The following is a 140,712-nucleotide window of genomic DNA, read 5'->3' as shown; positions in this document are numbered from 1 at the left end:
GACATCGACTCAAGGAGGAACCTGAGCACATTTATAAGTGTTTGTATTTTATTGAACACTACAGAACTAGACAAAAGTGAAAGTGGTCTGAGATGTGTCCAAATCATCATCGCCAGGCTTGCACTGTCAGTGTACGGAGCAGCGCCACCAAGTAGCAAGGTTGATTGAAAATTCGGTAACCATCTTGTTAGTTGTGGTGGATTATATGTGAATAAGGTGATCTTGTTAACTTGAAATATGTTAATATGGAGATCATCTTACTTGTTAAGGTGAATTATGTTATACTTGCTCGTTAAATATGAAGGATGCCTGATGTTCCACGGTCTAAAAGTGGTTTTACCCTATATTGCTGTGGAAAAAAGTTTTTGCGCTTAACTTTTCAGTTCGCGTGTAAGTACTATCTCATTGAAGACCTCGAAAGGAGTCCATTTTGGCCCTTCTGATTGCAGCACGGACTTGAAGTTGCAGGAAGCTTTGGAGAAGGAGTCCTAGGATAAAGCAATAACGATAAATGGTAACCAGAACTTGTTTACTGGGCGGGATACAACGCAACTGTCACTTCTGATTAATTGGACATACTATTCCCAGCGTCAACCATGATCATCAACTGTCGATGAATTCGATACTTTTGAGTCAGTATAACATCGTTTAACTTGATATCGGGTTTGATGAACCACATAAAGAAACCTAGCAGGTGACGGTTATCCACGATTGATGGCTAGGCTACATATTAGTGAATATAAGTTACTATCCAAGTCTATTTTTTTTTTTCATTATTGTAACATAGCCACAAAATTAAAGATGCCAATATTGATAGGTAACGATTCTGAACGTGTCGAAAATAACAGCTAACACTTAAGAAAATGAGAAGTTGAAGAACATACATATACACAGGATACACGAAGTGTCACCTTTTCCCGAGTGTTCTGAGGAAATCGTTTTAGAAAAGAATAAAGTTGGTGGTGGCCTCAGCTCCATCCTCCAAGACACCAGGGATGGATTTACCCTCTCGGTCGCCCTCAGGCCAATTTCTGTCACAGCATAGCTCACCCATACCCCAATTTCTCTACCTTTATATCCTTGAAAGATTGAGTGTTGTATTTTGATCCTGTAAGTTTACCAACTCTACAGACTGTGATTATTTTTTCCCCCACATGACTGAGCATGTGATAGGAGCTATAAAAAAAAAAAAAAAAATTGCCGCCCCACCTGGAGCTGTGTCGATGAGTCATGGTCTAGTTGTCCCTAAGTCCAACGACGCTCTGCCTCCGTCTCCATTAGGGAGCGTGTTACGCTTGGCAACAGTACTCAGTACACAACAAGAACATTCGCGGCGAGGTATAAAAGAGGAGATAAGGAATATAAAAAAAAGTTCAGAACAGTCATTACATGTCCCTGCCGGCGGACTGCTTTAGGCGAGCTCACCAGACCCATAAACATTTCAAGGATAACGTCTGACGCATTTATTTTTTTCGGATTCATGATTTGCAGTTCGGGAAAGAAAAAAATCAAATAAGAAAAGGCAGTGGAAAAAACTATAAAAAAAAAGAAGCTAAAGAAAATAAGCAAGGAGAGATAGTGTGTTCCTGATGCGGATGTTAAAAACACGAAAAACAAGTCTTGGTCAGAGACGCACTTACTGCCTTATAACAACTTCTAAGTTTACCCTCTCGTCCTTTGTGTTCTGGTTTGTTCAGCATCAACACCAGCCGATTCTGGAGCTCACCCTTACCATTGGTTCCTTTTTAACCTTGAGGAGGTTCTAAGTGGTATGGAAGCTACAAAATGAGTGGTGGAAACGAGAGGATGAGTATGGATGCTACATAATCATTTGGTCTTTTTGTTGCCAGTAACCAGTTTGGAAGGTACATGATTATTGGGTGAAACTTACTGAGGGGCATGAATAGTCTCATGCTGGCTAGTCCATACGTGATGATACTTTTGGAAGGTATATGATGATTGGTTAAAAAATATGGAAGACATACTGAGTAGTAAAGTATAGTAGGTCCATATATGTTAATGAGTATGGAAAGTGTATGGGTGTGTCTTGAAATGGACATTAAAAGTGCAGTGATTGACTCATCAAAAAGATAGGATTGGAATACTATGTCTGATAACGTGTCTAATCCTATAGAAATATGACATAAATGATCAAATCGATATGTGTAAGTACTTTCATGCAGTTCTGGTAGGTGGCGGTGAACTCTTAGGTTGCATGCATTCACCAGGAAAAAGGGTGTACATTTACAGGTTAGAAGATTGCCACTGTGGCTACAGGTAAATTGATGTAAGAACTGCACGTCTTAAGGATGTAGTGTAGATAAGACCACAGGTTAATAAAGTTTGGTATCTTGGAACAATAGCACCAGATTTCGGAGACGTGGCGAATTATTCCTTTAAACTCAGCCGGTATTAAAAGTTGCAACTTGCTCGTCACTGTGTTGCTCCGTATGATATCAACACAATCACGTCTCCAAGAACTCTAAGCTTGTATGAAAACTTTTTTTTTTTTCTGATCGTGCAGGAAACGGTGAGTTTAATTGAGTACAGGAAACGTTGAGTTTAGATGACTGAGCTGAAGGCGTCACCTTCACTGCGAGGAAGTAAATGAGTTTGAAGATGATTGTCTCAGTAAGATCAGTTTAAATTAGTTCGTTGCTTCTGTAATCCTGATATCCTTCACATCACCGGAAAATCAGAAAAGAGAAAGGAAAGTCTGTAGTGTCCATCGATGCAAAATGATTTCCTGTTCCCGCGACCGACGCATTGCCAGCCGGCGAGCTGTGAGCAAGGCTATCGGCTCAGCATTCACGTCAAGGGTGGCTGGCTGGAGTAGGGACACATCGGTGTTTTCCTACATTTAGTTACTTATCTGGGTTGTATGGCGCTGTGGGTGTTGTTTGAGTCCGGACATGACTACCATTAATGATGATACTACTGAACAGGTATAATTATCGGAATGTCTTCCTATTTTTCCTACGCTTAATCTATGAGTTCCTGAAATCTTCCGCTATGACGTTCATCCTCGAAGAGACCCAGTGGTCTGTTGCATTCGCAATCCGCTGTCATAACAGATCTTCATTGTAGATTCATGCATTTGAATTTATTCATACAGGGTGTCCCCCCAAAAATGTACTCACTTTTTGACACCCTATAACTCAGATTTGTTTTTTTTTTCTTCTTTTTTTGGATAAAAAAAAAAAAATCAGTAAGTTATAGGGTGTCAAAAAGTGAGTACATATTTTGAGCGGACACCCTGTATTTTTTATGTAAGCTGACACGGCACGGGCAGCTGAGACCCTAATTAAGGCCATATCACCAATAACACGGTGGTGTGCAGTTACTGCAATGCTGCTGCAATAGTTACCACACTGCAGAATACCGCAGCGCTGTGTACCAGTAACCACACTGGATAATGCCGCATGTCTGCTGTACTAGTTACCACACTGCAGAATACCACAGCGCTGCTGTACTAGTTGCCAAACCAGTCACAACACTGCGAAATAACGCTGATATTCGTGGGTTTTTGGCATACGTCTCTTCTAGTGTAGACGAAAAAGTCAATATTATATTAATATTCTATAATTAGACTGAGCATGTCCTGTTAGATTTTATAATTGGTATCAGAATAGTTCAACGAAGCAAGCACACAGTCATCACCCACATACACGTGTATTTATGTATATAAGCTGCATGATGACAGACTGCTCGAGGGTACTGAACTCCTTCCACCGTGCATTACAAACAGTGTCACATACACCTGCCGGAACGATGGTGTTCATTCCTGAATACGTTTGTAGGTGTTACCAACGTCATGAGGGAGATAAAGAGGGATGAGGAAGTGCATCAGCTTCCAAAGTGGCCTAGACAAAGCCCAATATTGATGGGATACATGGTTGTTGAATGTCAACCCGAATGAATGTTAAGTGATGAGGGTGAGATACATCGAAAGATGGTGTTAAAACGATATTAACTAACTAGGAAAAAGCTGCAGGAATCTCTGTATGTGAGGCACATGGTAGTCGACATTGTATCTATAATTTATTGCCATAGTCCCACACCCATCTTAGAAGAACTGTAAGGAGACAATATCAGAATCGCAATTTTGTATTTCGATAAGGAAATATTTAACAAGCTATTCACATCGTTTGTTAGGACAAAGCTAAAATATGCTTCTATAGTTTGGTCACCTTACTTAGAGGAACACAAAGTACTGATAAAATCCAGAGAAAGGCAAGAGAGATAGTACCAGAATTGAATCAAGAGATGGGCTGCGGCGAAAGGTTAGAAACCATAAATTTGTCAACCATGGAAGAGGACTGAGGAAGGGGTGATTCGATCAGAACCTTTAGTTTCTAAACCAGTTTGATAATGTAGCACAGTTCCTCGGAAAAGACAGAGATAGAACAACCAAAGGCCATGGCAGTTACCTTCACCAAAAACTAAAAATATGTAATTAGAATAAGTTCTTTTACAGAGAAAGTGTATGGTATTTAATGCCTGAAGGGTTCAAGTGTTTTGTTGGCGATCATAATCAGACGTCAGCAACCTTTATGACCCTGGCCTATAGCCGAAATAACCAACCAGCTAGCCGGCGCCATAGTAGTGATTGAATAGAATTAGGCAACGAAATTACCTAATTCAATTTCAAGAGACGGGGCCGTCACACGAGTGTAGAACTCCTCTCCCTGTACAGTTGTCCATCGGTAAATACACATCCATAGGCCACGAAACCGATTAGCGCGTCCTCACACTTGGTACCAGTAGAGACAATGTTACCGAACAGAAATCTATGTCTCTTTTTTCGAATCCAAATTCAAGGTTTGATTTTTTTTTAAAAGAGCAGATTAAGCCTCACTTTCGCTTGAAATCAGCTGATTGGCAAAAAATTAGTATGAACTGGATCCTATCGCGAAATGAGATCCTCTGGGGATACGGTTTTTGTCAGTTACGGTAACAAAGAGTGGCTAGGCTGTACCTTCACCTTTCAGGAGTCCTTGAAAATTCAGTCATTTTGAAAAGAGAGAAGAAATAGCACTATTTGCAGTTTTAAGTGGTTATCTGTGGATACATTTCGTCTCATTGTTATATGGAGTTGGTGATTGGCTATGACGAACCACAGGGTAAGAACTGAATAAACGGGGCCAGTGTGGACCTCTAATTCCTTCGCCTTTGGGGCTGCTAGTACACACACACACACACACACACACACACACACACACACACACCATATCTCGGCTGTTTCGTAGTGTAAGATTGTATTAAGCCGGATCACCTAGCATAGTGGTTGGGTTATTCACTGTATTAGCCAGTAAAGTCAACCATGGATATGGGGTGTGGATTTGGTGGGCATGTACATAGTAAGGATCTTGGGCTTGTAATTGAAGAGCCGTACGGATATTCTAATGTTAACACGAAATTAATTACTTCATTTATGGAGACGCTTTTAGGGAGGCAATTGAATGCTGCACGGTATTGCTCAGAGCAGGTAGAAACGATGCTAAAGTTTCTGACATATATAAACGATGTACTGTTGCATTATATCTTCCTGACACGACATCGAACCTGGACACGATAAACAAGGGTATGAAATACTATTGGTGGTGTCAGCACCCACCAGATTTATGGGTATTCATGGGTGTGGGCACCGCTCTGCTAGACGTGTTTTAGGCTTCTTTGGCCTTGGCTGCAGGATGACTTGCTACCGTCTGGGTCACTGCTCTGCTGCACGTAGGACACAAAGCGGTCACCACTTTAGGAAGCCTTGCGGGAGGCGAGACGTAGGTTCGAGCGAGGAGTTGCTTGTACGAGATTTCCAACGATGGTGATGTTTGGAGGGCGGTGAACGCAGAGATATATGTAGGTCCATTGGTACCGTGGTTAGCGCGAGCTTTCTCGTCAGCGCCACTCTTGCTTCGGGTTACATCGTTATGGAATACGAGGATGTGAACAGGTATTGTGTATGGGTGAGCATTTCTCCCTCACGCTCCCCTCATTGAAACATAAATAGAAAGGCCCCTATCTAGGGTGCGTACGAGGGGCAGCATCTATGTTTGTGAGTGTGTGTGTGTGCCCTGGAACCACGCCAACCGGGTTTTCCCTGCGCCATTGAAGGACATCCTGACCAGCTTTTGCAACAGGAGTGTGCTGCATTACCAAGCGCCTGGCTGATCGATGCTAAAGTTACCTTGGAGTTTAGAACCTTCCAGAACCTGACGGATAAACATGGGATAAAGAAATGGACGCGGCAGATGTGGTGGTGAACGAATGCGGACGTGATATTTTTTTTTTTACAGACTTGCATAACGACGGTATGTAAAGGCAAGGAGAATAGTAATGACAACAGTTTACTTAAATCACTGAAGCTAATGTGGTCAAGAGTGATCATTGTTAATAACTGTGATGCATTTGTTTCTGTTCTCTGTGCCACCTGTGTTAGTGTATAATTCTCTACCAGCTGGTATCTGGGTATGTTTCTATGTTCACCGTTTGAGTTACCTACAGTGTTGTCTTCGCCTTAGCAATCACCAAATGTCTTACTCGCTTCTGTTGTGAATTATGCAGCCCTTAGTTGAGTGATTATGAGGAGATGAACAGCACAAGAAGCAGCCACGGTGGTGCAATAGCAACTTATTCATATTCAATTTATCATACACGGGTTCGAGGGCGGATGTATGTGTTACGCAATAATAGGTGTGTGTGTGTGTGTGTGTGTGTGTGTGTGTGACAGCAACGGGGATGTTTGTCATGCACCATCGGTTGTATCTCACGCACCCAGGTACCTATTGCATAGCCTGACGTCATACGGACCCACCTCCTCCCCCATAAACTCCTATGCCCCGCCACTCCTCCCAGGGGATAAAACCGGCCGCGGTCACGTGACCCACGGTGCAGACGCTCACCTCAGTCAAGCCACCATAGGGAAAACTTTCCCCGCTTACACGAAACATACCGAAAAAAAATGGTCAAACGTAACTTTGGCACTTTGTCCGGTAGTTTCATATGTGTGTCTCTATTTATCTAGTTTTTGTTGCGGAGAAAAAAAAAATATATCAAGGTTCTCGACTTGGTAGTCCGGTATGTTATGTGGTGGCCTTTTTCCTGTTATGGCTGTTGTCTGTGGAATAATGATATGTTGCACAGATATTGATTTTCTTAAGGGTGTTTCTACAGGTACAAGAAAAAGCAATTATCTAAGGTTAAGATCATATTGTGAAATGTTCCTTTTGATCTCTTGTTATGTATGGCGGCCATATTAGATCCAAATGGCCGCCATATAGCCCATTCCTCTTCCAACCTTTCTTGATATCCCATTTAGACACAAGACTACGTAGGCAATATACCAGTCTTCTGAGTGCAACTTTTTTCACCCTCTGAGTGAAGCTCTTTCATCTTAGAGAACTTGTTTCATCCTCTAAGTGAAGCTCTTTCATCTGAGTGAAGATGTTTCATCTTCTGAGTGAAGCTCATCTCAGAGAGGTTGTTTCATCCAAGTGAAGCTGTATCAACTTTTGAATAGAGCTTTTATATTTTCTGAGTGAAGCTGTTTCACGATGGTAGCGTTAATTTTTTTTGACAGAAATCCATAAGGTAGTTATGACTGAAGTGTTTTTGAAAAGCAGGCTTTTGTGATTTCGCAGAAACGCTTGGATGTTTGTTTTTAGTAATGTCTTCAGCCCTTATCTGTTTTCACCCGAGGCCTAGCCTCGATGGAGCCGGCGACATCAGAGGAATAAATGTGCATTTCATTAGTTTTGACTAGTGGCGTTTAATTGAGGAACATCACCGTAATGGTCAGGTGTCCAATACGACCATCTCCCTCGGACAACATTTGTTTTCGTGAACAGCTAGTCGTCACGAATACCCGATGTGTCACGAATGCACGACCCGCCGCCAACTGCAGTTGGAGGAGTCTAGTTGACACATTCAACCCAAGACGCTGCCGATGAAGCAATGTTACCTTCACTAAACGCAACTGCACTCTGTCATTCTGTGATGCCGTGGCAGTGACTACCACAGAGACGCCAGCATCACCAGCCAGGTTGGAGGAGTACTGCTGCCACACGCACAGTCAGCAGTATTCCTCGCACCCAGGGACAAACAGTCGGTGCCTGCATCTGGGCTGCTGAGTCTTCAAGGACGCCCCTCAGGCCGTCCTCCTCCCTGCTTGCGTGGACGCGGGGTTAACACACGCATGATCCGCAATTGTTTGTTGAGCATAAAAGGATGTCTGAATCCGCCTCTCGGGAAACCCTGTCCTGTTTACACAAGGAAAACTGTCTGTCACTTAAATGTGGTAATAGCGCGAGGGACACGTCCACAGCGGTCAACAATGTGGGAAGTCCCAGCGAGATGTCTCTACGAACTTAAGCTGCTTATTCGGTTAGATTTAATATTATCTTTCCTTTTTTCACCCGGTGTTTGTTGTGGGCCTCTGGTGATGCATGTGCCCTTTATAAATGTGGTATCATTGCCGTACCTCCCTGGTGGTAAACTGGGACTGCGCGCATAATGCCCCCCACTTAAAGGTTAGGACAACACGCCCAACAGGTTGTAAGTGCATGGAAACACTAAGCTTTCCTTAGCTGCCCTAGCGTTACGCACAGCTACCAGGGCCTCAGGACACTTGTATAATTGTTAACATGGTTAACATCAGACAGAACCTTAGACTGATGACGCTCATGCCGACCACGATAACTCCGACAGCTCTGTGGTAATATCGCCTGACACGCCCTCATCCCGAGACGGTATTCAAAGCAGTTTAGCCTAGCACGGGTATGGGACGGTTGCTGGCACGCGTCGCACCCACCCATGCATAGCCATGGGTACCGCAGTTGAACCCACAATAGGAGACCAACAAGCAGGTCTCACGAACAACAGTGTTGCTCAGACACCTAAGTGACGTAGCTTGGATGTTGCCTCCCTCTGTGTATGTCTAATCTCCTTCCATCATTGAGTTATTCCACTACCCTCTCATCGCATCTTTGAATGGTTTGTTTATGGAAACATCATCCAGTCGTTGGACAAGAATTGTTAATCCACCAGGAATCACAGCTATAGCAATGTTTTCCTTCCTCATCTCAGTTGCGACGCTCACTAAGATGTGACCCAAAAACATCCCACACAAGAAGACTTTATTCTCTTTGCGCAGTTCCCCCTGGTCGAGCAACCCAACTGGTCGAAGGCTCCAGACTTTTTTCTGCCATATTTGTATGCCGCCTTCATCCATGCTTTGACATTTTTTTTCGATATTACCATAGGCGTCTGCTTTGTGTCGTCAGTCATACATGATAGCACAACAGCACAACTGCGAATCCTGATTTTTCATGTCTAGTGATTTTAACTGAAACTTTTTCGCCAACTGTTTGACTCACTGGCATATCAAAATTCAGGGGCGTTTCGACCATGTTTCCAATACACGAAAGTCTTTATGTGTTCTTCCGGTGTTTGATTATGAACCGATGAAATTCAATAACACTGTCATCAAGTTTTTGTTGAAGACGCTGTGATATTTTCGTTCTCAGTCTCGGTACAAAATCATTTCTTTTCATAAATCTTGCGCACCAACCATGACCGGCTTTAAAATGTGTAATGCCCAATTTCCTTGTTAGTTTCAAGGCAAAGATTCGAATTGATCCTCGGGATACACCATTTCCATTCTGTAGGTTTTTCACTGCCATACTTTACCACTTCAGCTTCCAACTGTGGGCACTTGTTACTCTTTACCTCTGTTAGCACATTTGTTTTTTGGCATATGCTTAAGTTGTGCGGAGAACTTTCTGCAGCCTCTAAAAAAAAGAAAAAAAAAAAAAGGGATCGGATACCTTACATTCCCTTGCTGCTGCACAGTTGTTACTAGTCTACATATTCAATCACTCGGAGCTTGAACTTTGCTGTGAACTTGTTTCTTCTTGAATCCATCATGCCGAAGAGAATGTGGGTCAAGCACGTTTGGTATTTTTTGGCTGGGGAGTCGCACAATTACCCGTGCTGGTATTTATTTGTCTGGTGTCGTGTATTTTTTTTAAAAATGAATACTTGTAAGTTGAAAATACCGTAATATTGTATCATATACAAACTTGTCATATTTCTGGAAAATAAGATGGAAGGCAGTAAAAGTATAAACATAATTTCAACGTACGGCAATATTAAAGGTTGCTTAGGAAGGGCCGACCAGGGTTCTGCCGTATTAGCTGGACGGTTCGTATTTTTCTAAACGTTTTCGGATAAAAAGTATTACATTACAAGTATATTTTACCATAACTATGCCTGAAGGAATATATTATCAGAAATAGATTGTAGTTTTGCTGAATTGTGATGTATCTCGATGTAAAATAGGATAAAATACATGAAAACAAAAGACCTTACCTACCCTTCCGATGTTCAAGAGATGTTACTTGTTTTATTGGTATTTTTCGGTTGAAATACGGCTATATTACAATGATATTCTATTCAGTATGATTAAAATATCAGTTTATGGGACGTAGAGTGTTTTTTTTAGTGAGGATTTTCTGAAATGAGTTTTTTATGCCATGAAATGTAATGCATTATTACCCTAATTTGTTGTTCCATTATACTTAAAAACTTGGGTCAGCCTATGCAAACAGCTTTTCACCCTCCCTTGGGTGTTATTCGAAGAATTGAGTACCTAGCTAGACAGTGTACAGTGTCTGCAAAAAGCGTTGTCTTTCTTCCTCATATAGTTTCAAAGGCGATACACGGCTAAGGTTTATTGTAAGTACAAGCACATGACGCTCTCGTGGTGAAATCATCGTGGATCTAGTCGCTGAGACTAGTGTTTCTAACAGTGAGGGCACCACTAACCCACCTCAGTGTACCTCAGGCTATCTTTATTGAAGTAAGTTACTTTGATCTTCGTGGCTGCCACTTTATGTTAGCGCTGTATTTTTTTCCCCTGAGCTTCTTGATGGTTGCCTCTTACCCTGTTAAGGAGGAGAAAGCCCGAAATCTCGCCTGGGAGCAAGATGTGGGTACACATGAGATTCTAGTCGCAATGATCGCTAAGAACACACGATCTTAGCTGCTTTCTGCAACTCCTCATTCAGATCAAGACCCTGTTGACACACACACACACATTATATATATATATATATATATATATATATATATATATATATATATATATATATATATATATATATACATAAAACGTTGGGGGCTCTAGTCATGGACAGTCTGCATAAGATGTGTTTGTGACGTGCAACAGTGAATCTGTGTAAACAATAAGGGGTAAGGCTAGGCCGCATTATGTGCGTTCTGCCCGTGTACCGATTCTAGGTAAGTTATGTAGATGTTTGCGAACGGTAACCAGGACCAAGGCCGAGAGTCCCAGCCAGCGTTAGGCGCAATACTAACTAGAAACAGATCTGTTTGACATGGCGCTTGTCAGTCTGCCTGCAAGTGTCTGCTGGGCTGATGCGAGCAGCGCACCAGTTTGGCTTGAAACTTGCTAGTTGTTGAGCATTTATGGTCATACGTCGGGAGAACCTCACACACTAGTGACCGTCACCAGCACACGCATTCCATCTGGGTGATATTATTATTGGTGACAGGTGAGCATCACAAGGACGATGTAACCCCGGCCTTGATCAGCCACAAGTGTTGTTATGTAGCTACAATCCACACATTGTTCAGCTGTTCTTTAGACTTGTTGCCTAGTTGCTTGTTACAGTCTTTGTTGGCTGCTCCTGTGACTTTTCTGCCCTCATGTAAACTTAGTGTTTCACCAAGCCTTGCCAGAACGTAATTGTAATATCTTTAGAATGTAACTCCAGCCAATCGTCACGTAGGAATGAACAAGGTTTGGCCACGTATCCTTGAATGGTGAATAAGAGCAGATACCATTCAGAAATCGAGTGCAATTTAATTGAGAAATTTTCAAGACGTTTATTTATTCATTATGTATATAGTAGGTGGAAATACCTTAGACTTCAATGAATATTTGTCTATTCTTCATGCGAAATTCATATTTCGATATGTATAATACATCATATTCTACACTTTCACTTTTTGTATGGTTGGTAACTCTTTCTGTGAATAAGGCCTTAGTAAGAATTTCCTGCTTTTGTAGATTTGTAGATTAAGTGGAAGTTTGTGGTTTCGAGGTTTCATGCGTCAGGCTAGGTTCGGAAGTGTCCAAACACATCTAGTGGAGTGTTGCTGAAATGCCTGTCATAAAACAGCAGCAGTATCACATTTGGTAATACAGTGAATGCAGAATCGCTTAAAATCAGTTTATCTTCGTAATCATTGTCAGAAAGAAGTTCTTTTATCACTACAACCCTTTCAGAGAACTGGAGACGATGTGGAATGTTACAGTAGTTCTCAAAACATCAAAGGAAATAGAAACCTTTTTTTTTTGTAACGAAGCATTGTAGACATATTTCAAGAAATCTACAGTTTTTTTTTTTTTTGTAACGAAGCATTGTAAACATATTTCAAGAAATCTACACCTGCCATTGAAGTTAATGATGATAAGTCACCATATTTCCGAGTCCTTGCTCTGTCAATAATAAGGCTAACTGGTGTGACACTGGCCAACAAGCGTCTCTGGTGAAAGCCTAGGAGGAAGCACGTCATGATGCGGCGGGAGGGACGAGGCGGGTCTTGTGCCGGACGAGCGCCCGTGCCAGCGAGCATGACTAAGCTGTCATGAAGGTTAAGTTAATTCTTGTTATCTTTAATCCCAATAAGCTATTAGACTACAGGACTGGGCAGCTTGCTGCTATCAAGTGATAAATTTCCTCGTAAGAGAATAAGACGATATCACTAGTTTTGTAAATGTTATTAATATCTAGAATATGTAAGATTAAAGGAGCGGCATATCCGCCCTCCGTAATCGTTTCTTACTTCTATTTCACCTTATACATCTTGCTGTGCAGTCTCGACATAAAAACAATTATCGGATTTTTAGGGATGTATTATACCTCATTTGCAAGGGATTAGCGAGGCTTGATTGACCTCGAAGGGAGATAGGGGTTCGTACCCCGCACAACCAGAGAGCACCTGGTACCTGGCACCAGTACCTGATACCTCAACAGTGTGCGTTCCCTCCGCCCGCCCTCCTCGTAGGCCAGTAGTATTGTGATAACAAGTGCAAGATCAGGTTTACCTTGTTATCCACCAGAATGAGTCGATTGTCTTGACCTCACAAACTCAATATTTTTTTTTTTTTTCAAATAGCAGCTGTAGGAGCTGGTGGTATTGCCACAGGTATAAAGTACTTCGGCCCTTGAGTCATGTCTCAAAATAAGAACGCACTGTTGCGAGGAACTATGAGTTGCATTACACTTACCTTTGTATATCTGTGAGTCTGCAGCGCAGATTGAGAAATGTTTTTTGTGTTTTTGCAGATTTGACGAAGAAATCTCAAGCTGACCCACAAGGTGTTTAGCGTTAAGATTATTTGAGGGTCTAACGCCAAAATTACTCTGCTGAAAGTCCAAACTCATAAGTAACTCGAGAAGAAATACGTATATAAGGCGGGAAACATAATTGGTAGATGAGACTCCAAAGAACGTATGCGAAAAAGCTACTATACTTGGACGTAAGAACTTTTCTACGCATTGTACTACGTCTTATGTCATGAAAGAGCTGTATTTCCTGTAATACACGCTCAAGTTTCCTCAGGAAATTTACACATGATCATGTTACCTATAACTTAGTTTTTTAGAACCTGAACAACCCAGTTTTTCTTTGTATGACGTAGTGAGTTCTGTAACATTTACAGCCAAGTGTTCTTTGTTCTTTCACCTTTTCTCGCTCTAATTACCGTAGTATCATCGGCTTCCTGAGCCTAGTCACGTGAGGAATTTTTTTTTTAACCACACACAACCTGCTTTTCTTGGCCTCATTACCGCTGAGATATGTAAGAGTGAAACTTCAGAATCGGCACGGCGTAAGGCAAACACAGGATTTACGAAAATATAACTTCAACAGCTTCATTACTTAACCCACAGTAAGTTAGCACACCACAACCTAACCCACAATAAGTTAGCGCACCACAGCCTAACCCATTTTTGGTTAGTATATCACAACCTAACCCACATACGTTAGCACATTTTCAGCGTAGTGCGCATTTAGATCATAGTCTAACCCATATATGTTATTCGCAATATAGATTAAGAAAAGGGCCATGAAGTTGTTTATTTATCTATTTCTTTAATCCCCAGAATACAACCCGTGATTACGTGATTTTTCTTTCGCTTTTTTCTTGTGTGTGGCTTAGATTTATTCTGAGGTGTTCATATCTATTGGTTTAGACATCTGGTTTGCTTGTATCCTCTGGCTTATATATTTTTTTATTTGGATATAATGTCCTGTTTAGATGTGTTGTTTTTAGTTTCTTGTTCTGGTTTGAACAAGTACTTAAATGATTGGCTTAGTGGATTTGCTCTGCGGTGGCTTAGATAATATCTAGTGCAACTGGTTGGTCTAGTTTTACTCCGGTCATGTGATTAATTGGTAAAGTAATATTTATCGTATTTTCGTTGTACAGTTGATGAGCTTCGACATCTAGCTTTCTCAGTGGATTATGCATTACAGTTATACTGCATTATGTAAGTGATTGTGGGTTATTAGATATAGTCAACTTATTAAAAGTTTTCGTGTGTGTGTATATATATATATATATATATATATATATATATATATATATATATATTACAGAACTCGAACAAATCAACAACAGAAAACTGTGGTGTGTTTTAACAGGATAAATTTAGAGATGTTTTTCAGTTGGAAGGCTACTCGGACGGCTGTACCTGTCTCGTCTAGTTAAATACAACTAAATTCAAACAGCAACAGACCACTGGGTCCTGGCGAGGTCCTTCGTGATTGGGAAAGACAACAGAAACTCATGGAGTAAAGCAAAAGGATTAAGAACACATACAGATTTTTTTTTTTTTTAGAAAGGAAGACTTGTAAATTCATCATGTAGCGGAGATGCATTCGTGAATTTGAAGCAAAAGCAGTCCACAACTGCCCTTCCACCCAAGCAGGTGTCCCACTGCGGATCCAATGGGGGTGTTGGGTCTTCAACTAGGGTTCTTGGTAGTACCCAAGGAATATCTTCCTTGATAGTAAGTAGTACCCCAGGAATGTACTCGCTGGGGACGAAGCGCTGGTGTCCACACCTCACCTTCGTACCAGTGAAGTATGGTATGAAGGTGTTCTTCCATTTTCTCTTTGGTTCTTTTGCGTAAAGACTTTTTACATCGAAACTTTGTTTGTGTTTACTATTATAGTGTCGCTTCGGTGTGAACACAAAGTAATTACTTGTAACAAATATATCTGTTATTCTTTCATAAATATAAGAGTCAAGATTCGTGCCGTAGTCCTCAAAGGCTGTGCCATTGTGTTCAGGAGGAAAAACAATCTGCCAGTTACATTGTTTCTTTGATATGTATGGTACGTTCAAAGTTCAAGTACCTGTAGCCAAGTGTGTTGTCTTACACACATGCTAATTGATATCCAAATCACTTAAAAAAATCCTCTTTGCAAAGCATTTTATATCTTAGAAATTCAGCTTTTATCACTCGTGACTACCTCTTATATGTATAGTATTTCCATAATTCTATATGATTAGCTTTGAGACCTGATAAACTATATCACTTAATATTGCACATCAACCTGTCCATAGCCGTGCTACTTACAAAGCTCCGTCGGTATCATCTTCCATAAGCGTTGTCTGTGGTTGCGTTAGGTCACGAAGAAAAAATGTCCCGATCGCTGTATTTGTCCTTTTTGCCAACTACTGGCGGAAAGATCAAATATCCACAGCCTATTAGATATGATTAAAAGTGTTGTTTGGTCTTTTGAACATACTTGATACAAAGTAACATGTACCATAATGGTTCCCACGTATGGTATATACAACTAGCGTCATTAATGTTCATAATAAAGCAAGTTATCTCTGTACATGTTTATCATATTTATCTGCACTATTGAACGAAAGTCTACGGCTTTTTTACGCCGTCCTTGTCTTATGTATATATATATTTTATTGATATTGAGCAGACTTAGTTCTTTAAAAGTCAAGTCAAAGATTACGTTACCATATGCGAGGATTATACCACTGTACGGAAGGGTCGCACCGCCGCCGTGCTTAAGGAACGTAATGCCGTGCTTAGGGGTTGTAGACGTCATTTGGCTGTCATCACATTAAAGGCATTTCGAGCTAGCATTGTAGATTATTATAGGATAACGAAGGCGGAGAGAGGATGATGATCAACTTGAGGTGTTCTGATAATCGTAAACAAGGGTCAGTTAATGGATAACGCTTAGCGACTAGGTTAATGGCTATGATTTTAAGGCACCACGATAGTGGCTAAGATTTTAAGTCACCAGGTTAGTGGCTCCAATTTACGTTACTAGGATAGTGGCTATGATATGAAGTATTCACAAGAGTATAGGATCACGACTTTTAAGTGATTTTCTGTGTATAGACTGAACGGTTTATAGATATTTCAAATGATGGACTGAATTCGGGCAGTGAACAGCCATACTTAAATTGCATGGATTGCTTTGATACGTTCCATCATTCATTTTTTCCCCGTATATTAGTAAATATCAGAGTTGAAAGTTTAGGTATTCTAAGTAGTGCGACAATGAACAAAAAAGGAGTCAATTATATGGTTTAGTCTCAGAAAATAAGATGGTTACAGACTTGGCCAAACACAGTTGCCTTATCAGAATGCTTTATGTGCAATGTTGACAGTGGGTTAAGGTTGCATTGCATTATACGCGACGGTTAGAAAGTGCTTGTGAGCTAATGAGTCCAACAAAGAAACAACGAACAAGCAGGAAAAATAATCTTTGACAAATTTTTCCGGCAATAATATTTCAGGCTATTGTTAGGTATAGAAACAAAAAACAATCAGTAAATCAGACTTGATATTTCACTGTAATATGCACCACACTGCAAAAAAAGGCGAAGACGCTTCGTCAATAGAAAGAACATTATCTCAAAAACTTTAGGGCATTAGCAACTGGGTTTTTTTCTTTTTAGTTGATACAACTTACAGAAGTATTCAAATCTATTATTTTCTGTGATATGAAATGTATTGCTGTTGTAAATCACTGCAGTAGGCTATACTATTTCATGTAATCTTACACATGGAAGCTATGAAGAAAAAAAGGCAAATAGATCTCTACCGTTTTTTTGTGAAAAAAGCTGTCTGCATTTATTTGATGTGTCGAAAGTCATCAGTAATGTTAACATTATTTACTGTTGGCTCGTCTGATATGTAAGGTAACTGGAACCCCGTGTATCGCCTAAGATCTTGGTAACCTTGTTTTTGTGTACTGGTCCTGGCTACATCATGCAGTTAGCCAGTTAAGGTTCTTGATAAAAAGATTGATCATGGGAGTTATTTGGAGTTTTTGTCTGACTTATTGAGTCAAGAACTCATTTGGGGTTCTGGCTTTACTGATCTGTCTTATAGATTGCCCGACTGTTGTTCTGGCTCCACTGATATGATAAGGGGTAGTCCTAGAGACAAACTATAACGTTACGATGTTGAGGCTGTCAAATCCTCGAAGTTTCAGATAGAATGAGTGGTAAGAAGATGTCTTATAGGCTGTCACCACACTTGTCCGTCATGTAATAGGCTGCACGGGGCTCTGGCTACTTTCTGGAACTTTCAGATGGGATACTGGCTCTAGGAATGAGACGTTGGATGGGCCGGTTTTGTGGCTGTGGTGCTGTTGCATGATAAGGGCCAGGAGGGGTTCTGACTACGCATATGGGCTGGAGAGTGGATCATGTGACGTATTATCGACGTTTCAAGGGATGAGAAAGGCTATATGGGCTTTGGTTAACGTTGATGAGGGTTTGAGATGAGCCAGGCTCTGTTTCAACGACCCTAATGGACCATGGAATGCACCAGAAGGGGTTGTGGCTGCAGTTCTAGGGCGCGGGAAGAGAGCTAGGTTGCTACGGAGCATTGAAGTCACCGTGGCAAGAGGTTATGTGGGCAGTAGGTCAGTGTGGTGGGGCGCCGAGGTGGCCGGTTTTCGCGGGGTGAGCGGCGCCATCTCTTGCAGTGAGGAGGATTGCTTGGATCTGTGAGGAGCGACGCTGGCTGCGGCCGGGAGTGACACATGGAAGTCACGGGCAACGCGGTGATTTAAGAATTGAACATTTTGGTGCTTTCAAGAAAATTCTTGTCTCTCCAAAGGTGAGGTGTGGTGTGGTGTCTGGCTGACGATGGTTGGGGAAATTAACGAATAGAAAGCATGGTAAAGGGACCACCCCCCGACATGAGGATTCTGTTAAGTGTGGTGCAACGCATGGGTGTAATCACCAACGCATACAGTGATAACGCATGACGGGGTAATTTGTACACCAGCAGTGAAAAGTGATACTTGAGAGTGAAGTGTGACGCTCAGTGCCAAAGATTTAGCAATGACGAGTGACTCCCAGCAGTGACCGTATTGATAATGCAGTGGGGAGTGTCACCTGGCAGTGAAAGAATGATAACTGAGATGCGACGCTTTGTAGTGAAGGAAATGGTTAACTTGGCGAGGAGTTGCTCATGGATCTAATAAGACAGAACTCCACGCAGCCAGACCGGTGCGAACAAGGCGCGGAATTTTTGCCCATGGATATCAAGTGTATTTTGTTCATCTCTAGCTAACCCAAACATACCTCAAGGCAGTTGGTGAGTTGCTGAAACTTGTTGAAGTTAATTTCTTTGAATGTGTTAACACCAGACCACTTTTGATGACGGAAGATTTGTACTTGTGACCATGAAAGCTGTTGAAGGACACATGTAAACGCTAATCTTCAGTATTGTTAAAGAAAAAGCCAGTTTTCGGTGTTGCAGAAATGTTGCCCGTATCATTGTTGAAATATATAATAACATTAATAGTTTATAAATTAGTTAATTGCTATTAGAGCGATGTCGCAAGTGTGACGTAACAAGTGAGCGCGGCGCGGCCCCACAAACGCGCTATCTTGTGTGTACAAGAAAAAGTAGAGAAAGTCCCAAGCGCCTCCCACAACACGAGCCTCTCCAATACTGCCGTCGGCGATAGTGAAGTGATCTTTTCGTTGGCTAGCTCACAACGCATATAATCGACTGACCTGTCACTTTCAGTTGCAACAAGAGAAAGGGTCAAGTGTGGCCTGCTGGTGACGTCACCTGAGCTGCGCGCCCTGATTGGGTGCATGGTGTTAGGGGGCGTGGCTTACCCAATACCTCCATGGTAAGTATTGGTTACCTCCTAAACCTCAGTTGAAGTCGAGGAGTGTGAGGGGTAGGTTGGTAATACTTGTGCTCTTCCAGACGCGTGACTTGGACCACTGGACAGTGAGTCTTGGATAATTAAAGTGATAAGTGTGATACTTTGAAGAGCCAAGTGTGTCGGCATTCTATAAACCATCATTCAGCATAATTTTTCGGTAGTCTGCAGGCCATCATTAGACAAGATGACGGACATAGGAGTAAGCGAAGTAACTGATTTTTATCGGAACAAGACAGTCTTCATTACCGGTGGGACGGGCTTTATGGGGAAGGTCCTCGTTGAAAAACTCCTTCGTGCCTGCCCAGTTAGAAGGATCTACCTTCTGATGAGACCCAAGAGAGGCGTCGACGTTAACCAGCGTCTCCATGATATGTTCAATTATAAGGTAAGTTTCCCTCTTAAAGAAAGATCGTTTTATTTGATTTATTATCCTCTTAGCCATTTAAGTTGTCCAGCATATTAGTATTGTGTGGTGTGTATGGTTGAGGTGACAGGTCTTCTGATCCAGTAAAGAGGACTGTGAATCACCGCATATCCTTGAGTTGGCTACGTGCTCCAGCACTCATCTGAGCTATGCTTTATTACATACTAATGATACGTTGCTTCATTCATAGTTTTGATCATTGCAGTAGTATCTATATTGATCCTAAAGAATTATAATCTCACTTTGGGTATGTCTGCATCAGCAACAGTGCAGTGGCAGTATTGTCGACAGCACTGCTGTGGATGCTGTTAATGTTGGAAATCGCCGATATTAAGGTAAAAGTGTACAATTACTTTTTTTCAGTAATTTTCTTGGATTAGTTTTGTGTAGAATTGATTGAGAACTGGGAGAGCGTGCTTGTATGGTTTTGCTCATCATATGATAATGATTGAGTGGTGAATTGGGAAAATTGGGATTTACTGTTGTAATTAGGTGGTAACACGCATGTAAGATATCAATAGAATCAATGGAAAGACACCAGATCTCTCCCAACAGCCGATATTCATCCTACTTTCGATAATGTATGACAATGAACTGAATATTTGTCATGCACATGTTGTCTGCCATTGTTTATATTCTTGACGCGAACGGTTTCCATGACAAATGATGTGACGTCACCCACCTGCTGCTTGTATATTTCGACTGTGTTACAGAAAGTTAAGGTAAATTAACAAACCCTGTGGTAGTCTCCTTACTTAAGTAAGCAGCCGAAAAATATATATATATATCGTAAATTGCGTTATTGCATTCGAAGTACATCAGCCATACTAGAATAAAGACACCAAATAGAGAGAGAGTACAGCGGCAACCTACCAAGATGATTCCCGGACTAAAAAACAAATCCTATGAAAGCTGGCTAGACGACTGAAACCTGCTTCGCTTAGAAAAGAGAAGGTTAAGAGGTGATTTACTGCCGGTATTTGAATTAATTCAAGGCTCTGATAATGATCTAAGCACCTATTCAAGGTAAAATTCGTTTGATTTCACAGTATAGATGGATTAAGTATTCTGAAAACGTTTTACTTCGAGTCAGGCAAGTTCATTTTTCATCATGATTGGTAACAATGTCATGTACCTAGTAAGAGTAGTTGAAAGCAATACCGTAGAGACTTTTGATAATAAACTTAAACATTTCAAGACCACGAATGACGTGTGCTTGTCAATATTCACGAGTTTACTGAATATTCCCTGTTATCTCATTGATTTATCTTTTTTTTTTTTTTTTTACTCATGACGCTAATCTGTTTCTGATCGCTTCTAGTGTCATTGGAAGGACCCCAGTTGTCTTTAACGTTTGCATTTTCTATTCAGTAGTGACATCGTATGGTCAAGTTTGTCAAAAATTCCGTTCGGGTTACAGGAACATAAACAGTAGTTGCAAATGGACCACAACATTGACTTTACTTTCAGATTTATTTATAAAAACAAGAGAGGATGAATATTGGTTGGTAGGATTGCTTAGGAGTTTGGACTAAAGGTTATCGACGGCCAAGGTCATTTCAGACCAATTACGTCTTTAAATCTAGTCGAAAAAATCTTGAACACTCAAGACTGTACACTATATATAAAGTCCCTTCACTGCTGGAGGAGGTTAGGTGAGGTTTCTCCAGGTTGATTTTGTATACGTTTCAGCTATTGTTACGATAATCAACCCCCACATATTCCCTGCTCTTCATAACCCCAACCACTATCGCCTTGTTTGGTATCGTAGGATGAAAATCATCCCCATCTCGCTTCCTGGTCCAAATCTGTTATCCGCACAAAGCTCAACTCATCTCCATGAAATTTATCAACCTCGGGATATGTAAAGTACACACTTACCAATACCGATTAACGTCTTTATTCTAACGAGCGAAATAACTAGTGTTACGAGTGCATCGGACACATATCGGTCAAGGTTAGGTTGACTGTCTTGGAAAATGTGCCTTGTATGTCAGTGTCAGTTACTGATGGGTATAGTCACCGAATACAGCACTCACTTGGGTATAGTCATGAAGTACAGCCTAGCTTGATGGTAGTAACTTGGGTACATCCTAATTGAGTAACATTGGGTACATCCTGCAAGGAGATATAAGAAAACGGACAAAAAAAAACCTTGTATTTTATCACTGCTGATTAATATGCATATAGTAACGTTCCTCTCTTTTTATATCACAATGATTTGTCTTTATGTACTCCTTATAAATAATGGTCAGCTGTCAAGTTCAGGACTTTAACACACGACCGGCTCTCACAAATCGCATATTCTCTTATTCTTCCCGTTTTATGTTCTCTTGCTCAACTGGTTTTCGTGTTTTATTTCTAGTTTATCGGTTGAAACAATCATGGTTCCATTAATCTGCACTGATGATAGTAACAAGTAGTTAAGAGATATACCTAGTTTGTTATCACGAACCTGCGTGTTCGTTGTGTCTATGATAGAGAATTTGTATGCTTAGGTAAGCCACGTGGTGGTGACCTGGGAGGTCCCAAGAGATTCCTCGACCTGTCCCACGTGTACCTGTGATCTCACACACCTCAAGTCAGATGGCCAAGATTAGCGATGCATGTCGCAAGCGGTCGCTAATTACTTCTCAGGTCCTATGGTCAAGTGACCCGCGGTCAGCCACGAGGTCATACCTGGGAAAGTTGGCCCACCCATCCTGGCTGTGGCATCAGAGATGCAGGGCTGGGCCGTTAGACAGTATGAGGGCCGGACCTTAGGCCTCCTCCAGCCAATCATGGGATGAGGGCGTGACAGTCAGTCTTTTGACCAATCAAGGACAATTGTGGTCATTCCGACCTATCGTAGCCATAGGTGGCGGGTCATGGCGTGGCCATCTGTTCCCGTCTGGCTGCTCCTTCAGATGAAAGGCTCAGACGATCGTGTAGGAGCTGATTCCTTCAGCAGATCTCCTGGTCTGAAATCTTACCTGGAATGTAGAATGTGGAATATTGAATGTTAAGTGTTAACGAAAGTGTTTGTACCCGATTAATGTGCTTTGTTAGGTATTCTTATTTCTTGTATTATATGTAGATTTAACCCTGGTGTTTTCTTTCATCCCATAACGTTAAGATGGCGTCATCCAGTGTGCGTAACAAATATAACTGACGGTCCTTCTCAGTAGGATTCGTAACATTACCTTTGGTAGAATGTGATTAGTAATTCACAGATGGTGACTGGTTTTGAACCACTCTTGTAGCTCAGTTAACGAACTTCCATAAATAATGGGTAAATACGAGGTTTTAACACTAAACAACCTGGGGTCTGTGAAACCCCATAGGTAAACGATTACAGGAAGGTTGTTTCTTTTAATGTCAAAATAAAGAAAAGCATACAACTTATACAAGGTATTTCTTGTAATTTACGCCTTGAATCAGTAACGTTTTATAGTAATACCTATTTTTGAAATATTTTGGAAGAAATTGCAACCCCTAAAGATGATTGCTGAATGCAATGTAAAAAAAAGTAGAACTTGGTTTACATCACCATCAATACTCACACGGTATGTATGTATTCGTCCCCTTCGTCACTTCCACATCCAACGCTGTCAACATCCTCACTCATGTCGTCAGCAGCTACGTATACAACGATTATCACTTGCTTAGTTGTTTTTTTTCGGTAATCATTCATCTGCAAAATTGTCTGAAATGAAAGAATTTGAAGATTAACAATAATCACCGGTAACCTCGTATACGCACGGTACACCATCACGCTACGTTTATAGAAATATTTTTCAGCTCTCACAACCACATCATCTTTTTCTTTCATTAATTCACTTTTACGCTCATGTTTGGTTACAACGGCATCTGTGAAAGATGTCCCCCTAACATCATCTGTGAAAGATGTCCCCCTACGAGGCATTTAGGGCCTACTGGACCCAAGGCCCTTTATGGCGCAAAAACTGAGCACGACCAGGGAGTGGCAAGCCTAGTTGTTTGACAAAGTTTAATAGATAGGAGGACGTGGTGGATCCCAGGAAGGGAGGTGTGTGAACAAGCCACAACTTGCGAGGCGTAGGGTTTGCTTTACCCCGGGGTACCTGGGCAGATAAGTACCATGAAAAATCGAGGCTGAAAGTGTATTAGTCATTATTCTATTAATGCTTATCAGCTATCCTAACATCACCTTAGGATAAGGCAGGCAACAGACTCGGTAATAATTGCACATTCAGGAATTTGTTAAGATATTATCAGCACCGGTTGAGTATAATTTGATGTGGTGTGACCAGTTTCGGGTCATCAAATGTCTAACCAGTTGTAGGGTTAAATAGAAGTGTAATTCGATCGGTTGTCATGTTTAGCTGAACGACATTGGGTGGGATTGTATGTGCTTACGAAGTTGGAAGTGACAATAGTCGCACGTAAGCTTTTCTTGGCGTACTCGGTATTTATTTTAAAGGTATTGTAAACGTTTTTCCCCGAGCTGAGACAAATTTGGATATGTGGGCAAAATAGTGGCCGAAGTCCCCCAGGGAGTTTGTTCGATTAAATTATCTCATTCTAGCGACTCCTGCTTTAAAAGTATTGTCACTCTTAACAGAAGATGGTTTACGTTGAGATCCATGAGGAGAGGAATATGCACATTGGTCTTGACCGTTATGATTAATTTTTTTTTCTTTGACAAATGTTTCTTAAGATGTAATGTACGAGAAGTGTTAGACGGCAGAAATGGACGACTTGTAGGTGACAGACGCTAGATATATTTGATGAAATAATGCCAAGGAAGTTACTATATACTGTAATGCAGTAGAGGAGTTTTCCCGTTATAATGTTGCTGGATGAATGGAGACAATAAATCTCCCTTGAATCTACTTTTAGACTAAGTGCTTTGTATGGCGTAATTTGGTTTTTATGGAAGAACGATTGCTCTACTTGGTCCTGTATGTATTAATGGGAATGTAGTTCCATATGTATGTGGTACGCAGTAGTCTGTTGTTTAAAGTAATCGGTTGGAGACGTCGGCAGTCAAAGGATCAGGTCGGCAGAATGGTAATTAGATTGTTCGTCCGTAATTTGGATCAGCATTAATTCACACACAAAGGAAATCTGTCGATAGAACTGGATGAAAGGTTTACTCGTCATAACTCCACGTTCCACTGCAGTGCACTGGATATGATACGGATGTCTTCAGTTGCAGTGTGACGAAAAATGCAGGATGGAAGCTTTCCGTTCTTAATATATGTAATTAGTGCATCATAAATGTGGTGCGTTCTAATTTTACTTTCAGAATAACTAAGTTTGAGTAATGTTGTAATTCAACACAGTATAGATTAAATCAGAATCAGACTGGTGAATGCTTAACTTTCCCAGACCTAACTACTTAAAGGTAGGTTAGTGAGAGGCTACGGTGTTGGCTGCTGCACGGTTCGTTTCATGTCAGCAGTTAACACAAAGAGAGAGGAATTTGCAGAGTGTCTTGGCCCTTTCAAGGCAAATACTATGCTCTACTAGAATTTTTAACACGTGTTTGTCATTAAAGCTTTCCAGTACATTTGCGCTAATGATGTAAATCAGTAATGTGCACCATTCATCTATGACCTTGTTTTTGATCCAATGCCGACTTCTTTTTGTGTGTGTGTGTCTACGCCAAAATTTGTATGTTAAAAGCATAACATTTTGGCTTAAACCCATTCCTGTAGAATATTGTTTGTTTTCTCATTTCTGATGATGCCGTGTTATTGTTTAATTTCCTGAGTGATGTAAGCCTGACGGTTCTACAAAATATTAAAGGTAAGTATTTTGCTTTTCTACAATTTCTGTATTAGACTTTGTCTTACTCGCCGCTGGTGACAGTTTCTTATATTGATTGCGTTGCGCGGGTGATGAAATGTATTTTAATGTGTTAGTTATTGTATTGTTGCGCCAACTGGTTTGTGTGTTATTGTAAGATGTTAGGATGCTTTAGAAAGTTATATTTATGGAGCGTGACCCGCTCGTAAAATCGGAGAATTTTAGTGACACTAAGTTATCGTAACTCGTATGGTAAATGTTAGATGATTCTTTACTGTATTGGCAGCTTTATTCTGGGCAATTGTGCTCTGGAGTCAAGGATGGTATAGCGAGATACTAGAATACATAGCGTTCATTTTTAGGTATAGATATGTCGGAGCCATGCCTGCATTTAACTCGACTTCATCTGTCCGAATCTTTCACATTACATAACGTTATTAATTCAGCACAGTAGTCTTAATCAGCTTGTTTTCTTATTGCTTTTTCATGTTACTTGAAAGTATGCTAATTCACGCTTGGGTACGTACGTAATTCTATCAGCCTATTGTTGGCGTCTGCGTAGCATGCCAGACGAAAGTAAAGCCCTCCCTCACTTTGTTCGTCGTCCGTACTTGTGGAGTCTCATTTCATCTTGAGATCAACTTGAATGGCGAATTCTGACGCCAGAGTCCTCGACGATTGTTAGCTGTGTTAACATTGTCTTTCTAATGAGGCATCAGAAATTAGTGTCAAGGAAAGGGGAAGTAATATTGCAGTAGCCTTGATAGTTGCTCATTTCGAACTGAATTATGATTAAAGGATTAGTTCGCCGTGATGTATGCTTTACCCGAAAAGGCAAATTTGGTCTACCAACGTAACATCTATGGAATACTATAATCATTAGTGCATCCAGACTTAACATAATGGAACGCACACCTGGAAACTGAAGCGAACTTTTACCTGACGAGAATACTTAATGGAGTTATGTATGAAGCTTATATGGGAATCCCGTGGCGAGGATGGGGGACACGCTGGGTCCATTGGCCCAAGGTTAGAAGGTAGTATTTTGCATTCTGCGCGTACCGTACGCTCTTTGTACGGAGCTTCTTGGTTTATCGCTTGAGTCTGCTATGGTCTGTCTTCTTTTCATAGACGGACGTACAAGGAGGATTTATCTTCGTATTTTATATTTATAAGAAACATAAAACTACAGTGGGGGAACTTGTCCTGAAACGCTATATGTCTAGACGCTACTGTAGTCTCTGACTGACCCCTTGCCTTCCTGGTCCTTCCAGAGGGTCCACCAGATTGTCCATGCGTCTCTTCCTCAACCGCTGGCTGCAGATGGCCTCATCCTTCCCATCTACTCTTCTTCCTCATTCCAGTGTCAACGAACAAACTCTCCGATGATTTAGCATGTGGGTGTTGCCTCACATTCTTCCTCCTTCCTGATTTTATCATATTTTTTCCCTTTTATAGCAAAATCCCAACATTATTATCTGTACAGATTTAGTGTTGGTTGTGTTGTTTGATATGTTTTCTAGCCTATTACTTAGGTAACCCTCTATCCTTACCCAGCATAAGCTTCCCGCTTCCATTATCTTGCCGTAGCCCGGCGGGTAATCCCAGCCCATATCCTGACCGCTCGCTCACCCCCTGCACCTGTGGTCTAGCCAGCGGTGCTGGTATAGGGTTCCTTGCACCAGTGAAGCTCATGGTCAATGAACTTCGTAGGTCATTATTATTCCGAACCTGTTCCTTCTCGAAGGACCGCAGTAACAAGCGCTCAAGAAGAAGATGAACTGCTCACCGTGCTGCTGAAATCTTATGTTGATTACTCTTTGGGAATTACATAATTCACACATGTCCAGAATACTGCAGAGCTTTGTGAGTGGTTATTATTTGGGTATTCTCATTCTAACAGACTTGTATCTTATGCAACCGCGATTTTACGTGTATGGGTTTTGAAGGTCCAGGTTAACTGAAGAGTCAGGTTAACTAAGGGTGACTACTAAAATTCATATTCGAGACTTCATTTTGTTCTGGACTGGCGTGTTCGAATTTCCGAGGCTTCTGTTCAGATCTGTTTCTTGAAATTTCGAATGTCATACTTGTGGACTCGAATAATTCTTAGATTGGAGTTCAACAAGTCTAATTAAAGCACTGCAGGTTATGTATGATTTGTAACTGCCTTGCAATGAGGTTAGTATTGTCCTGAGAGAGATGTATATAAAGATTCTCTTTGGATCTTGTAGTATTTTGCTGATTTCTCAAAGCTAACATCATTGCGTATCATATCAACATGATTTTTTTTTTTAGATAGCCTTTGGTATTAGTATATGTATAATTACGTAGTGGTAACCGCCTGGGGTATTAATATATGTATAATTACGTAGTGGTAACCGTTATTTCCTGCTGCCATATGTGCATGTATTCTGTTATGTAAGAGATCGTCAGATCGGCTTGCCCTGAATGAAAATCTTTACCGGTTGTTCTTAGCGGTAATTTGTATTTCTGTAGATGATGTAACTGTGTGGATGTTTGAAATGTGTTTTGGTAAAGTATGTTTATTTAAATCTCAAACCGCTGGAATGTTCTTAGTCTAATTATCTTTTTTTCACAAAGGAAATCTAGTAAACTGCAAATTAGTGTAGAGCAGTTATGCATGGTGTAAAGTATAATTTCCTGTCTTAGGATCCATACTTAGAATATAGGGTTTTTGCATCATTAGCAGAATTTCAGGCATACGTCAGTTGTCTGTGGGCTGTTGGTTAAAGCTCAGTAACACGTTGGCGTCTGTTTTAAGCAGCCTATTTTAAGGATCGTGTCTGGAGAATCGGAAAGTCTGAACAAGGGATTGCAGACCGTTGATCCTGTACGTCCACGGTCCGAAGGCGCTGTGGTGGACCATTACTCAGCGGCTTTCGAGGTTCGGGCTAGGCTAGGCTAGGCTCGGCAAGCCTATTGATTCTGAACGAAAAGTGAAACGGTTTCGTGTAAACCGAATGCCTGATTGATATAATTTGGGAGATATAGGTTTCATTAACCCGGGAGCCATCTTTATGGCTTACAGTCGTTCGTTTCGGCTGTGTGACTGGCAACTGATTTTGTGTAGGATATTTAAATATTGGATGTCATTAGACTATGGTTACAGGCCATTTGATGTGGTCTCAGATGCGTTTATAATGGTTGCAAGCCTGTTTTACATGGTTGAGGATGTGTTTGATATCAGTATATGACTTTAGTTTTAAATTATAGTTGATGCATAGGTTACTTGCAGTGAACCGGTGCTCCGCAAGTGTGAGCAGTGCTGTGGCGTTGGTTAGTTTCTCTTAGGGGTTTGTACCAGGTAATAATGGTTGGTTTCTCTCGGATGTGAACCCGGCAGTGTTGGCCGGGACCTTTGAAGGATGTGAACTAGGCAGTATTGGTCACTCCCTCTCTTGGAAGTAGTGTGGGTCATTTCTTCTTAAGAATGAACTGGTCCCCCTGCCGCAAATTATTTTAGTGGCGAGAAGCAAGACGAACAGGATATCGGTCTATCCGAGGGATGTGAGCCAAACAGTAATGGTCAGTTCCTCTCAGGGATGTGAACTAGGCAGGCAGAGTATTCAGTTCCTCTCAGGGATGTGAACCAGGGACTTCCCAGTCCCTTTCAGAGATGTGAATAAGGCAGAGTGTTCTTAAATCCTCTCCGGGATGGGAACCAGGAAGTGTTCTCGGTCCTTCTCAGGGTTGTGAATCAAGCAAATTCGTTGTCACTTTCGGGGAATGAGAACAAGGCATCTTCAGCAGTTGATTTAAAGAGCAGATTTTGGTGCCTTGGTTCGAAGCCCCTCTTATAGGGTCCTTGTTCACAGCAGGGTGTGCTCTAGGTTTGCTGTGGCTGTTGGTCATGTACCCTGGCTCAGCACTGCTTGGGACCGCCAATCACAACTTCGTTTGACTTCTGACTAGAAAAGTATGGTTGTTGATGAGTATCTCTGTGTGGCCGCTTGACGCCCTGGCGCACTTGGTGTGGCCCCTGACTCGCTGGGTTTCGCTACAGAGTCATTTGGTTTGACTTGTGCACTCTGGGTGTACATCCGAAACTAGTGTGACTGGTGACCCAGGACATGGCTGCTAATTCGTATTTTTTGTGTGGTAAATGCTGACCTGTTTAGTATAGCTTCTGACGCGCCCGTTGTGGCTGCTGAACCGTGTGTACTGACTGACCTGCTTGATATGGCTGTTGATCTGCATGGTGTGCGCTTACCTGCACAGCGTGGCTATTGGCCAATATAATGTGGTTGCCTGACCTGCTTGGTCTTAGAGGCAGACGTGTTTGGTGTGCTTAAAGACCTGCTTGGTGTGGTTGAAGACTTGTGGTTGCAAAACTTGACGTGGTTGAATACGCACACGTGGTGGATGTAGACCTACTTGATATTTAATTTCTGATCCGCTGAAGGTATTTCGGGACCCAAATACCAAGGCCTTAGACTTTCTTAATGTAGTAGTGGAGGACAGGTGTCAGGTGAGTCGGTGGAGGGGGCAGTGTTGCAGGCGAGGATAGGGCGGGTGGTGTTGAAGGACGTACCTGGGAAGTGCAACGTGATGTGTGTAAACAGCCTCAGGAGGGTGAAGGTCTTCGCCCTCAAAGGACTCCAAGCACAATGGCTCCAGACTTTGTTGTATTAGGGGAGGACAGGACCTCTTCCAGGAGGGTAGGATTTGTGGAAGGAATGTGGACTTGGAGGGGACGGAGCAATGTTTGAAATGTATGAAAAGGTTGTTTCCTTTAGGACACAGTTGTTGTAGCTTTTCTAAGTTCTTGATGAGGTGGAAATGCTTTGGAAAATGGAAAGTTAAAGTTAGAGTAACTTGGAAGAAAGGTCAGAAGTGGCATGTTAAAACCAGCCATATTATGTGTGTAAAATCCAATAGTTTGTTTATGGTGGGGGTTAGTGATGGTCTGTGGCGCTGGGGCAACGCCCGACCTTCGCGAACTGTTCCATGAACTTTTGATAGGGTTATACAAGAAGACTAATTTATGGAACAGGAAACTCAGCAGTGAGGAAAAACTGTGAATGGAAAGTGTCGGCGGTTAGTCAGTGTGTGGGGCATTCTCTTGACACTGACTCTTATGAGTGACCCCAAAACCTCTTTACGTGCGTCTGTGTTTATGACAGAAAATTGTTATTTACACTGAAAATAGTTACTGATGCTGGAATCTTGCAAATACGATCTGGTGAAAGGCATATCCGTATGGATATGTGGACTTGAGATGCCTGTGCTTCCCACAGTACCAACACCGTTGCCATCTGCCACCATTGCTGCCAACACTGCCAGCATCACAGCTGACGCCAACACCTCTCTCCCTCTCCGCAATAGATCCTCATCCACATCGCTCCACACCGTCTCTGGGGAGCCACTACTTTCACTACCACCATAGTAGCCACCAGCTCATCTACTACATCTCTAGACCCATCGCCATCAACCGCTTGCTGACCATCGCCAGCACCATCATCATGCTTTGACCTGATCCGTAAAGGTCATCAGGTCGGAGGTCTGGTCATCATACCCGAGGATCGCACCGTTGTGTTCAAGGGTTCTGTGGTGTTTAGGGTCGTATGGTTTTCAAGGGTCGTGCCGGTATGTTCGAGGGTCTTATTTTCGTGTTTGAAGGGTCCTATAGTCGTGGTCTAGGGCCGAAAATATTTGACAGACACATTCCTGTGTTAGAGTGTCTCTGTAACACACACGGTTCGTGCATCCTCAACTCGCTGTCCTTAGGGTTAATGTTTCCCTAGCACATCCTCGCTTTGGATATTACCCCATTTTTTTCAACAGGCTCCTTCCCCAAACACATCCTCTGCTGGAGGGTATCAAGGGCCTGTGTAGGAATCTTCCCTGCCGGATACATCCCAGCCAAGGACTTCCTGTGATTCGTCGGGACACATTCCTAGTTCGCTTTGCCAGACATCCGTGGGCGGTTGGTTGCATACCACTGGACATCACCGTCTGGGATGGGTTTGCATCCAAGAAGACAACGTGAACTGACGTCTCGCTGGACATTCTGGTCTGTTCTGGTATTCCTCGAGACACAGACACTCGACATTAAACAGTCCTGTTCTTTTGGGAGATACTTAGACACGTCGAACGAGGCAAAGTATTGCTTTAGGTAGGAATTTTAACATATGGAACAACAACATAAGTATGCTAGATAAATACCTCGCTTTCATGTCGGAAAGTCTCGAAATGACGGTAGTTGCTTCTTGCATTCCTTTGTACTGTTAAGAGGCACATGAGGCGGGCATATAACTTGAGACCAGGTAGTCCAAAACTCGGAAGAAACTGGATGAGAAAGCAGAAGGCCATGCCTCACCCACCTCTCCCTACGACTCAACAGCCACTAGGAAAGATTGACAAAATCATGCCATGCAGTATAGGAGGAATATTCTGGCTCACGTTTTGGAAGCTCTGGTTAATGATACTGGTGGGCCTTGCGGTACCGCGACGTGTTTCCATCCTTAGCTGTTCCTCCTGTGCTGGACTACGCCTGCCTACTCTTCTCCACGTGTTCCCCTTTACATTTATTGCGTCATCTTAAAATCACAGTGGTTTGGCGGTTTATACAACTGAATTAAAACAGCCGTATTCAGTTGTAATGACCGTCAACTGTTGAATCTTGTTTTAAACTCAAAATATTAATCTTCAGCAAGGGCGAAGTGTTTTTTTTTTCTCGTGATTTTTTCGGGTTGGTAAGAATTGTTTATTCCAGTCACGTGCTGGGTAGAGAGTGCCTTGTGATTGGTTGACTGCTGTCGGTTGCGTGCAGTGCATCTTTCTGATTGGTTGTCCTCGTGCCCTCTCTCCATTCATACCATTGTGGTGGAGCGAGGTTAAAATTGAAAGGTCATCTGATAATGACCTATTGAACATATTAATTGGTTATTGTGTGATATTTCTGGTCTCTTAACCCTCAGATGAGAACCACAGTCGCTTGCGGAGCTTAGCGGAGGCCCGTGAGGGCGTGTCCAGGAAATTGTTTATATCATATGTTGGGAAACTTTCTAATTCCATTGACCCGGTGGTCTCTGTCCACCCGGTGCGGATTCTCTAGCCGATACCCATTCATTAAGGACGGGGAGGCGGTCTCATCGTATCTTAAAACACATTTCCGCGTGAATGTTGAGGTCCACTCTCACCTAGCGTGTCCCTGGGGTCTTCCCCGGGCCCGCCCTTGGTCTGAATGTCCGACTGGGGGAGAGAGGTACCCGGGTCGGACCTGGCCAGCGAGCCCGGGTAGGAGAGGGGACCCGGGTCCGCTCTGGTCAGAGAGTCCGGGAGCGCCTCTGTGGGTGCTGGCCTACCTAACATGGAGCGGCATCGTTCGAAAACTCTTCCTACATTCCGTTTTGCTGTTTGTGTGTGTGTGTGTTTCTCATTTTTCCCAACAGCTGTCGAAGAGGACCCAAACCTGCTCTCCGAGTTCGTAAGATTTTTGAGCTCCAAAACCGTAGGTGGTTGTGTTAGAAAGTGACGCTGGAGAAAATTTTGTCTCGTGTCTGAGCTAACCTAACGTGCCCGGCGGCCACGCTCAGCTAGGCTTGAACAACGCCCCCCAACCCACCCCCTCTCCTACCGACCTGTCTACCTCCCTAACTCCGCCGCTACCCCCGTGTTCCTTCCCTCCTTCTGCACGGCAATAGGACCAATGACTCTATGAAGGAATTTCTCATATACACACTGGCATTCTCTAGGAACGTGTAGCCCCGTGAGCGTTACTTGGTTACATACAGAGACGAACGTGGTAAAATGTGCTTTGATTATACGCCGGATTTGTGTCTCTCCTTACACCTTGAGCACGACGGTACGACTCCGAAATGATGGCCTAGCCCTTGACCTGACCCCGAAGGGACTGGTGGAAAAGGCTAGAACATCATACGGAAGGGTCGTACCTTCGTGCTCAATTGGTGGCGTATATACTAGGGTTGAAAGAGCACCAAGACAGGGGTGTGTGGAGTCACTGGGGTAATGATGACGCGGGTTATTGTATAATGTTTCAACAGGTGTTGAAGGCTGGTGTGTGGTGCCTGCCAATGTAACACCCAGACTGTCCTGGCTTTACGTAATACAGCAGTGTATTTCGTCATCTAATGGGCGTCGTTAACGAAGTACAGTAATTCAATAAACCTTTGATGCGTACACATACATACACACCCCTGATGAAACCCGTTTTGTGTACCTTGTAGAGCCGCGGGAATTCCCAGGGTTTTGGGCGAGGCGTCCGGCTAGCCAGACGGCCATCTGGATGAAGCGAGATCAGGGCTGTCCTATGGTCAGTCACTCCTGGTCCATCCTGGACCCTGCCCTAGCCTTCCCTAGCCTCACCACCCTCACCCCTCACTATCCCGCACCTCAAGGCGGCGCGCCTTCCCCCGCTGCCTCTCCCTTTTCATTCATCACAGTGCTCGGCCGTGTCTGCTTCGTTGCTGCAGAATTTGAACCTAACGATTTGCCCCATATGGAAGCTAGGGTAGGTAGGGGGCAGTGACTTGCCCTCAAGGGGGAATGTGGTGGTGCTGAAGTTCGGGGAGGGGGTTCTCATCGGAACACAGATCAATGGGTCGCCTAATGGAAGACGACCAGCTTCAGAGGTCGTGTCTCCCTGCGGTCTGACTTTTGAAATCAAGTGTCACGCTGCTATCCGTTGGCTGGGGGGTCGTCCAGTGACCTCTAGCAAGGGTCGTCCGGTGACCTCTAGATAGGATCGTCCAGTGACCTGGCCAAGCTGCCCTGCAGGGTATCTAGCGGGTGGTAGCACCCCCGCCCTCCCTCACCCACTACCCATGCCTACCCTTGGGGGCCTCCCTCCATCCGTCTCTTGCTAACGTCTCCGCACGCGTCACGCAGACTTCCTCCGCCGTCGCATCCATTTCCCCCCCCACCCCCCCCCGTTGCCCCCCACATACATCATCGAAATGCCTCGCTCTCTCGCGTCTCTACCCCTTTCTACCCTGACGTACGTCATCCGTAGACGTATCCGCGTGCGTCACCTTCACATACGTCGGCCGCAGACGTGGAGCGCACACCCCAGACTACATGAACCACACCGCTCACCCCCAGGCATCCTAAGGCTCCTTACCTCCTATTCCCATGTAATACCACACCCCTTGGACACCTGCCACGCGTACACAAACACACACTTACCGCCACACAGCTCATGGCTGTACACGTGTGCTCGAACACTTACACTTTAGCACCTCCGAGGTGCACTCTAACGCCACATTTTTACTGCCGCACACTAACAAGACTTCTCCAAAAACGCCTGAACGTCATCTCTTCCATATTTGTACTACGTCTTCCCCCTCCCTTCCCACCACCACCACCACCACCGCCAACCACCATGCAGTATGAAACTTAACAAACTACAAAATTAAAAGGAAAGAAAAAGTTATCGTTTCGTCCGGCGTGCACGAGACCCGCTGGGAAGAAGAGAAAGTCGACGAATGTGTCGTCCTTGGATCCTCTTGACCTGTTTTACACCAAGTAGCGTATTATTTATTGTCGCCGACACGAACTGTTGTCATGGAATGACATGAAAGCTCTTCCTGGTAGCAGGGAGAATGGGGCGTCGTCCTTGTCGAGTATTAAGAGGGTTCGTGTCCCGCAGCAGTGAGGGCGCACGTCGCGTCGCTGTATAAGGCAGCGATATGAACGGGATTTGCTTGTGGTGAGGGGCGTGCACTTCTCCTCGACTGTTGCAGGAAGTAATGTCCTCCAGCGGGTTATCAGGTGCTTTGGCAAGGCTGACACAAGAAACGAACATCCTCCTCTCATGAAGAGGGACTTAAATGCCTCCTGTCAGCGAGCCAGATATTTTCTTGATGTTGCATGATGAGGGCGTCGTCGAATCCTTCAAGATGTTGCAGACAACTTCCTGGGTTATTGGTCTTTGCTAGTGTGGGATGAGGGGCGCCTTCAAGCCCTACTAATCTCTTGGAATCCCTGGATTTTGAAGGGCAGGACCGTACTCCAGCAGTACTCTTGGGGATGCACTACCTCAAGACAGGTACGTTCCCCAAGACTCTGGAGATGTCGTCTTATTCTACCAGATGGAGATGTAATGTTCAGAAGGACTCGCAGAGAAGGGTTTGTTTTTCTGGATATACAGGATGTATTCTATGAGAGACCGAGGAAGTGTTTCCTTGTTGTACAGGATGTGTTGCAAGGAAGAACAGGGAAGGAAGTGTTGTTTTTATCCCCTGGATGCACAAGTTCTCTTGCAAAAAGGAGAAGGTGACGAGCAGGGGAGGAAGTGTTTCCTGGCGGTGCAGGTCCGTGTTGCAAGAGGCAGCCTGAGCGCGGCGGCATCGTGTCGTGTCCTGGGCCTCGACAGTGACCCACATCTGGTCGTCCCCAGCCACTCCACCTGACCGACATCCGCCGAGTTTCTCACAACACAACACCAACTTTCGCTGCCCGAGCCACCTGCCTCGCCTGCCCGCCGCCTCGCCTGGTCGACTCGATCTAGTCCTTGCATTCTTATCTGTTCCGTGCGTTCTTTAGTGTCCTTATCCGGTCCGTGCGTTCCTCAGTGTCCTTATCTTATCCGCTCGTTCTTTAGCGTCCTTATCTGGTCCGTGCGTTCCTCAGCATTTTTTGCCTTGTAATCTTTGTGAAAATTATTTTCCTTTGGTTTGCGAATCTGGTCTTACTTTCGAATGTCATTGTGTGTGTGTGTGTGTGTGTGTGTGTGTGTGTGTGTGTGTGTGTCCCTTTGTGACATGAAGTTTACTATAATTCTTGATATTATCTGATGTTGTAGTTCGTACATTAGATTTTTTCTACAGCTGTAAATGCCTCTGTGATTTTGTAGCTGGAATACTTTTATAGGTTATAAGGTCAGTTGGTTCAGTGTATGAGGTGATGATTCCACTCTGTGCCACGTGTGTTGGACATTGCTTGTAGCGCACGACCCATGAGCACGACGGAACGACGCCTTCGAGGACGCCGGTACAGTGCTTACCACCCTTTGAGTATGATTGTTTGGCCTTTGACCTCACCGTTCGCAGATCAGATCACAGTGTTAGGTCGTCATATCCAAAGGGTCGTGCCATCGTTCTCAAAGAGTCGTACTTTCGTGCTCAAGGGTCGTTCCCTCGTGCTCAAGGATCGTGCCGTCGTGCTCAAGGATCGTGCCGTCGTGCTCAAGGATCGTGTAGTCGTGCTCAAGGATCGTGCCATCGTGCTCAGGGATCGTGCCGTCGTGCTCAAGGATCGTGCCGTCGTGCTCAAGCAGATTATGGCGTGTGGGTAGATAGGATGAGCACCCTGACTTTAGCAACCATACAAGGGGAGAAAGTGGTCTTGCCTCTGTAGTTAGGAATAATTAAAAGGACAAACAGTAATGACGAGAAAGTGAAGGGAAGGTATGATGATTAACAGGACAGACTATAATGATGGGAAAGTAAAGGTAATTATAAGTTACTGCATGGTCACCGAAGAATTGCCTTATGTTGTAACGTAATTACTGTGAGAGTGAGGGTATTTTGTAAAGAGGAGAAAAGATTGTGATTCAGACATTTCATTGTGAAGCTTCGAACCAGTGAAAGAAGTGTTCCGGAGCATCGTAGACTGTAATTCGTTTTTTTTTTGTTTGTTTTGTTTTTTGTTGTGAAGCTTCTAACCAGTGAACGAAGCGTTCCGGAGTTTCATTCTTCCCACGCTGCCTGGGTTTCTAAATACAACTGCGACAAATGTGACCTGTGAATACCCCTGCATGACAGCTGCTGGCATCATGCTCCAGGAACAGCTGTTCTTTCCATGCTAATAAAACAGTGGATGGTACACCGTGATCCACCTTTTAAGATGGTATGCCTCTCATTGCTTCAGAATCTTAATGAACTTCTGATGGCTTGTGAACTTGATCAATGACGTGATTTAAAGAGAGCGAGAAGACAAATTGATCTGACACGACCTCCTTCGAGGTCAGGAAATGTACGTGCGTGCTTGTGTGTGTGTATGTGTGTGTGTGTGTGTGTGTGTGTGTGTGTGTGTGTGTGTGTGAATATTATAGCCACACCTGTTAGGAAGTGCCTAGAGGAAGGCCAACAGGTGCAGCTCGGTGCACTCTCTTGTGAGTCAGCCTCTCGTTGCTCTTAATGTGCAGTGCACCAGCACTCATGCAAGGAAACAGGGCCACCATGCACTTGACTCGCCCGTGCCTTGTTGACACAACAAACAAAGTCCGTTTCGAAATCCATTAAGGTGGATTTGAAGACGTTCACCTCCTTCGTGAGATCTTTAGGGGGGGTTGGGGTGGGGGAGATGGATGTGGCCAGAGATGTGTCGTCATATGGTTTGATCCAGGGTTGGGGATGGGGGGGGTGTCACATGTGGAGCTGTGAAAGTGATGCGGATGCGTCCTGACGGTGGTGGAAAAGTTGCATCAGATTGTATGTCTGCTTTGGAGGAGGAGGGGGAAGGTACCAGTCCGTGACTAGCGGTGAAGGCGTTGATAACTATGCCGTGACTAGGCCAACATCTGTTTCTCCACCTCTTCCCCCACCCACCCCGCCTTGCCCTCCCCAACCGGTCGTCGCTCACCCAACCCCCTCCTTCCCCTCCCACCTCACTTCAGCTGATAAAAGGCCAACCGTACGGTAATTTATTAACAAGTAAGACGCCTGCCATGGTGTGAGGCGAGGCTGGGAATCACCATCCCGATCCTCGTTAGCTGATTGCTAAATGCGTCAGCTTTGTGTGTGTGTCATCTGCTAGACGGATGGAGTGAGTGTCAGCTGTTGCGAGGTTGTCGTGCCATGGTGATGCTGACAGTGCTGACCGCTGCCTTATGGTAGTAGTGTCAGCTGGCAGTGTTAAATACTACTTGGATGTTGTCGGCGCCAGTTGTGTGGATGCTGAAGCGCCAAACGCCGCGTGACACCCCACCCACCCTCTCTCTCTCTCTCTCTCTCTGTCAGCTGACGCTGGGCTAAGCTTTAAAAGAAGCGGCGTTTGCATTCGAGAGATCCGGGATGAACACGGCCTTACCTTTTTGAAGGCGTCATTTAGACATTTCCAAAGGCGTCGTATAGCCGTTTACCAGATGTTTATAAGAATGTTTAAACATTTAGGACACTTTTCCAAAGGCGTTGTTTACACGTTTAGGAAACGTTTCCAAAGTTGTCGTTTAGACATTTGTCAAACGTTTTCTTTGGCTGTTCGTGGGAAAGTAGTTAACACTGATTCAGTGGTTTGTGTGTGTGTGTGTGTGTGTGTGTGTGTGTGTGTGTGTGTGTGTCGTGAGGGCGTGCAGGGTAAGTGCGTTGTGAGGGTGTGTCCGGGAAGCATATTTTGAGGGCGTGTACGGGAAGTGTGTCGTGTGGTGTGTACTGGAAGTGTAAGCACGACAGTGTGGGTGCGATAGAGCGACCCCTGAGCACGACGATACGAACCTTAAGCCAGCAGTGCCGGTAGCTTAACCCCTTCAACACCCACATCCCTCCTCTCTAGTCCTCCCATTACCTGACGTGCAGGTACCCTCTAACAACCATCCAGCAGCCAAGTACCTCCTGCCCCACCTCATCTGAAGCCCAGGTACCCCTTTGTTAACCTCTCAGCAGCCAGGTATTCTCCTACCAACAACCATCCAGCATCCAGGTATCCCCCTGCCAACCCTCCAACAGCCAGGTACCCCCTGCCAGTCCTCCAACAGCCGGGCGGTACCCTTGACATTCTTCAACCCTTCTCTCTTCCTCCTCTCATCCGTTCCTGCTCGTCCAGTTCCTCGTTTTACTTCTTGCCTTTCGCGTTTCCTGTATTACCTCCTCTCCTGTTTTGTGTTGGTCTCCGTGTGTTGCCAGCTCGTTGTCGTTCTTAAGTTGTATCAGTTGGTGTTTGGATGTGTTGCTTGTCTAGGGGCGCTTATGGGTGATTATTTTGTTTCTAGTGCCTTGTGCCTGGAGGGGAGAGAGTTTTACATCCGTGTTGCCCCATCGCTTGATTTCCTGCGTACGACAGTACGACCCTTTATCATCATGGGAATGGGGTCGAAGGCTTATATTCACTACAGCCTCACATTCACGACGCTTCATTTTAACCATAAACTTTATCTTCACTATACCTTCATCTTCCCCTCATCTTCATAACTAAACACTCTGTGTTGATTACACACTTTCACCATACGTTCAAAGGTCAGGTCAAAGGCTATCTTAGTTGAACCCTTATCTTCATTATACCCTTTTTGCCTTCGCTCCAACCCTTATTATCACAACACTCTAATCTTCACCCTTGTGTTCAGTATCTTTTTCGATACACTACCACATCTTCACTACCAAGGCCATCGTCGCTTTACCATCATCACTACGTAGGTATGATATCTCTCTACTAACCCAGGATCAGTTTATGTTCACCAACAGTCTTCCTCATTACACCCTCGTCTTCACTGGCATGGCAATCATCAGTACATCCTCGATGTCACTGACGTCTGACCTCACCGGATGAAAGGTTATTTCTCCACACAATTTTTTTTTTATTGATGCCTAACTTCCATTCCCCTCTTTTTATGAGAACTTTAAGGGCCAGACCAAAGGCCAGGCCATCATGCTCAAGGGTCGTCTCGTCTTGCTTCAGGGTCGTACCACTGTAGTTATGAGTCGTACCGTCATGCTTCAGGGTCGTACCACTGTAGTTATGAGTCGTACCGTCATGCTTCAGGGTCGTAAAGTCGTAGTTATGGGTCGTAACCCTCGTCGAGGGACTTTTGTTTCATGAGATTTCAGTGCAATCACTTTTCTCATATTTACCTTGGAGAAAAGTGTTCCTTCGCCCGTTTGATAGTGATGTTTACATGCGTCATGCATACTTGTGTTTGTGGCTGCCATGCACTTCAATTGTTATGGTTAGACGAGGTGCAACATGCGCACTTCACATATAGCTAGTTATGCCATGCACTTTCATCATACGTGCAGCGTATCTATAAGGAAACTGTAACCTGGTATGAAAGCGGTGGTGCTAATACTCTGTTTCCTGCGCACACCATTTTCTAAATGTCACTTGCCTCGCTCAGTACAATTTCACACCTCCCACAAACCAAGTCTTGTGATAACACAAGAAGATCTTGGCTATAACCATATATCCTCCAGTGTGTCTTGCTGGAAACCCCACATAAACTGCTTCCTAGAAACTGAGGGGACTTGGATGGTAATCATCTTTCTTCTGAGCTGTAATTTCGCATCTTCATGAGTTTCATCCGCGTTAGTATGGAGTCCTGCTCTCTTGGCTGGAGTGACTGACTATTCCTCTCAGTTTACCCCCAGTGGAATTGAAACCTTCGTGTCCCACTAGTTCTCCATGTATCACTTTTCTCCTGCCATTCCTTTCCGTCAGCTGTGATGTTGTTGCGCCATCCCTTTTCTACAGGTATATTATTTCTTCCTCTGCTTTCGTGGGCTGTGGGGCGCGTGTCCAAGCTACCAAACCCTGGGCCAAGGGCACGCGTCTGACTCCTCTCTCTCTCCTGTGTGTCATTTGTACAGATCAGCCACACGAGGGTTGACTGTTAACATACCTCTCTCTTTCCTCGAACAGTTAAGCTTTGGAGTGCTCTTCCATCATTCGTTTTTCCCTCTAACCTTTCTGGATGTAAAGGGTTAGGTCTCCTTACATACGTACATGCGTACATACATACATACATACTTCACTGATACACTTTCATACACACTTCAGGATTGGATACCAACTGATTGCTGTATATTCATACGCGCTCCAGCCATACACTTTCATACTTCAGTATTGTACACTTTCCTGCACACTTGATTATTATACACAAATGCACATTTGAAAGAGCGGACTTTCATACACACTTGACTGCTCCAGGAGCTGTGGGTGACTTCAAGCAAGACACATCAACATAAGCCTTGGGTGATGGACCTAATGTTCCCTGATGTGAGAAATTGTTGCCGCCACGCCCTCCCCTGCACGCACACGCGCGTGCAACACACACACACACACACACACACACACACACACACACACACACACACGAGCCTCCTTGGTGTGATGGTTAGCGTTACAGACCGGGAGACCGCACGTGACAGCATTGGATCGAATCATAGGGGCGGTAGTCGGCCCACACCCGACCTAGGTTTTCATCCTCCCCTCAGGTTTGGTGGATGAATGTGAACCTACTTTATTTAGGCTGGTGTGTGTATCTGTGTGTTTGTGCATGCATACATACATACATACTTACATGGTAAAGACGATACATGTATACATGGTTAAGAGACGGAGCAGCACGAGTGTGAATCTCTCCAGTAACACATAGTGTAATCAAACACACACATAGCTTTCCATTATCATGGTATCTAGTTCCCCCCCCCCCTCCCACGGTACATAGCTTCCCCCTCCCATGGTACATAGCTTCCCCCCTCCCATGGTACATAGCTTCCCCCTCCCATGGTACATAGCTTCCCCCTCCCACGGTACATTGCTTCCCCCTCCCATGGTACATAGCTTCCCCCTCCCATGGTACATAGCTTCCCCCTCCCATGGTACATAGCTTCCCCCTCCCATGGTACATAGCTTCCCCCCTCCCACGGTACATAGCTTCCCCCCCCCTCCCACGGTACATAGCTTCCCCCCCTCTCATGGTACATAGCTTCCCTCTTCCTTTTGGTACATAGTCCCCCTCTTCCCCAGCACGATGCCTACCCCTATCACGGAAGGAAGCCTCTTCATTTCCCCGGAACGTGATTTCCCCCCTTCTCCCCTTACATAGCCTCCCCGTTTCCCACGGTTCATAGCTTTCCCCCTTCCTCCTGAATATAAACCCCCACCCCCTTCCCCCCTGCCAGGCGACTTTTTTTTTTTTGGCATGTGTCAACCAGAAGCCTCAGTGAAAGTTGGATTTTGGTGGATGATGAGGTGTATGATTGTCTTGCCCCGCGGAGCCTGGGACCTCCGACACGCGTCGTAACTGTCTTCGCGACACGGCCGGTCGTGATGTTGGGAAGTCGGGGCCGGCTGTGGTGGTGGTGAGGGAGGAGGTAAACGACACTATCAATGGCTTGCTTGTGTACGTACGTACGTATGTAGGCGTCCTTGCCTAAACTAAGTTCCTTGTTGCCCTCATGCGGTAGTATATTATTGTGGTGTGGTCAGCGTGACGGTATGCGCCCCTGTATCATGTGATCGAGCGACGTCAGTGTGACGGTATGCGCCCGTGTATCATGTGATCGAGCGACGTCAGTGTGACGATATGTGCCCGTGTATCATGTGGTCGAGTGGACATCAGTGTGACGGTATGCGCCCGTGTATCATGTGGTCGAGCGACATCAGTGTGACGATATGCGCCCGTGTATCATGTGGTCGAGCGACGTCAGTGTGACGGTATGCGCCGTGTATCATGTGATCGAGCGACGTCAGTGTGACGATATGTGCCCGTGTATCATGTGGTCGAGTGGACATCACTGTGACGGTATGCGCCCGTGTATCATGTGGTCGAGCAGACATCAGTGTGACGGTATGCGTCAGCGTAACGCGTGATTGGGCAACATCAGTGTGAGAGACAATATGTGTCAGTGTAGCGGGGCTGCCGGCAGGTCCGCTGGCGGATATTGAGTGAGGAAAGTGACGCCGGCAGGTAATGCTCCTCCTGAAGCAGGTGTGTGGTGAGGCTCTGCTTGCCTGCTGGTGTCTCCTTCTACCCCCTGCTCGGTCTCTGTCTCCTGCTTCTCCTTGCTAGGTCTCAAACTACCCCGCGAGGAACCCTGAGGCTGTTGTAACTAGGTAACTCCGTAAACGTCAAATTATACTGCATATTCATAGGTGTCTTGATACGCCATTTTATTTTAATACCGGTATAGTGTTGGCAGTTGGTCTTCTAGATGATGGTAATTCGCGTGTGTTGGCAGTGCCGCGTGGCGTGGTCAGCCCAGATAGCTCGCTGGATCACCAGCCTCAACACAAACTGACTCAGGCCTGAGAATGCTGAGTAACCATGGAGCCGCGCAGTCCAGGAGCGAATATGATCATTTGCAAGGAGCAAAATTTGCCAGTGGCTTCAGCAGTTGACAGATGTTGACTTTCTCTTTCTAGTAATGTACAATTTCAAGCGTTTTATGTAGTTTTTTTTTTTTTTTTTTACTATTTACAGCCGACGGTTTCACGGGTTTCGTTCTGCCGTTGTTCTTCATTCAAAACTACAGACGACGACTTCGTTTAAGATGACGTTTTCCGGAGCAATATGCGTCTGTTTATAACACCTGTCGGTCTGAGTTGAATTTAAATGGTTTCTCCATGATTTCAGGTTTTCCCAAAGTACTTACGAGCCAGGGTCTAGCCTAGCCATCTTGCAATGTAATAAAGTAACTAAACTACATTCGGTTTTTGTTTTATATTCAAGTCAGTAAACAGTTCATGTTTATCTCATACCTAGCCTCATCATGAATTATTCCTTCGTTGTCTTTGGTAAAGCAGAAGATAATATTAATAATATCATTTCTGGTAAAATGAGATGCATCAGTACCGGTAAATTTCACGATCACCAACGGCGCGATATCTATGGGTGTGACGGAGGGATAGATGATCCATCCTCCATATAATATTTTCAAGGCCGCTTGAAAGAAGTATTTCCTGTTTCTAAATTGTAAGTGTCGGGTCTGTAGGGTTCTAGTGGACCGCAGGTGTCTGGCCGTCTACATCCGCTGGGTTAAAGTTGGTTGCCTTTCTCCCTAGCATTCTCAAGATGTCAGCAAGCTGCAATACGGATGTCAGCAAGTTGCAATACGGATGTCAGCAAGTTGCAATACGGATGTCAGCCCTGACCGTCATTGGATTTGGCCGAGTTCCACCTCACTCACTCGGTCTGTGATCGGTCAACCTCGCTTTGTCATTTAAGATATTCATGTCTGACATTGACTCGGAACTCGGTATATCATTTGCCATTTTTTTTTCTTCTTTCGGTAATGTTTGCTCTGGTATGAGACCACCGCAGCTCACGTGCATCATCAAGAAGACATCATATGGCAGCCATAATCACGTACAGAGAAGCCGTGCTTTGAACGGCGTGGACTCCATCCATGGTTGCCAGCAGATCTCAACATTATTGCCCGTTTTTTTTTTTTTTTTTAAATGCAAAGACTAACATTAGGTCTTCTGACGTTCAAGACTTCAGACTTGATCACCTTGAGTTTTTTCCACCCTTTTATTTATTCTCTCTGCCTAAGCTTATATTTTCCTGTGCACTCTTGTACTTGCTCCTCCTTTTCAGTGTATATTGTTTGTTACCTTTATTTACGTTATATATATATATATATATATATATATATATATATATATATATATATATATATATATATATATATATATATATATATATATATATTTCCCCGCACCAGACGAGGAAACAGACGAGGGAGCGGCCCAACCCACCCACATACACATGTATATGCATGCACGTCCGCACGTGCACATATGCATGCCTGTGCATCTCAGCGTATACATGTGTGTACACACACACAGACATTTCATTTGTGGCGGGATGGCGACAGGAATGAATAAGGGCAGACCATGAATTATGTACATGTGTATATATGTATATGTCTCTGTGTATATATATATATGTATACGTTGAGATGTATATGTGCACATGTGTGGACGTTACGTATATACATGTGTATGTGGGTGGGTTGGGCCATTCTTTCGTCTGTTTCCTTGCGCTACCTTGCTAACACGGGAGACAGCGACAAAGTATGATAAATAAATAAATATATATATATATATATATATATGTATATATATATATATATATATATATATATATATATATATATATATATATATATATATATATGAAGGTCATTTGTAAGCAGTGTAGGCAGCGCGGGGAACTCCCAAGAGGCAAAAGTTTCCTAGATATGTGTATAGTTCAAGTGCGGTCTAATGTTATATCCTTAACACCCTCTGTCTGTCCCGTTCTTTGAAGGATATCGACTCCCACGTACTGGGCACATGTAACAACTGTAAGGAACTGTAATCACTGCTTACAGCAAGCAGGAAGTAAACTGCAATCATTCTATTTACGTACTGTGACATTAGGCACCTTATCGAAAGTCCTTTTTCGTGTCAACACTTCGTCCTGGTCATGATCTGGCGTTCAAGGTTAGTACTGACGCCGCCCGCGCTTCCTGGTCTTCATGATAATGGCGAGAAATATCTGGACTTTTGGCGCAGTTCACATCATGTTGGGTCATAACCCACCCAAAAAGTCACCGTTTTTACTCATTTATTCTCAATGGCATCTTGTTTGTGCAGGGTTGACGGCAGTGGATTATTTTTTCTCCTAATGCGTTTGACTCCAGATTTATCAAATAAACTGTTTACATCAACAGCGCGTCGTAGTGGTATTTCCGTGCGACTAGTCTAGCTTGATTTTGCAGAGCTTTTTGAAGCATGTTTATCTATATCCCTAAATACATATGGTGTCCGAAAAGTGATTCTAATGGATCCTGTTTCTCTCTGGGAGCTTTCAAGGCCTAAGTAAAAGGACTTCTATTTCTAATAGTGTGGTTTGACACGTTTGGTAATATTTCTCTTGGTTGGTAGGCTGGTGGTAGGCGGCTACCCGACCAGTATTATCCGCCCGGGGATCTGGAGGGTTCGTGACGGCTGCATGGTGAGCCAGCACTTCATTGGCTGTCAAGTTTCACTCCATGAGCTCCAGTAGCTGTCTTGTCTCTCGGCTTCACTTACACGTGGGTTACTGGTGTTCTGTCCGCAAACATAGAGTTTTTCCATATCACACGTAACATTTGACAACGCGTAACCCGGCTCGTTCTTCGTTACTTTAATTTTTCTTGCGGTTAGTGCTACGCTGCCGTTTGGCAGATATAGCTTCGTAAGTATTCTCTCATAAACATACCATAACGTGAAGAAAAAAAAGTTACAAAGGAAGAGCAGAGCTAGGTTTTGGAGCTGCATATGCGCCTCGTCTTACAGACCAGCATATAATGATATCAAACCACATTTTACGGAGCTGCAGCGTAGCTCTGTGTTGGTGACAGGAGACATGGAAGGGAAAGTTGCCCGCATAATTATGCTTCCGCAGGGAATTAAAAATAGAAGACTACCCGCAAATATGTTCACTGGCTGGCAAATTCTCTGGCATGTTACATGCGACCGATCTTGTTTCTTCTTGCTGTGCTGGGAGACCAGATGCCTCCTTCATTTTAACCAGGAGTGCGAGCGACGCTTCGACCCTTGAACACAAAGGACGCGTCGTTTGAGTACGATGGCCAAGGCCTTCGTCATGATCCTTAAAGGGTGAGGTCAGAGGCCAGGCCAATTGTTGTGTGTTGTACTGTCGTGCGCAAGAGGTTGTAGTTGAAGTGATTGGCTCTCAAGGCCCAGCAGTCCAAGTGATGTCCACTGTGGAATTTGAGGTTGAGGCTGATATCTGTGGTGTACCTTAGCCTGACATCTGGTGGCATTATCATGAAAGTATTTAGACGTTGAAGGAGTAGGTGGGTCGCTTCCTCTTCCTGGTATAACAACTCGCTCCTCTGGGTTGTACTTTTCACGTCCGTTATTCTCTTCATCTGTCAGTTTCTGTTTTTACCTTTATTTAATCATTTGTATAATTTATGTACTTTTTTATCTTGTTCATCCGATGGTTTTTCACATCCAAGACAATTTTGTTGGATTGTCGACTTAGGTGTCATGTAAATCAGTAAGTTCGTTGCTAGAATTTACTGAACAACACCCCAGATACTGAAGAGAACGCAGGTTATGATCATTGTTGTAGGAGTGGTCAACCAGGCGGTAATTGTTTTAAGCAAACAAACAGCATTAGTATACGTATAGTGACCCTGTGGAGCAGTAAAAGTGAGAGGGAGTCGTTCTCTTCTTCCATGGTAAGTTGAGAAATACATGTAAGGCAAAATTTTTAATCCTGCACGAGTAAGGCAGTTGATATTATTAGACTGAATTAGTGATGGTCATGTAATGTGTGACAGGGAACTGACTGGACCAGCAGAAGTAAAGTTGTCGGATAAATACCGAGCCCAGACTGAAGGAATCAAGGTGTCCACCAATTTTGAGGGTGTCATGATAACTAGAAATTGAAAATGAGATTTTCATTAGGGAAGTGTTAGAGGTAAATGGGGCGTATGTTTGTAGTGACCTATTTTTGTAATACAGGGGGATTACACTCGTGTGGGCCTTCCTTTATTTTTTTTTCAATACGAGATGAAAGTGTTACTCATTCTAGTGCCTCGCCTCTTGTGCTTCGTGTGAGCGTGCGCGCTCGTAAGATCCTAATAACCAGTAAGGTATTGTCTCGGTCAAGATCCGCTTTCTCTAGCAGTACCCGAGACGCTATCTTCGCCACCATTACAGCTCTTGCCATTAATATCGTTTCGAACCACCACCACCATCACCACAGCCGTTGGCAGTATGGACAAGGTACAGAACCGCACGCACATTGACTCTATAAACCTGCTGTGACGGGCAGTGAATCAACCACCTATACTGTGACGGGCAGTGAATCAACCACCTGTAATGTGACGGGTGGTGAATCAACCACCTGTAATGTGACGGACAGTGAATCAACCACCTATAATGTGACGGGCAGTGAATCAACCACCTGTAATGTGACGGGCGCTAAATCAACCACCTACACTGTGATGGGTGGTAAATCAACCAACATCCTGTTACAGACAGTGTCTGTCTATCATGCATGGAAGTGCAGTGAGTGTATCAAGCTTGGGGTAACGTACAGTGAGTGCGTTAAGCTTGACCTTAACGTACAGTAGTGTTACATAGCTTGACAGTACCATTCAGTAGCGTATCCAGCTTAACCGTACCATACAGCAGTGTATCAAGCTTGAGAGTAACATACAGTGAGTATCAAGCTTGGCTGTAACGCGTCCTCGGTACATCAGATTTCCAGGGTTGCGTATTTTGAACTTGGCAAGCAGAAAGTACAGTAAAAAAGCTTAACCGTGCGCTGGAAGGAAGAAAGTAACAAACGATAGCTGAGTGTGCAGTTGGTGTAAGTGAGGGCTCCTGCCAGGTCGGAACAGTAGGCAAGCCACTGCCTTACAGCACGAGAAGCTTGAAGCATGCAACAGCTTCGTTGAGGATTTAGAGTTAGAAATAATGGGAGGAAGGTGAGCAGGGATCAATGTAGCAAACATAGTATAGGAACAAGAGGCACCTGCAGGAAGTACCAGCAGGAGGCAGGCATAGTGCAAGAGGAGGGAACACCTGCAGGAGGCACAGTGAGAGTGGAGTCAGCAAGCAGTGGACTGTGGAAGGCTCGCTGGGGAAAGTGAGGAGGGAATGTTGGGGGGCGTAGTGCTAGCTGGAGGGCCTGGCCCACTAGTGCCTAGTAGTGCCAGCTTGGCCCGGTCTGCCCTACCCTGGTCTGGTGTGGGTCGCTGTTGCCTTTTGGTGCCAGCTTGGCCCGGCTTGAGCTGCTCTTTGTTAGCACACCCTGGTGTTATGATCAACCTTTCCCTCAGTAACAAACAGGTTAGGTTGGTATTTTTGATGGTTGCGTGTTACTGTGTTAGGATGTGTGATCGTGTGACGCACACACACACACCTGGCTGAAGTTAGGGTGTGTTTGTCTGTGTGTGTGTGTGTGTGTGATTACCTTGGAGTAAGGACATGGTACATACGAATAGAAGGGGCAACACGAGTGTGAAACTCTCTCCCCGTAGCACACAAGTAGTAATCACACACACACACACACACCATTGAAGAGGTAAAGGAAATAGAAATTTGGCTGCGGTTGATAGATAAAAGAGGACCATAAAAGACTGTCTCAAGGCGGTAGGGAAAGAACAAGTTAGGTTTGGAAAAACATCATAAGTTCAAGAAACCCAGAAATATTCCCCACATTTTTTAGAGACAGATTTGACCGTAAGGGATCATATTTTATAGAGATTAGAAGGTAAAGTTTTTGATGCAAATGAGCACGCGTATGAGGAGTTGTATACAAAGTTACCGTTTACAGTGGAAGACACAGCGGTATTATCATTCACTATCGAGGGAACTATTAACGTAAATCCAGTGAATGTGAGGAGGCTCCATGAAGAAGAAGGAAGACCAGCAGGAAGCTCCTTAACCAGCTTGCATATTGCCACTTCTTTTCCGTGGGTGCACGGAGATTCCTGTCACACCCCTGGTCATGTGGTGTAAGGTGTGCCTCAGTGAGAGCGCTGTGCCAATGGAATGGAAGAGTCGGTGTTACCAAAGAAGTGGCAAGTGAACCTGAACTACAGGCCACAGCTAGTGACGAGCTGGACCTGGGAGATACTAGAGGAAGAAACAACAGGAGTTCTTAACTGGTCCAAACTACTGCATTGAGAGGGAATATGAATTTACGAGGAAAAGGACTTGAATAAGGAAGATGCTGGATTTCTACGAGAGAATAAGCAGTATCTTGAAACTATAGGGGTTGTTTGGGTGGATCTCATTTACTTGGACTACCAAAATGACAAATGAAGGTAGACGTTCAAGCTGGGAGCAGGTTAAGGCCACTCGGGTTCAGTTACAACTTCCGAACTTGGGGGAGGGAACAGAGGACAGACGTGAGCGGAAGTTTCTTAAGATGGGCGAGAGTGACAAGTCTAGGGTCCTCCAAGGCGCGCTGCTGTGACCATCACTGTTCGTGGCCTACTTAGACGATTTGCAAGACTAAGAAGCATTTCATGCCTGAATATGTTTAGCGATGATGCTAAATGTGTCTGGCGATGATGCTGAAACTGTGAAAGAAGTGCCACGTAACGGGGGACACCGGAATGTTACAGAAAGATGACAAAAAGCAGCAGAGGTCGGGCAAACCGCTAATTAAGACTTAACCCGAGAAAACGCAAAGTCATGAAGATGGGATGAGGGGGTTTGTGTAGAGCAGACGGTAATCACACTCCCGTGGGGGAAGTAGATTACAGGGTTCGTAATGAGAGAGGGTCCTGTGAATCTAACATGTCAGACCATCTTATAAGAAGGTTCATGACATATGCGTATGCCCCAGGCTGGAAACATTTCCTGAGCAACAGAGTTCATTTAATGATTCGTATATAACAGGCTAAATAAAGAGATAACAAATGCTAGCATAACTGGAAAAATCCGAAAACCCGTTTAATGAGAAACGCAAGTATGAGAGACAAGGTTCCACGAGTTTATGAAAGCTCCCACTCCGTATGTACAAATAGTTACAGTCTGGAAATTATAAAACACACGCCCAGGCGAACGCAAACACCAAAAGAAAGATGCATGCTTGCTCACACCGAACCAAACACACACACAAACACAAACAAACTGGCAGGCACCCAAACGAAGTAAAATATACCGTCAATTTCTGTAAGTTTTCCTTTTATAATTTCTATGCATAACATTATTAAGTCCTCAAAATAACATGATTTATTGAGCATTACTTATTAGTAGTGTAGATATAACTATTAATTTTACAAGTGACAGATTTCCCACGCTGGTCGTCCTGAAATAGAATATGTTCTCTGTTTTTCCAGAGCTCTTAAAAACCTAGCGAGTATGTCACTGGCTACGGTCAAAACCAATTTAAATACAACCAAGAAATTTCAGTATGATTATCATTATATATATATATATATATATATATATATATATATATATATATATATATATATATATATATATATATATAAGTAGGCCATTACGTTGTGGTGTACATTTATTTCATGTGGGGGAAAAATATTGGTGGGAATATCTGGCATCTGTAGTGGCGGATATGCGGTTAACAGGTTCGCTGATGTTTACTGCGATGAAGCTGCAAAGTGTTGGTCGATTCCAGCGTCTGTTGTACCGATTATGAATTACCGCATGATTTTCAGGCCCGTTGAACGGTCTGCCCTCGAATGCATAAACATACAGATCTGTCTGATCCTTCTTACATAAAGCGGGATAAATGGAGACCGTTTTCGAGGTGTAGAAATTCCGGTTTGATGAGCCTTTCGGAGAAAGTGATCCGCATTGATGCCTTGTGTCGCCATATTGTGAGGGACCTTGTCTTCCACGATGACACTTGGATCCTCGCCGACAAGGTCCTCCGTCTCCCCCCCCCCCCCCCTTACAGTGTTGATATGTATTTTATTTATTTATAGGTTATTGGCGGCATATTGGAGTTAACTAAGAAATGTTGGAATGTCCATAGACGCTTCGACGGTAGGGCACATTGGATCGGTGAGGGGGGCCTCTTTTAGTCGCCTGCGGTAGGCTGTGGCACAGTAGGGTGACTGAGAGCAGGAATTGTTTGTAGAGGTGTACACAGGCATTATGGTGGCTGGTTGGACGACGTAATGAGACCCCAATGGCGTGCTTGAGGACACAGTGGCACCACTGGTGGCCTGCATTGGGACGTAATGGCTCCATGATCGCCGGGATAATGACTCCATCAGTGGTGCACAGTGGTAGGTGGGTTGTGGCACCATGGTGGCTTCCGGAAGGGATATAGTAGCACCTTAGTAGATGGCATCATCACTTAGTGGCTCTATGGTAGCCTCTAGAAGGACATAGTCGTACCGTAATGGATTATGGCATCATGGTGGCTTGCAAGAGGACTTCAGATTTTGAAATGGTGTCTGGAGGGTCCTAATAATGGAGGCATGACCGCCATGGGTATTAGCATGGTGGCTGGAGCCCTTGGGTAGTGGCACTATGACCTACATAGTGGCTGGAGCCCGTGGGTAGTGGCACTATGACCCACATGGTGGTTTGAGGCCGTGGGTAATGGCACCATGGGCCGCCAGTAGCATGAGAAGGGGAGGGGGTGGCCGCTGCAGAAGGGCTCGGCGACGTCGGCCCCACGGAGAAAGTTAAAACTGGCGGAGACGTGTAAAAAAGTGGCCGGAACAGTGGAGGGCCATGGAAATTGGTTGAGGGGGGGGGGGGAGGTAGTAGTAGTAGTAATAATAGTAGTAGCTGGCACTACCCTTACGAGAGATTCCAGGGACTTCTGGTACGGTCCTCGGTGGTGGTGGGTGTGGTGGTCCTGGAAGTGGTGGCGGTATGTGTGGAGGGAAAGACTTTCCAGAGGACTTCCAGGAATTTCTTGGGTAGAGTGGGAAAGGGTCTGGAAGTGAGATGGTTTGAAGTTGAGGTTTATCCCCTTAACTTGGTGGCGGTGCCTCCTCAAACTGGTGGTGGTGGTGGATGTAGTGGTGCCTCCCTCTGTGGTGGGGGGGGGGGGCTGCGTCCCGGATGTGTGGCAGCACATGGAGAAAGTCTCGGCCAAGCCCACACCTGGCTGCCCACCGCCCACCTCCACTGCTCTCCCACCCCACCCTTGCCTCTCCCAACGACTCCACACTCTCCCATACAGCAAATATGTTCACACACACACATCACATACCTCCCCTCCCTGCCTTCTGTAACTATACACCAACACCCGCGCCCTCACCTCCTACCACCCCTCCCCAGTCTGACTGGCCGTGTGTGTGTGTGTGTGTGTGTGTGTGTGTGTGTGTGTACGTGCGCGCGCGCGCGCTCGTGTGTGAGAGAAAAAGGAAAGCAATATTTGTGTAAACAACTCGGGAGTGACTCTGTGCCAACATGATTGATGAAACAGTGATACGGAATTTTTTGATGCATATAAGTGAATGTAGGTGTTATTTGCCTCTTGAGTGCAGCGGTACCGTTGTTGAACGCGACGGTACGGTCGTTGAGCACAGCGGTACGGTGGTTGAGTACGACCTTTGCAACCGTTGGGTAAGATTGCTTGGCCTTTCGCCTGACCCTTAAGGGTCATGTCATAGGCTATAGACCATTGTACGCAAGGGTTGTAAAGTTGGGCTGAGGGATCATACCTTTCTGCTCGTTGATCATACTTTCCAGCTTAATGATTGTACCTGCCTGCTCGTTGATCATACCTTCCATCTTAATGACTGTACCTGCCTGCTCGTTGATCGTACCTTCTTGTTTAATTATTGTACCGTCCTGCTCGTTGCTCATATAGTCCTGTTCTTTTATCGTACCGCCCAGCTCACTCTTCGTACCTACGTCTTGTTAGTCGCGGCGTTCTTACGGCTATACGAACGCCTTAGAAGAGCGGACGAGACTCGATCCGTACTGGCAGGAACGGAGGGAAGGATGACAGGTTTTATGGGGTCAGTACGGTAAAGCGGCGGCGTCATTTAGTGGCTCGCTGGCGAAGAGAGCGCAAGACAAGTAATCGTCCACACACACACACACCCTGCCATTATCTAGCATGACTCAACACCATACAGGAGTAACCATGTCCGTCACCACAGATCCCCCGTACGTGCAGACCATATCCACCAGCCATTCATTCTCTCTCTCTCTCTCTCTCTCTCTCTCTCTCTCTCTCTCTCTCTCTCTCTCTCTCTCTCTCTCTCTCACCTGGCGTACAGTCCAGACGAGGTCGCGAGGGTGGTGGTACTGGTGTTGTTGGCCTTGCGCTCCCGACACACACACACACACACACACACACGTTGGATGCCCTTGTCGTTTGGCCTTCCAGTAGCGACTGCCCCCCTCCCCCCCCCCCCCCCTTCCCCTCCTGCCATACGCAGGTACCCCGCCATCGGTGTATAATCAGACAGATCCCAACCCAGGTTTAAGCTGCTGAGGTGGCTGAGCCTCGAGTGGTCAGGGACCAGTCTCTCTCTCTCTCTCTCTCTCTCTCTCTCTCTCTCTCTCTCTCTCTCTCTCTCTCTCTCTCTCTCTCTCTCTCTCACACACACACACAGTTTATTTAATGATGTTTGTGTAATGACTTTGTCGAGATCTTGATGGTTAGGTTAAGACTTGGTACGTAGTCTGTTAACTAGTGGTAGAAGACAGAGTTTGAATTAATCACCACTGGTGAGGCAAGAAGTGCGCAAAGTTCCTTTATCACTGGTAAGACACCGAGTTTATTATACACTTTTGTCACCACTGGTGAAAGACAAGTTTGCGTCCTCTTTTTTCACCACTGGTTGGAAGACGACCTCGCTGACATTGCAGATGAATGCGTCTGTTAGCTTCATGTTGGGTGTCCGTCCTTCCTCTGGCTTGTAGAGGAGTGCGTCACAACTTGGGACTCGGGTAAAGGCACCACGGCTCTGACGCAGCAGACAGCCTATAACTTGTCTTGAAGTAACCCTGTAGTGTCCATGTCCGGGGACCTGGCTCAAACTGGCAGGCTTAATTAGCATAATTTGGGATGGCACTTGCGCATATATATATATATATATATATATATATATATATATATATATATATATATATATATATATATATATATTATAGACTTTACGAAGGACTGCAAATGTCTTTTCGTGCCATTATTGACGTGTGTATTCGCATGTTGAACAGACTTTTCCAGAATGATTGTGCAAGGATAGCAGCCCGACCATGACACACTCCCCGAGTTGCTTGTGATGTGGCCGGTAGATTGTACTCCTCGGCTGCCTCGAGGTCTGTCTGCGGCCCCGCTGGAGAGGGTGTGTACCCCAACCCCCTCACCGTCCTCCTGGAGAGGACTGCTGCACCTTGACCACCCTCAATGGAGAAGGCTGGAAGAACTTCGTGGAGGCATGAACTCGTTCGGAACCGAGTAGAATTATATACCTTCGCCTTGTCATGTTCCACGTTTAGGGTTTATTGCGTCTCTTGTCTGCAAAATACTGACGTTTGATTTCAGTTTGCCCTCACTCTTTTTGAAGTATTTTGACGGTTCTTTTGGTAGTTTGACGGTTCTTTCTGTAGATTTGAAGGTATTGTTTGTGCAGGCTTGCTGAGCATTCCTAGAAGTTGTATAAACACAAGATGGTTGTTGTAGTTAGTGGGGAATGTCCAGTGGTACGCATCAGGTTTGAGCATCGTACTGAAGAACTGTTTCTTCAGAATGGGATTGAAAAATGATAATCATATCTCTGTCAGTGAGCTATGTGTATGGCGTACGGGCTGTTCTGGTCCGTGTCTTGACGTATTTCCGTCCATAGTAGATCTTTGAATCGATTTTAGTGGACTCCCGCGGTGTAGTGGTTAGCGTTCCTGACCATGACGCATTCACGGGCCTCCAGGTCGACGTCGAGCGCATAGGTTCGACTCCTGGTTGCCGCAGTCAGTCCACAGTCACCCCAGCTGTTCATTCACCCCTACGATTTGGTCGATAAAATGGGTACCTGGTTCAGACTAGTGTGTGTGTGTGTATATATATATAATATATATATGTGTGTGTGTGTGTTTTAATGTGATTGCCTTGATTAGGGCTTAAGCTGTCCGAGCCTTCTCGGCAAAAAAAAAAAAAAAAAATAGGTTGAGGGGAAAAAGAGCACCTTGGTTTTTCTAAGGATATTTTTTTTCATGTCCCGGGTATTTATTTTGTATAGATTCTTCACTTATACTTCATGATGAGTCAGAGCGTAAAGATTGACTTTAAAAGGCCTAGGTTAGGTTCCATGCATCTCAAATGTTACAAAATGAAAAACGTTTGTTTGCTGTTCGGTCAGCACAGAAAATGGGGTTAGTGGGTTAATCAGATTTACTTTTTTTCCCCACGTTTTTATGCAAAAACTCAGGGTTAGAACCTTGGTTACTGAACGCTCTCAGAGGTCGGAAAAACTTGGTTTTGACTTTAAAAAACTTGTTTCTCAGTCTGCCATTATTCTCTTTCCTTGGGTAAGATAGAATGAGCCGTTTTTAAAACAGTGTACATGTTTAACGTATTTGTAGTATTTTGACATATTTAAGTGTCTGATATAGCTGGGTTATAGTGCTGTATTGTTTTGTTTAGCGGTTTTTTACTTGCATTTGTATCGCAGGTGCTTTATTGTGGATTGTGGTACCGTAAAACAGGGCGTGGTTCAAATGTTTTTATAAGAACTGTTTGTCTAAACATGAGTAATTTAACGCGATGCTTTTTTTTTTTTTTAACAAATGAAGATGACGGTGCGGTTCGTGAAAGCGATGGTACGACCATCGAAACGTAAGGTTACCACCCTTGGATGTAATTGCTCGGCCTTTGGTACCCTTAAAGGCCGGGTTAAGGCCAAGCTTTGCCTTACGTCTGGTGTGCTCAAGGTAGGCAAGGACCATTACCCGATAAGGCTAGGCTACGGGCAAGCTTCGTTCCAAGCCAGGTGTGGCTAGCCTAGGTACTCGATCTGTCCCTAGTTTGGTAAAGCTAGGCAAGGAGGGAGGTAGGCTCCGTCTCGTGCTTTGTTTGTAGCTTAAGGCTAGGCTTTGGACAGGTTTTGTATCACCACCCCGAGTCAAGCTGCCTCCAGACGATTTTATAAGGGTACTGTACCCCAAAGGCAAAGCAGTTTTTGACTGGGGTTTCACGTTAGGATGACAGACCGCTCAGGAACGCTTTCAAACCAGATTTTTTTTTTTTTTTCCCCCCTCCTGCAGTTGTTCCAGTGCTGGTGCTTAGCGCCAGCATTCTGTGTTGTCTCTTACTTTAGTCAACAGCTTCTCGACCGTGCATGTCTCTCAAGATCAATTTACAGTCGTCATTCCTGTGCACCGATGGTTTACTTGCTTTACTCCGTAGCTTTCTAGTATACACTTGTCTTACTCTTCTCATCGGTGTCATCCGACTATTTTGTCTCTCATTTCACAAGTCTTCATAAGATGAAATGCGAAAATGCATATTGAAAATGCTTTTGTTTTAGTTCTCTTAAAGAGTTGTCACATTGTTTCCCGTCGTATGCTGAATCCTGCTGATTTTAATGTCATGAACTTTAAGAAAGGTTGACCAACCTATATATTGGTTTGATAGAAATTTGGGCACATTTCAAGGTGATTCCAAGATAATCCGTCCTCTGCACACATGCCTGGCTCTTTTTAATTAAGATAAGATTTCTCGAATTAGTTTTGGAACGATTGGTTACCTCAGACTTCGTATTTAACAAAAAGTACGTAGGGTTTCCAGCGCCTCCCTGGTTACACATGGTGTGAATGCTTTTGAAATCTTATCTTATAAGCAAATGAAAAACTGGAAGTCAAGAAACCATGTTAGAAAAGCGGTTGCTCCCTTCGTCCGATTTGTGGTGACTGCTTCCGTTAACCTACTCTCTCCTCCTTAACTTTTCCAAAGATCTTGAGAACGAAGGCTTCGTCTGGCTGGATCCATGCTGATGATGACGTCTCTGAATCTGCCTGTCTCACTCCCGTAGCTCATTAACTCGACTCCGTGTGTTAAAGTCTGCAGAGTCAGTAAACTCTGTCAACTTCCTTTAAAGAAAGCCACCGGGTACGTTTATCTCGGCATCCTGATGCTCTGCACCCGTTGATGGCGCTCTCACTCAGAACTGGATGGTCTTGCTGATTTTTTTTTTTTTCTTTTGTGGTAGGTCTCGTCCAAACACACCCTTGTTAAGAGGATTACGATGGAAAATGGCTCATTGTAGCTTGAAAACGCCGTTTTCTTCACCACCACAAAACCCTTAAAATGGTCATGTTCTTGACATCCTGTTTGCAAGAGTTCGGATACATATTAGTAAAATGGATTAGAGGAAAATCGTAAATATTGTCACTTTCACTTGATGAACATCTAGGTCATGATAATTACACCGTGCAAAGTTACACGAGACGTACGCTAAACTCGTTATTAACACGGAACGGACCCACTGACTGCGATGATAGGTATATATTCTTCCAGTGTCATGGAATACAATTTTATGTAAGAAATTCCTCCTCCTCCTCCTCCTCCCCTTTCTCTTCGAAAAGGAAACGCGGTTGAATACAGCCAGTATTCCTAAAACGGTGGTTTGTCTACTTCACTCGTCTTTCCTGTTTGTATACGTTCGTCTTGGTCGACATCTTGTGCTCTTCATCGGTATCTCCCCAGTCTGTCATGGTATTCAGGCAAAATCCAGGTTCATAGCTTCTCGAGAATGTTTATTCCTGTCCATCTTTTTGCTTGATGGAACTGGTTTGCTTTTACCTAGTCATATATCATGGTTTCTCGTGGTAGTTTGATATCATTCGCCAATTTCCGCCGGTCTTGCGGAGTCACGTAAGAAAACTGCCATTAGTGAGGAGCTCATAGTTACGAGAGCCTGAGCGCACACGACATATTGGCTTCACTTGTTCGTATGATCGTGTCGCAATCCCGGTGTTCATCACATGGAACCGGACGCCCGCATGGCCGTCCCACCAGCTCTATCAACTCTAGGCTCTGAGCGGCAAGTTGTGATCCCCATCCCCTCCCAGCTCTCCACACAGTTATACTTTTTCTCCCCAAATATTAAGGAACAGAAATGCCCCATAGGTAAACACATTTTAATACTTCACATATGTATTATTCATTATATTTCTCATCATGTGTTGAAGTTGTACGGTTTTACCCGAAGCTTTGATAACACAAAACATTTAACGTGTAATGACTGACAAGGGACTTTGGAAAATATGGAAATTACAAGGCAATCGAGGTTTGATAATGTACTTCAGAAGCTGGAGGCAAAACTGACCTGGCCCGATATATATATATATATATATATATATATATATATATATATATATATATATATATATATATATATATTAGATTTACTTAAAATGCTACAGGGAATTTATTGTTGTTAATAGCAGAGATTTGTCTTGACAGGACCTTTCAAAAGAATGAATTATTTTCACTTTTACTTGAGGACGAAGGTTTGTGGTAAAAAGTAAATTCTGGGCAACGCTCAGAAATTGTGGCGTAATTTGCCTGAGATAGAATTCCAGACAGCAATTTGCGAAGTAAGGTGTGGCAGTGTTATAGCTAGCTGTTCAGAGGTGCAAGAAGTATCGGTAAGGCGCAGTGAGAGTAGTTCAAGAGTGCATGACGTGTCGATGAGGTCCGTGTGACGGAAGACGAACACTAGGTATTTTGATGGTCTTGACAAGGCTGATTGGCTTCCATAACTTTATCGAACTAGATTTTTTTTGTTTTTGTTTTGTTTTCTTGGGTATGTCGAAAGAAGAGCATGTATTACTTCTCAGTTTTCAGTTGTCTCATTCAATCTTTAAGATAGAAACGTGTCAGCTCCCTTACAAAGCTGTTAGATGTAGTAGTGTAGTGAACATTTTGGTTGTGAGGGGGGTGTGACGGGCGACGAAGGAACTGTAAATGACGTTGGCTGAAGGCTTGTCACCCCCATACTGTTAACCACCCTAACCTGGTGTGGTTAAGACCAATGTCTATTCTCCGTTTTATAAAGACTTGAGTTCAATGTACTGAAGCGCTGTCGACATAATTTTTAACAGAGATTGTACAGAAGTTGTGTACTACCAGGCGGAAAGCATTGTGTGGATCATCACTTATGTGTAAGAACTGTAAGATACGAAAATCTAATTAAAACTTAAAAGTTTATCTCGAACAGAATTATTGTTTCTATGAATATTGAGGGACATCCTTAGTCTCGTTGGAACTAATATGCGAACCCTAGGTGTGTTGGTGTTGGGGTACTGAAGAATATTCTGAGGATCCTGTATTAGCGAGCATAATGAAGGAAATGTCCGTATTGTGGTTTAAATATTACACAATCACAGCGGAGGAATGCGGTAGGAGGCCGAAGACTAGCCGCGCAGGCAGTGATAAGTTAACCTGAAATTGTCGTATGGTCCAAGCCAGTCTGGCTAGGCTACATTTCTCAGCGCGATACTTTCGGTTCATCAGAATCCTATTATACGTTAAGAGAGATATACATAATCATATATAATATCAAGCGTAAATAACCTAAAGCGTAATTTTTTAAGTTTAGTAAAACTATTCCCTGTCAGTATTTTGGCGTTATTTCTCGTATTGTTTCTCTATAGCCATATTACCAACGCGCGATATGCATTTTTCCCCTCTGAATCCAAAGTAAGTAAAATATTTAGTAAGTGGCTGAAGGATTAAGCACCATTGAATGAATGCGGTTTCCAGATGATAACATTGGTGACAGGTGTTAGTCGATAAACGATAATTTCAAACTTAAAGGAAGGTAGCTTGACGTAATATCTAATATCATTGCTGTAAAAGAAAATGTACAGAAGCAGTGTTTATATTGTCATTCCTCTGTGACCTTTATTGTTTTGTTCTGCCAGCCCATCTCTCCATTGCATCACCAGCTATATTTAGGTAACCTAATAGTGTTCAAAATAGCAAGTGAAATTGCTTCTTTTTGCATTCGCACAATTCATCGACCAGTGAAGGACGTCTTATGATCCATCTTTCTCTTTCTACAACTGTAACTAGTACAAATCATGGAAGAACATGAACCAATAGAATCGTGAAGTATCAGACTATCAGAAAAGAAAGGAATAGATTCTAAGGAATTAACATTTTTTAAATCCTTTGTGGTGGAAAACTTGGAGTTAGAATTATGACCTGAGATGACCTTGTGTCCGCGCATCCTAGAACCGGCTTTGGCAAAGGTCAGTGGTCATCACGAGATGGGAGAGGAGGAGTTGGTGGGGGGTAGGCTATTAATGGTCCCGCTGTCCGTGACATTGCATTGTGAAACTGGCTGTGTGAATGGATGTTAATGTAGGCCACGGGTGAGATGGGACTAGGCTATCTTTATCAGAATGACGTGATTGATGTCCTCATGAAAGATAACTTGCTGTTCGTTAATCATTATGCAGAACTGGCGTTGGGGGCAGACTGCTGGGAGGGAGGAAGCTGGCCGAGTTGATTAGGTAGGTTAGGCATCAGCTGTCTATTGCAGCAGCGTAGTATGCTTGAGATTAAAAGCTTACGTCTAAAAATATCTCTATTTTTTGCTAAATACTTTAAACGAATACATCTTACGTGTTTGGCGTTACTTAACATGAAAAAAATGTGTAATATGCATATATTGTGCAGTATTTTTTAATGTGAAAATTTATTCATATTCCTCTCTAATGAACGGAGGTTATTAGATTAACACCACGTACCATCTGGCTCCGGGGTACTGCAAAAGTGGCACGCGTACCTACGTCAGCTGGGAACCGCTGTCCTGGGTCATTAGATCAGCAGTTTCTCTCCAGCGAACCATCATGATGCTCGGGCCCACACACCTTTACTCCTCCTCCTCCTCCTCAGTGTACACGTTGGTGCGATGATGGTGCTGGAAATTTAGGGATTTTAAAGTACACATCAACCCACAGTGTGTGAATATTTAGTGATTACTCTTTTTTCTACATCTTTTTGTTATTCTGCTTTGTCAGTTAATGTATTTTATTTTACTTAATTTCTTTATTGCTTTCTCTTGTTGGTACTTTCTTTGAATTTTCATATAATTTATGTGTCAGTCGTTGGTTAGATCTGTGGTGCGTGCGCATAGAAATGATGCAATAAGAGAAAAAATGCTTTTACGTGGTATAATGTGGTTATGAGCAACCTTGGCTGACTCCACTACACGTCATGACACGCAGGCCAGAGGGTGGGTGTATGGTTGACGAGTTGTGGTGTGAGGTAAGGACGTAGAGGGGTATCGGATCACATGCCATATTGGTTAGTAAGATGAAGGACCCGGGCCGAGGGGAGGTTGTAAGTGTGGGTAGGGCGGAGTATAGCGGCGGTGCTGCTGGTGAAGGGTAATATTGATGGTGGTGTTGGTGCTTTGGGGGAGATATAGCAGGAGGAGGAGGGGGGAGGGGTAGTTGTGCCAGCGGTGGCGTTGGTGCTTGCCAGTGGTGGTCCTGCTGGGGGAGAGGGGAGGGTAGTGACGTGGTTGGTTAGGATGATGCCTAGGGAGGATAGTGCCAGGTGTCGCTGGTGTGTGGGAGACGGTAGTGCCAGCGGTGGTAGGGGTGGGTAGGTGGGTGGGAGTGGGGGTGTGGAGCAGGATGGGAGGGAGGGGGAGTGCAGCGTCAGTGGTGGAGATGGTGGTGCCAGGGGAAAGTGTACTAAGCCGACTGGACCTGTCTGGGGGCCTGGCAGCCGCTGGTATCGTCAATAAACATCTTCCTTGTTTACAACCTCACCGTCTGTCTGTATGTTCGTCAGCAAGGCTCACCCACGGCACCGATCCTTTCCTTAGTCGTCAACGGCCGCGTTTGCTGCCGTGTATGAAAGGAATTCGTCTAGAGAAATCCTGGGTATTCATCCCAGCAGCAAAAAAAGCTGTACGCCGCGAGCTAGGTTAACTGCGGAGGCTCGCTTGTGAAAGTTTGGCGGGCAAAATTTTTGTCCTATAGTACCAACACTCGTTACCCCTCCCCGTCTCGCCTCATTTTGAATGATCCTCTCAGACCCACTCTTATAGATGAGGCCTCCTTCCCTCCCCCTCCAGAATACCGCTCCTCGCTCTCCAGTCGCACCCCCACACCTGCGACCGTACCCACCCTCCCCTCCCTCCATCCTCCTCTCCCCCCAGAGAGGCCGTGAATGAAAGTAAGAGGTCGCGTCGGTCGACCCCTACCCAGCTCTCCCTTACCCTCTCCTCTCTCATCCCTCACCCCCTCCTCCTCTGGTGAAAATGAACGACAGTCGAGAGTTGTAACAGGTTAGCAAGCAGCAGGTTTTGGTCCCGGATGTTTTGTTAACTTTAGTACATGTGGCGTTTGGTAACGCACGCGTGCTCCTCTTCCCTCTCCCTCCTGCGATATACGAGTGATATGGTCTTCTAGTTTCGTCGTCCAGCGTCTGCGTCAGATGGTGTAGCGAGCGCCCCCCCTTTGTAGCGTCGGGGCGTCAGGTGCGAGGCAAGTGCGGCATCTCGCAGGGACTTGCAGAGGGTTGTGCTTGACGCAAATAGAAAGACACTTTCACCTAGACCGAATACTAGTCAGTACAGGCGTAGGAGTAGCGCGTCTTCCTAAGTCTGGTGTATGTGTGGGGATGGGTGGGTTTGAGTGGTTTGGGGTTGTTTCTTGCCCTTACTGGTTGTGGTGGTTAGGTTGCGGGGGGGGGGTTAGGTTGGTTTAAGTAGTGTCTCGTCAAAACCAGTCGATGAGAGAGAGAGAGAGAGAGAGAGAGAGAGAGAGAGAGAGAGAGAGAGAGAGAGAGAGAGAGAGAGAGAGATGGGGTTGGGCTCTTATGGGATATTTCTGAGTTAGACTGGGTACAAAGAAAGGTCTCGACTAAGAAACACTGGGTTACCGTAGGGTTGACGATCTCTGTTCTCGTGTAGTCAGGGTGAGACGAAAACTCGGAAAATCAGGGTCGAGCAGGTGCCAACTCCAGACACAACACTGCGATAAACTGGCTCGATTGTAGACTTGGAAAGTGACTGGCTGGAGAGTACTGCGTCCCACGAATTGGGGACGGCGAGGCTGTGCACTTCTGGCTGCGTTCAACAGGTCCTGGTAGCTGGCGTAGAAGGACTAGGGTGTGTGTGTTTGGGGGGGGACGTGGGATTGCGTTCTGAGGATCAGTAGGCTGACATGGAAGGGGGAGGAGGGGGGGGACTCTATTTTGCGTTCTACCATTCGGGAGGCAGACGTTTTGGGGAAGGGAGCCTGGGCGCGGCTTGAAGACTTGCAGGGGCCGCGTTCTACGAGTCCAGATGGCTGACTAGGCTTTTGCGGTGGTGGTGGGAGTGGGGTTGTACTGAGTACGTGTTCCTGCGTTCCGGTTGAACATGTTCATCGGGTGTGTGTTGTGTTCAGAACCGTGTTGGCGTGGCTTGGTCTTACACGGGCAGTGAGTAAATCACTGTTGTTGATTTAACCTGTTGAGCACAACGGTACGGCCCATGGGCACGACGGTACGGCCACTGACCTGCCTTTCATCGTAACCAAGGGTTGTGTCGTCGTGCTCAAAGTTTGCAACCTCGTGCTCAAGGGTAGTATGTCGTGCTTAAAGGTCGTATCGTCATGCTCGAGGGTAGTGCGTTATGCTTAAAGGTCGTACCGTCATGGTTAAAGCTCGTATGTTATGCTTAAAGGTCGTATCGTCATGCTCAAGGGTCATATTTCATGCTTAAAGGTCGCACCGTCATGCTAAAGGTTACGTACCGTCATGCTTAAAGGTCGTCCCATCATGCTCAAAAGGTCGTAGCGTCATGCCACAGGTTATGTGATCATTCTTAATGGTTCATACCGTCGTGCTTAAGTGGTCGTACGGTCATGCTCAAGGCGTCGCGCTCAAAGGATCAAGAGGAATGCTATAGTCGAGTGATTGTCTCCCACTCCTCCCCCCCGGCCACCGTCCTGGAGGTGGACTTTTTAAAAGATAGAACGGAACCCGGGGCCTCGCATTCTCCTGCGTACTGCAAGGAAGCGTATTTGGCTGGCTTTATCCTTGAAGGGGATGAAGCGGTGCTATCAGTTCAGCGTACGTTAGCGTGAGTTGACGCAGCCTTGCCCGGCAGCATCGAGATTGTACACAGGAGAGCTGTGCGCATGCGACTGTACATAGGAGAGCTGTGCACATGAGATTGTACACAGGACAGCTGTGCCCATGAGACTGTACACAGGAGAGCTGTGCACATGAGATTGTACGCAGATTTGTGCACATGAAATTGTACGCAGTTCTGTGCACATGAGATTGTACGCAGATCTGTGCACATAGGATTGTACGCAGGAGAGCTGTGTACAGTGCCAAACACACAGCCCTTTCAGATTTCTTCATATGATGCCCTTATTATGACCGAGTTTTAAACCCGTTTCAGAAACTTCTTCTCCTCTCGGGTCTGTTATGTCTTTATGATTATTAGTTTGAAATGTTATTCGTACTGCGTATTCATCACCAAACCTGTTTAAACATTCACCATTGGGAAAGATCCAGTTTTTTATGAGTCTCCTTGTTGCATTGATTGGCGTTGGAGACACGTTACGATTCTCACGGGCCAGGGTTCGAGTCACGGACAGGGCTGCTAGCGGGTGACAGCCAGCCTAGATGTTGATCCTAACACCTTTCGGGTTGGTAGATGACTGGGTGCCAGGCATATGGCGTGGATGTGTGTATACAGACTTGGGACGCGGCAGCGCGAGTGTACAACTTTCGCTTAATAATCCACACACACACACACACACACACACACATGGGTGGCAGTCAGCAGTAGCTGGGGTCTGTGTCTTCATCCTCTCGTGTTTTACCCGGCACATATGTCTTTGTGTGTCGCCCACGGCGAACCTGTCTGTGCTGGAGAAACATGTATAACGATTCAAGTTAGAAAAAATAAACCGGCTTTTTTATTTGCTTACATTTCATTATATTGTTGTGTGTGTGTGTGTGTGTGTGTGTGTGTGTTTTCCTGATCAACAGAATGATGAACAATATCAGCGTATAATCTTTACTCACATTTGACAGTGAGTGCTTCACTTTTTCACCCGAGTCCACGGCACCAAATTCAAACTCTTCGTTCCTGAAATGGAGAACATTTCGTACAATAAAAGCATTTAGCACACTTCTAAAAGCATTTAGTACATCTCTTATTGAGAACACAGTACATCGTCTTCTCGACTCGAGAGCTGTTTGTAAATTACTTTTTTTTTTTCTAAATTCAGAATCGCTGAGCACCTTCCCTTTCATTGCAACCTAAATACACACAAGTCCTTCTCTCCCACTCTGACCTTCCCTAACTCCGGCCTCCCCAGCGGCAGCTGTAGATTTTCTCATGCTAACATCGTGGTTGACCGAATACATTCTCTTTAGGCCGGTGGCACAGTGCCAGGGGTCTCCACTCACCCACAGAGCTGGGAGTGTGCTTAGCAAGGTGGTGGCACGGGGCCAGGACCCCTTCCACTCACCCCCACAGAGCTGGGAGTGCCTAGCGAGTTAGTGACACATTGCCAGGCCCCACCACTCACCCACAGAACTGGGAGTGTGCCTAGCAAGATGATGGCACAAGGTCTTTCTCCTTACTGAGAGGAAGAGCCAGCTAGGCTGGTGGCACTCGGCAAGCTATGCCAATATGAGCAGCAGTCTTGACCCGTGGAGCCTCGCCCATTCCTCCTAACCTACACAGTAGCAGTTGACATATCATTAGCATTCTGTGCAAGTTGTGTCCAGGACTTTTTTTTTCTCTTGTATCCGCTACATGGCGGGCGAGATTGTGAAGCAGTGGCTGTAGCCAGACCACGGGTCTGGGTTAGTGTTTCTCTGTTACTGAGGTAGCCAAGGAGTGAGCCATGACATAACCAAGGTGATACACCAAGAGTAGAGGGAGGGAGGGAAGGAGAGAGAGAGAGAGAGAGAGAGAGAGAGAGAGAGAGTCATGTAACAGCTACCTTGCCCCGATGTTCCACCTACCAGAGCTAAGATTGTAATGCTGAAGCATGTACCTCGTCCAGCTTCGGTCGTTACGACGCAATAACACGACGCCGCCCGTTGTCTAGTCTCTCAGACATATTGAACAAGATAAATAATGTCGCAACAGACTTAATACTCACTGTCGCTTCATGAAAATATAAATACATACCTTTATTACTACAACGGTACAAGCCTCGAGTATGATGACGTGACATTTGACCTGACCCTGACGAGAAACCAGTTATCAAGAGTTATTTGTGGAGGTATGAGTGTGTGTTTGTGTGCGATTTTACCATTTTCGGGGAGAGAGCGCTACACTCGTGTTGCCTAGTCTTACAACCTTGTGTACATACCGTCCATGTCTTATCTGCCTGATAGCCAGTTATCTACCATCCCCAAAGGCGAGGATCAGCGGCTGGGTTGGCTGTGAATGAGTAGGCTGCTGCCCGGTCCAGGTCAAGTTGAACACCACGCATCACACCCAGGGGTCTAACCGTCGTCTCAAGGGACGACCCTTGAGACGACGGTTAGACCCCTGGGTCGTGCTCAAGGAACATATCGACGGGAGAAAGGGATTAAGTTCTTCTGTTGGTGTGTCATAACACGGACTTGTGACATTAAAGCCATCGCATCCACTGTGCTGGCAGGTTCCGAAGCAAGTAGAAGTTGGTTGTTTATATGGTCTTTAAGCTTATCGACTGCCGCGGTCATTAAGGCTGTTAACGTCAGTATAATCACCTGTTGGAAAATCTTGTATTATTTTCCTTAGGTGTTCCATATAATTCTAGGACGATACACCTACACTTAACGGTCCGTCAACAAAAAACAAAACAAAAAGATACTGTACGTTTTAGCAGGATCTTGCTGTACGAAGGCTTACGGTGACACCGGAGGGTAGAGTTTTCCCCAGTGATGCAATCTCACCCTGTGTGCAGAAAAGAGACGATGATGAAGTATTATAATGAAGGAGGTCTTTGCTATGCATTACTTGACGAAAGATGAGTCTGGTAATACTGATGAGGTTTAACGAAGGAAGATGAATCATAAGTTAGTTCGGTAGCCGGACAAAAGAATAGTGGTATTTTCTTTAATCTTGAAGGCCAATCCCTTCACCGTGCGTAGCTAGCATAATTGATATCGTTACTTGTATCTACGTGGATTGCATGCAAGTTAAGGGTGGGTCGATTGTAAGGTAGGGAAATACGCGGATACAGCCTAGCCACATCCGTGGTCAGGTCTCTGGATGACATGGAGGACCGTGAGTGTGTTCACAGAATGTAGAACGCCTCGAGATTTTAAACCAGTAAGGTATTACCTTGTGAAGATAATTCATGGTTAATGGATTCTGTTATAGATATATAGTTCTTTTAAGCAGTTAACCCAAGAAGAGTGAGTAGAGTAAAACAATGTAAGCGAGTCTCCGATCGTTACTTTTAGGAATGCGTTCTTCGTAGGGTTTTACTTCTGTAAATTGGCACAATTATAATTGAATATGGAAGCTTTCCTTCAAGAACTTACATTTGTTACTCGAAAAGTAGCGAGTTCGTGTTTCGTATCCATCCTGTCTGAATTCTCTTGGGCAGTTAGGATACATTCTAGTAATAAGGATATTTCTCACGTATCGTGGTCGTTAGGTTACCTTTCAAGTATCTGGGCAAAGTTAGGCTTATTTCTCGAGTATAGTATATAAGACAGTCGGAAAACTTTTCAGGGTTTCTGAGAAAAAGATAGGATACTGTTGAGGTACCGAGGCCAAAGGTATATGTATTTCTCGCGTATCCTGGCTAAGGTTAGGATATGTATCAAATACTTGGACCAAAGTTAGGGCTACTTTTCAAGTGTATATGCCAAAATAATACTACTCAGGTACCTAGGGCAAAGTTAGGATTCTTCTCAAACATCAAGGGCAAAGCATTATTACGGGTGAAAGCCTGCCTTTTATCTTAAGGTATGTGAGGAACTGTCTCTGACTTAAAGTAAATTTACAGGTCAAGGAACATAGTAATGTGGGTTAGAGGCTATAGCTCTACTTATGGGCGCCTGTAATAGCTGTGGACTCGTCCAGTTGGTTCATAACTCTTCCCTATAGCCGCAAATTAAAGCCTTGTATCCCCAACCAGTTTACAGCCCACAGTCAGTATTGTATTATCGTTTGGGAGACCCAGCGTTACGCATCTCTGTTCTCCCTTACTCCACGGCCATTGAGATAGACCATACACAGCGAGGCGAATTTCTCTTCTTGACATGGTAATGAGTTTCTCGCAAATTTGTACTGACGAGGGGTTTTATGGCGTGTTGTTCTGAGGCCTCATGGCGCGGTGCAACTCGAACATGCTTGGTCATGGTGATGCATCCTACTCATGACGAAGCGCTGTGATCATTCCCCCCACTACACCTCCCCCATCCACCACCGTCCCCCACACTCCGCCTTGTAGACATACCCATCGCATTTACTTCACCCTTCGTGCCCGCAGGAGGTTTATGTTCGTATGTAGGCCTCCTCATCGGCCCTCGCATGATAGTACCTCAAGGTGTACAAGTAACCTTAACATAGTTTTGGTGTCCGTTATGACTCGCCGCATCCAGATCCAGAGCGGTTTTACTTGGAGGAAAAAATCTTAGTGCATCAGTTAAGAAAGTTTTCTAATCTGGTTTTAATTTGGATTTCCTTTCTTTTTCTCGGTATTTTTTTTTTTTTCAGATGTCTGTACCTGGTACGGGTACTTGTACTGAGGGCCTATGTTGTACCCGCCAAGTCTAGGGGAACTTGTACTCCTGTACATGGTTGGGGATGGCTTCCTCCCTTGTTCCCTAGGGGTGTCTGATGATGGATTTGCCTGCTCTCTCGGCGCTTTCGTCTGTAATATCCGATTAAAACTCGCAGAAAACAAGATGCTCTGACGCTGAGCACAGTAGCGTATAACACATGAGCACGATTGAACGACCCTTGACGACGTGGCATCACAACCTTTGAGAAGAGCATGGTGGTACGACCCGTGCGTATGATAACCTAGCCTTTGATCAGACACTGAAAGATCAACTCAAGGTTAAGCCATCATACGATTTTCAAGAGGTTCAGCAGAAAATCAGGATGATGTACGAAAATTCTTAAAGTTTTCATTAAGATTTATTAGATATTTATTTCTAGAACTGCTTTTAGTTTAGGGTTCCTGTGCTTCCCATGGTCAAAATATATAACACATTGACCAGACTGGGGGAAACAGACTAGGGGACTGAGCACCTGTGTTGAACACCTGGAGTCTTTTACGCTCTTAGTTTCCTATTGTTTTCGATTTTCTTCATCGCCGCATTCTCGCGAACCCTCTAGCAAACCACTTGTAACTTCCTAAACTGAAACCCGTCCCTCAAGTCAGCATTCGAAAAAGATTTTCAATAGCCTCGCCTCCTTCCTATGAACCTTGCCAGACCTTATCCGTGGCTTGGACTTGCGATAACCCTAAGATAATGATTATACGTGATATTGTTTTACCGACCCGTTCATGCCCACCTTAATCCTCTCTCTTTTGCTCACAAATTACAAGAAACCCCGTTGGATTGGCTCATATGACTTGCGTCCGGTATCCTTTACCTACTAAGGTTGTTGAGTAAGATTGGAGCCACTGGTCTACCTCGTTCGTGAAGGTCTGTTTCTACTGCACATGTTGGTACAAAGTTAAAACAGACGTTAGTTCAACGTCAGGTAAGAGAGCACACACAAGTAAGCCATGTTTGTAGATCAGCAGTACCCGTGTCGTTGTGGGAAGATATGGTGCCCTTGTTGTAGAGATATTATACCTCTGTCGTTGTGATTGGTTATTGTTCCCCTGTCGTCGTAGTGAGGTATGGTACCTCTGTCGTTGTGATGGGATGTGGTACCTCTGTCGTTGTGGTGGATGTGGTACCTCCCTCTCATTGTGGGTGCTGGTCTGGTCGTACCAGCTGTGAGTGCTGGTTTGGTCGTGGTAGCTAGGTTCTGGTCTAGTCGTGCCAGCCAACTGGGTGCTGGTTTGGTCGTGCCAGTTAACTGGATGCAGGTCGGGTCGTGTCAGTGATGGCCAAGGCTGGCCTGGTGGCGGACGTCGAGGGCCCAGTGGACAGCCTTGCATAACTGGGACAAGGTCTTCTGTTTTTGCCCGGCCGGCTCTATTCCGGGATGAGTGCGTCTAACACGTCGCGTCGGCCGGACAGGTCGCGCGTGCTCCCACCTGCTTTACTGACCTTCCTCCACATTTTGGTTTCTTAACTGACCTTCCCGCCCTCATCTTAGGTTCTTGATTGACCTTCCCCTACATCTTTGGTTCTTAGGTGACCGTCTCCCACATCTTTTTGTTCTTTACTGACCGTTTCCCCACATCTTTTTGTTCTTTACTGACCGTCTCCCACATCTTTTTGTTCTTTACTGACCGTCTCCCACATCAATTTGTTCTTTTCTGACCTACATCTTTGGTTCTTTGCTGACCTCCTCCCAAATCTGTTGTTCTTTGCTGACCGTCTCCCACATTTTTTTTTTCCCTCTTTGCTGACCGTCTCCTACATCTTTTTGTTATTCACTGACCTTCTGCCACATCTTTTGATCTTTACAGATATTCTCCACCATCTTTGGTTCTCTGTTGACCTTTCCAACATTTTCGGCTCTTTACTGACCTTCTCTCACTTCCTGGGTTCTTTGATGTTAACCTTCCCCGACATTTTAGGCTCTGTACTGACCTCCCACGTCTTTGCTCCATTATAATTATCTCCAACCCGAGATGCAGACCTTTTGGTACGTGTGGCCCCCATTTACATCACACTGTGACACCCTCCTCCTTGCTTGACCTCCCACCTTAGCTCTATCAGTTGACCTCCCACTCCCTCCACGGTTGACCTCCTATTTCCTCTATGGTTGACCTCCCATTCCTCCCCATGGTTGGCCTCCCGCCACCCAGACTTACCTTCCACTTTCATTGCTAACATTTCCCGTCGTGCAGATCTCCCTTGGTATGCGCTTTGCATTTTTAGCAGTTTTTGAAGGACATACGTACTCAGAGATTTTTTAAGGTATTTATCTGGCTTCCACCTTGCATCAACGTTAGTCCTGCAGTTGAAAAATTCAGATGTGATTCTAAATGAAAATGGTGTTCATTTGATATTTTGTGAGAATTTAGTTAGAAATAGAATGTTTGTTTTTTTTTCTTACATGAAGGTAAGAGTTCTCGGCGGTGAATTCGTTACATCAGATATTAAGCATCGCGTAAGCTTGGCTGCCCCATCTGTCATGCAGACATATGTAACGCTTGAACTCAACCTCGACGCGGCCATGTTCATGGGGGTTGCGGTAACTTCCTGAACAGCAAACTGCCGGCGAGGTGAAGGACGCGGCGGCGTTGTCGGGGAGGAGGAGGAGGAGTCAGAGGTGCTCAGGTGGTGGCCGCGGGTAACATGGGCCATTACCGAAGGTCCTGCCTACACACACACACGTTCAAGGACTTTCCTCTCTCACTCTCAGATAAGGCAGAGATCCCCCCTCCGCGCGGCCTACCCGACCAGATCTCCTCCTCCCGACCACTTTTGAGGAATCAGGATTATGCCGCGTGATGCAGACGGCTGGCGGATCTTAGCGGCGTGATGCAGACGGCTGGCGGATCTTAGCGGCCGTTAATGTTTGCTTAAACTTTACGGGCGTTCATCAGCAGCGTGCTTGCTCAAACTTAACCCCAACGCCATTTATATGATGAAGCAGGGCACTTGGGCATAATCTACATGTCTAGTGAAAAACTTTTATCAAATCCCATAACTAAAGCAGAATATGATCTTTACCTCTAAAAACGCGTGGCAGGCTAGGGCGTGCAAGCAGTAGGGTCACAGGGAAGTATGAAATGCACGTTTTACCGTTGTAGACCACCTAATTATTAGATGAATAAAAAAGATCTGATGCAGTGATTAACTGGAACTCTTATTAAGCAGCTATTACCTTGTAATTTGCTTTTAGGCACGTGAGTGTGGCGATTACCCACCGTAAATACCCACTTAAACCATACCCGGTGGTACCATGTGTACCAGGGAGTATGGTAAGACATTTAAAAGCTTATTTGTGACGTGTTTAGCAGATGCCGTAAGCACTGAAATTATGATCGGTAGGATGGGCGAGTATGTTGGATATATATTTCCTTGGAAGCGCTTCATGTATAACGGGTCTTCCTCCCCGTACAAGTATCACAACAGACGCTATCATTCATCTTGTGTGGTAGCCTAGCCTGTGTTTTGGTACGTCACTTCGTGCATCCATCGCAACGGAAAAGAAATGGCAAATTTTCTTCATTTTTCTGGCATGCTGTAGGATTTAGAAATTTTATAAATTGGTCAAGTTGTATAAGGTCTGGAGGTAGCAGGAAATGTCTGGTACTTACAGGGTAGCCGTTCGTCCAACGGGTAAGGTTCATGAAGCCTCACGTGCGTCCTCCCCAGGAGCACACACTCCGCTGACTGTGTGAACCCAAATAGTGGCTTTATGTAAGTTCAGGAGGTGTACGTGTGTGAATTGCCCTACTCCTAGGTTATGGCGACATGGCTTACGAATACTCCATCCTTGCCGACGCTTAACCTACTACCGAAAAAGCACGACTGAGTGCTTAAATGCATTTACTTTATGATCGGTCTTTACGATGGCTGATTATGGCGCGTGCCGACCTCCTCACCCAGGTGTTCATCACGCCTCACTTTCACAGTTCCTACTGGTGCGTTCCTTAGTCCAACTGTACTGATATGTTATTTTATTCGGTGTAATTACTATAGTCTTCCCATTGAACGTAGTACAGGCAACTACATATTCGGGATGCAATGCATACATGAATGTGGAAGCAAGCATGGAGGATAAACGCATTTTAGTCACCAGAATATCATGCATAAGGGCCATCACTGAAATTCTCGCGGAATACACGGAGCTCTGGGTGGAGTCTGTGATCCTTTTGCCGTTGCTCTGACGAAGTTTACTTGTCATTATAATTACTCGGTAAGTCAGTGACTTTAGTATAAGTCAATGAAGTTGTTATAGTGTACATCGAGACTGATGTTCTAATTGGTCGACGAGTTTGTGACGTCAGCAGGCTTTGATGTCTTAAGTCAACGAATTAGTGGTTTTTAGTCAGTCGGGTCTGTGGCTTGGTTGATTGCGCTAAAATAGGTCAGTGCCATTAGTGAATTACTTCTGGCGATTCGACAAAATGAAATTTTTACGAGCCATAGCGTATGTCTGCGTAACCCATACACAACCTTAGTTTAGTTACCAGGATTTCCACTAGCAGGGGTTAAAGTGTTTAAAGATATCTAAAATGTTTTCTGTAATTTAAGTCTGTGTATATTCTTTATTCATTAAGTGAATGTGGCGGCAGTGTTACATTTTATATACCGATGGTATGTAAGCTAAGATGTACCGGTAGTCTGTCGGTAGTAAGTAGATGCACTCGGATAACAAAATATATTTAAAGAAAGTATGATTGACTCTGTTTCCCTTTAGGCTAATATCACTAGAGCTTTTCTCTAGAGGTGTGTGTTGGCCTCACAGCCAAGGTGGGTTGTACTCATCGTCCTTCCCACTTGCTGCCTCATTTACCCTGGGGTTATAGACTGTGCCACAGCCGTCCTGCTGGTCCCAGTCTTCTCACCCTGGCCTTGAAGCCCTCACCCACCCACTCCCCCACAAGAAGGGCGGATTATGTCGTACTTTAAAACCTTGTTAATGTGCCACGCCTGCTAATGCCCCTTACCTGCAGCCCTTAACTAACCTCTGCAGTCCTTCCCTCATCTCTCCTGGGCATTCTTCCGTCACTTCACCTCTGCAGCCTTTTCCTTGCATCTACAGCCCTCACCTCACTCCTTTAGTCCTTTCCTCACCTCATTCTTGCTGCCCTCACCACATCTCACCCCAGCAGCCCCTTCCCCGCTTTACCCCAACAGCCCTCCCCTCATTCCTGCAACTCCCACGTCACCTCAACCCATAACCTCACACCCACATTTCTTTTTTACTTAGCCTGTTCGAAGGGATAAATGAATGATCTTGTTCGAATTATTAGTGATATTAAGGTCTTGTTTATATATATTTGTTATTCATCCATGTTTAGTGCATTTTGTTGGTACTGTGTTTATTAATACCAGTGAATTAACTGGCATGCTAATTCACTGCATGTCCACCTTCCTTGAGGCTGCTTTAAACCCGTTTACCCTCATGAATGTCCGTCCATCCTCCGTCCCGTAATTTCCTATATCCTCACACCTCATAAGTGCTTGTCCATCCTGTCTGCATGATTGCTTGTTACCCACCCCTTCCCCTTTGCCCCGTAATTGCTAGTCCTCCTGCATGATTGCTGGTGTTTCCTCTTGTCCTGTTAGTCCTCGACCTTCTCACCAACTCTTACCAGGACTGCGCCCATATTCTTCCCTTTTGAGTGGTTGCTTGACCACTCCCCCACTGACTGTTTGACTTGCTTTGTACCCCTTGGACTCCTTGCCTATGACTGGTGATCCTATCTCATGATGGGTGCCTGTCCACTCGCCCTCAGTCGTCTGTGCCCCCCCATTCCCATGATTATTTGCCTTTTGCACTGTGATTGCTTGTCCTGTTGCTCCATTTTGTCATCTTCGTCTTAACCATGACTGCTTATCATTCCTTAACCCAAGATATATAACCATAAGCCTTGTGCTAGCGTACCCAACCCTCGGTCCCATTTGTGTTACCCAGTACTCCATCATTGCTTTCTGAGCCTCCTGACCTGACCCTACCAAGTCATGCTCCACAATCTCTCGTAACCCTCAATCCCATGATCGCAAGACAATCCCCCCAATCCTACCCATTTGAACGCCCACCTCCTGCCACATGATGGCTTACCTACCCATTCCCGCCTGGTGGTGCATGCCCAGCTAACCCAGATTATCATCGTTGTAGGGGCCGCTAGAGGCTTCCCTGTCCTCGCTGTCCGGGGGTCGCACCAATGAGACGATGGTAAGTAGTGTAGGGGCGTGGCCGCCGCGGCGGCTGGCTCCACCCCTCTAGCTTCATGGACTGTAGGTTAGCCATAGCTCCTGTAGATGATTTACTTGCTTCCTAGCATAACATAACCCTCTGCCTTCTCTGTATTGTATCACTTAAGTCATGTAAATCATTTTGTAATGATGCACATAACTTTTTTCAAGTGTCTTTGTATCCGACATTGATGCCGTAAGTATTATCAGTTTTGTGTGTAATGTCGCTCGTTTATCCGCTGGCCTTGACCAGATCTATCAGTCTGTAGTGGACCCGAGTGGCCAACTCAAGCGGGAGCGTCATTACCAACACTGTTGGAGGAGGATAAGAGGTTGATGTTTGCTAAGGTGGTGCAGAAGGAGTGAAGTGTTGGTGATGGTGATGGCAGAACTGCCTTATAGCAGCTGCTTGTGAAGGGCACTGGTGGTGCGGACTGGGAGGAGAAATCATACACTTGGAACAGGACGAACATTAGGATGTATCTGAGAGCAAAAGACATGAGTCATCTGAGAGTGGTTCGGGATGATCATGATAAAAGGTTATAAAGTGGAAGGTGACAGGAATTTTTCGGGGTTGAGGATAGGGATCAAATTATCCATTTAATTGCTACCTCGGGAATGGTAGGCTATGTGCACGGTGGAGGTTCCTTTAGGGTTGAGAGTGGGAGAGGTTCTAGGGTTGTTGGCTTAGGACACGGGATCACGATAGTTAACAGTATGTGGGGTTCAGGTGAAAGTAACCTTAGGTGAGGGTTGGATGAGATAGACTGGAGCATCTGTTGGCAGGAAAGGTTGGGAAGAGGGGGTGCTTGAACGGTGTGGTAAGGAATGTCGTAGAGGGTATACTTGTCAGAAGTAAGAGAAACAAGAAAAATGGGGAAACCAAGAATAGGTGGAAGAATTGAGTTAGAGGCATTGAGGTATCAAGAACTGAACGTGCAGCAGGCAGACATTTTGAAGGTTGACAAAGATCATTGGATGGGCAAAGTGGGAATGGCGGAGGCAGGAGCATGGTTGATAAATGTTGTAGATTTGTTAGCAAAGATTTGTTTTTGGCAAGGATAAAGAAAGTTACAGGTGCAATAGCTGCCAGGGTTAACCTTTTGTGCTGACGAGGCTCAAAAGTTAAATGTTTGGTTGGTGGTAGAGGACCAGAAGTTGGGAATTTGGTCATAGTGGGAGCTACGAATTAAGTGAAGGGTAATGATGGATACCACAAATTGGGAGTTTTGGGGTGATATGGGGTTAAGAGTATTGTGGTGATAAGTGCTGAGGATTGGAGGGACGGTTGTGTACGGGGCCACAGGTTGGGAGTATAATGGTGGTAGGGGGAGACTGGAAGTGATAATGGGGGCTTGGTAAGGGTGCTGTAGGAGCCTCAGGGTACCTTTTTTTAATGTTTTATATAGAACGAAAGTTGGCAGTGTTTGATTGGTTCTGGAAGGTTGGGGTTTTAGGTGGGATGGTCAAAACAAGGAATTGGGTTTTAGTAGTATTAAGTGCCTGAAATCTGGAATATATTGTTGTTGGTAAAGTTGAGCAAAAGATGCTGATTATTATTCTAGTCAGTGCTGTGTTGAAAGGCTCTTTGGCTTGCTGTGCAGGATGACTGTTGGTGGTGGTGATTGTATGTTTGGCAGCATTATTGCTAAGCATAGGTTGGCTTTTGAGTGGGTGATGGTTTAATTGTAGTAGCTTGGACGAGGGGATCTGCAATTCGGTCCAATTTTAAGGTGGCGTGACAGCCTTTGGTTGCGGGCAGGAACTTCTCTGCTTGTGGTGTTATTGTCTTGTCTTGTTTCATGTTTTATATATTTATTAAATCACTCCTGGCTGAAAAGTCAGAATCTTTTTATTTTCCAATTATCACACCTTTTGAACACTGTTGCACTGCCAACCTTATGAATTACTGAGCATGGGGTATTTGTGTGCATTCTTTTAATGCATTAGGGTCTTTGTCTTTATCAGAAGCACATGTCAGCAGGTTTTCTGATAGCTAGGGTCTGTAACAAAAGCTGATCATTATATATATACTGTACATTACTAGTGTAAATAAATATTGACTAATAGTGAACCAGTGATTTGGCTAAAGTGCTATCTCTAGCCCCTCAGGATTGGTAATCACTGAAAGATGTGCTAACATAGTGTAAATACATAAACGGCATGTAAGTTTGATTTTGCTTTTAAATTTGGTGTATCTTTCTGGATGCTTTGTGTACCCTTTATAATGTGTTGTCCTTTCTTTTTTCTGCATTTTATTTTGTTGGAAGATGTTGAAAAACTCAGTTGCATCACATTGATTTTCAAGTTTTACAGCAGTCTTACACAGTCAGCTATAATCATCCATATTAGATGAACCTCACAAGCTTTGTTTATGTATATTCCCATACATATTGAAGATTTGATGTTCATGGTTCTAAATACATGAGTAAAATTAATCAAATTTTGATAAAAAGAATAAGGCATTTTGGTGATTAAGGAACATGATTTTAAAGAACCCAGCCTTTCCCTCTTAATCAGTGCATAAGGACTTAGCTGTTGGAAACCTTAATGTGCACTTTTCTCATATCTTTATAAAGCTTTGAGTTTGACATCTCTGTCTCACTGTGTATTCTTCTGCATATAATACTTAAGAGAAACTTTTCTCTTATAAAGGGAATGGGAAGAAATCCCTGAGAAAAACTTCATTCACCTAGAAAGTACTGAACCTGGTTTGGGGTCTGATGCTTTTATTGCCTGTTTTGTTACTAGATTCTTAACATGCATGTGGTTGTTGCAGTTGTTCGACAGGATCAAAGAATCACAGCCAGAGGTTATCCAGAAAGTGTTTGCTGTGAAAGGTGACATCACAATGGAGGGTCTGGGCCTCAGTGATGAAGATGAGGCCCGTCTTGCTGAAGAAGTACAAATTGTCTTCCATGCTGCTGCTACCATTAACTTTACGGTAAGAGATTTACAGTTACTGTAGCAAGATGATCAGCCGGAATCCGAGTCAAGATTACTACTACCATCTTACAGTATTATTCTCTGGCAGAAATTTTTAAGTTCATGAGTGTAATGCAGAATGGACCAAGGGTTTCATGTGGTGCTACTGTGCAAAGTTGGGAGACAGACTGTCTGGTGAAAGTAGAGTTTTCCAAGGAAAGATTGTTTTATGATACTGCACCGATGCATAAAGGTACTGGACAGAGAGAGATATTTTACTGGCTAACAAAAATTGTTGGATGAAGAGAGAAATTCTAAAGCAATGAGTCTTATGGGGAAAAAATATGATAGTTTTCAGAACAAGGATGGTCATTTCATCATACTGTTCTGGCAAACAAAGGTTACCTCAAAAAAAAATTAGAGGCATCTAGGAAACATTTTTCCTGCTTCTTCCAAAAGTTCACAATTTCCTGTCTCCTCTCATACCTCATAAGCTTCACCACTTATACTTGGTCAGTAATTGTAATGCTTGATTTATCTTGAATGCTGTTTTTAAACAAATTCTGTCCCTGAAATTGTCTCCTCAGATGCAAGACAAGAAGTGCTATTGGATTTTTTTTTTCACAACCTTAGATTCCTTCTGTGGTGATCCTGCAGCTTTCAGATATGCTCATCCTATGACCAGAATGTACAATTACAAATACAGTAAATGAAATGATGGAATACATAAATACAAATCACGTAAGCAATTTGCATTGGTAATAAAACAAATATGTATTTATAGTCATAATGCAAAGTTATAAAGATTAAAGTGGATTTATTTTTATGGGCTAAAACTACATGAAACCCTGAATCTGTTTTATTACAGTCCAAGACAGGGTCTAAGACAAATACTGAGCAGTAAATAATTTTGTAGAGGTTGAATTATTACTTCTGATATTTTTTTTATTAATATTACTTAGATTCCATTGTTCAAAGTTCAACTTCAGTAGTACATTTAGAAATAATTGTAAATTCCTTTCTGATTCGTAGATGATCATTATTTCTGCAGTGATCTTTAACAATTAAAAATCTGATTTTTTCCCTTACTCCGTGATGCACCAAGGTGTTGATCCACTCTCTCTTTGAACTGGGACTTTGAGTTTCAATGTATTCAGCATTTTGAATTTCCAGTATACTCTCATCAATACATGCATGGCATTCTTTTCTTTGCAGCAGCACTAGACCCCCTCCCATCCAAACTATTCCATAACCAACCCCTAGGTAACTGGCATCAGCAGATACCCATCTCTTAAATGCATCATCGACGAAACATATACTCTCCATAATGACCCAACAAGCCCTAAATAACCTCTCTTCCTAGCAAATCCTAAACACCACTCTACTAGACATATACCCATCTGAAAGAACACTCCCCAAGCATATAAGAATTGAGCTTTCTCATCTGTTATATCTGTTCTAGATATAACTCATCCCTCCACCATCATAAACATTGACTGAATATATCACAAGACCCCTCTTAATACAACTTTTATGTTAAGAATACTGAACACTTACATTTGTTCTATGCTCACCTTATGAATGTTTACTTACATCATTATTCTTGACTCATAACATGGCCAGCTTCCTTAGCACTCTGGGAGCCCCATAGTAGTAAATCCATGGGCAGGAGAGTGAGTATCCATTATCTTGATGCACATTTTGGGTCTGTATCACTGAGCTAGGCAACATTTGACCTGCTGCATTAGCTTAAATACTAAATTGAGGCATTAAGATTTTCATACAGGTAACCAAGATGGACAGGTCAGCTCTTAAAAACCAACATCACCTTTAAATGCAAATAAAAATTTAACATTTTAAAGATGTTCACAATGGTAGATGCATAAAGGTTCATTGACCTATCACACAAGTTTTGTTTTGGTCACATTTAATTGTTAATGGTTGAAAAGCCTTATTAATGTGCATGTCAAGATATGGAACAGTAATGTAACTGTTGTTATGAAAACGAGAATTTTGACATATAGCACATTGCAGCCCTCTAATCATGCAACCTTTCTCCATCCAGGAACCAATGCGTGTTGCTGTCAATATGAACATGCTGGGTACTAAGCGTGTCGTAAGCTTAGCGCAAAAGATGAGGAAACTAGAGGTAAGCTGTGTGAGGCATATGTACTTCTTAATTGCTGTAAAAATTTCGAACATTTAAAATTTTATTTAGTAAATATTCATTGTTACATGTAAGTGTATTCAAGACCTATTGATACATTGGATTAAAATCAGAAGCAAAAATGTGTTTCATAATATGATTCAGTTATGGTTTAAAGAAAGTATGTCTCTTGTCTATATAGTGTATGGTCTTTTTGTGCCACCTTTAAAGCCAAGCTGGTACATAGGGTTCACATTGTCCAACTATCAGGAGTCATAGCCTTGTCTAGTGAAGATGCATTTGACTTCTAAACTGTCAGGGTCAAACATACCTCACTGTGTGATTATTTGTACAGTTGTTTTCCAGCAACTAAAGAATTTACTGCTGTAAGAGCCATAAATGCTGTTTGGATTTTGAGTTACGCCCCTTTTAAAAAGACTTAACCTGGCCCATGACTTTTAGAAAATTATATCTCTAGACATGGAACATAATTGAGATACATTTGATATCTAAAAAAATATTTCCACCAATATTCACTTCATTCCTTATAGCTTTCCTGCATTGCAGGCTGTACAAGTTTCCTTTGGAACACCTTCCTGGTTATTCATACAGTGGTTATGATCAAATGTTTTTGTATTTATTGCAATTTACTCGATCATAAATCTGTCAACAAAATAATGATCCTGTTTTCTATGTGCAGTCAATGGTGCACGTTTCTACAGCGTATAGCAACTGCCACTTGCCAGAAGTGTATGAGGAGCTGTATCCTGCACCTATGGATCCTGGCCGCCTCATTCAGCTGACAGAATGGTTGGATGACAAACTATTAGAAGCTTTGACTCCTCATTTAGTATCTCCACGTCCTAATACCTATACATATACCAAAGCTTTAGCTGAACATCTCCTGGTAAATGATGGTGGAAGATTACCTATATCTATCATCAGGCCATCCATTGGTAAGTTGATGCACAGCCATGGTTTAGAGATATCTTGTCTATCAGTCGATCATCATAACATCCATTGCCAATGCCACTGGGCAGATCTGGTACATAAGGCCTTTGGAAATCAATAGCACATCTCCAGTTTTCCAGTCTCTTGGATGAAACCCGAATTTTCATGCTTATTAGAATACTTTCTGCCTTTTCACCTTCCATACTAATAGCAAATTCAGACCTCTGAGGCCTCATTTACTTGCCCCTGTAGAGGTTTATCACAGCATCCCACCCTGGCCACCACACATTTCCTTAGTACTGCCGGTCACTATCTGGCCACCACACTCTTCCCCAATACAACCTTACCCTTTCTCACTACCAGCACAGCTCCCTTCTTTTCCTAACTTTAAGTATTCTCACTCCTATTTCTAGGGATAAAGCTATGCTTGCATGTTACTACATACATCTGTAATCTCCCGAGCTCTAATCTCACTTTGCTCATTAGCATGGGCTGCAGTGCTCTTCCCAGCATCCTTAACAACAGATTCAACTTTCACTTTGTTCACCTTCAGTATGTACATTCATTTTACTCCAGTCACTTAAATTTCCTGCATCATTCTGTAGGGTCCAAAAATGCACCACACCAACTACTAAAGCATCAGGAACAAAACATTATTTGCACACATCCGGTCCTTAAATGTCATGTATAATGTACTGATACCAGTTGCAGCATACTAACATCAGATTTTCAGATTGTGATATGGTTATTTCCTGTTTTTGTTTGATGTCTTGATCTTTCTTCTTTCCAGTGTGTGGTTCTTGGCGTGAGCCCTTACCTGGATGGGTTGATAACCTTTTTGCCTTCACTGGTCTGCTGGTAGGAATGGGTAAGGGGGTTCTACGATCCCTCTATATCAAACCAGGCATTACATTAGACTTCATACCAGTCGACATCCCAATCAACCTAATGATTGTATCTGCCTGGAACACAGCTGCTGGACGATACAGGTTAGTTTTACCTTGAAGACATATATAGGGGTGATTTAAGATACCAATGGAAAAGATGACTGCTAATACAGAGATGTGGTGAGCTGACAAAATGTGTTTTACATAGAGGATTTATAATGAGAGAAACTTAGATAGTCATGGAATAAGAATGAGAAATAGGTTTTTCTCCTTTGGATATTAAGAGGAATTATAAAGTCTTGTCCAACATATTAAAGAGTTATTTTCATAAAGAATTCCAAGCAGTTAAGTTTATAGTAGCATAGCACAATATAATAGTGTTAAAAGGCAAAATGTTGGAAGAGCGAGGAAAAATTCTCGCATTTTTATATTCTCACTCATGCCTGTATTTGATACTTTCATAACAAAAATGAATAGGTACTCTAATGGTTGGAGTTTTGCATTAAGTTAACAGTATTCATATCCAAAGTTAAGTGTTTATTGTAAAGAATTTTTACCAGAAATTAAATGAAGTTGGATTAGTTGATGTATCCAGTAATCTCCACGACTAAATTATGTTTTGTTCTCAGACCAAACTCTGTGCCAATCTTCTGCTGTTCAACTGGATCACAAAAACCCTTGACAAGTGATGCTCTAGCATTGCATCTGGAGAAGTCTGTGCGGTCTTTCCCTTTTAGTTCCACAATATGGTATCCAGATGGTTCAGCCAAATCCAACAAATTTATGCATCAGATTCACGTATTTCTTGTCAACATCGTTCCAGCCTACATTGTTGACACCATAATGAGGATCCTTGGTAAAAAACCAATGTAAGTTCAGTGATTACTATTTTCACATTAGATTATTCCCTTTTTATTTACTATCATCAATTAGTTTTTATGATACCTTCACCACTGGTCTTTTTAATATACTTTACCTGCTTGTTTTTTCTCATTTAGTCAAGTTAATGATAAGAATTAAAGTATATTGCAGCTAATATACTGAAGAACTTCTATATTCCAATAATTTTCATATATATGAAGACATTCAAAAAGTATATATTAACAAATGTAATGATTCAATGTTTCAGTGCTGTGAAGCTGTGTAACAAGATGGTCAAAGCTGTTGGTGCTCTGGAGTACTTCATGTTACGTGACTGGGTCTTCCATAATACACAGACTCAGTGCCTGTGGGATACCCTCTCTCCTGCTGATAAGGAAATATTCCACTTTGATATAGATACTTTGAATTGGGATGAATATATAGAGACCTACCAGAAAGGCTGCAAGCAATACATCATGAAAGAAGACCTGAAAGATGTACCACAGGCTAGAAAAACAATGCAAAGGATGCACTTCCTCCACCGTCTTGTACAGTTAGTAGTGATGTATGGTGTCTGGTGCTTGCTGTCTTCTGACTCTGCCACAAATTGTTACTCAGTATTCTTCAGTGGTGCTGCAAAACTTCTTTCCCTCTCCCCATTTTTGGCGGCAGCAGAGGAGGTTGAAGTTGATGTTTCATAAAATTATTATATTGTAAGCAGCAACCAGTTAGTCATTTATCTAGGACATTTCCAGAGGTCTGGCCAGTGGATGAAATAGTCACATCTGTTTCCTAGGTATGTTCTCAGAAAGTGGCCTTGGTGATGATACAGCTATACCTGTACCTAAGGAGTGCTTCCACAGGTAACATCTAGTGGATGACCACTCCTGTACTTTAGGAATATTCCTAGAGGCTTGGCCAAGTAAATGAGATAGTCACACCAGATTCCTAGGAATGGAGTTGTGGCCGAGGTGATGTCATCCAAGCGGTAGCTCGCTCAGACACCACACTGACTTTAGAATCTACCTCGTGAGCTCTGACCGAAGCACTAAGGGAGGCCTTACCTGTGCGCCCCAACTAACAGGGCATTTTGTTTGCTATATTAGTGGGTCCTTAGCAGTTAAACAGCTTGAATCTTTGCTTGTCCTTTAAGATGCAATTTTTTAAGGAACAAGTAATTATGATGTTCTTGAAAAGCCAATTTGCTCCATTCTTTTTTGGAGGACTGCATTTGGAAAATTATTGATAATATCTTGGGCAGGACTTTGCTAATGTACCCTATATAGAGCATGGAGTGGCCACTTTGATGCCATGTGTGTGAAACATCTTGTAAACAAGTGCTCAAAATACCAAGCATATGGTATCTTAGGTATTAGTGATACAAATAATACCTCGTTTTGTATATAGTATTTGTAACAGAAAGTTTTCTGCCCAAAAAATATTAATCATATCAGTATTTTATAATTTTACATATTGTAGATTTTTTTATTACAGTAATCTTGTATAGCAATATTATAAATGTTTGTGATGATAATGATAATAATTGTAATGTGACAGTGAAAGTGTGAGTTTTAAAAGGAAATACTTCTCTGTAATACCAGTAAGTTAAGGTTATCTTTATTTTTTGTCATGACAGTATTTTTTATTACAAAGATTTAGAAGCCCATTTAATTATTAAACCTGAATTACATAGTATTTAAGTGTTCTAATTAATAATCAAATTAACACACTTAGGTTCTTTGATTTGTCTTGCTAGAATAGAATTTGTCTCCAATTGTTTATACTGTGTAGGACATGAGTTATGGTGGGCTTCAACTGCCAGGGAAATAAATGTGTACTAGAATTTGAGTATACCGGCTCTTATAGATTTTTTCTGGGTGTTCAGAGTTGGCAAACAGTAACACTTCCATCAGGCCTTGTCTTTTATTGTCTGTAATTTGCTCATAACATTAATGTTAAGGTAGAATACAGTTTTCTGTTTTGTATTTGCATAAGCAGAAATTCCCTTGTCTTGTTATACAACCCAAGGACCCCTTTAATGGGGCTCCTACGGCTTTGAGGGTGCCCTCTATGTAGGGACAAGGAAATTATGGACTCCATTGGAGTGATAAGTTCCTGGATGAGACTGTAGTCCTTTCTGTGCATTGACGATGATACAGCCTCACCAGTGGTTTCTTTTTTGTGGTGTAACCACTTGCAAGTGGAGTCCAGTAACACCCACTTAGGTATTTTTTATTACAGATTTATTTACCTCTTTGATTATGTTGGTGTAGATTTTGTAACTTTTGTAGCCCATTAAATTCTGAAATACTTTTCTATTTCTTGACAAACGTATGTTAAGTTCATTGCATCATAAATGACCTTTATTTTTTTTTTCCATATTGATCTGTTTTGATCCTAGGGCAATGTTTTTGCTTACACCAAATTGCAGTCACATGACAGAATCATTATTCATTTGTGCAGTATTTTATTACAAATCTATTTATTTTTATAAATCAGTCACTTGTTAAATATGCAGCTGATTTAGGAGCCAAGTGCTTTTTGAGAAAAACTACTTTTTGGTTACCATAGTGTCTTCTGTATTAAGACAAAACTGTAAAATAATGCTTGATGTTATAAACTTCAATATCATCATCCTTTTCTTCCACATTAAGCTCATGCTGTAAATAATATTTTAAGTATATATATATATATATATATATATATAGTGTATGTGTGTGTGTGTATATAATTGTAAGTATACATCAACATATAAGTGCATGAAAAACCTCCTGTTAGATTACAAGTTTTCCTAACCATGAAAGACTGACTATACTTAATATTAATGTTCATCCCCTTCATGTTTGATGGCTAGTTTTATTTGAACATTCTTCCTTGAGAAAAGGGAGACTTGCTAATGTAAGGGACACGGGAGTTGTGTGTTCCTTCGTGGGCAAGTTCACCTTTCTAGATTTACTTCTTTGGGTAAGCGTGGTTTTCCCTCTTGGGTTTGGTTATTTGCAAAACTGGGTCATTTCTACCAAAGTTGGTCACTTCATAGGAATGTTGAACTGTATTTCTTCATTATTCTGCTATTCTTTTGCTGAGATCATGGACACAGGATGGGTTTCTGTTAAAGCTTAATAGCTTTTCTTCAAGAACGTTCATCACTAGCCAGAAAACCATTCATCCTTTGTACTATGTGTGTTTTGTCAGTGAAGATGTTTTAATTTGGTTTTGCTATAAAAGAAAAAGTAAATGCCTTTTACAACATGGCTTAAATTACATTTGTAATTTATTTTGATTGTATAATATCAGCCTTACTGTATTGTTTCTAAGGAGTGTCATCCTTCTCATATTATGAGACAATAAGTGAAACAGATTCAGAAAATTCATAATCCTGTGCCTTTTAAGAACTTGTTAATTATGGCAAAGCACTGATCGTTGCTTATAATGTGTTCACCAGCGCTTCATCAAACACTATTGTATGGTATTAAACTGTTCTTTTAGCATCCAGCACTATCTGGATAATTTTGTTTGTATTCTTATTGTTCTGAGTTATATATGACAGTTTTGGCATGTGTAAATTAAGTTACAGTATGTTTTATAATAGTTAAGGATGCATATGTATTAAATTAATAAATGTGACACATGTACAATACATTTTTCTATTTATAGTATTTTCATTTAATAAATATGAAATATTTGTTTTGTATTACTACAGGAAACCTATTGTCCTGTAAATTAATTCCCTAAACAAATGCTTGGGACTTCAGATGTAAATGGCATTCTTCGAGCCACTTTCAGAAGGTACAAGGACTTAAGGCTAAGGAGAATACATGATGAATGTGAGATGGAATTTTTGGTATTTTTAGGAAGGTGAATGTAGATAGATGTTTGTCTGACAAATTTACACAGTATAGGAACATATGAATGTAATGGATGAGGAGTGAGAAATAGTCTTCTTACATTGTCCAGTCAGCTTTTCAAATTAAAGTGATAGTCACAATGAAAGACCATTACATAAATATGTATGCAAATATGTGACCTTGAGGCTTTTATTTGCAAAAGTCATGTGAAAAGTTTAACATTACTAAGTTTTGCCAATGCCATACCTTCTGGAGAAAACTAGAAAAAGTCAGTAAATGGATACTGTATAGGCAAGAAACTAATAAGGTGCCATGACTGGTGTAAAATTGTGACAGGTATGGGATCTGGAATCCAGTCCTCAGGCACCTGACCTTGGGACATACAAACACTTAATAACTGGACTGACTGACCATCTAAACTGTCACTCTCTTGGTAACTCGGCACACAGAACTCTTCTATTCTCATTCTCACCAAATAAAAAAAGGATACATGAGGATACAGAAGAGCTCAGGAATGAAAGTGTAAAACTTCCCAGATAAAAGAAATACTGTAAGTTGTTTGATGACTGATGACTGCACTAGTGGAAGATTCAAATGAGAAACTGCAGAACATGGGGTCTGATTTTGGGAAAGTATGTGAGAGAAGAAAGTCAAGAGTAATTGTGAATAAGGGCAAGAGTATTAGTTTTGAGGTGGTGACATGTTATTTGGAGCAAGACTTTGAATGGAGAGAACTTGCAGGAAATGGAGTATTTTAGAAAACTGGGAGTGGATGTATCAGAGAATGGAACGATTATGTCAGATATGAGCCTTAGGGTAGGTGGGAAGGCAAAGGTCCTAGGCACACTGAGGAACGTGTAAAGAGAAGTTACTGTCTCTAAAGACAAAAACGAAAAAAGGGTAGATATGATGGAAATAAACTTTGAGGACAATATGTGGTGGGAGGAGGGTCGATTGAATAGGGAGAGAGGTTAGCAAGAGGAATCTGTATGAGTGCTGAAAAGAGGCTGTGCTGAAATGGTTTGAACGTAAGAAGAGGAGAGGATAACTTAAGAGGATGTACATGTCAGAAGTGGAGTGAAAAAACAAAAGGGTGAACCAAGGAGGAGGTGGAGGGATAGAGTAAGAGATGCTTTGAGCATTCAGGGCCTGAACATGCATAAGGGTGTGAGGCATGCAAGGGAGAGAACAACCTGGCATACAAGAGTATAATGATCTGTCAGTAGGATGAACCAGGGCAAATGAAGTGGTCAAGGGAAACCATGGAATGAACTGTGGGGACCATATCATGGATAAGGGATTCTGGTTTGGGTATGTTATACATTTCAACCAGACAATGGATTTCGGTACATAAGGCCACTTTCATCTATTCAAAAAAGTGGCAGTAATGTATAAAAAGAAACGGGGATTAGATAGTGAATATGATGAATTCAAATGAATAACCAAGTGGGACGAATGAAATCCGAAGGGTAAATGCTAAGTGAAAAATGCTAAGTATTTGGGTGTAGGATGGTTTTCAAAGAAAGGGAGGATGTACAGAACAAAACCAGAATACGGCTTGTAATAAAAGAATGTTTGTTTGAGGTGCAGAGAGAGAGAGCACAATGAAGAGTGATGGGTTATATAAGAGATGTAGGTAATTAAATTGGAGAGAGGGTGTAAGGAAGATGAAAGCATTATAAAGTAAATTAAAAGAGCTTAATGAACACAAATGGAAAAGTTGCCTCTGAGTAGAAGTGGCATTGTATATGGCAACATGGGAAGCTTACTGTGTACTTGATTATTCAACAGTCACTTGTTCTATTGTAAAAGGAGTAAAAATTATGAGAATTAACGAGGAACACGTCTTCATACCATTATTTGCAAGGTAAGCGAGAGGAATGTGATTGATCATGCTAAAAGGATTAGTGACTACAATGAAAAATAATGCTGATTTAGGGAGGGGAAAACGTGTTTGAACTGTTGAGTTAAGCAGGTAGTGGGGAAAGTTTTAAGGATAGTGAAGGGACTGTGTGGAAATAGAAAAGGCAAGTAAAGTTGAAGAAGACTTATATAAATTCTTACATTGGTAGGCAAAGAAGATTTCTAAATGCTCATGATGAAAGTAGTGCTTGTGTGAGACAAAAAGGTCATACGAGTGAGTGCTGGACATATTGCAACATACCAAATCTTGGGTGATTTGCCCAGCCTCTACAAGCACTGCGCTAGACTTGCCCTCTGTCAGTGGCCAGTTAAGGGTGAGACACTAAAGATTAACAAGCGGCACTGGAGTTCTTTAGTTATGGAAAGACTGTTACCATGGCCACCCCTTTGAGGGAGTTCCAATCGGAACAGGCGTCTGAGATATAGATAGACTGAAAAATCCTTAAAAGATGTCCTACATGAGTGGCTAGAGATAAAAGTGGGTGTGCATGAAGGTTACCGAACATTACCATCTTTCACAGCCATATGATACCCATTCATATTAAAATAGATCTTCCTCGGGAGCTTACAATTCTCAAAGACAACACTGCGAAAGAACAGCCATCCTGAACAGGGGAATAACATCCAAGAGGTGAAAAGTTTAAACAGTGGCTAGAGTTACTAGTTAACTTCCAATATCACTCCATTTTGTAGAACACCCGGTTTGAAAGAGAAGATGAAGGACGTGTGCCATACTTTAGCTTCAAGAGCTGTTCAGCGACCCACACATGGAAATCATGGGGGAAATAAGCCAATTCCAAACTTAATGCTAATACAAGAAAAGAGATAACATCTTGATGAAAACGATTCACAGTGGTATCGATTGAACGCGATGATCAGAAAATGATAGATATCTATCAGTCAAACACGTTTATGTTGAGCAATGTAAAATATATCTCAAGGATCATACACAAGGAAAAATTTAGATTTGATGAGTGTCGTAATGTTAGAATTTAAAAAATCATGTTACCTTTGTATCAACTCCTTAGAATGTTCTGAATACACAGGACTAGTTTTCACTTCATGGCAATAACAACAACCTGTACTTTGCCGCTGAATATTCCAAGATACCTGGATTTATCCATGTTTACAGAGGTGGCTGTGTTTTTTGTGTGGAAAATTGATACATACTGTTAATCCCGAGAAGTGATTTGCATCTGATGGAAACATTTACGGGATATATGAGAAATACGATTGTCAGCAGACAAACAGGTGGATAATGCTGCATCTGGCAACTTGCTGACAGGCAGGTGTTCTGCTTCCATTTCAGTTTTCTACCATTCAGTTTTCAATGTCATCTCTTCATTCCATAAAAGGGTAAGGCATGGAATCCTAGTGCTGTCACTAGGTATCCTATGTGGTTTTGTTCCATTTTCGTTTTAGAAGCGAGGCTGTATAGACAGTTCTATTATATATCCTGATTCATGGATATCACTCAAATAATACAGCTGTATTTTTACATTAACCAGCTGCCTGAAGATCCTAACCCAAGTATATACTCTCCATTAGCTTATAATTTTTTGGACCCTTCTAAACTTACTCACCAATAAACAATAAACTTACTTTACACGAGGTTTTGTCTTTGATAAGTATTGTTGTTTATGTAACCTAACCTTGGTGCTTTAAGTTGTACCTAGTACCTTCCCGTGACTTAGTAAGAAAGGAAAGGATAATCGATCTGTTGCGGTGAATTCAATTAAGGAAAAATTAATGAATGAATTTTGGCAAAATGCAGAAACAGGATGTCTAAATATTTTGCCGAGGATGGTGCAAAAAGTATATATATATATATATATATATATATATATATATATATATATATATATATATATTTTTTTTTTTTTTTTTTTTCAAACTATTCGCCGTTTCCCGCGTTAGCGAGGTAGCGTTAAGAACAGAGGACTGGGCCTATGAGGGAACATCCTAACCTGGCCCCCTTCTCTGTTCCTTCTTTTGGAAAAAAAAAAAAAAAGAGGGGAGGATTTCCAGCCACCCGCTCCCTCCCCTTTTAGTCGCCTTCTACGACACGCAGGGAATACGAGGGAAGTATTCTTTCTCCCCTAACCCCAGGGATAATATATATATATATATATATATATATATATATTTTTTTTTTTTTTTTTTTTTCAAACTATTCGCCATTTCCCGCGTTAGCGAGGTAGCGTTAAGAACAGAGGACTGGGCCTTTGTGGGAACATCCTAACCTGGCCCCCTTCTCTGTTCCTTCTTTTGGAAAAAAAAAAAAAAAGAGAGGGGAGGATTTCCAGCCACCCTCTCCCTCCCCTTTTAGTCGCCTTCTACGACACGCAGGGAATACGTGGGAAGTATTCTTTCTCCCCTAACCCCAGGGAGAATATACGATATATATATATATATATATATATATATATATATATATATATATATATATATATATATATATATATATATATATACTCACGTCTAGGTTATATGATAAGGTATTTCTCTCTCAGAATCATGGTTAGAAGAGGAATCAGATATTGATATCATATCTAGTATGATATATCATAACAGGCGTTAATCTCATGCCGGCTGGGTCATGACAGAAGCTTTCATATCACTGAACGATCAAGATATGTAGGTTGCCCGCTGCACTTGTCATAGGGATTAGATCCAGAAACAGGTGACGTATGGAATCCGGATTCGAATTCGTGTGGCGAACGGTCGCCTCAGGCATTCTTCAGGGCAGCCTGTAATTGTTTACATTGCGCAGCTGACGTGAGGGTGAGAGGGGGAGGAGTGTTTGTCGTCTTTATCAATATATTTGGGCCTTACGTCTGATTCTCGTCACGATTTTCTTTCTTGGAGACAGGTATGGTGCTACCTTCTGTTTGTAAAAAGTTCAGATATCTGTAAAGTTGAAGGGTAGAGAGAGAGAGGTCGGCTCTCACTGAATGATAGTTTATCGGGAAGGGAAATTTCACTGACTTGTTTTGTTTCGTAACTTGTTAATTTCTCTCGTGGAAGACTGATGTTATGGAAATATTTCTCTATATTTACATCCATAAACTTGTAGATTTAATGGTGAGAACATTGATTTCAAGATGAAATAATGCTGGTGTAGCTGACTTCATGCAAACAAGAGGCATAAAAACAGTTTGACAGTCACTTTTCATGGATAATTAGTATGATATGCCCTTAAACTGTACCCCACTTTAACAATCAATTGATAGTCAGTATCCTTGAATCAAAACATTTCTTATCTCATTTATTAATAAGTATTTGTTCTGATGGTTATTTTGATTATGACTTGCATTCTGTCTGTAGTATTTGTGGTTTATGATAAGTTATAAGCTTTGAATATTGGATGATATTGTGTACTTTGTCACATCAGTATGGAAAGACATGGAGTTTTATTTTGCATATTTTTAGTAAAATTTTATATGCATATGCATTCATATATTTGTGAAAATGATTTTGGCTAGATTTTTTTTTTACTTATTGATTTCACTTGAGCATATTGGAAATTATTTTTTGGTAAAATTTGTAATTGTCTTTGAAGACTGCAGTTTTCATGCTTTTCTGTGATATCATAGTGTATTTAATGTTATATTTATAGATTTAAAGATGAATTAGAATGATAAAAAGAAATACCTAGTACCAAAGCAGGATTTTTATATTTTTCAGTGGATATTTGGTTATTTAGAGGCATCTTCTCTACCCCCTTTTTTTATGTCAAATCTGATTATGTGTTTACAATGTTGAAGCATGGCTATGGTCTCCTCAGAATGAACCTAGAGGCAGTATTCCCGCCAATCTTATAATGACACATGAGTTATATCTGGACTCTTAGGTTATTTTAGGTGTTTATTTTCTTATTATCAGTCTGTAGTGTTCCAGGGTTCAGATTTAGATTCTTGGACTAAAAGATGGTGTGCTTGTTTCATTTTTTACTTAATTACCTGGTCTGTGGCCTTCTTTGTCAAGAAACAAGTTCTACCTTTGAAGTATGTTATTGCTTCTTGCAAATGTTTAGAATTAAGTGTTTTGGGTTTTGATTTATAGTATTTTTTAGACTATGTATTGTATCTTTGATCTTATAAGACCATTTTGTAGTGTTATTTTGAAACAAGTTAGTACCACAAATATACTACGATAATATTTTTGGTTGATCAGGTACCAGTACATGTATATATATGCTCTCAGAAATATGGAGGACAGAAGTCTCTCTTTCCATGATGGTAACTAGCATTTGTTATTGATGCACAAGATGAGGCAACGATTGTTGGCAGTTCTCCTAACAGGTAAGACTTTTTATTTCTGGTTTTATTACTCTTGTTTCATTTATCTTCCTAAAGTAACGTAGGATAACCTGAACAGAATTTTGTATTGTATTGGTCAACCCTTTTGCTGAAGAACGAAGCTACTCAGATTTTGAAAGAATATTTATTTCCTTAGTTCCTAATTGCATCATGGTAGGCACTGAATATAAATTGGACTGATAATCCACTTCCATCCCAACTTACATATTATTCTAATCACAAATTTGAATAATTTTTTCATCTCCTTTGCAGTGTTACTGGCATTGTGTTCTGTAAAGGGCAGCATCCATGGCACACTTGTAAACAAGAGAGCATGTTGGGGAGGGGTGGCCCATTTTAATGCCACTGGGGGAACCATCACATCACCCCTTTACCCAAGAGATCCACCCACTCATGTATCATGCTCATGGATCCTTCACAACCCTTACCAAGATACTGTTATTTTAAGGTAAACCAGTCTAGTGTAAGCTTTTTAGAATTACCTTGATAACTTAGTGTTGAAGTGGAAACATGATACACATCATTCCTTTTGCAAGGCTTATATTTTTCAGTTAGGGAATTTTGGGGGATAAAGAGAGATAGGAACTATCAGCATACTTATGAGCACATTTCTAAACTTTTTTTTTAGAAAATTTTACAATGTAGTTCATATAGAAGTAGGTAGGAAAATTAACTACAGTCAACTGTTGGTTAGTGCAATATCTGTCAGTGACAAAATTTTGTGTCTGACAGATATTGCACTAGCTAGTAGCATTTTGGCCTGTACAGTTAAAATTGTGTTTATTTTCCATCTACATGGTTTGGCATGCACAGTTAAAACTGAGTGAAACACTGAGCATGTATTGCAACCCATAGTGGATGCTGCTGAAGTTGAGAATGACTAAGTGATTGGAGCAAAGCAGAGTATGTAGTTTTATGTTGATATAGGAATGTTTTAGTGTGATTAGGGTGAATGAGAACAGGTAGCAAAAAATGTAGAAAATGTATGACAGAAAGTCACTCATGATTAAGTGATGTCAGGAGGTGCAGGGAATATTTTGAAAGTCTTAGATATATATATATATATATATATATATATATATATATATATATATATATATATATATATATATATATAAATGCTGTGTTGCATAGAAAAATAACCTTTACTGTACTTTTCAAGTACTACATTTTTCTCTGAGTCAGTAATTTTGAAAGAAAGTGTTTTCTAAGATGATTTTTTCTTTTGACAGTTTCAGCAGGTTTGACTTGGATGAAGACAAAAATTGTAAAAAGCAGCATGACTGTTGCCCACACCAGTGGTTATTGATAAAGACAGAATCAAGCAAGCCAGAACAACAGAACACTTCTTTTAATAGTAGGAAATCGAAGAGGCCTCACAGTCAGAAAAAGAGAAGAGAAGCTACTTTCAAAGATAGGAGAAGAAATGCTGATGGTTCCACCAGTGATGGCCACAGAAGGATTTTGCATGAAAACAGACATGATAAAGATAAATCTTCAGTTTATTCAGTCAGCAGAAAGTGGTTCAGTCATCACCAGGATCATGATGGTACTACAGTTGATGTATCTTCAAACTTGACATCACAGAGCCACAAAATAAGCATTGCTAAAACTAACAGCAGCTTGGCCATATTCTCTCATAATCCTGTACACAACATTGCAGAGGAAACTGAGACCACGGGTCACATTTGTGGCAAATCAGCACCTTATCCTATCATTACTAAAGCCTCTAGGGTTATTGTCAAGTTCTTTTCAGACACTAAGGCTGACTCCAGTCATCTGGGCTTCACGCTGCAGTATCAGATAAGTGAGTTGAATAGACACTATGGTATGAGGGAATGTGCAGATAATGATGTTTGACCCTTTAACATCTCATAGATTTTCTCTCAACTCTTGTCCTACCCATTTCTTTTCAAATTATTTAACACATTTTTATCCGTACAGAATGAGAAATGAACAATATGAAATTGAATTTAACCATATAAAGTCCATGGTTGTTGTGTCATTAGTAATTTAGTAACAGTAAACATTGTTGCCTGGAGGGCAACTGAGCATTATATGGGCCATCCCCAAATCCAGAATTTATCTTTGAAATTGAGGCAGAAAATTTCTCTTCATAAATATCCTGATGCTAATATATCAACCCCCCCCCCCCCATACACATGTACATACACACGTCCACACACGCAAATATACATACCTACACAGCTTTCCATGGTTTACCCCAGACGCTTCACATGCCTTGATTCAATCCACTGACAGCACGTCAACCCCTGTATACCACATCGCTCCAATTCACTCTATTCCTTGCCCTCCTTTCACCCTCCTGCATGTTCAGGCCCCGATCACACAAAATCTTTTTCACTCCATCTTTCCACCTCCAATTTGGTCTCCCTCTTCTCCTCGTTCCCTCCACCTCCGACACATATATCCTCTTGGTCAATCTTTCCTCACTCATTCTCTCCATGTGCCCAAACCATTTCAAAACACCCTCTTCTGCTCTCTCAACCACGCTCTTTTTATTTCCACACATCTCTCTTACCCTTACGTTACTTACTCGATCAAACCACCTCACACCACACATTTTCCTCAAACATCTCATTTCCAGCACATCCATCCTCCTGCGCACATCTCTATCCATAGCCCACGCCTCGCAACCATACAACATTGTTGGTACCACTATTCCTTCAAACATACCCATTTTTGCTTTCCGAGATAATGTTCTCGACTTCCACACATTTTTCAAGGCTCCCAAAATTTTCGCCCCCTCCCCCACCCTATGATCCACTTCCGCTTCCATGGTTCCATCCGCTGACAGATCCACTCCCAGATATCTAAAACACTTCACTTCCTCCAGTTTTTCTCCATTCAAACTCACCTCCCAATTGACTTGACCCTCACCCCTACTGTACCTAATAACCTTGCTCTTATTCACATTTACTCTTAACTTTCTTCTTCCACACACTTTACCAAACTCAGTCACCAGCTTCTGCAGTTTCTCACATGAATCAGCCACCAGCGCTGTATCATCAGCGAACAACAACTGACTCACTTCCCAAGCTCTCTCATCCCCAACAGACTTCATACTTGCCCCTCTTTCCAAAACTCTTGCATTTACCTCCCTAACAACCCCATCCATAAACAAATTAAACAACCATGGAGACATCACACACCCCTGCCGCAAACCTACATTCACTGAGAACCAATCACTTTCCTCTCTTCCTACACGTACACATGCCTTACATCCTCGATAAAAACTTTTCACTGCTTCTAACAACTTGCCTCCCACACCATATATTCTTAATACCTTCCACAGAGCATCTCTATCAACTCTATCATATGCCTTCTCCAGATCCATAAATGCTACATACAAATCCATTTGCTTTTCTAAGTATTTCTCACATACATTCTTCAAAGCAAACACCTGATCCACACATCCTCTACCACTTCTGAAACCGCACTGCTCTTCCCCAATCTGATGCTCTGTACATGCCTTCACCCTCTCAATCAATACCCTCCCATATAATTTACCAGGAATACTCAACAAACTTATACCTCTGTAATTTGAGCACTCACTCTTATCCCCTTTGCCTTTGTACAATGGCACTATGCACGCATTCCGCCAATCCTCAGGCACCTCACCATGAGTCATACATACATTAAATAACCTTACCAACCAGTCAACAATACAGTCACCCCCTTTTTTAATAAATTCCACTGCAATACCATCCAAACCTGCTGCCTTGCCGGCTTTCATCTTCCGCAAAGCTTTTACTACCTCTTCTCTGTTTACCAAATCATTTTCCCTAACCCTCTCACTTTGCACACCACCTCGACCAAAACACCCTATATCTGCCACTCTGTCATCAGACACATTCAACAAACCTTCAAAATACTCATTCCATCTCCTTCTCACATCACCGCTACTTGTTATCACCTCCCCATTTACGCCCTTCACTGAAGTTCCCATTTGCTCCCTTGTCTTACGCACCCTATTTACCTCCTTCCAGAACATCTTTTTATTCTCCCTAAAATTTACTGATAGTCTCTCACCCCAACTCTCATTTGCCCTTTCTTTCACCTCTTGCACCTTTCTCTTGACTTCCTGTCTCTTTCTTTTATACTTCTCCCACTCAATTGCATTTTTTCCCTGCAAAAATCGTCCAAATGCCTCTCTCTTCTCTTTCACTAATACTCTTACTTCTTCATCCCACCACTCACTACCCTTTCTAAACAGCCCACCTCCCACTCTTCTCATGCCACAAGCATCTTTTGCGCAATCCATCACTGATTCCCTAAATACATCCCATTCCTCCCCCACTCCCCTTACTTCCATTGTTCTCACCTTTTTCCATTCTGTACACAGTCTCTCCTGGTACTTCCCCACACAGGTCTCCTTCCCAAGCTCACTTACTCTCACCACCTTCTTCACCCCAACATTCACTCCTCTTTTCTGAAAACCCATACTAATCTTCACCTTAGCCTCCACAAGATAATGATCAGACATCCCTCCAGTTGCACCTCTCAGCACATTAACATCCAAAAGTCTCTCTTTCGCACGCCTGTCAATTAACACGTAATCCAATAACGCTCTCTGGCCATCTCTCCTACTTACATAAGTATACTTATGTATATCTCGCTTTTTAAACCAGGTATTCCCAATCATCAGTCCTTTTTCAGCACATAAATCTACAAGCTCTTCACCATTTCCATTTACAACACTGAACACCCCATGCATACCAATTATTCCCTCAACTGCCACATTACTCACCTTTGCATTCAAATCACCCATCACTATAACCCGGTCTCGTGCATCAAAACCGCTAACACACTCATTCAGCTGCTCCCAAAACACTTGCCTCTCATGATCTTTCTTCTCATGCCCAGGTGCATATGCACCAATAATCACCCACCTCTCTCCATCAACTTTCAATTTTACCCATATTAATCGAGAATTTACTTTCTTACATTCTATCACATGCTCCCACAACTCCTGTTTCAGGAGTATTGCTACTCCTTCCCTTGCTCTTGTCCTCTCACTAACCCCTGACTTCACTCCCCAGACATTTCCAAACCACTCTTCCCCTTTACCCTTGAACTTCGTTTCGCTCAGAGCCAAAACATCCAGGTTCCTTTCCTCAAACATACTACCTATCTCTCCTTTTTTCACATCTTGGTTACATCCACACACATTTAGGCACCCCACTCTGAGCCTTCGAGGAGGATGATCACTCCCCGCGTGACTCCTTCTTCTGTTTCCCATTTTAGAAAGTTAATACAAGGAGGGGAGGATTTCCGGCCCCCCGCTCCCGTCCCCTCTAGTCGCTTTCTACGACACGCTAATATATATATATATATATATATATATATATATATATATATATATATATATATATATATATATTTTTATTTTATGATGAATACACATGAAAAAATATGTATATATTATTAGATATGGGAAGTCTTTAAAGGGCTGTGTTTAAATGAACATTGCTGTAGAACGTGGTAATTTACTCCTTGTTGTATTTACCCCCCAGTTGATAACATCCTTAATATTGTTTGTCCGTCATTTTCAGTAATTAACCTGCGAATTTTTGTATGATTATTTCACATTTCTGAACCTCCTCCTATCCCCATAGTTGTCCTACTTATTCTCCCTCAAGTTTACTTATTATTTGACATACTTCAGACACTTACTTTTTTCAGAGTAATTCTTATGACAGTAAGATGTTGTTTTCTTCTTGTGTATGTTTAATGGATTTGTTATCTATTTGCAGTAGTTTCTAAAATGGTAGGTCCTGTTATTATGCCCAAAGATTTACAAATCTGAAAGCGTTTGGGAAAACAGTGCTTTAAATCTTATTTGACTGTTGGTAGTGGGCTTAGATATTAGATACCTATGAACAGAAAAGTCAACTGATTGACTTCTTTGAAGTTTATGTATGGGCCAGTCCATTCGGGATGCACAGGATATAGTTACAGAATAGTAATAGTCAAGGTCTTAATTTATTGTATGTTGCTCAATGAGATGGTCTCAGATACTTTCCAGAGATGTTAACTTGAAGCACATTGGTAAAAACTTATTGCATGACTGATTTTTATTGTTTAAAAGTTTTCAGCTTGCATGACTAGAATAATTGTTACTCATGGAATCAGTAATATCGCAATTGGAAACATTCTCTCTCTTCAAGGCAACAACATAACAGTCTGTGGATCAGATGAATTTGCTTGTAATGATCCCAGACTTTGTGTCCCTGGCTCTTGGAGATGTAATGGCCAGCATGAGTGTCCAGATTCTTCTGATGAAGAAAACTGTGAAGGTGAGTAAATGTGATTGCTTAGTACAAGTATATGAATTTTTAGCATTTTGCTTATTACTGGTCATATGTCGTTTATGATTTCTTGCCTTGATACTCCAGATTATCAGACACACTCTCTGTAGTCATTTGGTTTACTTGCAAAGTTTGCACTCAAAGATGCCATTTTTATTGTCTACTTAATGAGTAGTCTAAATTGATGGCCAGTGTGGCAGGATGCTTGAGTATTCTGTACTGTTGAGTAGAACAAGTTTTGTCATAGAAAGCATGCCTATGAAGCTGAAGATTAGATTAGATTATGTTTTATGACCATTTCTGTTCTCTAACCTCAACTAAAAGAGATTTCTTTCAGATATATATGGGGCACTGTTTACAGCAAAGAATTGTTCTTCAATCAAAAGCATATCTTTTGACTTTCCCCCTTTCTCTATCCTTCCCTTTTTTCTTATTCAGGGCCGAGCTACAAGGAGTACTTTTGTACACATGACTTGAGCCTTTTTAAAAAGAAATATGTAAAGCATGTGAATAGGCCCTGACAGTTTTGCACCATGCTTATCTCTCAACAAAATTAAGTGATACCTATCATGCATTATACAAAAAACGAAATCATATGAAAATTAGTATCAGGAAAATAGGATAGATTCAGTTATGGTAGCCATAGGTCATAAGAAGCTGGTCCTCATGTTGGTATTGATGGAGGTTATTGAAGACCAGATAATCTGAGTAAGCTTAATTGCAATAGGAGAACTTAAGGACATCAGTAGTTTTGTTAATGGTAGGATATTGAGTAGACTTTACAAACTTGACCTGGAATGACAGTTTCTCATGTAAGTGGATATCACCAAAACAGACAAAGAATGACCTCATTTGTTCATATCCACTTTCTAGTTGTCATGTAAAATACACCAAATCCCTTTGTTCAGCCCATTGATGACACCCTGCCCCATCCTACCATATTGTTCCAAATCCCTCTATATCTCATGCATGCCTCTCACTCTCGTGTATGTTTTGCCCAAATAACTGAAAGTCTTTTTCACTTCACCCTTCCATGCTTTGTACACAAGCATATCCATACTTTTTTGTTTGAGGGATGTTGAGGGTGCTCTTGATACTGTATTAATAAAGTTTGTGGAAGATTGAATTAGCATATGCATCTTTAACAATATGATGTCTATGTCATTAGGATTTGACCTTGGTATTCAGTGCATTGTTGTCTGCTGTGTCCATTTATTGCTGAGGTAATGACACAGACTTACTGCTATTTTTCCCAGCTGGTTGTGCAGGTTTGACTGATAGTCAACACTGTGATGGACGATGGGACTGCAAAGAGGGGGAAGATGAGCTGGGCTGTTTTGGTAAGTATGAGGACTAGTTGTCTCCTTCTTTGGCATTCATTAAATACGTGGGAAGTGTTCTTTCTCCCCTATCCCCAGGAATATATTTTTGTAAATGATAAGAATAGAAGTGATGAATGTTTTATTAGCCATCAAGACAATACACAAAACATTTTGGACATGGATATGTGCCACAACAGCCTGGCCCTTTGAGTCAGAAGACTCTTACGAGAACCTTAGAATTTTTATATCTTTTCTACAACCCTATATTGGATGTGGATAGACGAGCACAGAGTTTACAAAAGAACTCGGCCTGTTGAAAGGCTACTAATGTGTGAGATTATCTCATATGTTTTTTATTTTTTTCTGGATGGTCAAAGAGCGATTTTCACTTAACTTTTGAAATGCAGGTGAAGTTGTATTTGGAAATCATGATATAGCTAGAAAGTAAAGGTCCTCTGGTTCTCTATTTCTCACTATAAAATGAAAGAAATACATGTAAAAGTATAGGATGTGTACAAAAAATGAGGTATGAGGTACATATAGTACAGCCATATCGTACTGCAAAAGTTAATATGTAGAAGCCGTGGCAAGAGGGATGGTGGTCAGAAGGAGGGGGGGTTAATATAAAGCAGGAGGTGAACCTTTGATGTAAATTCTGTAATGTCTTATCTCTGTATATGAAAGAAACATATGTAAAAGTAATGGATATGTAAAAATAAGTAAACATAAATTGTATGGCCCTGTTTGTGAGGAGGAATAATTCAACCGGAAGTGATGGGAAAGGAAGGGGGTATTGTTTAGTGACCCACATTATTTAAACAACATTTAACTCTATTTATGTTTTCTGTTTCTGAAATTGGCATATATATATAATGACTAAGAGTTTCTGAGCAGATTTACAAATGTCACAATATCAGTGAGTTATTCAGGAAAAGCCCAGGAAACTCAAACAGTCATATAATGATCCCCACTGCCTGCAATGCAAGTAGTTTTGTGATGACTTCAAACTATGAAGGGTCATGGGACTCAGCTGATCATTTGAAGAGATGTCCTGTCAATCAGGTAGCCTAACCTCCAGTATGATAATGTTGTTTGTTACTTTGTCATGTCATTGGTATATGTCTCCATGGATGATACATTCTTTGATTACAGAAGAAGGTCTCATCCTGAAAAGTTGATTTTTTTCTCTGTAATTAAAGTCAAGTAATACACTTATTTACAGTGAGTATTTGAACTGTATGTATTGTCATACAGTCCTACTAAGGAGGGATTTATATTATTAACCAAAGATGAGTTACCTTCAGCTTTAAACTTGTTCTTTATATTGTAAACCAAAGATGAATTAGCTTAAACTTCAAACTTGTTCTTTATATTGTAAACCAAAGATGAGTTAGCTTAAGATTTATCTTGATGGTTCAATTGCATATACTTCAACATTGCAGGCTGTGATGCTGATGAGTGGTGGTGTGGGGAAGGAACAGATTGTTATAAAACTGCAAGGCGTTGTGATGATATATCTGACTGCCACAATGGAGCTGATGAATTATACTGCAGTTAGTATTGCAAGAGATATAAATTCTTTTAGTTGAAAAAGATATATATATATATATATATATATATATATATATATATATATATATATATATATATATATATATATATATATATATATATATGTTGGAACCACTATTCCTTCAAACATACCCATTTTTGCTTTCCGAGATAATGTTCTCGACTTCCACACATTCTTCAAGGCTCCCAGGATTTTCGCCCCCTCCCCCACCCTATGATCCACTTCCGCTTCCATGGTTCCATCCGCTGCCAGATCCACTCCCAGATATCTAAAACACTTTACTTCCTCCAGTTTTTCTCCATTCAAACTTACCTCCCCAGTTGACTTGACCCTCAACCCTACTGTACCTAATAACCTTGCTCTTATTCACATTTACTCTTAACTTTCTTCTTTCACACACTTTACCAAACTCAGTCACCAGCTTCTGCAGTTTCTCACATGAATCAGCCACCAGTGCTGTATCATCAGCGAACAACAACTGCCTCACTTCCCAAGCTCTCTCATCCCCAACAGACTTCATACTTGTCCCTCTTTCCAAAACTCTTGCATTCACCTCCCTAACAACCCCATCCATAAACAAATTAAACAACCATGGAGACATCACACACCCCTGCCGCAATCCTACATTCACTGAGAACCACCAATCACTTTCCTCTCTTCCTACACGTACACATGCCTTACATCCTCGATAAAAACTTTTCACTGCTTCTAACAACTTGCCTCCCACACCATATATTCTTAATACCTTCCACAGAGCATCTCTATCAACTCTTATCATATGCCTTCTCCAGATCCATAAATGCTACATACAAATCCATTTGCTTTTCTAAGTATTTCTCGCATACATTCTTCAAAGCAAACACCTGATCCACACATCCTCTACCACTTCTGAAACCATATATTTTTTGGCTAACTGATGGAAGATGGATCAGAAATGGACCATCATCCATAAGTGAGTTAGTTATGAAGAAACATGCTGATTTGAAAAGGTGTGATTATGATAAAAAAATTTTATCATAATTTTTGAAATTCAATATATTTCTTATTGCATGTATTTTGTCACTTCAGGTTGCTTTAACCTAACCCAGTGTGCACCAAATTCTCAATCCTGTTATGACCCTAAGACACAGCGATGCGATGGGGTTTTGAACTGCCCAGGAGGACAGGATGAAATTGATTGCGGTATGTAAAAGTTTAGATTTATAATTTTTCTGATGGAGTAGTTATTCTGATTCCTATGCTTTGATTGAAAGTATCTGAAGGAGAAATGTACGAAAAAGCTGATTGGCATGTAGAATTACATTATTTACTTCCATTCCCTACCTTTTCATTCATTTTTATTTGTCTCTCTTCTCTCTGTCTTACTCATTCTCCATCATCTCTCTCTTTCCCTTTCTGCCTTCTTTCTTCCTGCTTCCTCCAGTTCCCTTCCCCTTGTATCTTTCTCTCCTCCTCTATTTTCCCCCTGTTACTTTTTCTGTATTGAATAAGGCACTATAATTGATTATTATTAGAGTTGTTGATAATGTGCTACAATAGGTTTTTTCCACACTTTAGTGAGTATGAGCTTCTGTAATTGGGACTATGTTCCAGATGTATGCAGGTAGACCATATCATGTACTCTGTCATATATTGAATGGAAAGTTGGTAAGGCAGTTTTTTCTTGATATTAGGCGAATATATATTTATATATTTGTAGGTTTGGAAAACTAACTTTGACACTAGAAACTGATGAAGATGAAATGAAAATAAAGAAGGAACTTTTTGAGAATGAGAATTCAGTTGAAGTTTGGTTTGTGATCAGCTATGGCAGCAGCATTTTAAGAATTCAGCTTACATCAGCAACATAGGTTATCTAGTTCAAATGATAATTTTATGTATTAAAGGTGGGCACTGTCATCATATGATCCCATGTAGTCGTGGGGGAGGATGCTATACAGCTTCCCAGCGTTGTGATGGAGCCTCACAGTGTGGCGATGGTTCGGATGAAGCTGCCTGTACTCCTCAGTTATGCCATCCTCAGGTAATTAACTCTTTATTTTCAAACTTTCATAGCAGTTTGGTAATTCTGCACACAAGCATTAATCCCCAAAACACAATAGTAGCCTCAGAGTGGCCTTCAGTGTTTGGTGATATACTGACTTCTATGTTGTCCAAGGTCAGTGCATGTTGAGAACACCTAACTTTCGGCCTCTTTGTCTGGCAGGTGTAAGGAAAGATCTTGTTTTGCATTTCACTCTGAATAGCCCTAAAGCATAATCATTAAAAGCTCTGCCCCACCAAGGCTTCAGTCATGGATGGAAGTCCTTGTTAAGATGAAGCCTTGAATGAGAAGAAAAAGAAATAGAATAAAAAATACTCCAAGAGCTTTTGTAGAGGTTGAAAGCTTGCCTTCTAAAAAGGGCAAGGTTAATATTAAGTATTGGAGATCACAGCATAAGATTCCAAGTAGTTTCTCATAGGGCACGGTTGGACATTAATAACATTGGAAATGATATCAGCAGTGAAACTCACCATGCAAATTCCATGATTTGATCAGGGAGAAATTTACAATATTCGAGATGTGTACAAAAATGGAAGTTAAGGAGAAATGTAAAGACTGGAGAGAAGTCAAAAGAATAGGACTATTGTTTGAAGGATTAGAACGTTTACTCTTTTTTGTAATAGGTTGCACCAATGTATGTTCCCAAGAATAAGGAAAAAGCCTTGATTTTTTTTGCAAGATTGAAAAAGAAAAGTGAATACTGGCACAAATTCATCAGTAAGCTCCTGGAAAACACAATAAGGAATCCCTTGCAATTTATAAAATTCGCTTGTGTCCAAATCAAGAAGTACATTATGAACTTTAACTATAGGAATGTACTTAGGAATTATAAGAAAAACTACAGTGGGTGAGAGATGATTGAATCATCCAAAAAACAGAATATGAAGACAAACGAATTACCAAAAAGAATGGCTTTGCCAATCATAGAATCAACAAAGTTGATGTGATATACTTTTGGCCAAAGACCAGAAAGACCAATCTTTGAAAGAATAGAGCTCATCTTAGGTAACATATAACATTTGTTCACACTGTCTCTAGCTGTCATGTGTAATGCACCAAAACCACAGCTCCTTTCCGCATCCAGGCTTCACAATACTTTCCATGGTTTACCCCAGATGCTTCACATACCCTGGTTCAATCCATTGACAGCACGTCAACCCCGGTATACTACGTCATTCCAATTCACTCTATCCCTCGCACACCTTTCACCCTCCTGTATGTTCAGGCCCCAATCGCTCAAAATCTTTTTCACTCCATCCTTCCACCTCCAAGTTGGTCTCCCACTTCTCGTTCCCTCCACCTCTGACATATATATCCTCTTTGTCAATCTTTCTGCCCTCGTTCTCTCCATGTAATCAAACCATTTCTGCTCTCTCAAACACACTCTTTTTATTACCACACATCTCTCTTACTCTTTTATTACTTACCCAATCAAACCACCTCACACCACATATTGTCCTCAAACATTTCATATATATATATATATATATATATATATATATATATATATATATATATATATATATATATATATATGGAAGCAGAAGTGAATCATAGGGTGGGGGAGGGGGCGAAAATCCTTGGAGCATTGAAGAATATGTGGAAGTCGAGAATATTATCTCGGAAAGCAAAAATGGGTATGTTTGAAGGAATAGTGGTTCCAACAATGTTGTATGGTTGCGAGGCGTGGGCTATGGATGGAGTTGTGCGCAGGAGGATGGATGTGCTGGAAATGAGATGTTTGAGGACAATGTGTGGTGTGAGGTGGTTTGATCGAGTAAGTAATGTAAGGGTAAGAGAGATGTGTGGAAATAAAAAGAGCGTGGTTGAGAGAGCAGAAGAGGGTGTTTTGAAATGGTTTGGGCACAAGGAGAGAATGAGTGAGGAAAGATTGACCAAGAGGATATATGTGTCAGAGGTGGAGAGAACGAGGAGAAGTGGGAGACCAAATTGGAGGTGGAAAGATGGAGTGAAAAAGATTTTGTGTGATCGGGGCCTGAACATGCAGGAGGGTGAACGGAGGGCAAGGAATAGAGTGAATTGGATCGATGTGGTATACCGGGGTTGACGTGCAGTCAGTGGATTGAATCAGGGCATGTGAAGCGTCTGGGGTAAACCATGGAAAGCTGTGTAGGTATGTATATTTGCGTGTGTGGACGTGTATGTATATACATGTGTATGGGGGTGGGTTGGGCCATCTCTTTCGTCTGTTTCCTTGTGCTACCTCGCAAACGCGGGAGACAGCGACAAAGCAAAAAAAAAAAAAAAAAAGAAATATAAATGGAGGTGAATGGTGAAAGAGATTAAAACTAAGCAAAAATTTTCGTTGAGGGGATAGTGTGCTGTTAGTGGGTTGAACCAGAATGAATGAAGTAGTCAAGGTAAACTATGAAGTAGTCTGTGGGGATTTTGCTCTGGATAGTAGACTCTGGTTTTGTTATATTGTACTTGATAGAATGAGACTGGATGTGTTTCGGTGAAGTCAGTGTTCATCTGTCCCTGATGCTTCTTTGCAAAGGCAGGAGAGACAGATTGATGTAAAAAGATATTTAGCTATATATAAAGATGATATATACTTACATTTACATGTGTGCATATTCATATATGTGTTTGTATACTTGAAGGCAATACCACACCAAATGATTTGGGGCTTCAATTATCAGTCAGAGATATTTATATGAGTATTTTGCTTTACAGCATGGAGCTTTTCTTTGTGCCAATCGGCGTTGTATACGAGATGCATGGAGATGTGATCAATTTGATGATTGTGGTGATGCTAGTGATGAAGAGGACTGCTTGAGGGTAAGCATAATCCCAACTGTATTGCTTTGTTGCTTAGAAATGCAAAGACTAAAAGGGCAACATTTATATTCATTGTAAAAGAGATGAATAGAAAGAAATCCCGGGCCACTAGATTGTCTGCCTTACTTTCCAGATAGTCCCTTTCCAGAAGTATCCATACATTGATTGAAACTGTATGAAAATTGAACCTGTGTTCACTTATTTTGAAGATTGTAATCTAGGACTGCCATATGTACATAAAGCTAATGTGTTTTTGAAATAATCATTTCTTCATATTATTATAATACTTGTAAACTTTTTACAAGGTTTAGTGTATCTTTGAAGATATCCTTAATGATGTTTTGAGAAACAGAAAAGTATTAGATATAGTTTCCATTTTCCTAGAGAGAACTGGTAAATTTCTATTTTGAATTTTAATCTCAAAAGTAGTCACTCATTTTATGTTCTGTCACAAAGGCAGTACCATTAGTGAATTACAAGTTTATTTTTAGGTGGAATTTAATGATTATTTACTTCTAATTTTCTTAACTGAGTCATACTTTCACCACAGCCTCATATCTCTCTTTTTCACACATACAGGATCAAAATAGTTTTAACACCTTGTATGCCCATCTTTTATTTATATGAAGGATGGTCACATCCAATTTTTTCCAGAGGAGATAACCGGACTGAACTGAATTACCAGAAAAAAAGCCAAGGAATACGTATATTGCTTGATTGCTTGCTGTTCCCTGTTTTATGTGATTGTTCTTAAAGACCACTGCTAAAATAGCTTCAGTTTGTCAAAATTTTCACTTGCAGACATTCCAGGCCAAACCATCTTAGTTATTTAAAGAATCTGAGGAATGTCTTGTGAAGCCACCATATTTGATCCTTCAGTTAGAAGGATTTGGACCCTTGCAAATTGTGTCATAAGCGTAGAGATTGACCAGAAAGTAATTATTATTACACTACACTAAGTTAACTCTCATAGTGCTTGTAAAGAATATTTGCAACTTTGATTATCCCTTGAATGAGAAATTTAGGCCAAGAAATACTGTAGCCATGTTGCCTGCTAGCTTGTGCTTTGCAGTACAATATCAGCAGTGCAGTTATTTCTCTTGCTTTCAGAACTCGGTAATAGTTGCAGCAGCAATGGGTGGATTGGTATGCTCATTGCTGTTGGTAATTGCTGTAGGTTGTACATGCCGACTGTATGCATTGCGTGTAGGGCTGGGTAGGTCACAACACCATGGTCACCGAGTAGGTCGACGCTCTACCCCACTGGCACCACTTTCACGACTTGAACAACATTTACTTCAGCGGGAGCCACCACCCTCCTACTCTGTAGCAGTTAATGATCCTTCAGCCTTGTGAGTATTTATTTTTGTAATATTAGTGGGTTCACATTTTGTATTCCATCATTCTGTTTTGCAAGATTTACTTTTTTTTATTCATTAAGAGTATGACCATAACTGTGTTTATTACTCACAGCTAGAGGATGAATTATGCTCTGAAATACCACTGAAACAATGCTATGCCATCAAATGTACAAATAATTTCATTTATTGGAACAATTCCAGTCCCACCATCTCGGACAAAAATCAGATTTACTCCAGGAATACAGGTTGATGTTCATTTTTTTACGAAAATTCTTTACCATTAAATCTGTTGCTTGGATGCCGTAAATATTAGGAATACCTGCAGACTTTTTGGTGGAAGTTTGAGTAGGCATTGGAGGCGTCAGCGTCGGAGACCACCTGCACCCCCAGATGGAGTATCGCCCCCTCTACCTGCTCCTCTTCGAAACCACATAGCTCATCACTCAGCACAAACATATGATGCTGGAGCAGGGCACACATCTCGAAGAGGAAGTTTTACAGGTACTGTATGATGATATTCTTTAATTATTGTGTACCCATTTTATGGAGCTCCTTCAGCTGCACCACATGCAGAAGCATGGAAATTAAGGAGTCTTCTGCAGTGAGAAAATCCTTGTTGAGACTATACTCACTTCTGTTCATTGATAATGATACAACTTCATGGAAGGTGACTGCTTACTTGCAGTGTAACCACTGTGCAAACAGTCTGATAACACCTTAAGATTAATGAAAGCATTATATGTACACAATTGTGATCATTCACATGCAGATACAAACCAGATCAAATCTTCACATATAGTAACCTTGAAATTGAAGACATTTTCTTTAGCACTCATTGTAGTTGAGATTCAGCAGTCATGTAAGAGAGGTGGAATTTGTCAAGAGAAAGGAAATGCCTCAAGATAAAGAGAAGACTTGAACCAAATGAAAGTATTAGATAGAAAACTTGAATAACTATATGTATATATATATATATATATATATATATATATATATATATATATATATATATATATATATATGTATATATATAGGTAGCGCAAGGAAACAGATGAAAGAATGGCCCAACCCACCCACATACACATGGATATACATAAACGCCCACACATGCTCATATACATACCTATACATTTCAACGTATACATACATATACATCCACAAACTTATACACATATTCACATGTTCCTATTCATACTTGCTGCCTTTATCCATATATATATATATATATATATATATATATATATATATATATATATATATATATATATATATATATATATATATATGTATATATATATATATATATATATATATATATATATATATATATATATATATATATATATATATATATGCACAGGAATGCATAGAGCCAATAGAGATGTAGAAGACACAAAAGCAGGCAACATACTGAAAATAAAAGAGGGCCAGGAGTGTTTTGTCCTCTTGAAGCTGTGTCTGATTTCATGTAGAAAATTCATGCTAGCATTGTTGCAGCCTTGGAGAATTTAAAGGCGAATATCTTGTCTCCCCTTAATAGTCCATTCCTCCAGTGTATGCTGACTAAAAGCTTCCCTTATCTCAAGTAATTTCATATGGTTCTGGTTCCACATTTGTGGTTTTCATTGGACATTCTTTAGCAGATCTGTTCAGTAATTACTTACTTCTACAGTATGAGGAAAAATTTCTACATTAATGGGTCCCATTCTAAATTTTCTTTATCTATGATAAGGTTTTGCCTTTGGGTAGGGTTAGCACATAGCTCTCACCACAGGATATTTTTATATACTTGTCCATTGTTTCCCACTAAATCCAGACCCTAACATCCACAGACAAATTCCATGGATTCCCCTGACTGCTTCATATGCCCTGGTTCAGCCCATTGCTGGCTTATCTCCTTTTGTATATCATATCAATTCAGTTTGCTCTGTTCTGTCATAGATAACCATCCTGTCTTAAATTACTTCCTATGGTCATTCTCACTTATTCAAAAATACCTGTATTCTTAATGCCATGTTGCAATTGGTTGTTTTCTTCCCCATGACAACCTTTAAGGTAATGAATAGTAAAACTCCTTTTATCCCTCCCTCTCTGCCATTTATTACAGCTGAGCCACTTCACAACAGATTTTATGAGCCATAATAAGATCCCATGACTACTTAATGACTTCATTTCTTAGCATAGAATATTTGGTCAAATCATATTACTATTACTTTTTTTCCTCAGTTTATTAATCAATGCAGCAGTTCCATGTATGTGTGATACTGAATACTTAGGTTCATTGATCTAAAGCTAGACTGTTTGGTGGAAATTCTTCATTGACTGTTGGCCTTGAAGTGGTGGAAATAATAATGAGGTTAAAAAGAAATGTCATGTTGGTGTTAATTTTTGTGAATCACTCTTATGCAATTTTGATACATACCCAAAAGTTCACATGCAAGATGTGTACATTCATGTTTGACCGATACACTACTAATAGAAAAATTATGTTACATCATCATGCTTTCCTACTGTAAAAGTATATATAAGGCTGAAATGTTAATGCTCCTAGATTTATTTTTAAGACACTCTTTATCTATAATCGTTCTTTTGATTATGATTAGTAGGACCTTGAATTTATACACAATCTTGGGAAAGTTATTGTCTATTTCTTAACTGATTTGTCTCTATCGAAACAGTGGGTAATTGTGGAGCAAGAAGCAGACGCAGCAGTGAAGAGAAAGAAGGAGATGAAAGAGCTAAGGTTGGCACACTCCTCCCAGTGACCACTCCTAGACAACAGGTATGTGGCAAAAGTGTATGTATGTATGTGCCATCTCTACAATTTGTTGAATTATAAGTTACAGGAATAGTGCTTAAAGACATGTAGTAAAGCATTCTGCAAGTTAGTTTTGCTGTCACTGTATTTCCAGGGAAGTATGATATTTATATGAAAATTTAGGGTTGCATCAGCTAGCAGACAAAATAAAGTAGAATTATGGAATTATAAAAAGAAAAAAGGGAAGCATCTGTGTGTAGAGAAAAGAGGGTATTAGGATAAGGGAAGCAGTAAAACAGAAAAAAAGGGAAAGATCTCTGGCAGAAATTGAATGGTTTTCAAATATGCAGCACAACACTGATTAGGATTGCAGTGTTAAAATGCTCAGGAAAGAGAGCCATCATTAGAGAAAGGAAAACTGTCTTTCCACCCAGAATGATTGTGCTTGTATAGATTATCAAGACCAGTTGATCTTATACCTACTCAAATGATTTTGTTTACTAGTAACTGAATTTGTACTTGCTACTTAAGAGGGAGCCATGTTGACTGTATCTCAAAAGAACAATACATATTTTAAGCCTGAGACTGTAGTGTGATAGTAGGTGGTGGCAGTTAGTAGTAGACTTGATTATTATCATCCTGTTATTATCTCTGAATTTTGCGGGATATACTGGTGATGTGAATGGCTTGATGAATAGATGCTGAAAAATATTAGTTTTGATAATGTAACTGTAACAGCACTTCAGTGATAATTGTATCAATTCAACTAGTCATACCTTACATATTAGAACAGTAACAAATACCTTCATCTTTATGAGATTTAAATAGAACTTTAAATCTGTTTGCTATGATTTATCTCTGATAGATTTGAAGACAATAGATTTCATGTATTTGAAGACCACCTCTTGACACTAACTATACAGCAAGTCTACATCACCTTGTATGAATTGATTGGTATGATCATTCAAAGGAATACTTGGATTTAGATATGTGGTAATTAACCATTAAAGTGAATTATACTTTTACTAGCCTCTTTCAGTGCTACTTTAAGATGTCATATATTTGCATATCCTAACCTGCCTTATATCAGCTAATATAGAATTCTTCACCCTTCATATGATTTTGGTCGACTTCACCCTTCATATGATTTTGGTCAACTTAGATTTCAGATGATTTGGTGGTAGGAAAAAAAATCTTTCAAAAAGGGAATATTCTTCTTTGTAATTTCATCCAAATTTTTACAGAACCTTTAAGTCCATGAGGAAGGTATTCTTGGATATTTTTGCTCAGTAAGATTAAGGAAAAAGAAAATGCAGTAGCATTCCTGTAATACCCATCTTATAAGTGTGAGAGAGATGTTAGTTGCCAGTAAAATATTATTATTATTACTAAACAGAGCTCACTTTTTCATGAAGCTCCAGTCTGTCAAGAAATGGAGACATGCTTTTAAGGTGCATATTGTAATATCCATGTTAAGGAGACCCACATTACCTCTCTTGATAAATGTAAGATCTGCCTTCCCATATTAACAAAACATAAAAGTTAGAGATTTGGACAATATTCTTAGTGCTCATATTGCACTGAGTTAGCAGTGCTTTCAGTGATGACTAAGCTAATATGCAGAATTATTTCAAGCATTGTTGATGGATCTTCAGCATTCAAAGTTGCATAGTAAGTTGACATTTGAGAATTCCAACCTTTCTTGGTAAATGTCTTCGTTGCTGTAGTCACTACATCTGATACACTCGTGAATACTAACACAGATATATTAAGAAATTTGCTTACAGGATTCAGCTCCATCTCCAAACACTGAAGATGTTCCCATGTTATCATCAATTGCTGACTCTGGTGAAGAAGATAACATGGAAGATAGAGATGATGCTCCCTTGCTAGACTTAACTTATGATGAAACAGGTAAAATATGATATACTTTTGTATTCATGAAATTTTGAAATAAGTTATCTCACATTAACTAGAGATAGGGTATGAAGTATTTGTATGCACATATGTGTACACATGTTTACATGATTATGATTCATTCAAGCATGTCTGTGTATTCTTTAGTCTTTCTGTCAATGTGTTATGTATACTGTATATGATAACCTGTTTGCACATTTGGTGTGAGAGGTTTGCATTCATGTGACTTAATCTCTTTCTTCACCTTACTCTCATATTGAATAGATTTCAGTTTTTCCAGTGCCATCTGCACTTATTTCATTTTTACTAGTTCCATGTCCACCACTTTGTTGTCTTAGAAATGCTAACTCTTGTTCATCTTGACTTTTTCTTGTCATTTCATTTTCCTGCAATGTTTTGTAACAATAGAAAATGGGCATTTTAGATAGTGCTTCGTAAGGAATATGAAGGATATTTTACTTCCTGCAAATCTGAGTCCTCCCAGGATCCAACTAAACCAGATCACTGGGATATGGACAATAGTTTTATAGTTCACGTGGGAAATTAAGGTGCTTGCAATACCTGATGGCCTACCTCAAAGCAAATATAAGGGTGGGGGGATACTAGAGCTCATTAATGAGCAAAACTTTATGTGCCATATTTGTCTTTAGCAAATACTTGTGATCGAATTGATCTTCCAGCCATTGAGCGGTTATGAGTTGTGGCACTTGAAAAAAATCAAGTTTTTCAGATTTTCCTAATATGCAAAATTATGCTGTTACAAGCCCCCAATTTAATCAGCTCATCACCATCAGAGAGGGGGACCTGTGGTTTACATATGATGTTTCTGTCATGTACTGCTCTTGAGTTAATGTGCTAACAAAAATGTATCCTCAGACAGATAGACACATAGATGTGGGTGGCTAAACAATGTCTCTCATACATTATCTGTAATTGCAGGACACACTGATGTACCTCATGCTCAACATGTAGAGGTAGAACATGGAAATTAGTGCAAAAGAAAAGGTGTCATTTTGTGTGTCTTTTTTGAAGATACATTAATGAAATGATTTTTTTCCTAGATTATGAAGACTATGCCACTGCAAGTGTTGGTGAGATAGAAGACATTGAAGAAAGCAGTACTGAGGTATCTGCAGGCTGTCTTGCACCTACAGCTGTAGTTGGTCACTGCACTGTCATGGACACAGAGTACTCCACACTCATGTCATCTGATGGTTGCAGTCAAGTTCAAGAAAATATCTGTGATAATAAGTCTACCTTTCAAGGAGAAATCACATCTCATACCAGTCATGAAAACAATGACATTGAGCATCTTTGCATAATAGATAATCCTTCTCCACATTCAAACCATGACAAGGAGGATGATTTAAGTTTAGCTGGAGATGTTTTGACGGACACCAAAGCAGCTGTGTTAGCTCTCAGTGCTGTCCAGCGACATACAGATGGGGTTTGTCAGGTTGATACAGAGTTAATGTCACACTGAAATTATCTTTATCCAAATTTCATAACAAAGGCCACATTTTTTGTTGTATAGATGTTTTTTTATTTTCTCATGTAATGCATATGTTTGCTTATGATAGTAATCTTAATTTTGAGAATTTAAAAAATTTTCAAGAGTTAGTGATAGCATACGGGTTCAGGACACTGACTTGATACAGTCATTGCTAGTAGAGCATTTTCATTTAGAATAAGTGACACTGTCTTAAAGACACTTAAGAGATAAAATGAAGTTGGAGGAAGTAGTGTATTAGTTTAATCTTTTTTCGTGCATTAACATTTCAGAGGTTAATTTTGCAAATACTGAAAAGTGTTGACCACACATGGATAAATCTAATTCTTAGAATTTTTTTCCAGTCAGTATAATGTATTTTTTCTTATGTTTGATATACTGGCCAGCATTTCTTTCCATCCAACATAATAACCAGAAGTTATGCAATTTTTATGGGATGGTTTGACTATAGTGAGAAGTATTGGAACAGGACTGGTGAGTATATAGTGTTCAGCACTGAAGGATGAAATAAATAATATAAGGTTTAATACAAACAGGAATAACAGACTAGCATACTTATGATGAGGTGCAAAGGCTTTTACATAACTAAACTGCATGTAGTGATATGCAAAGTCTTTTCACATTGCTAACTGAAAATTAGAAAAGCTGTCTTCAATGAAATGTGTCAGTTTTATTACATGATTAACTCAAGGTTACTATTAGTTTCTTGAGTAGTATTTGTAGGCCTTGTCATATAGCTAACCTGAACTCGTAACTCTTGCTTGCAGTGATTGGTTACTGCTGTGACAAATCCCATCTATAAGTTCATTGCTGTCTACAGTAATATGTAAATGGCCTTTCACTTGGCTAGCCTTAACCCTTAACTTCACCCAGTTATCTAGTAAATAATTATCTAACTCTCATAAGCATTGATGATTTATACACAAAACTTGTGCATAACTATAAATTCTGTATTTTTAATATTGAAGCCTGTATTGAAATAATTGCCTTGCCATTCGAATACAGATGAACGAAAAAGAACACTCAAGTAACTTTCAAAAGATTGCCAGTACATTAATAAGTAAAACATACACTGTGTATACATGAGTAACATGAGAAATGTTTGGAAAAGAACGGTGAATATTTGATGCTTTTTGGTAAAAGGGTCCAGTAAAAAGAGTAATCAGGATGTAGATTATAGAAGACTGACTGTGTGCGAAAGAAGTGGTGAAAGTGAGTGAGCTTGGAAAAGGGGCTTGTGTGTTTAGATATCATGAAAGATTGAGGTAAGAGTGGTATAGAGTGATAGTTAATGAAACAAGGGTGTGGAAGGTATTTAGAGAAGCACTGCTTACATGTGCAGGTGAAGTTTGTGCTCTGGAGAGTGAGACGTGGGCACATGAGAGATTACCATGGGAGATAGTGATGGAATGAAGTAACTGAACTACTAATGAAAGAAAAAACAGTGGTGTGTATGACTGGTACTCTCAGGGAAGGACTGTAGGTGATTGGAAGGCATACAAAGACAAAGTAACAGGAGGTTAAGAGAAAGATATGAGATCTGAAAAAGGGTGAAAATGAGGGATAGGGTAAGAGTGTATCAGTGAACTGCAGAGAGAATAAGAAAATAGTAAATACTGCTTATACATATATGTAGTCTGATTGAGAGAGCTGACCAGGGTTTGCTGAAATGGTTTGAATATGCTGAAGATGTTTTGAAATGTTAGAGGATGATCTGTGGTGTGATTGTGGGAGAAGGGGGGATGATCAAATAAGAAATGATTGGGTAAGAGAAAGATGTGGCAGTAAAAGGAGTATGAACGAAATAACTGAGGAGGATGTACTGAAATGGAGTAGACATGTGGAGAGGATGAGTTAAGAAAGGATGATTTTGAGGGAATATGTGTCAAAGGTGGAGGGAGCAAGGAACATGGTTTGCCATTACCCACATTATTGAGGTAGCATGAGGAACAAATGAATGGCCTCATTTGCTCACATCCACTTGCTGGCTGTCATGTATAATGCATAAATTACCTATGTATACAGATATAAATGCAACCTGCACCCTCCAATCATCTTCAGTAGACAGTCACTCCCACTCAACAAAGCACAAGCCATTCTGATAATCATATGTGACACACATGACATTGACTCCTCACAACTCAAAATTTACATACAAATTTATGCTTGAGGAACTCTTCACTGATACCAGACTTTGACAAGAAAAAAAATTCCTCTCTCTCTTCTTTGCAAACAATTCATGCATTTCTCTAAAGCACACTACACTTACTTGGTTGTCTACCCTCTCAAGAGCAAGTATCACACAGTTGCAAACCACGCAAAAAGAGAGCACAGAAAACAGTTGGTAGTTGCCTATCAAACACAAACACTCAACATCACCAAAATGAAACAAAAATCTTCCCAATACATTCCCACCTTATCATGCTTGGATGTATGATCATCAGCGTACCAATAGAATGCTGCAATTTCTACCTCTGTGTAGCTGTTACTGAGTTTCGCTCATTTCCTTTTATTAGATTTCAAAATTCAAAAAGTCAACCCTACAGTGGAGTAAAGCATTGGGCATACCATAACCTCCACTTTCTCTTGGAAACCCTGCATAATAACCATCACAAGGTCTGCTTCCCAAAAGCTTGGAGTGTTATAGGGTTGCTGCAGCAATTTTTCTTGTGAACAGCTATTCCACATCTGCCATAGTTTGATTCACCCCAATATTCATTAGGTGAGGCAGCATGGGAAACTGAATGCCCTAATCAAGGCCATGCCATTAGATGTATATATATATTTTCCCTGGGAATTGGGGAGAAAGAATACTTCCCACATTTTTCCTGTATGTTGTAGAAGGCGACTAAAAGGGGTGAGAGTGGGAGCCTGGAAATCCTCCCCTCTAGTTTTTACTTTTCCAAAAGAAGGAACAGAGAAGGGGACCAAGTGAGAATTTTTTTCTGGGGCTCATTCCTATATTCTTGCTGCTAATGCGGGAAATGGCGAATATGTCTTTACCTAGCGCTACCTTGCGCACATGAGGGGGGAGGGGGTTGTTATATTCATGTGTGGCCGGGTGGCGATGGGAATGAATAAAGGCAGACAGTATGAATTATGTACATGTGTATATATGTATATGTCTGTGTGTATGTATATGTATACATTGAGATGTATAGGTATGTATATTTGCGTGTGTGGACGTGTATGTATATACACGTGTATGTGGGTGGGTTGGGCCATTCTTTCATCTGTTTCCTGGCGCTACCTCGCTAATGCAGGAGACCGAAAAAAAAAGATAATATATATATATATATATATGTATATATATGTGTGTGTGTGTGTGTGTGATGTGAGGTGGTTTGATCAAGTAAGTAATGAAAGGGTAAGAGAGATGTTTTTTAATAAAAAGAGTGTGCTTGAGAGAGCAGAAGAGGGTGTTTTGAAATGGTTTGGTCACATGGAGAGAATGAGTGAGGAAAGATTGACAAAGAGGATATATGTGTCACAGGTGGAGGGAACGAGGAGAAGTGGGTGGCCAAATTGGAGGTGGAAAGATGGAGTGAAAAAGATTCTGAGTGATCGGGGCCTGAACATGCAGGAGGGTGAAAGGCGTGCAAGGAATAGAGTGAATTGGAATGATGTGATATACCAGGGTTGATGTGCTGTCAATGGATTGAACTAGGGCATATGAAGCATCTAGGGTAAACCATGGAAAGTTCTGTGGGGCTTGGATGTGGCAAGGGAGCTGTGGTTTCGGTGCATTATACATGACAGCTAGAGACTGAGTGTGAATGAATTTGGCCTTTGTTGTCTTTTCCTCACGCTACCCCGCACACATGTGGGGAGAGGGGATTGTCATTTCATGTGTGGCAGGGTGGCGACGGGAATGAATAAGGGCAGACAATATGAATTATGTACTTGTGTATATATGATATGTCTGTGTGTGTATATATATGTATACGTTGAGATGTATAGGTACGTATATGTGCGTGTGTGGACTTGTATGTATATACATGTGTATGTGGGTGGGTTGGGCCATTCTTTCGTCTGTTTCCTTGCGCTACCTCGCTAACGCGGGAGACAGTGACAAAGTATAATATATAATATAATATATGTATGTGTATATTATACTTGATCGCCATTTCCTGCATTAGCATGGTAGCGCTCTTTTAGAAATTGAAGTGCAAGAAGGGTGAATTTCCAGGGCCTTGCTCCCACCCTCTTTAGTTGCCTTGTACGACATGCAGCCCAGTGGGGGAAGAATACAAAGCTTGGTTGAACGTGGACCAACTGCCATGACCAGGATTTGAACTTGTGCTTCACATAAGCATAGGGTACTGTTTCCATACCTGGGGTGGCTTGATAATGAATTGAGGAAATTTAGGAGAAATAGGAAGCAGTGAATTACATTATTATAAGTGAGGATAAAAGTGAAAAAAAAGCATCAAACCAAGGGATGAGTCAAAAGAGACCAGGAGAAGGAATTGGACTGACTAGTTGATAAGTTGATAAGAAATAGAAATAACAGATTTAGAACCCTCAGATGTTCATTAATCTTGATCCACCTGGTAACTTGACAACAGTGTAATAACATATGTTTTAGAATATGCAGATATTTGTATTATGTGTAAAGAAATTGATAAAAAGTAAATACTTGATGGGTTATTAATAAGATATAAATGAAATAAAACATGGTAAATATTGAGATACCAAGATGCATTACAAAAACTGTACTTGTAGATATCAAAGTGAACCATGTGAGGCAAGGCCCATCAAAGCCAACGCACACTTGATACACTCCCACTTTCATTTTAAATCACTTATGCATACCCTGAGTTACTCTTACTTATACACATGTTCCATTATGAAAACATTCAGAAGTCTTCCATGCTCATTTTATAGTGACAAAACTTCCCAAAGTGCCTTCCTACTCATTATCATGTGCTTTTTCTAAATCCATAAATAGTACACACACTTTCTAACCCACATCTTACCCTCTGATGCTGGAGCACAAAATATCCTACCAACTGATGGTAGTGGATATGATATTTTTCAAAAACTTTCATCACTGCTTGTCCACTAGTAAAAATCCAAGCCTTCTGTGACTCCTCTTGTCCGTGATCAACAAAAGGTCCACTAATCCTTTTCACACATTAAATCACTATGCTATGTTACATATTGCCAGCTAAGGATGGTGGCAAGAAAGTTATGTTGAAAGAAGAGGCATGCAAAGGCAAAAAAGTGAAAGTAGAGGCATGCAAAGGCAGAAAATTGGTGTTGCATTGAAAGCTATATTGAATGTGTTTTTTTAATTGTGAAATGTGTGCATAAACCCTGGGGGACGGTGAATTCACCTTAATATTGACTTATGGCTGTGAAAACTGAATTTATGTAGTTAATGCTTGATAGAAAAATTAGGAGCAATTGAGTTGGACTTTATCAAAAGTATATTTAGAATCAGAAGATGGTCAGAATAAAGATGTAAAAACGTTATTCAGAGTGAAAGAATTAGAATAATGCATGGATGAATATCTTTGTACCAGGAGAGGCAGAGTGCAGAAGAGAGGGTTATATATAGTGAGGGAAATTATTAGGGTTTTGGATATTTCAGATAGAGATGTTACTGGGATGACTGGGATTAAATATAGTGTGAGTAAGTTGTGTATAAAAGGAGGTATGATTGAAGACATTGGTTTCATTTGACATTGATGATACAAGAAGCAGGCTTTAATTTTGATGGAAGTCCATGTTTTGTTTTAACACTTTAGACACAGGTTAAGCGTGTGTAAATGATGTTGTGAAGGCTGTACATATGTATTCCATACCATTATGTTAGGTTGATAAATAGATGGGTACATTGTTTACATAATTTTATTAATGTTTTAGTAGTCTAGAAATAGTAAATGAAAATATTCTAACCTTTTTAACCATTAAAGGGCTACATTATTTTTGCTTGAACCTTCTTACAGGCTGAGTTTAAGAACATTGAATTTCTTTTTTGTCCTGCATGGAAAGATTATAATGGAAAATCTTGGTAGTTGTTCCACTGGGCACTAAACATGGGAGTCATTGGAATCTGCCATAGCTTATGCAGGTGAGATTCTTATGGATTGTGAGGGTTATCAGGTTCTACCATATGAGTGCTGGGTCTTGTTATTTGTGCCATAGCTAGTAGCAGAATTTGTCTAGTGGACAATTTATGGCCAATATGGTATATGGCACCCATAAAGTTCAGCTACAGCTGTTTTCAGTACAAAGTGGAAAATTTGAAACTTAAATTTTTATTTGTAGTCATTCCCAAGGGTATGCATGAATTAACATCTGTAGCCTTTTAAGGGTTAATTACTAATAGAATAGAATAAGAGAAATAATGGACAGCACTAACATACATTTCAAAATAAGTAAAAGTGTGTTTTATTCCTTTCTAAAAGTGAAAAAAGGGTAAAAGCTTCTTGAATTATTGATAATAAAGTGATAGATAGAAGATATTAAACAGTAAGACACTAATATATGTTGAAAAAATTTGTCAGTGGACATCACAGAAAAAATGGTTAACCAGCTCTAATGTCAGTCACAGAGACTTCGCCTCCAAAATCCTCAAGCTCTACTATAGAATTCCATGAGGAGCAGTTCTTTTCCCAACTCTTTTCAGTTTCTTCACATATGACCTCCCCTAACCTCTTGCACACCACTGTGAGCGAGAGAGAATCCTTTCATTTTCAGACGAACAGTAATCACATTATAGTACCCTGACACTACCCAGGCAAAAACAAACAATGGAATGACACCACATATTCAGAACAGTGGCTCACACAATACAATGTCTGCATCACCAAAGAAATCTACCTCTAACAGACATGAATCCAACCTACACCCTCCCATCACCCTGGATGGACAACCACTCCCACTAACAAAACTCCAACCGTATTGGGTATCACATGCAACATACACATAACATTTGTCTCCCACGCCACAAACATCAGTGCAAAGGTCATATACATACTAAATGCCCAAACAACACTTACTGGTACTATATTTGGACTAGAAAAGGTATCACTTATTGTCCTTTACAAGCATTTCTTCCACTTGACCAAAAACTATGCCTCACCAGGTCAGTTATCCATCTGTCAAGGGCAAATTAGCAAAGTAACAAAGCACACAAAACAGTACTCAGAACTATCACCAGCTGCATACATTTAACACCTTTCATCTTCCCTTCTTTCCATAACCTTTCTACCTTTAAAAGTCAGGTCTACAAATACCTGAGGAGCTCAGATTGATTTTTTACCTTGTTTTCCATTCACACACACCTGAGGAGTGTTGATTAATTATATTTATTCTTTTCATCACCCTATTTTCCCTTTACGTGGGATGGCCATGATTGGGGCATGTTTTGTCCGTGCCATGTCAGTTACTAGACAAAGAAATGGAAATGTATGCAAATGCCTGAATGCATAGATTTTGCTCTTGCACTCAAGTTATATGCATGCCTGTAAACGTATAAATGCCCCAACATACAAACACTGAAGTATATGTGTAGTAATGTCTCGTTCATGCAGTAATTGTGTTGTGAAGTATTGACTGTTAAGCATAATTCCGATTGGTCTGTCTATCTTTCTTTATCTCTGACACCTGCTCCCTTCAGGAACTCCCTCAAAGGGTTGGCCACAGTAATAGAGTCTCCATGATTAGTGAACTCCAGTGCCTCTTCTTAGCCTTTAGTGCCTCACCCTTAACAGGCTATTGGCAGAGGGCAAGTCAAGCACAATGTTCCTCCTGACTACTTTTACCTAATGCTCAAGCCTAATGTTCCTACCTACCACTCTACCTAGTGTTTCTACCTAAACATTCCTACTTACTACTCCTATCAGCTAGACATTCAGAGAAATAAGGTCAAGGATTACTGTGGTATGTCGAGAAGTTCCGATATTAAGGCAGATGAGAGAGCTGATGTCATTTCATCTGTAGATAAAAAGAGAAGAAAAGTGGCATGTTTAGAAGAACTGATTAATGGTTTTCAAATGAATAATGGATGCCTTGAATGTGCCTTTAAATAGAAGCAAATTGTATTAACATGCAGGGAAAGAAACCCTTATTTTCTAATAATAATGCTTAAAGATACAATTATGGATGGAGATTTAAGAAGACTGAAAACTATAGGCAAAATTATTTAAAAAAAATCTTAAGTGATTATAATACAACCATATTCCCTTTTGATATATCCCCAGCCTTATACTGGGTAAGAGGCTTATTTTTCAATCATGTCTGCACTTCTCATCAACCAACTCTTGAGGCTGTCTTTAGATCCAACCTTTGGCTTCCAGTCCTATGACCAATCACTGTTTTTCATTGAAAACAACTCATATTAACCATTTTATTATTCACCTTGATGCAGGATGATTTATGCATAATAAGTAAACTGGTTAGTGCACCCCTGGTTATTCATATGTGATTGCATCTCTCTCTCACCAGCATATTTCGTACGGTAATACTTTGTTCAAAGAAAAAACATACACAGCATAACTTTTTCTGAACCTTTTATCACTTTCGTTGTTCAGTAATCTGTGCATTATTACCATACTTATCAGAGGACAGAAACACTCACTTCAAAGTCACACTATGCATTAGAATTCCTCACCACACCATCAATGTATAGTATGCATAAGGAACAACATTACAAGTAGAGATGAAGTATGACTAAAAGCCTCACTAAACCAAGCTTGCCACTCACATAGTACTAATGTAATTTCTGAAAAGACTAAACTTAGTACACATAAAGGAAGATCTGACAGTAATTCTTTTACTCCTCCAATAACTTTTGTGGATGCTGTTACATTTAGGTGATGATGATCATAGTACACCCTGAATTTTATCGTGAATATACTATGTGCATTCCATAAATCTTCCATTTTCACTTTTTGAGTGACAGTGAGTGATGCATATGTATTTTCAGTGTGTTCTCATTTTAACCAAATCTTATATTATTATATATGTAAGATGGCTGATTCACAGATTTTATGCTATGATTATATAACATGACAGCTGTATAGTTAAAATTTATTCATTATGACTAGGCTGAAATACAGATTATTTGTTATGATTATATAACGTGACACGTGTATAGTTGAAATGTATTCATTTGGAATCCTTTGATTAACATATAGTGACAATTTTATCCTCATAATTAGAGGTTTGTGATTATGTAAAGGACTGAAACCTATGCATTACTTACTTAATATCAGTGTTCGATTTAGATATTGTAAATAGAACTCTAAATACAACTATATATATATATTTATTTATGATTAACCCAGGACCAGTCTTATGAAAGAGTCCTGGTGTTATACAGGACTTTTTTAAAGGCTCCTGCAGCCCAAGGCTGCTCTACTTCCAGTAGCAGGGAAATGTAGACTCCTTTGGAGTGAGAAGTTCTGTGACGATCTTGTACTCCCAGTCATAAAGCCTTGCCAAGGGTGGCTTTTCGCTCTTGGTGTTACCACAAGCAGGCAGAGTCCGATAACACTACTATATATATATATATATATATATATATGTATATGTGTGTGTGTGTGTGTGTTATTTTGTATCATACTATGTTTTCCATGATTACTCAATGTGAATTTTTATTGATATATTTTTACATTTTTCATTTCATTTCTAAGGCCACATGAATAGATTTTTTGGTCAGTTAATTTAATGATCACATTGATATAGAAATACTGTACTTATGTCTAGTCCTATGAATTGATTCATTTTTGCTGAATGATTAACAGCACCAAATAGTCTCACATAATTATTGATCAGAATGTTGGTTGAGTAATCATTTCAGTGTATATTATTAATTTTTATTTATTACCTTAGCTAAAAATTTACAGACATAAGGTTATGGTACTTAGTTCTTTTCAAGATGGATATGCTTTCATTGTAATATGGAAGTGTAAATGTTTTTTATTTTTTTTAACATGCTGTGATAATTTCATGGCTCAAGCAAGGGACCTTGATTGTTACCATGGAATACAGTTACTCAGTTTTAGTGGGAAGTCCCATCTAATTATCATTATTGAATAACTCATGTAAAAAATATGTCTTAAGACTGTTCTTTTGGGTTGAAATGTGTAGAATCTAAGATTGAGGAACTCACATCCCTAACTGAATCTCGAGTATCTTTTTTCAGGTTATTAGATATTGTCATTTTGATTATTTTTGCAGATAATGATGGGCTAACCTTTACAAGTTGTAACTCTTCTACATGTAAATCTGTACTGCAAAATATTGTCATTATTATAATGATTTATTGAGCAAACTCTTGTTATTTTGCCTAGTATCAGTTGTCATATAGATGCACTCCTTGAATTCAGTGTAGTAATTGACAGAGACAGTATTGGTGGGCACATTCAAATTCATACACATTAAGTGAGTTACTAGTAAACCTCATTTGTCACATTCATGATGATCACTGATATGATGGTAATGTTGCAAACAAAAAAAGCAGGGACAATAGATACATAAGAAAACCGTGATTGAGATAAAATCATGAGATATAGATTAGAGAAAAAAAATTGTTTACATCACGGAGTGCCATTGTACATGGATTTTGGGTTTGACTGATATTTTCATATTCTCTCCGTAGGCATAGTTTGTGTAGGATCTGATTTTACCCTGAAAAACATTATTGGTTTTAATCTCTTAGTAACATTAGTGTTTGTAGTAGTAGTATTGGCTGAGCGTTGGTAACAACCTAGGTTACAAATGGCCCATTCCCAAGGTACTGAGCTGTTTTAAAGACAGGTCACTGAAAGCAAAGGAGTGAGCAAGACATGCTTAAGATTTTTTTTTAGTTTAACAGTCACATTAGGGAAAATTAGTAGTGGAAAGAGGTCAAAGTAGGTGTAATACAATTATCACACACTGCTGTAGACTGATTTCTCATTTAGCTTTGTTAACAGCTTTTGTAAAAGTTAACTACATAAAGAGATCACTGAACAAGAATGAGAAAAAACATAGCAACACAAATGTTTAAGAGGGAGTGTATTCAAAATTTTACTTTACATGCTTGTTCACTGCAGTTTCATTTTCTTTAAAGTATTGAGTGTGACATGTGAATGTGGCGATCTTATAATGCAAGTATTTCTTATTATGTGAGGACACCTCATACTGTAATAAAACACAATTAAGGTATGTTTGTTTTATTAACCATTAAACTTCTTACTAGAGAAGTTACTTAAATCTGGGTGGAGATGGAGGTTTCAAAGAACTGGGTGCTGAGTCAGAACAGAATGTTGTAGAGAATGAGGGAGTCAAAGGTATGAAATGAGGGAAATGTCAGTGGATGTTAAGTGTGAAATCTTCACTTATCCCTGTCCTCATTTCCATTACTTGGAGTTTTGACCTCTGTGCCTCATTCCACATCCATGTTTCAACTGCATAGGTCAGGGTTGGAAGGACTGTGCTGTCCCTTGATCCTCTCTTCATTTCTATACTTACACCTCTACCTTCATTAATTTATTAAGGGACTCAATGACTCTTTTACCCTGTACTGCTCTCCCATATCTCTCCTTCCATTTCACCACACTTACCCAAGTTACTCACCCAAATACTTAAATTCCCTCACTTGGAAGGAATTTGAAGTGGAAGTTGGCCATTTCTATGGCCATTTCTATGCATAGAGTTTTAGATAATACGATACCCATGACTAGCTTATTCACAAATTTCTTCAGTTTATCATTAACTGTAACCATCATTTAAGACAATCATAACCTATTTGCTTCTGCCATTACAGATGTAAATGTGCTTATTTAACTTTCTGATCCAAAGAGTGCAGATAGACTAGGTTAATGACACATGATTACTTAGCTAATAGAATGCTGGGGTTGGCATATTTCACGAGAGTCTGACAGGACCTCAAATCGTCTTTCATAGAGTTTTTAAGTTATAACCCACCTTCTCAATTCCAGCTTAATATGTCTATCATAGGGAAAATGATTGATATTAACGCCTGACATTACAAAAGCTAAAATGAGAACTGGAAATCAAGCCAGTTTTGAACTTCCCGCCACAGGTTTGATTCAGGCGATGTCAACAAGTGGATGCGACGTTGGCACGTTAGAGGATATCAACACCTTTCAAGAAGACAAGAAGATGAAAATCAATTTTTTGCGTGAATTAGGTAAGTGTTAGTGACGATTGTACAGCCAGATGTACCAGTGTTAATGTTGATCGTAATGGAATAGTCATAGTTAAGCCTAGCCGGAGTAATGGAGAGGAATTTGTTACTAATATTAAGGCCAGGCGTCTGGCCTTGTTGGACTTCAGGGCATTATCAAAATAACACCAAATGTTTAGCAAAGATCTGGTGGTGACCACGCTTGCAACCTCCCTAAAGGTTAGTAGATTACTCAGATTAACTAAACTAGGTGGCTGGGATGTCAAGTGTATCCAACTATTCATTATTAAGACCAGAAAGCAATATCATGAGGTGGATAATATGCATCGTCTTTGAGATGCAAATCTATCAAATGAGCGAGTCACTGTCCATATATTTGTAAACGGAAGCAAAAAGCCCGAGTATAGCGTTAGGGTTTATTTTTAATGTTATTTTTAGATCTAAATCAAATGAAAATGTCATTCAGTTGTGAATTCTATAGAATTAGAAAATATCACGATACCCCATTACAATAACTTTCAGGTTAAACGATTGGCCCCTGCGAGCGCAAGCTGTGTCAGATACTAATTCTGCAAAATGCCCTGGAATCTATGAATCGTAATGTAATCGTTTGCATTGAGGGAAAAGAATTAGCAGCCGAGTGTGAATAATGCTCAGGAACTCACTTATTCTGTCATCCAATTTTGCAACTGTAGAATGTTGATAATGTAGACCGAAATAAGTAGCTAAATTTGTTATGTAACGTACTCTGTCCACTATGTGCCTTTTTTTTTTTTTTAACCCCATGTCGTACTTGCCATATTCTCTTCCTTTTGTGTATAGATTACTAACCCTGAGTTTAATCTCGTGTTGAAGGTAAATTACATTGTTTGGAATCTCATCGTATCGTACCAAAACAGTTCTTATCACACACACACACACATATACAATCTCTCGCGTTTGAAGGTTAGATTTGTATGTAATCATTGTCATTCTGGAAAAATAGATGTGGTCAACCGATGCCTAAAGAATATTAACCATCCGCAAACATTTGAATGTGCAGTACATGTGAGTGGACAACATTGACAAAAGTCTCCTTGTTAAAGCATAGTCTTGGGCTAGTTTTTGCTTCCCTAGAAGTTTTCTTGCCGTATCTTTTTTTTTATTATCACATTTGATCAGGTGTTGTGAATAAATGAGAGTATTTCTTTTGTGAAGTATCAAAAGAACCCCACAGAAGTGTAATTTGTGAAACAATTTCGGTGTGTTATATTAGGTTTGTATTAGGAGTAATGTTGGTTTATGGTAATAGCATATGGTCCGGTAACAATGAGTGAATTGCACGCAAAACCACGTTTATTTAGATTTCATCACGAATTTAGCATTATGGGGAAGACAATTTAGTGTGTTGAAATAGATTTCATCTACATGTTTAGAAGGACCATGCATGCATTGAGAACTTACATGGTTTTATGATTATATTGAGCACTGAAGGTGTTGAAGTTTTTTCAGTTTGTGTTGATGACGTTGACGGCCTTAAATGACCCTGACAGTTGAATTGATTAAAGCCCATAAAACTAACCAGCCAACCTGTTTGTATGTATATGAGATTTGTTGGTTATCAGCAGATATGATTTATTAAACTAATCGGTACCATACGTTAGATATTGTCGAAATCACTTCAACCATTAGTTTCATATATAGATGTTTGTGACGGGTTCAAACTAGGTATAAAGGTAGTTGCCACACGTCAGCAGGAAGAAGGGTAAATGATAATTACTTTAGTGCTGCGTTGTTTATTACCTTCATTTTATGTTAAAAAATAACACTTTTATAGTTTTTGTATAATTATACAGGTTCATTTCATGTGATCTCTCAGTGTAGTACAAAGTATCAAAAATTCTTGCTAACCATGAGATCGCTATAAGTAGACAACTTTAAAAGTTTACTGTTCTTTAGGCCATAATTGATGATACCTGTAACTAAAAAAGCATTTGATCAATATAGGTTTCGTCACTGTGTGTTGCAGACCTTTGCTCACCACTCAATACTTCCTCCACGAACATCGATGGGAACATCTGCCATGTTAATAACAGATCCAAGTAGGTTACGTTTATGTTGCGAGAGCAATGTTGAAACTAAGGATGGTAGGGGGTCTTGTCAGCTTGGTTTGAAGGAGATTGAGCATTAATGTAACCTGTTTAGAACAGTCTTCTTGACACCACATTTCTGAGGTCGCAAATCATCAGATCACTTTCAGTAGTTGTTTGTGACAAGCCTGTTAAGATCGGTCTGAAATATCTGATTGAATATTATCTAAAGTTTCTAGATTTCCCATCTGTACTCTGAGTCAAGTTGAAAACAATCTCTGGGACAAACAATGTGCAGAATATGACAATACTGACTTGACTTGTAAATGGAGCATTCGTATTTTCATGTTTTTAGGTATGAAAGATTTAAAATTAACGTTTTAACTTTTCATACCTTTGTGGTTTGTTTAACATAGCAGCACATTTCTACCTATATTATTACAGTGATAAACAAGAAGACATGACAGAATAATAATAGTAATGCAAAGTATTCCCATGAGGCTTGAAAGGTGACGAAAATGACACCTCTGTTGGGCTTCAAGCTGATGCTTGCTGCAGCTTGGGTGTTGGTCTGGGCGAGAAGCGGTAACACAGGCCGAGGCACAGGTTGTAGTAACTGGTCTTTACTTTTGTTCTCTTGATTTTGCCTCCATGAGATGGTTGGGGGAATAATATTTCTAAGAGCCAGTCAGTAGCCTCGATGCCTTCCGACACCTAAACCTTACCATTAAGGTTTGTGGATACAGAGGGGGCTCTTCTTGATGAGACAGTCCTCGTCGCTGATGTAGAAGTAGTTGTTGTAGGTCATGGCGGCGCAGTGTCCATACACCGATTCCTCTGGGGACTGGGCGTAGTGGTAGCAGTATCCGTCGTTGGCAAGGCGGGTGAAGTTGCGCTCAGATTGGATGACGCGTGACGAACATTGCTCGATGTTGTACCTGTGGAAGAATTTCGGACCATTAGATCCAGGACGCTCCCTAGAGAGTCGACGGTCAAGCCCGAAAATGCTCAAGAATGATCAGATGCTTTTATAGGTCCACGATGCTCAAGAGAAACTGAGCTGTCAGGCCGAATGGAGACACACCCAACCAAACTAAACCCACCGAAGACGTCTGGAAATAAACTGACTAGCAGCAAGTGACTGCTATTCTGAGAATTCAGAATGCGAACACTTTTTTTTTCTTTTTCGCTCAATGACCTTAGGTTAGGAGAGGTCTAAATCTCTTGGTTAGGCCCCGACTTGTGTCCCTGAAGGATGTACACCTAAACAGGTATATATCAAAAGCAAAACTAAGAAATATAATGGATGGCAAGTGTATGACGGTATGGCAAGGGACCACTGGCGTTGAATGTTAGAATCACACGAGACACATCAAATAGGTGAAACATTACGAACTGATGAAAATGTTTACAGAGTTTGGAAGTTACGGTGAAGAATTACCTAAACGATTCTGACAGGTTCCACAACAGAGTTTCCTTTTTATCAGCAATTAAAAAGAGAAATTGAGGCTAGTCAGTTTAGAACACTAGACCAGCATCACAAGTAAGGATCCGTGGTTTACATAAACAGAAAAAAAAAGAACTTGATAGTGCCTCACCTGACGGCCCAGTATGGGGCGCCCATCTCCATTAGCTTGCCATTGTTCCAGGTCCATCCTTGTGAATTGTTCAGCAGACGTCCACCGATCCAGAAGTCAGAAGTAATCTCTGGGAGACAGAAAACGGGATGTGAGCAGGTTTGAGAGAACTTTGTCTTACAGGATATGATCACGCCTGTATTCATGTGGCTTAATATTTTGGAATTAACCACGCTAGTTTCCTTCTATTTTAGGCACTAGGCAGTTGTAAACCTAGGCATGTTATCATTAGGATACATTGTCCAAAGGAAATGGTGATATTCTACGAGATATGCAGTGTTAAGTGACGGATGGGATCTAAACCCTTGGGGCAATAAACAGTTAGCTTTGCAAGTGCGGTGCAAAACACATATCCCACCTGGCAACACACTGATGACGTAGACAACACACCAACCTTCTACTCAACACCACCCACCGATCAATACACCCCCTACCCACACACAACAGCCACTTACAGGACACACCACCCACCAAGACAATACACCACCCACCAAGCAATACACCACCCGTCCAGACTACACCACCCACCGAGCAGTACGCCACCCGTCCAGACTACACCACCCACCTACACAACACACCACCCCAGCAACTCAGCACACTGCCCACTACACAACAGGAACAAGACGAAAGTACTGACGGTGTGCTCCGAGGTGACGAACGACGTTGGTGAATTGGATGACGTCGTCGAAGGTGATGAGGTCTCCGCCGATGGAGTTGCAGAAGGCACCAGCGTCACCCCAGGACACCTGCGGGAGGCGGGAAGTTTACAACTTAAACTCAAGAAGTTATTTCCACAGTGAAACTCTGCGGAAGTTGAAATACATAACGGTTTATTCGATTTAGGCGGCGGCCGTTCGGCTGGAAATTAGCTGTGGAGGTTTTCACATTTATTACAGAACTAGGTCGTGTGTGTGTGCCTTATATGTATTTTCATGATTTTAAGATGCGTTTATTATGCTGGTACAAACTTCCATTTTCTTCGTAATATTGAGATAATGTCGTAATATCAAATTTTATATATATGAACTTTCACGTTTTATTGTTTTTTTATTTATTTAATTTAAAAGCTAAATATATAGCATATTGAATGGGAGGAAGCTAACAGAACACGACTTCTGTTGGAAAGAAGGCTTATAGGGGGTAACTTAAGTGTATAATACTTTCATAGTGTACTGGTGGACAGTGAAATACTGCAGTGTATTGGTGAAATACGGCAGTGGAATAGTGGATATTGAAATACGGCAATGTATTGGTGGACAGTGAAATACGTCAGTGTACACATCGAAACGTACGTTTCCGATGAAGAAGACGGAGATGCATGCGTCGCCGATGCGTGTGTAGAGCTGCGGGCACTCGGCGTTCCTGTAGGTGTGGTCGATCTGGTGGACGAACTCCTCGGCCAAGGCCTCTGACTGCTCTAGGTCGTTCATTCCCGGTGTTCCTGCCGACGGCACTTGTTTAATACTCTACCACAAACACCTGCTGACCCACACTCTTAATATCAAACAAGATCTGACATTATTATTATTATTATCATTATTATTATTATTATTATTATTATTATCATTATCATTATTATTATTATTATGGTATTTATGACTAGGAGTGTAATGATTATATATTGTGTCTTTCTTCAGCTAAACTAACAAAGTAATTCTAGGTCTGCCTACTCAGCTTAAGTTGGAAACTTGACATTTAAACGCTCACCTGTAACTTCAATGTCAGCCGGCAGCACAATGGTGTCGATGTGTTGAAGCTTTTCAGATTTCAGCATCTGTACGAGCAAAACCAAACATTGTGAAATGAATATCTGTCTACCGTACAGATGATTAAATACAAATTAAGTTTACTTAGATTTTATATACTTTTTTGACTTTTTAAGTAAGATGAAACTAGCTGATCTCTTTTTTTTTTCCCACAGTTTCTGTGAGGAGACCAGCCAGTAGAGGATTGACCGTTATGATGCTTACTCCTACCGTCGAACAGGTAAGCTGTGGAATTCTCTTCGTATAACTTTTTGTTTTTTCCATTTAAGAGTCAGTATTGCAAACACTTATTGGAGGCCTGTTTTAGGCTCTGTGCCTTACTGTCTCGCAGTAGATGCCCCGTAGCCTTCAATGACAGACACAACACAACAGTTGCTACACAGTTAACAAAGACACACAACAAACATTTTCCCATTCTCCGTCTTTCCTGAACTTCGACATTCGGGTGACACCAGAACCTCCACCACCACCGCCCAACTCACCTCACAGATCCTCATGTCGAGGTCGCCCTGGCAGGGAGGGTCCTGGATCTCGCAGTATCGGCTGATGGTGACGCAGTCGCTAGATCCGAACCTGTGGCACTTGACACTTCCTCGGCTGCAGTCGTTATTCCTCCAGATCTGTCGGGGTAGAGAAGGAAGGGCTCGTTTGTCAGTACTACTGGGATATAAAGACTACTATGATATATATATATATATATATATATATATATATATATATATATATATATATATATATATTTTTTTTTTTTTTTTTTTTTTTTCAAACTATTCGCCATTTCCCGCGTTAGCGAGGTAGCGTTAAGAACAGAGGACTGGGCCATTGAGGGAATATCTTCACCTGGCCCCCTTCTCTGTTCCTTCTTTTGGAAAATTAAAAAAAAAAAAAATAAAATTGAGAGATATCGAGCGTAAAATCTGTTGGCGACAACAGACTTTCATGGCGGGAAATTTCTGTCGTATGGGAGCTAATTTGTACAATCGACTTGACATCATGACTTGCCTAGTAAGTTAAGCTACCCCAGGCGTGAGCCTGACTTGCCCAGCAGGTCGGCTGCCCCGGGCGTGGCTCACACTTACCGAGCACAGGAGGTTGTCCTCGTCAGACCTGTCGTTGCAGTCGTTGTCGCCGTCGCAGATGTAGCGCAGGCGTGTGCAGTAGCTGCTCGTTCTGCACTCGATCATCTCGCTCTCCGAGCACGATGCCCATGCTGGCGAGACAAGGCCAGAGATAATGACTACAATGTATATTTAAGTATGACTACAGTCCCCCTCTTGGGAAAGTGTGTCCAGACATTGATTTCGAAAAACAAAAGTTCATCTTATCCTCCAAGACTTAACGTAAGCTGTAGAGCTAAGCGATGTTCACCATTAAAGTGCCTCCCAGGGGTCTCTGCTCCTCCATTTCGTATGGAGGCGAATTTGAGACATCCTGTATTAGACATGCGCAGTAAAACGCCAATATTTTGCGCATTTTCCCCCTCAGCTTCAGTGGAACAGATTCTACCCTTCTGTGCCACAGAAGATTAGATTCCACCCTTCAGTGCCACAGATCAGATTCTACCCTTCTGTGCCACAGAAGATCAGATTCTACCCTTCTGTATCACAGAGTCATCCAGCACGGCACATATTCCTAGTCTCGCCACAGCTTGAGCAGTGGTACCACAAAAGCATCTATTGAATAGATCTTCCCCTAGAACTCTTGTTTCTAGAAAAATGTTAGCCGAACGTTTCTTGACAACCCCCAACACTCTCTCTCTCTCTCTCTCTCTCTCTCTCTCTCTCTCTCTCTCTCTCTCTCTCTCTCTCTCTCTCTCTCTCTCTCCAGATGCTGTTTAGCAACCCATCTTTGAATCGCTGAGGCGTTCCATACCCGTTTCCTCACCCTACCTCTTTCAGTATGTCTTCCTGTCATATTTTCCTGCTAATGGTCTTTTTTTCCCCCCCGAAGAGTTTATATAAGTACATAAACACACTTCATACATTTCTGCATCCGGCTGTATTTGGCTTCCCGGGAAATCCTAATTAGAATTGCCTGTCACACTCCTTCATATAGGGATATATTTTGACTCTGACCCCGGGAACGTAAGGAGGACTGAACCAGACAAAACTCACCTGAGCCACAGAACGCCACCACCAGCAGTGCCTTGAGCAAAGAGGTCATGATGGCTGGAGGGAGTCTCTCTCTTCCGTAGTAACCTGGGGAGGGGAGAGTGAACCTCAGTTACTCTCTGTCTTCATAATAGAAAATAAAGGCCCTTGGATAAGGCGGTGCGACTCTTGAGTATGAGTAGCGGTGCCTTTGGCCTAAGGATCTTACCATTACCAGATAGATAGATATAAGACAATAGTGATATTTGTATTGTTTCCAGAGGCAGGTTTCATTTGCAGGTAACTATTGAGACTAACTCAGTTCCAGAACAGTTGAAATTTGCACAGTTCTAGGGCTGTTGAGACTTGCACAGTTCCAGAACAGCTGAAACCTACAGTTTCAGGACAGTTGAGACTGAGACAATTAGGACAGTCAAGAGTAACAAAGTACCAGGACAAAGTCGAGAGTAACGAGTACCAGGATAAAGTCAAGAGTAACGGATTACCAGGATAAAGTCAAGAGTAACGGAGTACCAGGACAGAATGCAATCAGCATGTCACCAGGACATGGTTATTGCCAGGGGCACTACAGTACAACCCTTGGGTATGACTAAACGAGCTTACGCTAAACCCTCAATGAATCAGGTCAAAGGTCTCACCGTCGTACTCAAGGGCTGTTCCATGGCGCTTAAGGGGACTAGACACACACAAGTGAATAACCCAAGACTGAGCTTACCAGGCCTTCAAGTTGCAACACTCAGGGTAGAAACTGGACGAGTGACGAACCCAGTTTTGGACCCCTTATTTATACCCCATAACGGGCATCAAGCCACGCCCTCTAATGACGTCATTGTTTATTATTTCCATTGGTTTCTTGTCGCCCAACTGTTCTGTATCGTCCCTCCCCTCCAAATTTTTCTCTTTACCATCAAACCACGCCCCTTCGTGGGTGCCTAGATGTGTGCCTCCGTATCCACCAATCGGCTTCCTCTTCGTCGTGTCACGCCATTTTGAGGGTGTCACCATACGTGCCCCAGCCAATGAGCTTGACCTGCGCCAGGCCACGCCTCCTCGCAAGGTGCCAACATCATTATTATAATTATTTTTGACCTTTAAAGTGAGACGTATTATTCTTTTGTGTCACGAACTCCTTTAACCCGTAGAAGCAGCCCTGGTCAACACACAAGTGACTGTGCAGAAAGAGAAACCTGCTTTCCCATATATATATATATATATATATATATATATATATATATATATATATATATATATATATATATATATATATGTATATATATATATATATATATATATATATATATATATATATATATATATATATATATATATATATATATATATATATATATATGTGTGTGTGTGTGTGTGTGTGTATATATATGAAATTCTGGTTAATCATATAACAACCCCATTTATTACCCCCATCAACTTCATGGCTGCCCTAAGAAAGGTCTTTTAACAATGTTTTAAGACATATAGGGGGTCCTTATAGATACTGACACTAAGATTATTAATTACAAGAACACAGAAAATCACCAAAAAATTGCAAAGATGTGGAAAAGTTGGAAAACTCAAAACAGACTCTTGAACTGTTATTAACCATTATATAGTTCAACTAAGTCTGTAGATATTGAGAGTTTGGAAGATGAGAAATAATGAGACTAGAATTAAAAAGACTGATGAAGACTCTGGATATATTATGTAATACATATATATATATTCTTTCAAACTATTCGCCATTTCCCGCATTAGCAAGGTAGCGTTAAGAACAGAGGACTGGGCCTCTGAGGGAATATCCTCACCTGGCCCCCTTCTCTGTTTCTTTTGGAAAATTAAAAAAAAAAAAAAAAACAAGAGGGGAGGATTTCCAGCCCCCCCGCTCCCTCATATATATATATATATATATATATATATATATATATATATATATTTTTTTTTTTTTTTTTTTTTTTTTTTTCGCTGTCTCCCGCGTTTGCGAGGTAGCGCAAGGAAACAGACGAAAGAAATGGCCCAATCTACCCCCATACACATGTATATACATACGTCCACACACGCAAATATACATACCTACACAGCTTTCCATGGTTTACCCCAGACGCTTCACATGCCTTGATTCAATCCACTGACAGCACGTCAACCCCGGTATACCACATCGCTCCAATTCACTCTATTCCTTGCCCTCCTTACACCCTCCTGCATGTTCAGGCCCCGATCACACAAAATCTTTTTCACTCCATCTTTCCACCTCCAATTTGGTCTCCCTCTTCTCCTCGTTCCCTCCACCTCCGACACATATATCCTCTTGGTCAATCTTTCCTCGCTCATTCTCTCCATGTGCCCAAACCATTTCAAATCACCCTCTTCTGCTCTCTCAACCACGCTCTTTTTATTTCCACACATCTCTCTTACCCTTACGTTACTTACTCGATCCAACCACCTCACACCACACATTGTCCTCAAACATCTCATTTCCAGCACATCCATCCTCCTGCGCACAACTCTATCCATAGCCCACGCCTCGCAACCATACAACATTGTTGGAACCACTATTCCTTCAAACATACCCATTTTTGCTTTCCGAGATAATGTTCTCGACTTCCACACATTCTTCAATGCTCCCAGAATTTTCGCCCCCTCCCCCACCCTATGATCCACTTCCGCTTCCATGGTTCCATCCGCTGCCAGATCCACTCCCAGATATCTAAAAAACTTCACTTCCTCCAGTTTTTCTCCATATATATATATATATATATATATATATATATATATATATATATATATATATATATATATATATATATATATATATATACTAGTGCGTGTTTGCGTCAAAGAGTCCTGCGAGTTCCTTGCTCATTACAGTTCCGAGACTGTTCTACAGCTTCTTCAAGTATAGGTATGTTTAAAGCGTCAAGTGGATCTATCTCCCGAAGACATAACAGTTTGAATTGAATCCCTTGACCATTAATGTCTAAATATCTGTCTCTGGCTTCAGAATGGTGTGTAAAAGATGTTTCATTCTAATCTCGCTTATGTGAGGCAAGAAGTGAGGGTAAAGAATCGAGAGACGATTATAATCAATCAGCGGTAACGATGTCTTCAAACTCGAAAGCTATGAGTATGGCGGACAGTGCAAAGTGTTGGGTAAACCACCATTTGTTTACTCGTAGACATTTTTCTCTCATCTCTTAAAACCAACGGACTGGATCATCGTGCGTTACCGGACTCTCCGTCTTGAGGTTACACCGAGAATGAAGAGACAACGAAGAAGAGTTTGGTCTAATCAAAGAACTTGCTTCGAAGGTCCATCTTGTCACTTGTAATAGATGCTGCACAGCATGTAGCTGCAGGTGCCTCTGGATTAAGATGATTTGGGATGTGGCCATAAAATCCCTTTGTGCAAAGGGACTTGGACTAGCAACCGTATCTTCATCAAACCAGGGTTAGGGCGATGAGCTTTCGGTTGGTGTAGAAGTAGAGATATTCATGACAGAGAATCAATAACATATATTCTCGGTGGAAGCAATAACATATTCTAGGCGGGATACGCAATAGACCTGATTATATATTCGAACGATAGTTGATCAGAATTATATAACACCAGCAGTAAAGGGAGGCTGTTGTAAATAATTGTAATAATATCTGAACTGATCTAAGAAAGTTTTAGAAGTATAGAGAGTCAATGCTTTTAGAAGAGATGAGTTTAAAAGTCTTATACATCCGTTGTGTTGTCCTAAGTGACTGATGTGTTGAGTTGACCGGATGGCCACCAGATGCCAGGCCTGGCTAGCAACAGAGCCATAAATCCGCCCATACACAACCCTTGGCAGTGATTACTACGCTGGAACTAACGATGCGGTTTACTGCAACAGTGAATGAAGTGAGGCACTTAACGCGAGAAAGCTGACGGAAAAGGGACTTTCGTTAAGCCTCCTACTGATAAAGAGACTTTAGGTTAGAATTTTAACACTGTGGTGAGCCATCGTACAGGGTAATAGTGAACCATTAATGGCGTGGTATGATGTATATAGATGATCTGTATGTATTGTAAGGCACAGTAGTTCGTATAGTAAGGTGGTGTGTCTATGAAGAGTCACTCTTGTTTGTACAGTGTGGTGGCCTGTGATGTATAATGAGGCACTGTCATTAGTGTAGTTAGGTAGTTTTGTATGATGGGTGAGTCATCTAAACATCCCTTGCTATCAAGGCGGCTCCATACCCGCCTCTACCTCTCTTCCGGCCCCGTAGGCTATACTGATACGGGGTCTCTCTCTCTCTCTCTCTCTCTCTCTCTCTCTCTGTCTCTCTCTCTCTCTCTCTCTCTCTCTCTCTCTCTCTCTCTCTCTCTCTCTCTCTCTCTCTCTCAGAGAATCTCGTGGTAGGCAGTTGTCGGGCTCCGGTCGTGGCCTGCTCCGCCCCATGACTACCACGACGGGTGGTTAAGGTCCACTGTACTTAACCATACATGACAACAGTTTTTTTTTTTTTCTGGTCGTCGTATCAACGCGAGAAACTATACGCCCCTCGCTAATATCCAACCCCTTCTGCTGTCACCGCTCATTTGACTTAGATTTAGGAATTTCAAGAAAAATAAATGCTAGGATTGATTTCGGTGAGTTTACTTGGGTGAGAAGTGAGGGGCATGGATTGGGTAAAGGTGGGTGGGGCTGAGGAAAAAACTAAGGCGGTGGGAAGAATGAATAATAGCCACACGTAAGTAGGGCATTGGAGTAAGCTACGTATCAAAGATAACACCCACGCCTACGCAAAGGGGTAGGAGCGATATGTACAGCAAGATAACAGCCACACCTCAGTAAGGGGACGGGAGCGAGATATATAGCGAGATAACAGCCCTAGTCACTCATTGAGTTACGATGAGTTCCCTGGTGCGGGTCCTTCTTCTGCTGGCTGCTGCTGCTGCTGCACTCACAGGTACCTTCTTACACAGTGAACGGCAGAGGACATGGTGTGGGCACACAGGGGGTGGCAGGACATATGGCTTAGACCAAGGGGGTGGTGGCGGGATGTCATAGTGGAGACACCTAACACAGCGAATGGCTCTATGTAAGTGTCTCGAGTTCCCTCATCATCCATATTCCGTTCTTGGCGTTGATACATTCCCAAATCTCAATTTTCCACTGGTGTTGTTGCCACAGTCCATTTGCCCTAACGGTACTGTTCCGTTGAACGAGGAATGCCGCGTTGAGCTGTATGAACACCACCACTGCTTTTTGCCAAGAATGACAAAAGGCCCGTAGGAAGTGACCCTCACCACTGGATGTGAATGATGTTTTTCCGTCAGTTCCCGTCTCTTCTGCCTTAACATTTTAGTGGCTCTCCGTCAGTTCCCGTCTCTTCTGCCTTAACATTTTAGTGGCTTCCGGCAAAACACCACGCAGGACGAATCCCGCGAAATGAGAGTTTACGCTTCTAAAGAACATGTGCGCAGCAGATTCATGATCTTGTTGAATTCCTCTTCAAGTGATACCACTCTCATCCATATTCCTATATCGTTCCTGTAGAGATGGCGCTGGAAATCCTACCATCGTAGATTTTGTGGTTGAAGCCGACCTTACCACCTTACCTGAATGTTTCCCTCAATTGCAAGCGAATTTTGCCTGGATATCTGTTTTTAATCGTGTTTATCCTGTTTCATCAGCATTGCTTCTTAGATTTTGCTACATTGTTGGTTGATACTGTTTGCCTTCGTTTGCGCATGGCTGCCAAAAGAATACGTGCACTTTGATGATAAACAGAATCACCACAGAAATTACTTATGGTTAAGTGTACTGTAGACTTCACCAGCGGGGATGATTGTTAACCTTAGATTATTTCATTATATTTATTTCATAAATATGTCTATTGTTTTGCTGCAGATGTATGATGGTAGAGAATGTTTAAGAGATGGGACCCCGCCAATATAAAACTCCCTC

The 140,712-nt window shown here is 41.6% G+C and overlaps 4 protein-coding genes across 7 annotated transcripts in view; 3 read left to right on the top strand and 1 right to left on the bottom strand.

Annotated features, from left to right (window-relative positions):
- Window positions 1-19,257: 19,257 nt before the first annotated feature.
- Window positions 19,258-87,021, top strand: LOC139758014 (putative fatty acyl-CoA reductase CG5065). 2 transcript variants are annotated; one of them, XM_071679007.1, is made up of 8 exons: window positions 19,258-19,654; window positions 75,490-75,546; window positions 78,346-78,510; window positions 80,557-80,640; window positions 81,338-81,593; window positions 82,379-82,577; window positions 83,105-83,344; window positions 83,605-87,021. In XM_071679007.1, the coding sequence occupies exons 1-8, from the start codon at window positions 19,454-19,456 to the stop codon at window positions 84,035-84,037; spliced, it is 1,635 nt and encodes a 544-aa protein (XP_071535108.1). In that variant the 5' UTR covers window positions 19,258-19,453; the 3' UTR covers window positions 84,038-87,021. The 2 variants fall into 2 exon arrangements, with proteins under 2 accessions (XP_071535108.1, XP_071535109.1); XM_071679008.1 differs by lacking the exon at window positions 75,490-75,546.
- Window positions 87,022-91,850: 4,829 nt separating this feature from the next.
- On the top strand, window positions 91,851-115,988 carry LOC139758013 (uncharacterized). 3 transcript variants are annotated; one of them, XM_071679004.1, is made up of 15 exons: window positions 91,851-91,979; window positions 93,284-93,411; window positions 93,682-93,877; window positions 94,662-95,236; window positions 99,621-99,749; window positions 101,018-101,101; window positions 102,526-102,636; window positions 103,725-103,838; window positions 104,543-104,679; window positions 107,398-107,502; window positions 108,613-108,854; window positions 109,177-109,364; window positions 111,542-111,645; window positions 113,409-113,535; window positions 114,600-115,988. In XM_071679004.1, the coding sequence occupies exons 2-15, from the start codon at window positions 93,369-93,371 to the stop codon at window positions 115,019-115,021; spliced, it is 2,577 nt and encodes an 858-aa protein (XP_071535105.1). In that variant the 5' UTR covers window positions 91,851-91,979; window positions 93,284-93,368; the 3' UTR covers window positions 115,022-115,988. The 3 variants fall into 3 exon arrangements, with proteins under 3 accessions (XP_071535105.1, XP_071535106.1, XP_071535104.1); XM_071679005.1 differs by having other exon boundaries at window positions 91,862-91,979; window positions 109,189-109,364; window positions 114,600-115,158; XM_071679003.1 differs by having other exon boundaries at window positions 91,866-91,979; window positions 93,314-93,411; window positions 114,600-115,158.
- A 12,967-nt stretch (window positions 115,989-128,955) lies between these two features.
- LOC139758012 (uncharacterized) lies at window positions 128,956-135,557 on the bottom strand. Its single transcript, XM_071679002.1, has 9 exons — window positions 135,495-135,557; window positions 134,783-134,866; window positions 133,748-133,878; window positions 133,151-133,288; window positions 132,610-132,676; window positions 132,195-132,343; window positions 131,540-131,648; window positions 130,864-130,972; window positions 128,956-130,203 (listed from the first exon to the last, which is right to left on the bottom strand). Exons 2-9 carry the CDS (start codon window positions 134,829-134,831, stop codon window positions 129,993-129,995), a joined length of 963 nt encoding a protein of 320 aa, XP_071535103.1. The 5' UTR covers window positions 134,832-134,866; window positions 135,495-135,557; the 3' UTR covers window positions 128,956-129,992.
- A 4,015-nt stretch (window positions 135,558-139,572) lies between these two features.
- Window positions 139,573-140,712, top strand: part of LOC139758010 (vitelline membrane outer layer protein 1-like) — a 7,146-nt gene continuing 6,006 nt past the window's right edge. Inside the window, exon 1 of the mRNA XM_071678999.1 lies at window positions 139,573-139,711. Coding sequence (XP_071535100.1) covers window positions 139,654-139,711 — 58 coding nt within the window. The 5' untranslated portion in view covers window positions 139,573-139,653. The remainder of the gene's footprint in view (window positions 139,712-140,712) is intronic.

This window comes from Panulirus ornatus, chromosome 29 (genome assembly GCF_036320965.1).
Source record: "Panulirus ornatus isolate Po-2019 chromosome 29, ASM3632096v1, whole genome shotgun sequence".
In the NCBI taxonomy this organism is placed as follows: domain Eukaryota; kingdom Metazoa; phylum Arthropoda; class Malacostraca; order Decapoda; family Palinuridae; genus Panulirus; species Panulirus ornatus.
The sequence above is the reverse complement of the archived record's forward strand: the minus strand, read 5'-3'. Positions and strand labels throughout refer to the sequence as shown.

Bases quoted from the DNA above. Each gene is read 5' to 3' on its own strand.
- LOC139758014 (XM_071679007.1), top strand. From the start codon at position 19,454: ATGACGGACATAGGAGTAAGCGAAGTAACTGATTTTTATCGGAACAAG. The intron at 19,655-75,489 runs GTAAGTTTCCCT...TCATCGTTGTAG, and splicing joins ATGATATGTTCAATTATAAG to GGGCCGCTAGAGGCTTCCCT. The intron at 82,578-83,104 runs GTTAGTTTTACC...TTTTGTTCTCAG, and splicing joins ACAGCTGCTGGACGATACAG to ACCAAACTCTGTGCCAATCT.
- LOC139758013 (XM_071679004.1), top strand. From the start codon at position 93,369: ATGCACAAGATGAGGCAACGATTGTTGGCAGTTCTCCTAACAG. The intron at 93,878-94,661 runs GTAAACCAGTCT...TTCTTTTGACAG, and splicing joins CAAGATACTGTTATTTTAAG to TTTCAGCAGGTTTGACTTGG. The intron at 101,102-102,525 runs GTAAGTATGAGG...TCAACATTGCAG, and splicing joins AGATGAGCTGGGCTGTTTTG to GCTGTGATGCTGATGAGTGG.
- LOC139758012 (XM_071679002.1), bottom strand. From the start codon at position 134,831: ATGACCTCTTTGCTCAAGGCACTGCTGGTGGTGGCGTTCTGTGGCTCA. The intron at 132,677-133,150 runs GTGAGTTGGGCG...TTGCTCGTACAG, and splicing joins TCGACATGAGGATCTGTGAG to ATGCTGAAATCTGAAAAGCT. The intron at 130,973-131,539 runs GTCAGTACTTTC...TCTGTCTCCCAG, and splicing joins TCGTCACCTCGGAGCACACC to AGATTACTTCTGACTTCTGG.